Genomic DNA, 144,179 nt, shown 5'->3' with positions numbered 1-144,179 from the left:
GGTGCTTAACCACCTTCTGCCATCTTCTATTTCCACCAGGGTGTAACCGCTCGGGGCTTCGCAGTGCAGTTCCTCGCTGAATGAAACAGGGGCTCAGGGTGTCTCCTGGTTCCTGCAGGGCTCTGCAAAGGAGGGGAAGAGACCTCTCCAAGACTTCCCAGCCTTCCCATGGCAGATGCACAGAGCTGCAGGAGGTTCAGATAAGGCCTCGTTCCAAAAAAAAAAAAACTAAAAAAACCCCAAACCCAAACCACTGAGTACACAGGTAATGAGCAGCACCTGTGCACCTCTAGGCACACAGCACTTCTCACAGGAGCCCAGGGAGCTGCTCCACGTGCTGAAAATTATGCCTGTACTTCAGTGTTTTGTTGGATTGGGGCATAAAATTGAGCAGAAAAGCTCTCCTTTGCCTCACTTTGAAAAGCTGCAGTGTTTGTGAACGTCTTGCTGCAGATAAGCAGTTTAAGTGCATTGTAATAGTGTGGCTGTTTTTGAATTACTAAAATCCCAGCACTGTAAACCTTGTCTGTGATAAGCGTAATCTCCTCTTCTCAGCATTATCGTGCTGGAAATCATGCTGGAGGCCTCTATAATCTGACTTCATTTTGTATTAACCATAATTGTGAGAACTTGCTTTCTGCATGCGTGTTTGGGCAGAGATTGTTTGCCAATGATTTTATACAATTATTTTACTCCCAGAAGTATGCCAGAATTAATTTCTTTTGCATGATTTAAAAAAATAAAAAAGGAATTATCCCAGGGGAAAAAGAAAAGGAGGAGAAAAGAAAGTCCCTATTGTACAGCATGACTCTGAATCGTACAGTAATAGCTTGAGTGGCACAGATTACAAAGTTAGAGATATCAAGCATCCAGGCTTCACCAGTCAGCTTGGCGCATGTTGCTTCAGTGAACATTGCTGTGACAAAGGAAGTCCCAACACACCATCTCTCATTGGGAACAATATTTAATAACATGTATTGCAGATGTATCTTCAGTATTGTTGCTCTGTAATTAATATAGATACAGTGTTGGGTTTGGACCTCCTTTTTTTCCAGTTTTTACTAAAATCCATGAGCTCTGTTCACTCCTTATTTTTTCTTTTTCCTAACAGACTGTCAGAAGTTTTCTGTATCTCTAGGGTCCGATCCTATTCCCATTAAACCAACAAGAGACCTCACTCGAGTGCATGTGTTGTGGGATTTGGGCAGAAGTGGGATGGGAGCTGTAGAAGCAGCTCTGCATTGCAGCGCGTAGAGACTCTGAATGCACACGAGCAGCTCTCCAGAGTCAGTCAGGAGCTACAGAGCTCAAAGAGCAAAGCCAATATTTGCAGCTGCAAAGCAGACCTGATGCTGATCCCAACCCCTTTAGATCCTGGTCTGATATGAGAAAAAATGACTTCATAGTCTTTCCATTAAACACCTTATCAGTGATGTTACAGCATCTGCAGTGACTGAGTGCTAAGGAGGAGAAACTCAGCATAAGAAAGATTTATAAAGCGGAACGCCTAAGAACATGAAACCAAAGATATTATTATGGCTAATGAAACAAAGGCATTTGATTAATTACTGACATTGCAGCTAAAGAAGTACATTTTTAAAAGTGATTACTATAACTAGAGATGTCAAGGGTGATAATAGGCACTAAATAGCATACAGTAGGGCTGGAGAAGATTTATGGGATTCCCCTGCACCTTGGCTGTAACAGGATGAGTTCGCTGAGTCCCAAGAGTTCATAGAAAGAGACCTGAAGAGCTGTGAGTCTTCTCTGAGCCCCTGGAGAGCCACATTAATTCACTGAGACGTCAGCAATACAGATAATATACTGTGAGTCATCTAGGAGGGGGAAAAAAAGGCAAGGTCACCAGGCAGTGGGCCCATTTCCCATGCAGGGGATGCAGCGGCTTGGCCCTGACCACAGTGTCCAGTGAATGGTCCAATGGGGATGCGATGGGGCAAGCATGGTGCTCATGCTCTGATGTGCTGTTCTCCCCTGCAGTCTCCAAGGAGGGGGTCTGGAGGCAGCAGGGTGTTCTGCCACAGAGGGCCACAACAGCAGTTTCTTGAGGGGCCTCACATGGGAGGTTCTCCAGTGCACGTGGTCCCTGCTGGCTGGTGGTGCTTTCCACTCTCCTGGCTGAGGCCCGGTGCAGTCATATGGCCTCCCTGCTCCTTTTCATTGCCTCCCAGCACTTAGCCCAGCACAGTTTGCTTGGGGAACACCATTACCTTCGAGCCACATGGGCTGGAGGCAAGGAAATGCATCACATCTCCATCTGATGCTGCAGCCCCAAGGAGACTGGAAAACTGGCCCAGGGAGGGGAAGACCTCTGAGGAGGGCCTCTTCCAGCCTCCTACTTCCAGATCATGACAGGACGTTTCCAGCAGCTGAGAGCTGTTGCTTGCATTACAGATGTGAATGTTGGAAAATGGGTAATTTTTCATCAAAAATTTTACATTACCAGTTGCCACATTTAGTCAGATTAGTCACTGGTGGCTAAGAGAGCAGTCTAGAGAAATACCACTATCTGCTGCCTTGTTATTATCTTCTTGCACAGACACCACCAGTCACTGGCCGCTCTCAGAGAGCACCAGCACATAGCCAAAACTCAGGTTACACATTGCACGTTAATTTGTAAGCTACTTTTGCACTGTTTGTGCTCTGGCTTGGAGTTCCCGTTCATAGTTAGGACTAGCCATGCATATTTAGACAGTGACGGGAACAAGAGAAGCACTCAGGATAGTGAAGCAGTCGAGTCTTTAACATTTCCACCTGCGTTCAAGTCGAGGACAGTACCTAGGAACATTGTACCTCTCTCTCTGCGTTTTGCAAGGAAATATGGCTTTATTGATTACAGGTCAGGCTGCAAACAGAGCAGGTTTCTGAAATGGTAAACAAATGGTGATCAGAGAAAGAAAAACAGGTTATGCAAAAATCAGATCTGGAAGGCAAGTTACAACAGTGAGCACCGAGGATTTGACTAAGGGCCAAAAACGAATCCAGTTTTGGTAGGTACTCTTGGACAACTGCAGTGTAAAGACTTGGCGCAAGATTCTCTGCTGGGGTAAGCAAGCACTAAAGTAAATTGCACTAATCTGATTTATAGCAACAGAGAATCTCTGCCATTAAAAGCATAGATCCCTCCAGAAGAGCAAGGGGCATCTTTTATGAGTTGCTGCATGACAGCAATTCCTTACACGCTGAAGAAATATCTCAATGATTTCACTGGCAGACATATGCCCCTAAGGATGTTTCAAAAGGTGAAAAAATAACAATATCTTTGAGCTACCCATAACAGTTGCTAATTTCCAGCTAACTCCTTTTTTAATCAGCGAGACTGGCATATGTTGACATTCCTTCATTGTTTCTATTAATCAGATTTGACTATCTCTGTTTAACTATCATCTTCTTATGCCTCATGGCATTTTTTTGTATTTGTATGACAGCCCCATAACCTTAACTGTGTTGTCCTGTGCTAATGGCACAGAGTGTAATGCGATAGGTTCAGATAAAGGTGCTAATAAAATATACTTATAGATGCCTGTAACGTAATGGTATTTTAAGGAATATTATACCTCCTGCCCTCACCAGCAGAGGTCACTGCAGAATGGATGTGTGAACGTTCACTTAAACCATTTTAAGTCAAACAAACAAAGTGCATTTCTTTCTTCTCTCCCTCTAACAAACGTGAATGCAAACTCACATACAGAAACAGTCTTTTCTTTTCTTTTTTTTTTTTATTTTAGACTCATTGAGATGTGGTCCAAAGAATGCCAAAGCCTGTGTAGCACAGTGGTTCTCCCCATGGCTCCAGTGACAAGACACAACATATTTTTAATGCTCTTCTTTCCCAGTAGGCCAGATCATACCAGTTTTAGCAGAGAGTACCCACTATAACCCAAAAGAATTCAGCATTTTCTCAAAATAGCAATATATTCTTATATCATTGCTAGCAGAACATTTATTTTTGACAGCAGACCTATTATGTAAAAAAAGGGGGGGGGGTAATTATTGTTCTTTATCTTAGTTTCTAAGGCCCTGATGTTGAATCTTGTAATGTCACTGCAATGTAATTCTGATTACCTAGTTCAAGAAAAATTGTGTCATTTGTCTTTCCTGGATATATAAACACTAAGTGAATATGGACTGGATAGATTTCTCAGTGCACCCCAGATTACAAGAGAAATATCAGAGTGGGGACTAAAGGGGATTGGCATGGAAGGTCAACCTGGCTTACGCACCTCTGTAAATTCAGCTTTGTCTCAGGAGCTTTCATGATGATCATCTGACCTGTTGAATAATCCTGATATAAAATTCTATCTATCTTGAGTTCTTCTTCATTACCAAGTCTTGCATATGAGCTTTTGGGAAGTCATCCACTCTTGATTTAAAGAGAAACAGAGAATGCAACTTTACTCTAGTAAAAGTGGTGGTTAATTACCTTCATTTTTTTGCTTTACTTCTACTCTGGATGTGTCTAACATCAGCAACCAACCACTGGATTTTTTATGGGTTTATTTTCTCTTTGAAACATTTGTTGCATTTTCCCCATGCTCATACTTGTAGACCACAATCGAGTTACCCCATAGCCTTCTTTCAAACAGACGAATTCCACTGAGTTTTTAGTCTCCTACCATAAGGTGCATTTTCTAGATCTCAGATTTTTCAGGTACCTTTCCCTGAAGTCTTTCCAAGCTGTCAACAACTTTTTTGAAGTGAGGACATGAAAATAGGACAGAGCATTCCTGTGGTAGCCCAATGCTTTTGTTCACAGAGATAAAACCAGGTCACTGCTCCTCCTGTGCGTGTTCAGGACGTTGTGCACCATGGCATCGCACTAGGAGCTGGCATTTGTCAGATTATTTCCCATTATGGGTTGACCTTCCATGCCAATTCCCTTTAGTCCCTACTCTGATATTTCTCTTGTGATCTGGGGTGTACTAAGAAATCTATCCAGTCCATATTCACTTCATGTTTATATATCCAGGAAAGACAAATGACACATTTTTTCTTTTCCTACTTCTTTTCAGCTCTCCTCCAATGCAGGAAATGGACCCCTCTTTTTTTCAGAGGGATGTTTGATCCCCCAGCTCCATGCACAGGAATGCAAGGCAGGGCCCAAACTAGGGGAAGAAAATGGCTCCCCTGATCCTTGGACCATTTGGCTTAGAACCAACCCCAGGTTTAAGTTAGAGCCTCAAGGAAGACTCCCCAGCTGCAGCAGCACAAAAAGGATGGAGCTGGGAGCAAGGGTGGAGCCTGCATTCCTCAATCTAAAAGGAGACGTTTAGTCTCTTCCTCGCCTCCCTTTCTTTGAAACGTCTCTCAAGAGATGGTTAGAGAACAAAGGAGAGGAATGAATAAAACACACATTATCAGTGCTTTGCATGAGTCCTGCAGGGAAAGGTGGCAAGCACTCTTGTTTTCTCCTCCCTTTCTTGTTCCTCCTTTGCCATAGTGACTCTCCCAGCTTCTGGCTAGTTTGGCAGTGTCTCCTTGCATTTCTCTGCAAACTTCCCCTTGGAGTCACAGGAGATGCTGGCTCCCTCCTCTGTGGGCCTGGTTGCTTTGCTCCAGTTATATTAGCATCTGAGGCTGATCCTGCCCAGTTAAAAATGGCTGGGTCAGAATGGCACAAATGGCAATAGCTGGGGAAAGCATACAAGAACGGGAACAAAATGCTGCACAACAATAAATGAGAAGCTGTAACTACTGAGGGTGTTGTTGGGGGAGTGCAGACCACTGAGTCACTGGGAAGCAAAACAGAGCCATGTGGCTCTCCAGTGTCAAGAAAAACTGGAAGGACTAATGTTAGATCCCAGAACAATTTCTCTCTCTCAAAACCTCCCTTTGAAAACTACACTGTCCACTGCTGCTACCAAACCTCTCTATTTATATAAGATTTCAATTGAAATGAATTCCCTTCCAATCCACAGTGCTTTACACACACTTTCTCCAAGTGTAAGTAACTTCACTAGTGTCATGCAATGGAAAACTATGCCCTACATCTTGTCCTATTTGGTCAGAGTGATTTGTACAGGTCAAAAATCTTTTTGTATGCATTCTTTTATCAGTTATTAAGGTTTTTGCACTTTTTTCTGAAAGTTCTGTGGGAAATAAGCATTTGCTAGCCTGGAATACATCAGCATAGCTCCATGAACAATGTAAAGCCAAATCTGTAATAATGCCATTGGTGTTAATTTGCATGACCACTTAATATAATCATACAAAAAGGTGGATAGAGATGGATTGTCCATTGTTTTTTGCTATACATGAACTCAGTTCAAAACAAACACAAGGTGGTAGTTTTGCATGCAATAGATAGTAGATCTATGGAATTGCTTGCCAAAGGATGTCGTGGATGATAAAAGTTTACATGGGTTCAAGTAGAGACTGGACAGGTTCACAGCAGAGAAATGCACTGAGGTTACTATACATAAAGAAACCACACCTAGCTCAGGGAGTCCTTGAAAAGAGAATAGTTGAATGCTGAGAGAGTGTCATGGGAAAGTATCATATAGGTTTGCCCTTGTCTTACTCTTCCCAAGGCATCTGCTTATGACTACAGCCCCAAAGTGGATACTGGGCTAGATGGACCTTAGACTGACCTGGTATGGCCACTGTCATGTTTTTATGCTTGTGGTACAGACAATGGTGATAAGGAAGCTGTAGCTGTGTTTGTATTTCCTGAAGTATTTATTTCTTATGAGAAAAATGACCTAGGTGTGTGTATTTATTTCTATGATTACTGTATGTTTTGGGTTATGCATAGCTTTCAAGAAGCACTGTTGGTTCATGGCAATATTACTTATATTTGCTATAGATGAGCTGTGTCTTCTTTATTTCTCAGATGAAAATCAGGACAGTAAAAAAAAGAAGGAAAATAAAAAACAAAGAAGTGGAGTACACGTTATTTTGACCCAAAACAAGTCCATGACAGCTTAATACACACAGACATTTCAACAGGCATGTTGGCTTTATAATCCATTTTTTGGCATCAGTGTAAGTGATGAAAGGTAGCCATGTGTCCAGATAACTCCATATCAAAGATTTTAAAGCCTGGTCATTTTTTCATGGCACAGTCCCCTACCTACAATTTTAAAGACAGCCTTCATCCAAAATGCTTAATGAATGCCAGCTTGTTGCAATATTACCAGTAATGTCATATACCTGTGAACGTGCAGCCCAGCCCCGCAGGGAGCTTGTGCCAGGGAAGAGGATGAAATGCAGCCCCTAAAAGCTTGAATACTCCAGATGGGCAGAATGTCCCCAGGGAAGAGTTCTCCTCTTGTTTCTATCAGTAAGCAAAGAGAAACAKTTAAAAGAGACAGGCCATGTTTGCATTAATATTTAGAGTGTTTTGGCCAAAGCATAGCTAAATAATGAATCTGAAGGTACTAAACACTGGGGTGTGAAGCTGGAGCTCAGACCAAACAGAGAAAGAGAGGTGGCAGGAAGGCATCTTGGGGAAGCAGGGGCTCTGTTTGGCCCTATGTGCTGTCAGGTCTCTCTGGAAGACTGTAAGGAGAGATCAGACTACAAAATCATGACCAACTTGACATCAGTCATCTCATGAGGAAACATTGGTGTCAACTTAATGGCCAGTGGAGAGCTTTTACTGAAGCAGCTAAGGACTGCAGCTTAGTGGAGAAAATCTCGTGAGGGCCTGTCTACCAGCAAAACAGAATCACCTTGGCTGAATTAATCAGTGCAGCTTTGAAAGCAGGAGAAGCATCACTTCCTTGAAGGGCCAGAGATCACCTGAACTTCTCTAATCCCAGGCAACAAACGGGAATGAAGAAGGAGGAACAGGCGCTGAATGAACACCATAATACAGGATGTTCGAACTACAGGTGGAGAACTGAGCTCAAAAACTACTGCCAAAGATGCTGCTGGGAGTGGGAAACAGTGAATCTCACTTAGTAGTTGTAGATTAGATCTAGATGTAGACATAGATATTGTTGGTTTATTAATGCACCTATTCTCAAACTGGGTGGCATGTCCCCCCGGGGGGCTGGAATGCATAGGGTTTAATAGTTTACTTCAGAAAGGGAGAAAGAGAGCAAGCAAGTCTGAAGCAAATCCCCTGTACAGCTTCCTTCTCTATTACTGCCTGACTCCTCCAGGCTTGTTGTTTTAGACATCCAAGACAAACAGGCCATTTCCGATGTCTACAGGCTAGGCAGGGCTGGGGCACGGAGCCCTTGTGTCTGCATGGCCTGTCCTCCCCACTGCCTGGCACATGCTGACCACTGGTCTCAGCACTGTCCTGGCCACGTTCCCAGCCCTGCGCCCAGCAATGGCCCCCTCAACTTAGGATGTGTTCCCTGAGGACCACTGTCTGAGTGTCAGTTTTTCCAAGTTGAGGCTATGCCAATTTTTCATTTCCTTTCCTCCTATGGTCACTCAAGTTTTATCAGTAAGCAGCTTTGCCTTCTAAGTGCACCTGATGAAGCTACTAGTTTTCCTGGGCTTCCAATTTAAGACTCAGACTGGTGGTAGCCGTTCACAACTGATGAAATTGTTAGGTATTCAGGCCTATCTCTGTTGTCGCCTGTGGCACCTGACAGGAAGTTTGCATATCAGTGTATGAAATGGCAGTCTATCACAAATGAATAAAATTAAAACTGACCGAAGATCAAGGTACCAAACATGATGAGCATAGCTGGTCCCACTGCTGAGAAAGGCAGTCCACACTGAGAATTCCTGACTTCTTCCATTCAGTGACAACGTCGCCATCCATTTTGTCTAATCACCTAAGTATTAGAGTTCATTCCTCTGCTTCTTGCTCTGCTGTGAGGAATGCTGGTCCAGGCTCTTGCTCAGAAGAGTGTTCTGCCACAGAGATCTCATTTTCCCCCAGGGTAGAGCCAGAGAGCTATTCTTCCCCAGGGGCGTAATTCAGTCCTATGCGAAGAGCATGGGCATCCACCTGCCTTCCTCCTTTAATTCCTAGGTCATCTGGGAGCAGCATCAACACAGAAGAGGTGTGAGGGTGAGTCAGGAGAAAATGCTGTGGTTCCAGTAAATTGATGCTGGCTGAGGTCCTGTTGCAGCTCTCAGGGCTCATATCACAGCCTAATGGTTGGCAGAACTTCCCACTGGGATTGTCTAGTGGGAAACTGAGGCAAGAGGTAGTTTTAGTGGTCAGCAACCAGATCAACTCACCAGGGCCACAAGAGGTGGGTGAAGGTGCATCAGACTAAGTCATATAACAATAAAGATCATCCAAAACTGACTGAAAGGATGGAAGATATTTTGCCTTAGCCTCTCATGAAGATCACCATAAATTTAACACCTTTGTCTAAGTCCCAAAAGGCTCTTAATTTTGTGATGGGAAATGCAGAGATTTTATTTAATGCTAGAGAGCTCAACAGCAGCCGTCCCTCATTTCTTCAAATAAACACCTTCTAAAAGTGAAGCCTGACATGGCTTTGCACAGAGCTGAATTTCATTCTAAATGGATATATTTGTTTTGGAATGGTGTCTGTAAAGCTGAATATGGTGCAAGTGTGCTGCTGGCAGTGAATTTGCTGGCAGAGTCCCTCTTGGCATGCAGCAAAGTTACTAGTCCAGTCCTGTCTTTCACACTGGGCCTGAATCACCAATGTGTTACTACAGTTTTTTCTGGTACAATTCCAGTGAAATCAGTGAGCAGCTCCAGGAGAGCCCCTGAGTCACACCGTGCTCCTTGCCTGTGTTGCTAGGACAATGGCGAAGCTGCCTGCCAGCGGCTGACTCCATGCAGGAATTCCTTTCCAGCCACCTGAGGATCCTCTTGGTGTTGTCTCTCAATCATCCATCCACACCTCACGCTTTCTGCTGGCCCTACATCAGGCAGTGTGGGGAGAGTGAAATGGGTACATGGCTGTTGTGCCTCCTGCAAACAGCAGGAACTATTTATGTCCCAGCTGTGCTGGAAAGAGTGAAGATGACAGAGATGCTATAGTGGAAGCTGTGGGGAGAGGCCCAAAGTCATTGCGAGACTTGCATCTGACCTGTGACTCCAAAGTGAGCGGTGCTTTATTGGAGGAAAGAGCGGAGTGGCTTTGAATCAGAGGGTACATACAGGCAGAAGATGATTTTGTAGTTAAGGCCCTCAACACTTGAAAGACTTGAAAGAAAGGATTTAGTTCTCACCACTGTCACGAGTCTCCTGTGTCATTGGCCAAACAACTTTATTTCTCTGTGCTTCAGTTCCTTCTCCGTTGAATAGGGAATTCCGCCTCTCTTCTCCCATCCTTTGCTATTTATCTATTTAAACTGCAAGTTGCTTAGGACAAGGGCTGTTTTTTATAAGGTGTAAATACAGTGGTTATGGCTAGCAGTCAAAATGGGAATTTAAAACTCCTATAAAACTAACAAGTTCCGAAAAGAAACCTGCTCATCCTGCAGGCTGTGTTTACAAAGCGGCAGCATAGGTCGTCAGTGCTTTGAGAAACATTAGTGGGATATTTCCTCATATCCCCAATCACTTTGACCATTGTATGTTTTCAGATGTATATGGCTATAGCAAGTCTCCTGAATCGCTAGCTGCTGGCAAATACACAGTCAGCCACCAGCCACTTTTGCAGTGTGCCAGACGTGTAGTAGAATATGTGTTCCTCTCAACCCGTCTGCAAAACAGACTACAGATGCCAGCTGCTTTGCTTAGACTGACAATGAAGAGAGAGAAAGAAAAGAAAAAGACAAAACAGAGCAACTGAAAAATATGTTCCCCATACTTCTTTTAACTCATCTCCTTCTTGCCTACATACTTTTGCTGTTTCCCTAATTTTTCTCCAATTTTCATTTTTCCATTGATTAATTAGGCTATCATTGAGTTAATAAGGTTAGTGAGTTGTTATTGCATGACAATAAAATATAACATTTTCCTAAAGTGTCTCCACACTTGTCTTTCAAGATATAGGACTTTTATTCAACATGTTCCCTACCTGATGGTTTGGATAATTTGAGTACACTGACAAGAACCATCAGTTCTGAGATCCCTTCAGTGTAATTCACCCTTCATTCGCAAAGAAAATTAACACTGCTGTTTTCCGTGGGAATATTACTGATTTAAAAAAGGGTAAGATACAAAAGAGCACCAGGGGTAACAAGCCTAACCTTGTTCTTCCTTATACTTTCACTATGCTACTCTGACTCCATTGACCATGATAAATACACTTCTGGCTGACGCTGGCCAACAGGAGTTGAAATGGAAATTGAGAAGTCTGACATGAAATCTAGTCAGCCTACAGGTACACCTGAAAAGTGCCAATATGCAAGTTCTGAGGCATGTTGGTATGGCATATTGTTGTGTACAAGTCTACTAGATAAGACGTTGGTCATCAGGATACAACAACATAAGGGGGGAAATCATATCATCACAACTGTTGTGCAGGGTCACAAATATTTGGTACCAGTATTTTAGGAACAAAATTAACTTCTTAATTTTTATTCTTCTGGTGCAAGTCTATATGCAAATTCTCTTTTACAATAAATGTAGCTGAATTTGATTTCATGCACCAACACACATGAGTATGACTGTATCACCTGAATGAATTCCTGATCAGTGTGATTGCACTGATAATACAAAACAAAGAGCATTGGACCAGTTAGATAGGGGAAAAAGAGCAAAGAGATCCTTACCGTGTGCAATTTTTCTTTGTGAAAACAAAATGAATGGAAGCAAGCAAAGGTTAATCATTCCATGCACTCTCAGACGAAGGGTGGTTGGTGAAAACAAGAAGTCAGTCTGGGAGCTTGATTTTTTTAGCATGTAAATTTCTGTGAAATTCTGAATTCAGTCAGTACCTACCATATCAAGCTCCCCAGTTCATCCGGGAATCCTACAGACCCTCCTTGAATATATAATGAATAAATAAAGATTGTTTGTGAACAGCAGAAGCCACCTTTCTTCTGAATTAAGTCTGTCTGCACAGACACAGCATGTGAATGAAACCAATTTTTAATTCACAACTCCTCTTAATTTGATGACAGAGGGGGAGAACACAAGACTGATGGGTACAATGAACTAACTGGATAAAAGGCATGTGAAAACACTATGCCTATAAAGTACCTTGTTTGCATATGCAAATGAGATAATTATGCAGGCTGATAACAGTTAGGCACAGTAATACATAGTCCATGTGAACTGTCCACAAATACTTCTGAGATCAAGAAATGCAAGTAAATTCCTTAAACATCCTAATCAGTTGCCAAATGGAAATTTATTCCAGCTAGAACTTAATTCGGTGTAAAGTAATGTAACTCATTTGATCTCAATGAAGATCAAAAAAAGACAACCATATCCAGACAATCTTGGATTAGGATGCTTTGTTTGTATATACTTACTATATAAAGTTGTTATGCAAAAACAAGCTAAATGAGATGAAGGCTCTCTGAAATCATTCATTAATTTCTCATGTGTGCTATTAGTGAGCTCACCACTGTCCTGCTCATACAAGGAGATACTAGATCTTCCCCAAATCTGGCTTTGCAAACAGAATTCATACAAGTCAGTTAGATAGTCAGACATTTCTTATTCCCTTATTTGTACTTAGTGATTCTGCACTTCAAGTGCTTTTTGCTTGCACAAATTTAGGCCAGCCTCTCACCTCTCAAACTATTAATGCACCTCTGAGACATTTTCTAGGGAATTATTCAGGTAGACAACATTTTTTCTACTTGATTTGCTATGAAATGACAAGCACTGTTAAACCAAAGGTTAATCATTGATTAAGTTTAATGACACTAAAAGAAACAGGTCATGTGAGAAAGCAATTGCACTTTCATTTTTGCTGTCACAGTTCATTTATAGCTTTTGATTCAAATTCCACCCCACGCAAAGAGTTGCTAACAACATCCTACTTCAAATTCTAATGTACTACAACTGCAGAGCAAGCATGTGAGCTGGCAGTAATCAGGCCATTTGTAAAGCATACACAGATTCTTTCATTCATCCTGGCCATTAAACTGTTTGAAAAGATTATTTTATTGTTCCACATTAAGAGGCAACCGTGTTTTTGACAACTTGTTTTACAGAGAAATGGCCCATTTTATTTGTACATGAGACTGTTTTGTCATTTTGGCGCATTAAAGAACCTCAAACTCATTGTTACCTGCAGCTCTTCCTACCTCAGTATTGACTCAAAAAAAAAAAAAAAAGAAAAAAAAAAGAAAAAAAAGGAAAGGAAAGGAAACCAGCTTGAAAATAGAGCATTTATCTTCTCTGTGACCAATAGCTCCTGTCTGCAAAAATACCTGAGGAGCTGAAAAAAGGTCAAATATAAGTCTCCACAATTCTTTCAAGGGTGGCTACATCAGCAGGGAGCTGCTAGTGGTAGTAATAGAGCTTGCTTCTGATCTCATCCTCCTTTCTACCACAGCATCTCCATGTGGTTCCAGGACATTACTCTTCCTTTACACCAGCATAAAAAAAGATCAGAATCAAATCTTCCACCTGCTGAGGGACAGTTAACGTGCATTGTTAATCCAATATGCATCTATGCCTTGGCGTACTAGCCAAAATAATTAGCCCTCTAACAAAGAAAGAAGTCTTTGAAAACTTAGACGTGGGCAGGAAATAAGCAATAGAAGTAGATCATGAGGCTTATAAGGCTATATAAAGCCTCTGTAAGCTTTCTTTTCTTCCTTTTCATCCACGTAATATGAAAAAGAAGGGCCCGCTGCTCTAAGCTTTTGGGCACTCACATCAGGACACATGTATTTATGAAGAAATGTTAAAGAATTTTCAAAACTGACTGTGTTTAAAAGAACAAAGATAAAGACAGCAACATTAGCTTGACCTAATAAAAACACTTCAAGAAAGTCAGGGTTTCTGTTACAAAGATCTACTATAGGTGAAGAGGAACTGTGCTTTCAAAAAACTAATGATGGGACAAAAAAGATGATGTTCTCTTTATATATAGGCTGTACCTGAATTCAGAGATGAGTCACTCTTGGGAACTAGACCACTGCCACAAGCAAAGCTCCCGAGAAGGGTTTATCTCTGATGCACAGATCTTGATGCAATGGACAACCCCTTCCAGGAGTGATTTGATGAAAATGGCTTGTTGGTATAGATCAATCTCAGACTATCATCAAAGCTGATATTAAGAGATCTGCTTTAAAATGGCAGTAGAACTGATTCAACAAAGTGAAAGCCTCAAATCATTAAGATATTTCTGTTTTCAAGTGAATGCAGTAAGCATTAATGTAATATATAACACATGAGGAGAGGTGTAATTCTGAAATATTGTCCAGAATTTTTTTTCCTTTAAAATCTATTTCAGTAATTATCCTAAAAATGTTTGCATTAAAAGTTCTTATTTTCAGTGCTGTAGTGTTGGAACATTGCCAAAGGCTTTTTGAAGAGTCATTCTACATCCACAACTATTTTCACCCTTTCAAACCAATTCTATATTGTCACTGCTGAGTGGCAGATCTGCTTTTGAAAACTTACAAAATAGGTGATTTTTCAATTGTGTAAAGCCATGTTTGGCTTTAGACATTTGAGTTCTTTGGAATAGCCTTTCAAAGTGCCTGGTCCAAAGTATACTGAAGTCAACGGAAAAACTCCAGGTGACTTCACTGGGCTTTGGATCCAATCCAACTCTGGAGCCTAGAAGTCTGGAAGTCTCAACTAGGATGCAGTTAGCCCTAATTGTTCAAAAGCAGAATAAGAATTTTGCAAGGTCAACCTCCATCACATATGCTGCATCTGATTTTGCAATGCACTGAGGGTCTCCTTAGAAGGCTGCAGGCATTCAGCATCTTGAAAAAAAGAAGTCCCATCTTAGGATAAACCTTATGAAAGTCACAGCAGTGGATATAAAGTGGCCTCACTCATTCTCCACCAAGATTCATCCAGCAGTGCAGTTTAGTCATCTTTAGCCACAGGCTGTGGGTCGTGGGTAACCTACTGAACTTAGAAAGCCACATGGAAATTCATTTCTAGGAGACTATTCCCACCCTTCTAGGAGACTATTCCCACCAGGAATGAGCTAAGGAAAAAAATTTTAAAAATACCAAAATTTAAATTAAAAGTGTGATCTGATTTCTGAAACAATTCTTTACCCCTAAAGCTCCCACCCCAGGAACCAGTTATATGCCTGTTTCAAGGAACTATATTGTTTAAAGAAACTGTAAATGCCACACAGTTAAAAGAGAGAGATGCAGCTAGATTTAGTTAAACAATCGACTAATAACTCAGTCAACAATATTCTTATCCTAGGTAGTAGTTATCAGCTTAGACAGCTGTTACAATCTTTCACTGTAATACTTAAAAGGCAAACCACCAAATTCAATACCATATTGTTTGTGTAGTAGTGTTTGTTTAAAGGTAAATCACTCATAAAAGTGTAATTTCCTGCTGATACATAATGGCGGATAGTGACAGGAAGCYGGTCTAAGCAGACTGAAACCCTGAGATATGCAGCTCTAAATTGCCAGCAGTACTTTACCCCAACTTTAAAATGATTGTGTTCTTACATCCAGTCACACCTAAATTAGCACCAGAGTATTAGGCCTTCTTGCAGAGGCCTCTTTTCTTTTTGTGCAACAGCAAAAGATAAGAAAAAGTGCTACAATCGACACAATGAAGTCATGTTTCTCCAAATAAAGATTCCTTTCCTGCTGGGGAGACCCTGCTGGGCAAAATTCCCTTCACAGTCTGTTTTTCTTATTGATTTGTTACAGAATCATACTTATAGTTTGGTTTTCCTTCTGTTTGCATTCAGCTGACACACTACCTCATAGGATTTCATCATTTTAGGAACTGTTAATTGAAGCTCCCAGACTTACAGTGTTTCATTCATTGGTTTCTGAGTGTCAGCAGTGTAAAAAGAGAGCAACTGTTGTTGGCTTTGGAAGAGTTACTCTATATTCACATCAGTGTAACTGAGAACCCAGTTTAACTTGTAAGCATGTCCTYGTGCAAGGTCTTCCCCAGCGGCCTCCTGAACCCATACAAGGGCTGGCAGTATGAAAGCCCTGGGGATGGTTTCAGAGAGTAGGCCTGAGAGACTGGTACTATATCAAAAATGGGACAAAATGTGCCTTGAAAGGAATCACCTATTATTTCCATTTTGGTACTTTGAGTAGAATGCCTTTGACCCAGCTTTACTTCCCTAAATCTCAGGTTGTCCAGTCCAAGCCAGCTGCCTAAGTTGTATACTTTAGACTGTAGTTAGTGAAAAGACATGGGCACATGTGGAAGGCAATCCATTCTGTGCACTTCGGATACCTTTTCTGGGTGGAATGAACCGGCATCCATCTCCCAGATGGTCTTGAGTGCCCATGGGGAGTATATATGTATTTTCATTTCTGCATTTCTCTAAAGAAATATCCCAGCATGCCACCAATATGCCTTGATGCCCTGGTGTGACAGCACTGCCCATATGCATTAAGAACGCATTGGATGAAATCTTGCAACCTGTATCTCAGGGACACACAGGGTGGAGAGGAAAGCACTTGCACTGTGGCTCTCGTCCCCTTCTCTGCCAGGCACAGGGCAAGAGGAGAGCCTACTTGCTCAGCCAGCAGATGGCTAACATTAGGCCAAGATCTTTCTTAGGCTTAAGAAAGGAACAACTACTTGTGTCCTCTCCTTTACATGTGTGCACCTGAAAGGCCAGACCAAGCCTGACCTGGATCTAAGCCACAGTGTTCAGAGGAAGTCTTGACAGGGTCAGGATGTTAAGCTTTGTTCGGTAGGAAGGGCAACTGCCATGGAATTTGCACCAGAACTCTCAGAGAGACTTCCAATATATATATGCATTATATAAAAAAAGTGTATGTATGTATATGTATAATATATTTTTTACAGAATTCCTTTTAGCAGTCCACAAAAAGGAAATAGAGTCCTGAAAAGATCACAGAAAAGTGAACTAGTTTGCCAGATTTAAAATTATAAAACATTAATAGAAGGCTAAATTGGAAATCAGTTCCATCCTTCATGCTGTGCCAAGCTCAGCAGCAAAGCATGTAGCTCAGGGAAATTCTCCCAACTCTCTCCTTTAGGGTTTGATGTTATCAGCTTTTTCCTGTAGCATACAAAAAATTACCTTTAATTAGCTCAGTTTACATCTATATTGCCCAGCTTTGGAAACTTATCTTGGAATATGAGAATCCAGTTGTCTTCGCAAAGGCTTTATGGACAGTAATAAATACATGAAGGTCCTGCAACTCAAGTGGGCTGTCTCTGGCATAACTGAGGCCAAAACTTAGTACTGGAAATAGAGCTCTGTTGAACACGCCATTACTCATGAACAATCCTGCATCCAGTCCAGTTCAGCCATCAGTGTCCCTAGGATATCACAGCACTGAGAGGAACAAGAGCAGTAAGACACCTAGCCTTCCAACGTCAGCAAGTATATCCCAAATTATGACTTAGGTGGAACTAAACGTGCCTTTTTTAACCAGTTGCTTTTTTTAACGCAAATGCATTTAGGAAGACAAGTTTCCAATGCTGTGCGAGCTGCTCACATTCCCTGCAGCTCATGTTATTAGAAACGAAGGGGGATTCATTTCCTGATCAGTTGGATGAAAACGTTTTGCAGGTTGCATAGTTCACAACTAAATATAGCATTTGTCAATGCTTTCCTCAGCCGGAGGAAGAGAAGATTGTCTATTGGTTTCCTCTTCATTAAACAGTTGCTAAAATAAAATGTCTTTGTTTAATTGAATGCCGCTGCTGCCTCAGTCAGGTGCAACTCCTATTTCTTCAAACAAAAGGATAATAAAGGAAACATACGACTGCCATGTAACCTTGTCATTTGCTTTGAGGAGAGGAAGAGTTACAAGCCAGTCATATGTTTCCCTTAGTGTTTCAAGGACAGAAGGGAACAGCTGTCAGTCTGGGGGCAGCAGGATGGAGGAGGATCACACACTATATAAAAGCAGAACAGGATTTGGAGTTAAACAGCAATCAGCTGGGAAATGGTTCAGAAAAGGGTATGAAGGACTTTCCCCTTGGTATCCAATTTTGTAATGGCAATCCTTTCCACTGGACTGTAGTGTTGCTGCTGGGGAAGCTGGTTCTTCATCCAAAAAATTCTCTTTAATCAAGGGAGATTTTACAAAGGATCCTGGTGAGAGTGAAGACTCCATAATTTGGCACTCTCTGTGCAAAATGGACCTCTTTGGTATGAAGATTGAGTCACCAGATTGAGTCAAGGATTGAGTAACTGTCTCTCCCTTTTTCAGTAGATATTGCCTCTGATTATTGTTTGCAATGCAAACATAACTGAGAACAAGACCTCTTTGTACTAGACATGGTTCATACTCACAGAGGCAGGCCCTGCTTCTCCAGACTTGCATTTGAAATTGGTGAGAGAGATGTGGTGTGACAGGATTACAGAAACAGAAAGGAAAGAAGTAGGCTGTCAGAAATCACACAGGAGGTTAGTAGCAGACCCATGAGAGAAGCCAGCAACCAGAATTCCCGAGAAAATGAGACCTACTGTTTCCCCCAGTGTCTGAATGCTGATTATAAGGTGCTAATGAGGAAAAGTAGAAATATGGGGAAATAATTAAGGAAATCTTTCAGATTCATCACTTAGCGGATGATAAAATTCAGGCTGCTCTGTGAATAACATACACAGATCCATGGATCCTAGCCTCTGTACTGTGAAAAAGCATTGGAATCTGAGGCTTTTTTATTCTAAACTCATTAGGTCTGAATTTGTTCTACCTCCAGTCACAGCAGGGGTGACTTCGTTGAAATCCATGAACTTATAATAGAAAGGAATTCAGCAGAGAGCAAAAAAAATGCAAGTTACCTACCTTGCAGTAATAGTGAGCCTCTGCATGGGTTGCTGTTATAAAATGGTTTTGCTTTCCTATACACTACTCCTACATGAATCTGAATCCATCCCCTCTTCCCATTCTCTGTATCTTAAATGGTACCAAACAGGCAAAGCTCTGCTCTGGCTGAGAGCTCACCAAGCTGCACTCTGGCTGTGGCAGCACATGCATCCATAGCTCCTGAAGCCTGAATGCCTTCTCTTGCAGTAGAAGAGTAAATTCRGATAGTGAATGCAATTCACAGATTTGTAATCCTACAAGGTTTAATTATGGCCAGAGAGGTTGTCATGATCTCGTGATCCGATAGTCTGACCTCTATTGTAAGCCGAGTCAGAGAACTGCACGCAGAAGTTCCTGCACAACTCTGTGGTCTCAATTTGTGGTAGATGGCAGTTCAGAAACTATGGCTTTCTCAAAACTCCAGATGATGGAAAACCATCACACCCCTGGTCAGGTATTCCAGCAGTTTGCTATGCTCAGTGAGTCACCTTAATATAAATGCTGTAGAGCCTCAGAGGCTGCCTATCCACTTAAAAACCTGGAAACCAATGTATTTTGCAGACTCTATTTCTACAAAAGAAAGAAAAATCTCGTGTTGGGTCTCGTTGCTCAGCCTAAAGCAACCAACAGAAATCAGAGCAGGTGCTCAGAATATATGTAGGTTCTCTATAAAGTGCCACTGAAGAAGGGAAATGTTACTTTAAACCTAAGTCAAAAAGTTACAAGTCAGTGTATTATCTAACCCAGACATTGTTATTTAAGCCAATCTTGGCCTTAGAGAGAAGGTCTGACTTTGCCAAGAGGCTCCTAAGGACATTGAAACTGAATTTCTCTTCCTATCTGAAAACTTCTCTTGCTGAAACACCCTTCAAAGAAAATCACAAATGCAGGAAACAGCAGTTACAGTAAAGCTTGTTTGTCCATACAGAAGGAATGTGATGATATCATTTTGGAATGCAATTTCTTTCTCAGGTTTTTGTTTTGGTGGTAGGAATGTCATTTTCTTAAAAGGTGAAGCACGTTCTTAGCCATTCTTTCTCTCCTCCCCTTCCAAATTTTGCTTACAAATCAAATTTCCCATCTCCTGCCATGTGTTTTTCCCAAACTGTCAGATATTCTTCTCATGTTACTAGTTCAACCATCTGACGTCAGGCATCCCAGCAGGCAATTATAAATAGTCATTTACTATTAGCTACAGGGCTTATTTCTATACGTGTAAGTTCCAAGATGTTCTTTGCTATTTTAACTTTGAAGTGTTACTTATTTGCATTTGGCATAGAGAATTTGGCCATTTAAAAACACATGTATATCCCTTATGCTGTGATAAAACACCAAGTGACATTTTGGCACTCTGAAATGAACTGCAAATACCTCAGATTGTCCATTTTCAAAGAAACCCAAAGGCATATGATGTTTCATTCTCAGTGAATCTGACTGGGCACCTCTCTTTTACAGCTCCTCCTGAAAGTGTCTCTTTCTGAATGGACATGCTTCTCAGGTCTGGGTTAGGTCCTCAGCCCAGGACAATGTTCATCAGCACTGACGAAACTGGCCAAGACATGGAGGTATCCTTTGTCATGCCTCTTCTGTGGAACTAGCACTTTTTCCCCCGTTTTAACCCAGCTAATCCATGTTACCCACTTCCATTGCATCCTGTATTACATCATGTTTCCACTGCCAATTGATGTTAAGCCTAACTTAACCTTAAGTTACTATCCTAAACTAGTCCATCAAGCCCACAAGTACCAATGGCCCAAATGGACTGTGATGTTGGGGACAGCATTTGCCCTCACAAGAGGTAAACTCTGTACTCAGAGCTCTGGCTCTCCTCAGAGGTGCAGCCATGCCAGATTGCTGTCTCTGAGAGCACCCCTATCTTGTGGAGCAATTAAAATTTAAAACTGTCCAGAAAACAAAACTTCGTACAGAAGGATCTGAATGTTTAATACTACTTGCACATCTGAAGTGATTTCCCACTGTGGATCTCAATGTGCTTTGCAGCTGATCAAGATAGAAATTTAGCCAGTGTCATTTTCTGGAAGCTACATGGAGAAGTTCTCATGGTTGGAAGGTTCCCTTTTCCACATGCAAAGATGAGTGTGGCTTCCCCAAAGGACAACACTGGTTTCTAAGGAGCTGGTAGGGCGGCAGTCTGGGACCTATTCAAATGCAAAACAGTTCCCTGCTGGCTGGAAGGACAAAATGAGCTTCTTGTTGCACCCTAGCAGCCAGAATCACACCTGCTGAAGGGCAATGTGTATCAAAACAGTGAGTTACAAAAATCCTACTGATCCTTAAAAACGTGGTTTTTGAAATTTGTGCTTTCATAATGAACATCCGGTTCTATTCAATCCAATGGAGATAATAGAAGAACAGCAGGACACTGTCAAAATGGGAGTCAATTCAAATGTAAAAATGTTGATTCATGTGTACATAAATGCTGACCCCAGATACCTGAGTCTTAAAGTCATCTCGTTCTAGTATATCTCATGTCTCAGGGATCACATGGTGTGTTTTCCCAGGTTTTCTTCTCAGAGAATGATAACATTTACAGCAGTCAAACTGCAACTGCTGATCAGGATTATCGCATCTATAATAATGAACTCTACTGAAACCCTTGATCTTTAATGTTCTAGCTGATCTCCGAGGTTAATTCCAATGAACACTATTGAGTTCTTTTAATACAAAAGTCTTCCTTTTCCTTGAAGAATGTTGGACAAAGGCTAAAGATCTGTAATTGGACAGAGAATCAAAATTATCTAATATAATCAAGGACATTGCAAGATCAAAAACTGACTTTGCACTAGAAGAGCTGTCACTACAAAAGAATTAAGAAGCTTGCTTGGGCAGCTGTAATACTGCAAGGATCCATTAATTCATTTTCTTATGTCTTTTATACTGGCTACAGAAATGATTACGCAAAAACAGAGGCTTCCTACTGATTTAAATCAGGATTGTATGTGGGTGTAAGGGTGCGCCTTCACTGACGCAGTTTACATGACAGGGGCCAGAAACCCAGCTCAACACATCTGTGTATTCTTTAACAATTAGATAAACCAGCAATAAGTTCATAATTGCAATTCCACAAGGTAATTTCATGTGCCTGGGAGATGACAATATGCATACGATTAAAAGAAGAAAGCTTTTCATCCCTGCATACTATATTATATTACCGAATACCCCAGTCTATTCCATTTGCAGCACACGAGCAGAAGGGAGGGCAAGGGTCACCTGAAGCAGTGTGGAGGTACAACATGGGGAAGAGGAAATCCTTCTCAAAGGTGTAAATTCTTTGAGTTCAATTCAACAGAAAATCTGAAAATGCAGCTCTCTGATATGCTAGTTCTTTTTAGCAATTTTCTGCTTTCTGGTTGCATGCAAGAGGAAATATCTTGGGACAGGGTTCTTAGATCTAGTATAACAAACAGTGTATTAAAAAATCCCTTTTCCTCTAAACATCTTTGAAATTAACAAAGCAGCTCAATTTCTGAATTATTGTATTTCAGCTTTCCTTTTCCCCCCGACAGCTTTAAATCTCTCTGTGGGTGGAGGTCTAATGTTGGCACACACAATTCTATACTTTAATCATTTTTTAACTGCAAGATCAAAGCAAGTAGGTTTTTTTTACTCAAGCGTCCTATACTTCATAACTTAACTATTGAATCTCAGGCAATAGGTCTTCTCAATGCACTGTGTTAAAATAAATCTTTCCAGTTATGTCTTCCACCAAGGGATGTATCTGAGGGAAAAAAAAAGAAAAAAGAAGAGGGACAATACTTTAATAATCATTATATATGAAAATTAGTAGCAGTACAAATAAAATATAATAACCTTATTCCTACATTCACTCTGGGGCTGCAGGAGCAGTGTACTGTCTAAGAAAGCCAGTAGCAGACATCATTAACATCTTAATCTTTTTTTCATTTTTAACACTTTTCTTCACGCTACCCTGCTCCCACACAGTATCTCAGAAGTTAATGCRTGGCCTCCAGCCAGACTGTTTGGGTGAATAGTCCCCAGGATATTATTCCTCTGGCCACGGCAGCGCAGAGTCATAGCACGAGAAGAGTGAAGGCATCTTTCACCCCTGTGTTGTCTATCCATCCCTAAATGTCCCTGAATCCTGTCTATGTTACTGTTCTCTGCTGCTCTGTCTATAGTGAATTCCTCCCATGCACTTGTTAGTGTCTCACTCTCCTGGCTGGCTGTCATAGGAATAAAGTTTTCGAGAGTCACGGCATACTGGTTCTTTTGTTGACATTGCTGGCTTCCAGTCTGGCACAATAACCGTAAGATAGGGCAAAATTTTGATCTCTGCTATCTACATCTGGAGAAAAGATTTCACTTAAAATACTGCAGGACTTGTTAACATTTTCACTAGTCTCACAAGGGGCTGACTTAATCATGCTTAACAGTCCAGAAGACTTTTAATTTAGCAATGCCTCATTGTGAGCACAGTCTAAATTCTGACGTCGACTTTTCTGTGGGTCCCTCCTGACACCTGAACAGTCCTGTTGAATCGTGCCGTTCAGATGCTCCACATGCATGTGCATTTGCAGGACTGCATTGCCTCACTAGCAGAGCACATGCACCATTTGCACTTTGCTGTCAGGTTGAAATCCTCCCAAATACTCCTCTGTCACAAGCTGTTCCAATTAAGAAGGAATGCAATAATATCCCTAATTACACTTTACTTTGATGAGAGATCTAGGCATTTTTTAAAAATGCATGTTGTATAGGGTTACGAGACTCTTCATTTCTAATTCTTTGCATATTTTGGCACGAGCTGTGTCTCCGCCCTACGGCAGGCTCCAGGCCCTGCAGAGGCACGTGCACCTATTCTGTCAAGGCAGCCTGGGTGCTGGATGCCAGACCCCAGTGGAGCGATGTGGGGTTATATTTGCTGACTCACCCTCATGCTAAATCCATGAGGTCTCATGGCTCCAACACAAGAATAAAAAAGCATCTTAGCTCTCTGGGGACTCAGACGGAGGGGTTTTGCTGCAAAAAAGTCCCGCAGAACTATCAAGTTCAAGAGAACACTTAGTACAAGATTTATATTTTGTTGATTACAATGGTAATAAGCCACAAACACAAATTCAGAGAGTAAGATTCAACCAAACCCATGTTCTCTTTGAGTGAGATAAAATCTATACTGTTTACACGCCTCTCTATTGATGTGTTCCTGGATAAGATGTGTAATTTTAATTAACTGAAATTACCTGCCTTTTACATTGAACTCGGTGCTAAAAACAAAGAAATTCATACAGCAAAAATGCCATATTGGCTGAGTACGTCAGAGATCTTTCTTTTGTGCTGAGAAATTGGTATATGCACTGCTTTCMTCTCAATCAATACACATTAATGTGTAATTGGTGGCTATAAAAATATCCACATCACTTTGCTAATTCTCTTGCCAAACAGGCATCAGCGTTTATACTTTAAACTTCTCAGATGCAAGTTCCACAGATAAATGCCTTTCTATCAGTGAAGCAGCTATGGGGAATGCAATTATCCCTAAAATAAGGAAGGAAAAGAAGAAAACCTAAAAACAAATGTGTCAATATATAACTACGGTTAAGCATAAGAAAATTAGATTCTTCACCATAATTATTTAATATAATTCTAGTAAGAAATATTTCTCTCTATTATTTAAACAATCATGTCAAAACCATCTCCATTTAATACATATCTACATAAGTATGTTTATATGTATAAATACATATTATATGTATGTATGTGTATCTCAAGAATGTTGTTTTCGTTGGATCTCTCAGGATTGATTGGTCAATACAGATCCCTTGATTATACTTCAAGGACAATTTTAGGTCAGGAATTTATTTTTACACTGAACCAAAAATCTGTGGGAATGAGTATTTCATTACAGCTAACTTTTAATCTCCATCCAGACCCAGGTCTCTAACACCCCTTCCTGGATATCCTCTGTAGTCTCTGCCCAAACCTTTTGCCATGTCACTCTCTTAACTTTTGACACCACCCTGTTTTTTGACGACTGAGATTTGTTGTTTCTCTGATTTTGCCAAGTCTTGCTGCTTCTACTTCTGTAGCATACTTAGAATTCCTCCAGCCCTCTCTATCTTGAAATTCTTGGCCCTACACAACTGTTTTATTTTGGCTGCTAGAAGCCTACACTAACCTAACCAGATTTTGGCTGAATACACAAACCTTTTTAACCATGTCTGTTTTTCCCTGGGCATATCCTTGTTTACCAAGTCTGATGGTGGTGGAAAAAGTACAGTATTACCCAGTATATGAAGGCACTGAGGAAAATCCATAGCTGAGCATTTAAAATAGATAAAAGTGGCACAAAACAGAGCTGAGGATATGGCTAAGCCTAAGGCTCAGGTTTTCTTTGTTTTTTTGGAGGATACCTATGTCTGTCTAGTAACTATAGCTTATTTTTAATGTTTCCAAAATTGAAGCATATGATGCACCATTTTAATTTTTCATGCCCAGTTTGCACAGAGGTGAATGCCAACAAGCAACTGTCTCTGGGTAATGGCAAACAGGATTCACAGACTCTAGGATTTTCCCATTAAAGCTGATTGAGTAAGGGAATTATGGCTAATAATGTCTGTTAATTACATCAGTGGACCACTGGTTTAATGTACACTGGTAGATAAATGTAGTTGTTGGCATTGGTGATGGCAGTGATGAAAGTATAACAATATAAATCCACTCTCTTTTGCTGCAAATAAGTTCTTCCTCTATAAACTTTCCCAGTGTTTTAAGTAAAATTCAGCCTCAATTTTAGTAGCAAACTTTTAAGAAAAGTTTAGATAACATTTATCCCGTGACCATTTTTATCAGTGTTATCTTCCTCCTTGGATAGATTAGCTAGAGCACTAACTACAACAGTTTTCCTATATATAAAATGCACGAGATTGCTTTCATTAAAGAGTTGCCTCATTGGTTACTGAAAGACAAAGTTCATCTTTCTTTTTTTTTAAGCTTTTTATAAAACCCTTTTTGACTGAACTTGGAAAATGTGACTATACAATGGGAAAGGGCAAGCCCTCCTTTTTCTTTTTTTTTTTGTATGAACACAATGGCAGGATAAGGGAGGCACCGCTCATTACAAGGAATACACTTTAATCAAGTTGCCCAACACCAAATATTCGTCTTATACCACTCTAGATGCCAACGTTTGTTTTCTGTCTGGGAGAAGAAACAGACAACACTTTATTTTAATAAACTTTTATTTTAATAAAAATCTTTCAGAATAAAGCAAACAGATGACCTAATTTGGAGGATCTAATTCTATACTTGGTTTGCAAGTGACTTAGGAGGTAAAGATGACGGAGCTTCTCCCATTACAGCGTTCCTGGAGAAGATTTAACACTTTCCTGCTCAGTTTGCTAGCTGAGAAGTGTGAGATCAGTTGTGATAGGGCTTGATTCTGCTCTCTTTCTTTCAACATTTCCATTACTGTCACATACAACTTGGTCTGAGTGGTAAAAACTTTGGGGCTGGAGTGCTACATTTTAATGTTGTTGGCTGACACCAGATTACTAATAATACTTTAGGCTTTCAAGCATCTCGTCCTGTCTGCACATAACATCTGATAGCAACACAGATATACTTTATTATCTGCAACCAGGTGGAAATTACAGCCTGAAGATTCCTATTCATAGATTCATCTCCTTCAAAGCCAGATGTCTTGTCCCTTTTCTTCCAGCAGCAGTTACTACTCCAAAATCAAGGGAAGAAGGGGTAAGAGGAAGGGTGAAAAGGCAAAAACATAAAGCCTAAGTCCTTTTCTCCCTACATCACCTCACATACTAAAGGAGAAGTCCTGCTCTCACTGAGACATTCAGCAGAATGTAAGGATGTGACATTCAGCAGAAGGTAAGGATTCATTTTCCTCTACTGAAAACAGCAGCACTATGTCAGCAGAGAGTTTGTCCAATAAGTTGGAATAGGAAATCTGGTGCTTTTGTCCTGAACAATTAGTTTTTCCAGAGAGGTTCTGCAGATATCCTGCTGAATTTCACCCACAGGGAGGGACTGGAGACCTCCTGAGGCATGTAGCTGGGGCAAAGGAGTGACTCACTGGAACCTAGAGCTGCAGATGCCCCTAGATACCACTCCACATAAACCAGTCACTAAGCTTGTCGATTCCAACACAAAGAGCTTCACCAAGATCAAAACAGTTGGAATCAAACATTTCATCATTCATTAGTCAACATCTTTTCTCTTTTTCTGTTGTTGTGAGAAAATTGTTTTCTTCTCCTCAGAACTTTTAAAAACATTTTGGTATAGCAATCTGTTCTCCTTGCTTGGGAAGTGTAGAAAACAAATGGAAAAAAACAAATTTATTTCCTATAGGTTGGAAATCTTTTTTCTGGTCAGCTCTATTATTGAGTCAGCTATCTATGTCCACTGACAAAGGAAGTAATGGGAGTTGTCTATGTTAAACAGAGGTAGCATAAATCAGTATGAGAGAAAATTGGGTTTCTCCTCAGTAACAGTCAAAAACAAGCATATCAATGATGTGAAATGAGACAGGGCTCACTGCTGACCTGCAGGTTCCCTGTACTTTAATGATGATGTCTAAGTTGCACAACTGCTTCACAGTTCTTATTTCTTTAATCTGAACAGTATCAGCCTTCAGACTGTCTCTCAGGGTATCAGTCTGCTTGCACACACTGCTGCGCTGATTTCCATCTGGTGCATGTTTAAAAGGTTTTTTCACAACCTTAGGGATTAACTGCCCTTTTTTTAAAGAAGTTTAGATTCTGAAGCACACTGAAGAAAACAATCACTGCAAAGAAGTACCAAATCTCTTGCAAACTCGCCCCTGATCATTGGGCATTCAAAGATCTGCTAGCTGCTGTTAATGTAACGTTATGGATGTTTAGCAGAACTTCCTGTATCTAATGGACATAGCTCTTTCAGTGATGAGACAAAGTGCAATGCTGTCCCAGGAAAATAAAAACGATGCAACATTCAGTCAGGAATGCACTTATTACATGGCCTGGAATCACGAATTGATCTCATGCTTCTATAACAAAGATTTCATCTCATCTGTAGTCCCTACGCACTATAGGCACTGAAACTACTTCAGAATGAACACATTATCCTGTTCCCAAAATGAATTGATTAGCAGAGTTGTTCCAGAAGCTATATTGATACAGGCAGCACAATCCAGAATGTCATTTCTATACTGAGTCAAAAAAACTACAGCAATCTTAAGTATTTTTAAGTATAAGAGTGCTAACAGCATCATCTGATTGACAGTGAAAGTAAAGGCTTTTTAAGCATTCCTATAAACATGATGTTCCTGAATTTGAAGTAGACAGAATGGATGGTCAAATGTGTTTGATGTGAGCATGGAATATGAGAGGAACAGGCTCAAGTTGTTTTCCTGCTGCTTCTTCTTGAAGGAATTAGTATGTGCTTTTGAAATGCTCCTGCTTTTTTCTCTATGCAGTGTTGCACAGAGAGCATATCGAGGGATATGTGAAGCAAAATGAAAGACTGCAAGGTGAGTGAGGTGACCCGGTGGTGCTGGAAACAAAGACTATGTAAGTAACATAAGCAACTTGTAACAAAAGCTTTCAGCATCTTTTGCCAAATATCCGACTTGTGGCAATGGTACAAGCAAGGAAGTGAAAATGAACTAGGAGTTTTGCTTCATCAATACTATAAAATAAACTGCAGTTAAAATGGGTGTTGCCCAATCCAATTGTCAAACATCGCTGCCACAATACAAAGACAAATGTTTATTGGCTTAACTTTGAAACTGCAGCAAATGCTCTTCTATTCAATTAGATAAACAAATACAGCACTGAGTATATAATAGGGTCCTTTCAAGTAAATTATGCTTCTTAACTCATGTGTAAAAGAAAAATGACTTTTAATGTTTATATTCCTGTAAAATAAGAAACCATCAATGCTCTCCTTCTGTTATATTCCAAATATAAAAAAATAAATAAATAAAAAGGATTTAAATGATGTTCATTTGATGACAATGTGAGCAAAACAAAGAAACACAGTCAGGCTGACATCCCAGCTTTTCTTCTCACTTTTATGAGAGAGAGGGAGAAAAAATTCTCAGTTCTCTTCTCATTTACAGTAGCACAAATCCCCAGGAACTGCACTGACTTCAGTTGGTTATTCTGGATCTCTAAAGAGATTAGAATTTGGTCACACATGAATGAAGGACAGAATATCCACATTCTTTCTAAAAGTATTTTCCTTTCTTATGTACACAAAATAGCCCTGCTATCCTTAGAAATGACAGATTATGTGCTATTGGTTTGCCTGATTCTCTAGAGAGATTTATTCAGGTACCAAGCAGAACACCTCAGGGAAGTAAGTACTTAGTTACCTTCTACAGCAAATATATCCACATTTATGTCCAGAAAGAATTGCATTCTCTACAGGATCAGGGCATTAGGCAAACAGTTAAAATGCATACATACAGCATTATGCATCCAGTGATGAGAACCACCTGTTTGTGAGTCTGTTCTATTGTTTCTGCCAAAGATTGGCTCTAAGTCATGACAATCTCTCTTACAGATATATTAGCATACATGGATTATGTGTCTTTAAAATACCAAGTAGAAAACTGTAGCAGTTATTGTAGAGAACTGTGGTTAAAACAATATATAATCCCTGATCCTGATGAAGGAGCAGATTTTCTTCATACAGCCAGTCTAGTCCACTGGAATATCAGATCCAATCTCAGCAAAAAAGCAATACAATGAATAACTCCCTACGAATTTAAAAGCAATGACATCCCTTGCACAATATGAACCAATGAGGATCCCATTGCTCCCAGGACTCGTCAGCCGTGTTCGGCTGAGATGCAACATTGTTCAGCACATACATGTAGCCAAACTAAAGGAGGAACATACAGAGTGCCTTTCCTTTGGTCCTGACATCTACCAACACTGAATACATTCGTCTCTCCTTCTGGAGGCTTTCTAATAAAGAGGCTGCAGGCAAGGAAGAGGCATTACAAGAGGCAGCACTGTAAATGCAAGGTGCAAATAGATCGAAAGAGATTAGGGCTGGATATCCCTGGGCCGAGTTTCACTGTGAGAATGCTAATGCCCACATCTCCAATTGAAGTGCATCGAGTTGAATGCACAAAATAATAAAATGAGCGAGATGGTTCACAAAGAATAGGGAACATGGGACTTTTCAGTTGTTGCTGTTTGCTTTTTTGTTTTGGGGTGTTTTTTTTTTTTTTGCTGAACTATAACTGAAGTATTGAAAATGCCTAAATACACAGAACCTGTATTAAAATAACATTGTCACGGCTGCAAAGTCAAGCACTCAAAAGTTAGGAAATGTCAATGCCAACAGTTTTGAGGGCCCAATTTAGGATGCCTAGGATCTTGTTTTTCAGAGCCCTGGGTTGTTGTAGAGCCCTTTGTATGATCAAAGAACAAGTCTCTGACTTTCTAGCAAGTTCTCAACAACAGATTAGCTCAGCTTGTTGCAAGTTACTTAAATCACCCCAGCCTAATCATGATCTGAACCATGATTTATCTTGCTTCATGACGTGAATTCTCCCACACTTGCATCCTGTTGCCCTACCTCCACACCCTAACTCCTCCAGTGCAGCAGTGCTACCAGACTCCATTTGCTGTTTTGTCCTTCAGTCAGATACATTCTTTGATGGATGTTGCATTCCCTTGGAGTAATTTGTGGAGAGCTTATCCCATCCTTCCCCAGAGCTCTCTCCAACTCACTTCTAACCACAAGAATCTCTCAAAAGCATTTAGGCTGTTTTGTTCTGTGTTTTGATACTGATGAGCCGGATTCCTAAGCACTGCTGCAATACAAATAAATAACAAAATAACTTAGTATGCTTAATGAAGAAGAGGTAGGAAAATTAAGTCCTTACATTTCCATTTCATAAATCACATATATAAGTGTATGTGTTTATATTTAAATATGTCAAAATAAAAGCCAGGTACCTGCTCCCTACATCTGGTGGTAAAAAGTCCAACTATTTTTTTCTTTGGAACATATCAATTTACCAAACAGAAACATTTCATAGAAACAAGTTGATTTCAATTAAATTCCTTTGGAAAACAGGCAAGCTTTCACTGGAACTATGCCAGCCCYGGCTTCTGAGTGGCCCAGCTGGTAGTCTCCTGAGGACCAGGGCTTCCAGCTCCCACAGCTTCAACAAATCTTGCTAGGCAAACTGCCTGAAGATTAAGGACCCTTGGGCTTTGCATGTCTGCAGTCCAAGGCAGGCTACCAGGCATACTGTCATGGTAATCGGAGAGCTCAGAGATACCAGGGTCATGGCTAGAGTCATGGCCAACATTCAACTATCCAAGAACTCAGGCTCCAAACCTTTTTACAGACAATTTCAAACTATTGGAACACTGAGATTCCCTGAGAAACCAAAATACTTTTCTCCTTACAGCTATATTGCACACATAYGGGCCAAACAAAAGCAGATTCTTCTTATTCCTTTACTTTCCTTCAGCTGTTCCTTATTTACTGTATGTTCGTCTTATTTGTTCCTTTGTATAAAGCAGTTTGTAGCTCTTTTGGGAAATATACTCTTTTTCTACCTGTATTTGAACAGTATCTAGCATAATGAGACCCAGATTGTAGCTGTGCATGTACTGTAATATAAACAACAAGGTGTTATCTTTTTTCCCTTGTTAGAGAGGAGCTTATTGAAAAGTCAAAGTCTTCCTTCTAATCATTTTCATTCTGTTAGCTGTAGGCAACATTTGTTGGATAGTAATTAAAATAATTAAAAACTATCTGAATTTTGCATGCATATTGTTTCTTATTTTTTCACAGGCTATGTGTTTGTTCTTTCCCTAGCTGAAAAGCTAGAAATCAGAATTTACTTCCCCTGTTCTCACCTCCCTCCCTCTAATTTATACCATATTGCAACTTGTCATATTATATTATGAATATCTTATGAACTGTCTTATTGATTAGTTACATATTTATATTTAAGAGCTTTTTTCCTTCAGTATTTTTGGAGAGATTGATTTGACATGTCATGATATCCATATCTATATTTATATTGAATAGATTTAAATTATATTTTCTTACCACATTTAGTACAAGGATTTTAATGATGATATGCAGTAAAAATACTTTCCATCAGCCCTTCATTTCACAGGGCAGATGGGTAAGTTTCAGATCCCATGTGAAATGATACTATTCTGCTTCACGCAGGTGAGTTTTCTACTATAGCCACAAGACAGTACATGGCTTTGCAAAGTAAAGAGCAAGATGGTCTTTTCTTGTTAAAGGAGACACGTTTTGGCTTTCTGAAAACAAGCAAAAGCTAATGAAAAGATCTGAGAGAAAAAAACTGAAATATTCCTCTACCTCGGAATGCTAAACACCAGCAACGCTACACATCATTCCTGTCTTGCTCATGCTGCCGGTCTTTATGAACCAAATTCTGCAAACCCATACATGAATAATTACTCTGAGCTCTTCTGACTGGGGCTACTCATGTGATTAAAGTGACTCTGAACTAAATGATGGTGAATAAAATTGTTGGAGCATAATGTTATGTATTGCAGTGCAGACCTCTGATTTTGTATTTAGTAATGGGAATGCAAATTATGTAAAACAGAAAAAAATGAGAAGTGTCTCAAAAAAGTTACTACTAAAACAAAAACAAATTTCTCTAGGGCTCTATTTACAATGCCAAAAGAATTGCGTAAGCATGATTCCTGACTTTCATGAATGTATCCAGGGTGGTTATGCCCCAGAACTGAATAATAATTAAAAACTAGATATTGGCAGCTTCAGGCTTGCTTTTCCTTGGAAGCCTAAGGGGTAAACTTTAGAAGGCAATCTTCAGAACAGCCACTTCATTATGGAAAGAACCTGCATCTGATCCCCAGAAAGGCACTAAATACTAAAGCTTCTCTGGGAATGCAAGAACAGCCCAAATAAAGACAACACACTTTCACACTGCCAAACAGGCAGATTCCCAACATGAGATTACAAAATATACTGAATTTTGAACATTTTTATTAATTTTACCGATGAAGCATTTACAGTAAGGTGTCCAGCCTTCCTGATACCCTTACTTGACCTTAGCAAAAAATGCACATGGCCCAGGGAGTAGGTACTCACCTGAGAAGGAGGAAGTTCTGGGAGTAGTTTCTAGGCAGAGGACAACAGCTCTGCAGGCGTCCCTGCGGTCTATGCTAGACAGGGCTGAACTGGGCATGCAGCTGGATCCCGGGTCAGCCAGCATGTGCTGGCTTCAGCAGCTTCCTCTGGCTATCTTCTGCTCAAACCTGGGGATTCAGATTATCGACCACCCCAACATCAAAGCCTTTCCATTAAATATGTGGCATCGCCTTGGCACAGGACCTGCACTTAGCAGCTCACAAGCCACAGGATTGCCACAGGTCTCTATTTCCCAGCTTTTTTTCTGCAACCATGAGGTTTAGAAATGCGCTTTTTAAAAATGAAAGGTAAGAATTGCAAGTCAGCGCACCTCTTGTTGCTGAGGCTTTCAGAATTACAGTATCTTAGTAGCTACAATATTCACAAATATCAAAAGAAATATAAGAAAACAATGATACTCTGCAATACAGTAAGTAGCTCTCTGGGGATAAGGAAGGCTCAGGACTCAATGACTTTTGTTCATGGACAGTGGCATGTCAAAGAGCGAAGTGAGCCTGATAAGGACAGACTGAATTTAAAAGTGCACACGCACACACACGCAGAAAAATCAGTATGGAAAATGTGCTGCCTAACTGTGCATGAATGAAGCCAGCAGCTCAGGCACTGTGCTAAGCTCCAGCAGGAAGAGGGAAGTATTGCAAGGGACATTCCTCTGTGTCCAAGGCAAACAGTGGGGCTGCAGCCTGCACAGTTGGGCTGGGGCAGGTGGCAAAGGACCGTCCTGAGTCATTGCACACCGATACACATGCACACAGGTGCAGACCAGAGGGTTTGCTTGGCTCCAGAAGCTGCCAGAGGCAGGCAAAGAAGGGCAGTAGCGCCAGGCTTGCACGGGAAACATTCCCTGTTGTGTCCCAAAGCAAACAGCAATAAAACAAACTGCTAATAAGGATGCAACCTGACCCTCCACAAAGCACGTGCCCAAGGACTGTGTGTCTGTGTGTGCAGAAGGGCGAGGGAAGGCCCATGTCTGTGGAAACTGCAAGCTTAAGGGGATTTTTTAAAAGAAAAAAAAATATTTTTTGGATATTTTGCTGGTAATAAAAGTTACTCACAACATAATACAGGGCAAACACTGCTTTGAAGGAAAGAGAAGTCTGCTAAACAAAGAATCTTACCCAGCAGAAATAATTCATTTTTAATGCTAATGTTAACATTTCATTTTTTAGATGAAATTCCAGTGAATTTTCCCCTAAGACTCTGTAGTTCCAGACATGACACTTTTCTTTTTTCTTCTCCTCTCCCCATTGACTTACCCTGCTGATGTTTCCTTCCAGGAAAGAAACAAATTTTTAATCATATTTTTGCCTTTCTTTATTAGGGTATTTATTACACAGTTACAAAAACTGTTCTCAGATCCTTTAGAACCTCTGCAGGTGAAACATCTAGATTTTAGTGAAGTATTTTCCAATAGAAGACCAGTAGATACAGGAAACCGAAAAACTCATGAGGAAACCACCCAAAACAACATTCACAATGTTATCTATGTTACTTTAATAGGCAAGAGCACAACATATAACCCAGAGGTCACTTTCAAAGGAATGCATTTTACGTTGTAAAAGGCAACCTGCCATTCTGACTCCTTCCTGATTTTGGGGGAGTAGAATTAACAATGACACTTAGCAAGGAAGATGTGATGGCACAAGGCAATTGGTTTGTTGAAGCATATCATCTGCAGCTATTTCAGTTAGAAGTGTAGTGGTAGATATGTATAGTGGACTGCAAATAAACTGTGATAGCTGATAGTGATTTAGGATCTAAAAAGTTTGGCAACTCAAGACCTAGGGAGAATATCCTAGAAATATAAATGAGACTTCATGGAGTGGCACTAGTTGAAAATAAAAGTTTTGAAAGCAGTTAAACGTCTGCTTCCCATACATTAGTATGGGAACAATGTCACTGAAACCAATAGCCACAAAGCATTTGAACACCTTGGAGTTATGAATATCTATTTTCACAGGTTTCTGGAGAAAAAGAAGTACAAATGTTTCTATTTTAAAACAGGATACACAGAGATGTCTAATAACACACAATGGAGCAGGAGAGAGATCTGCAAGCTAATAGTGACCTGAGATAACAAATCCATATGGGGCAGCACTCCGTCTGAGCAAAGCCTGGCCTCTCAACATCCTTTGGAATCGAGTTACTTCAGGAGTGGCGAGTGTGTGGTGGGCACGTCTGTCCTGGCAGGACTTTGTGCACCGTGTGAGCAGAGCTACCCTGACTGCAGAGCGGGACTGCTGCAGCAGCATCTCTGCATCAGTTAGCACAGGCAAGCTACAAAAGCAGTGCAAGGAGATGGGAAAGCAGAAGTGCGTATCACCCATTCAGAAGTTATTCTCCCTCACTATTGTCCATAGGAAGATGTGGGAGCAGAGGGAGATTCCCTTTTCAGGATTGTTCCTGGACTGGCAAAGCTGCTTGTTGCACAGGATATCTAGGCCTTATCTAGATATCTAGGCCATAATGAAATTCAGGTCCAGTTGCTCAACACTAGTTTTCCCGTGTCCCACACAGGACATATTCTTCCTACTCATTTTCTCACTCAGATTTCACCTGTAAGGTGATAACACTAAGCAAGTCATTTAAGGGCCTCCCTTAATCTCAGATTGTTAAATCCTTAGTTCAGCAAGCATGTTCACAATGAACATCGTTCAGTAAAGAAGTCTGCAACTTTCGATTACAATTGCAACACAAGAGCTTTTCAAAATGTTATGTTTTTTTCCTGTGACAATATGCTCAACTGTTCCAGGTACGTTAGAAAGATCAGGTCTGTGACATATCACAACCCCAAAAGCTTCCCACATAAGAATACGAATGGAATAAGCAATCCATCACACACTATGACATGTTCCCAAAAACACACACACGCTCAAAACCTTAAAGTGGTGTCAGAATGTTTATTGAAGAGGGCAATCTCACTGGCTGAACCGACCGGGATACCCAGTAACTTTTAACATAAGCAAACAGAGATACTGTAAACTTGCTATGCATGGAAACTGTGTTTATACTTAAATTGGACTTGGAAGACTGAAATAATTTAATAGAAAAAATAGAGCTTAAGTTCCCAGGATGTCTGAATGACTTCAAGATCATGCTGAAGAAACAGAAATGTAGGGACGGATCCAATGATGCACATGGAGTTACACAAACATTTTCAAATAGACAGACAATAAAGAATATTGAGTTGCCTATTTGTTATGAAAGTTTTGCAAATATGCTTTTTAAAACATAACACTTTTCAGTCCCATAAAACATATTTTAGTATTGTCACTTGTTTTATCAGAACTGATGGCAAGTGTGCTGCAATATAAGCGCTGCCTCATTTACTTAGCAAGTTTTGTAATAGCAGAGTCCCTTCTTCTTAGCCATACTGCTATGACTCTTACCACATGAGATGCTGATAAACTTTCTTAATGATGCAGTGAAAGCAGAATAGAAAATAAAGAAACAGATGGGAGGAATTTCAGATTATTCTCAGTGCAGTCAATATATTGACAAAATAATTTGATTTATATAGCAACTGAAATAGCTGTACACAGAAACATCTGCATGGAAACCGAACACAAATCAGAAAGATAATGACCATGACAAATTGCGAGGTCCATTGCTCATGAGCCTATAAAATCATTATCAGGAATATTAAAAATACCAAGAAGAACATAATCTAAAGTTGTGTATTGATGATCAAACTCCTATGAATAGCAGGAAATTGTTAAATCTAATAATGATTTGTTTAAAAAACAGAATAAAGGTGGAGGGTCACTATTTTGTAACTTTGTAGCTGAAAACAGCTAGATGAGCCTGGTAAAACCGGTATTTGTCCTTCCGCCGGCTGCGTGGCCGCGACTGGACGTTGGTCAGAAGGCAGGTTTCAGAACCACCGAATTCGCTCTTACGGTTACAAACGACCGTTGCTTTTCGGTTACAAGACAGAAACACGGCAGTTACAAGCTATGGCTTAGATGGGGTGGTCTTTTCACGGCGAGGCTTTCCACGCCATACGTGGGTCCTCTCTGATACAGAAACCCCACGCAGGCCAACGTACAGGCTTGTGCTCTAGCAGCGAGGTCCGAGGCAAAGCCTTCGGCCCATCCACGCGTGCCTCACACAACGGGGCCCACGGGGCAGCGCCTCAGGAACCGCAGCGCGCTGGGGGGGGGGGGTAACTGACAAACAGAAACCGCTCCGACCCTCCTGCGGAAACCGCTTCACAGACACGTTGTGCGGAGCGAGGCAGCGCACGGGGCCGCTCCGCGCTGCTGCACGTCGCTGTTTTGGGGGAAAACCCCGCCGTTTCAGCTCCCCGCAGGGACACGGAGGGCGCAGCAGCGGCGGCCCCGCGGCGCGGCCTAGGCGGGCGGGAGCAACTGGGCGCTGCGCGCGCCTCTCCCCCTTCCTCTTCCTCCTCCTCCCTTCTCCGCCTGGCGGCCGCTGCCCCCGACAGTGATGGAGGCCGTCGAGGAGCTGGTGATCCAGCCCTGCGCCTCCTCCCTCTACCTGCGCCCCTTCCGCCTCTGCTACCGGCAGGTGAGTGGCGCCGGCGGCGGCCCGAGGCGGCGCGGCCCGCGGCGCCCGCCCAGCCCCTTCCCTCCCGCCCCTTCCTCCGCGGCGCTGGCCGGGAGGGGGGTGGGGGGTGTCCTCCCCCGCCGCCGCCGCTCGCCGCCGCCGCGCAGGGCAGGGCAGGGCAGGCTGGGCCGCGCCGGGCCGCCCCGCAGGCCCCTAGGGCGTCCTGTCGTGTCTCCCCCCCCTCCCACCCGCCATTTTGGGCCGCTGGTGGAGTCGCCCCCGAAGCGGGTGCCTCAGCCTCATGGCGCCTGGCGGGCACAGCCGCTGCCCGGCCCTGGGGCGCCCTCCCTGCACCGGCCGGGCCCGGGCCTCGCTGGCCGCCAAGGTGTAAAGGGAAGGTAGTGTGGAACAGGCCCGCCTGCGAAAGCAGCCCCCTGGGGCCGGTGGCCCACTTCAGCTCTGCTGGGGGCGCATCACCTGCGCCGGTGCCCTAGGCCATCGGTGCGGCGGGCTGCCCTCGCGATAGGCCACCCATGCTGGAGACATAGGTCACCTGTGCCTTGGGCCACCCGTGCTGGAGCCATAGGTCACCCGTGCGTTGGGCCGCCTGCGCCGCGTGTCGTGCCGGCCTCGGAGCTGCGTGGCTGAGCCGCTCAGTTTTTCCTGCTTGCCTGCCTGCGCTAAGACAAATGGTTATTTACCTTGTCAAACGTTATGTAACCGCTTTGCAAAGGCCAGCTTTGCGACACGTGTGCATTGGAAGCGGTAATAGGAAATCCTTTTCCTTATGATGTTTATATCTCCATGAATCACCTTCCAGAGGATCCCTGAGAACTGCAGCCCGCAACAATAGAAAGAATGTAAGGCATAAAATGAAAGTAGTTTCTCATACTGTAGAACAATAAATTTTCTTTGATGAATGTTTTCTGCAAATGAGTTTCTTCATGGAAAATGGTTGTTTCTCTAGTTGGGAATTCAATATTGGTCAGTCCAGTGTGAGCTTTTACCCAGGAAAGGTGATGGAAGTGCAAGCACAGAAGAATTTGGGCAGCCTAGAAATAAGTTACCCTAGAAATAAGTACTTCAGACCATGTTTGTTCACTCTCATTCACTCTTCTATTCCTTACTTTCTTTGCTTCTGAAGACATCAGTTAAAAAAGTGAAAGAGGGAATGCATATGGAGGAGGTGTGCTTAAGTCCAATAGTGAGATAAGATACAAAAAGGAAAAATGAGCTTGAATAGCTTGCATAAAAAGCAGATGCAGATTAATTGATTTTTACCTTTTTTTTTTTTTAATTGTACTTTATTCTCCTAAAGAAAGCTCTGTTCTCACCGGTTGGGATAATTAAAACATTTTGACTTGCAAACAGCTGTAAGTTTTACACTGAATTAATTGTTTCTTTTTAGGTATCAGGAAGAAAACCTGGAGAGCATTTTTTCATACTCTGAATTTTTGCTAGCTTATTTTGTAAATGACTGGTCTTATTTTCATTTTGAGTCATGCTGTATTTACATGGAAAATGGGGTTCAATTAAAATATACAAATGATCATTATAAAATTACTTTTAATGAGATACAAGTCTCTTAAACATGGTGAGTATGTTAAAGAAGAAATAAGGATGTGTTTGTTCAGGCTGTACGTTCATGTGCTGTGAATTGACATAGACTGCCATCACCACCAAAAGAAGTAGACCTGCCCTTTCTGCATGTCTTGCTGTTTGCTCTCACTTCCTCTCCTCTTGTACAAGTGTTTGTGCAGCAACATAGTGAGCTGGATCAGGGATCTGGTCCAGGTCAAACTTAATCCAGTCTAGCCAAAAAAAAAGAAGTTARTTTTAACCTAAATAAGGTTAAAAAACCAATAGGGTCTCTGATACAACTGAAATGCTTGTGCTGGTAATGTTGTTGTTACAAGTGAGTGTTTGGGGGCTGACTGAGGGCAGAGATTGTTTCCTTTGGTCAGATCACTGTCTTAAAACGTACATGAAAATATAGCTTATATGGCATCTGTACAGAAGCTGGCTTGGGTTCAGCCTACTGTGAGCATAAACTGAATGAGTGCACAACTGTCAGCACCTGACCCAGAGACAGGCCCCAAGTTTATTAAAAACACATTCTGCATTTAAAAACTGACTTACTAACCAAAGGAAATGGTGAATATTTTTAGTCGTTTGACTAATTATTTCAACAGTGTTTAGGCCTGCTGAAAACCCCATGAAATACCTAAACAGTTAGGTGTCTAAAATGTAAGGGAGTTAGGTGCCTGATCTGCTTAAGAAGTTTTGAAAATTCCTCCACTCACCTGAAACTGAAAATGATTTAAAACTAGCCTTTGATCTTAATAGTTTTATGGTGAATAGATCTTCCCCTTACACAACTGTTTTGTTTATTCACTAGCTGGAAAAAGAAACTTTTCTGTTTCTCAGTTCCCTATTGGTACTTTATCTTAGAGTAAATTTAGTTTTCTCCTTCCACAAATTCCCTGCATTGACTTGCTAAACTGAATCCGAATCTACTGCAAAATCTTTCTGAATAACAGAATAAGAGAAATGAGGAAAATTTAAATAACGGCATTTGTTGTAAACTAGTTTGGATACTTAACACAGTACATGGCATTGTGCCATAGTTGGAAGGCTTGAGGTGGTCTTACAGGTACTTTTGTGAAGCTATAATTGTGTGACCTATAATTCATTGTAGTCAGAAGAAGACTCATTGATGCATATTTTTATATTTAAAATAATTTTGGTGAAAGTTTAGGCTTAGATTGTCATTTTGAAATTTAAACAGGTATATTCCTGAAATAAGCATAGATTCCTCTGTTCAAGGTTGTATAAAAACAGAATGCAAGTTTTTTACTTCATTTGTTTGGTTTTTTGCAACTACTATTTTTCTCTACAAGCAAAAAATTCAAAGAATTTTTACAAACAGTATATGATTTTAAGATTTATCTCTGAGCATTCATGAACTCTTATTTAACAGGACTGATTCTTAATCATTTCATCTAAAAATTACAGTACTTGTGTGGAGGTAACTTTGGTTCCATTACAGTAGCTAAAAGAGTTAAGTCTTCAACAGTTAAATATAAGTTCAGATATAGATGACTTGTACTACAATTTATCATAGAAGTCTGGCCTTATCCATGCAAACAACACTCCACTGAGTTGTAAATCACTTGCCCTAGTTGGTTTGCAGACCCTCAGAACTCTGCAAGTTACCAGGAAGCAATCCATGAAATGATTGCAAATTAAAAATATACCTCGTATGCATACGTTCTCATACAATTGGCAGTACCGCATTGGTGTTTTCCAGCAGGTCTAGTCAACTACCTTACTGCACATGCTAAATGTATATACACACCTCCCTCTTCTTACTGCTAAATGAGATCCAGGATGATCTGCAGACTTTTTTCCCTACGGGGGGTGGGAAGGAGATAAATCTAAACAAAATGCTAAGGAAACTCTGCTGTAAGCCCATGCTTGGATAYGCCTTCTAAAGATTGTGGTCACACCAGAGCAAGAGTGGAGCCAGAGCCTAGCTGTTTTTCTGTCTGTTTGTCAGAGGCACTTAACACATTCAAAATTGTAGGCCCAGAGATTTGATTAGTATTTAGGCCAGCTGAATATTTTGCTTGGGTGTCTAGATGTTCAGACAAGGAGTTCTAGACACATGAAGGAACAAAGTTGTATGTACTTAGAATCAAGCCAGGAGGTTACTTTCATGTTAGATAAAATTTCAGCAGAGTCTTTTCAGATTTGTGCTGGAGTCTTAAGATTGCCTGTGTTCTGTTTTAAAGCTTGAGTTCTGTTTTGGATTGAAGCTGTTGTATCTTTAGAGATATATTTGGTTAAATATAGAAATACTATAAGAGYGGGAGGACAATGTAGATTTCTGGCTATTTAGTTACTGAGGTTTATCATAATTCTTAGGAGTTCCTGAAGTTATGGCAATTCATGCCAGCCATGGATCTGCTCCTCTAACTGAGGGTCATGAGATCTCTTCATGTGAGGCTTTTTCCCCTCCTCTTTCTCTGACCATTTTTTTTTTTTAATTAAAATAATGAGCTCTGCATATTTCTTACAAAGAATAAAAGTAGGCGTACACCCTTATGAAAGAATTCTGGGCTTTGAACCATGTGTGGATGGAGGCATCCAAGTTATGGGGAGGAGCCTGGCTCCAGACACATCCCTGTAACAACTATTTTTTAAATGATTTGTGCAGTCTTTGTGCAGGACAAAGGTAGAAACAGAAGCCCGGTAAAGGAGTCATAGGAATAAAAAAGCAATAGGGAGATTTGTATGGGCAAATGCAGAGGGGTAAGGTAAAGCTTAAAACTATGTTCTTCAAAATAGGCATCTAACAGCTCTTCAGAATAGACCCCACATTTCACTTGGAATTTTTAGCTGTGAACCCTCTTCTGGCAACACAGCCCTTAGTCAAGAAATACGTTTTATTTTAAGCGGGGGAAGGGCGAGGAGAGCAAGAGATGGCCAAGGCACCTTACGTAGCCTGCTGAGTATGCTGTTCATTTTGTCAGTAGGAACCCTGCTTATATATTCTTTTTCTGCTTGATTCAGAAAGAAGAGAATTCATTTATCTCATATATAGGATAGCCATCTGGCTCATTTTAATGTGTACTTGCCCCCAAAGTGCAAATTGATTTGTTGTCTAAAGTGGGCTTTTTTTTTTTTTTTTTAACATACATCACCTCCTAGAGGATTGTCTTCTCTACCAGGAACTCCATGGCAAATCTCTTTTCACTTTTTCCTATTGAAGTTTTTCTGCTTTTCATAAATAATTTATTCAAGAGACCAGAGGGATGGCTAATGAGAGATTAACTCTATGCCCAAGGGCTAGGGCATTTCCCTGGGATGTGGTAGAGTCAGGCTGCAAGATCTTGCTTCAATTAATATTGCTTCCCACATCACAGCAGAGTGCTCTCACTGCTGGGAAACACATTTGTGTGTAAATCTTCAGCTCTCTTTTGTGTATGTTAGCCAAGCACAGGACTATATATTAGATAGAAAAGAAAATACCAAGTTTAAGAGTCGTGCTGAGACCAAGGCATGAAATAAACTTTGAGCAACTGTTGAGCAGTGTTGTCAGGATTTTGGGCAGGATTAAGCACACAAATGGGAATCTGGATTCAACATAGACTTAATCAGCAGCGGAGCAGGGGTTTCAGTGGTTCTGTATGTTGGATTTGGACCGTAACATGGTGCTTTGACAGACAGAGCTCTGGTGAATCTTGCTGCAGTAACTTAAGATGTTACTGTGTGCAACTCTCTGTCCCGGTGCTAGTGGTTACCACCTACTTAGAATCAGCAGAAGGGAAAGTATTTTTGCTCCAGTTCTTTCTCTGCTGTTCCAGTTCAAACCCACCTTCATTAGCAATTTAAGCTAAACTGCTGAGCTTTGCATAGGACAAAGTGAAGTGCCTTTGCATATTCTCTTTGGTGACCTCTATATTGGGGACAGGATCCTTCAAGGGAAGGCAGAGCATCAACTCAGGGGAAGCATCTAGCTGGGGGAATATCTTCTTAAGCTGTTTCAGGAAGTTTTGCGCAGAGCCCGCATATCAAAGCCTTTGTGGATTTAGCCCAGACTCCTATAGCTTTGTTTTTGAAGGTTGTTCTGGCAAGGGAGTTCTTGCCACTGCTTCCTTGCAGTGTATAAACATATGCATGCATTCTGCCCAGGATCTTTTAGAAGTTTTGCTGCTGGACTATTATCAGTTAATTTTCCCAGTATGTATGTAAGTGAGGTTATATATAAAATCTATGGAATGGTGAATGGACATCTATTTCAATGAAATGGGACAAACCTGGAAAGCTCTTTGCATATTGACCTAAGAATACAATCAGTAATTGTAAATTGGAACTTCTTCCTCTTTTGTGAGCTTCAYTTTGCTTCCACAGTTCAGAGTAGTCCAGGGCCTGAGCAACACTTTTCCTCTATTTTAAAGTTTAGAGCCATCCATTTTGAAGTTAAATATGTGAAAAATGTTCTCTTTGATACCATGTTAATGCATGATGTTTTCATTCAATGTTAAGGGAATTAACTTGTAATAGCTTCAAGTTTTATAGTCATTCTAAAATAGTTTTCAGGACTGTTGTAGACTTTAACACATAATGAGTGTTATAATGGATAGAAAGCGTTCCTCAGGAGTAGTGTGCCATGAGTGTACCAGGAATTTCTTATTTCTAATCCTAGATTTCATACTGCTTTTTTCTGTGACTGTGAGCAATCACTCTGTTTCTGTGTTTTTGCAATTTACCTGTCTCAAAGATGCCATGAAGATTAAGACCCTAATCCTCCGACGAACTGTGTGCATGTGGAGGAGAAGCAAAGTCTATATCACTTATGTCATGAGAACTTTGAAGATGAAAAGAGCAAAGCTGTGTAGTGTTCTAATAACAATCCAATTTTACATTCAGAATTTTTGAACCTTGAATGTGCCCAGCTGCCTGAAATATTCTCTGGAACTTCCTTCTGCTTTTTTATAAACATTAAACGTTCTTTTCTATTTTGACACTTAAGAATGATGCTGTTGAGGGAGTAAACATTGTTAAGTTACCTGTTCAAACTAGTAACGCTCTTCTGTTGACTCTTCAAAAGGCTCCAGTAATAGGAAATATGCTACCCAGTAAGACTTTTATTTTATAATTAATTTTTTCAAAGCAGTAGTGCAGTAACTGGAGATGATATTTTCTATGCAAAATTCATTTTAATTTCTTCAGCTTTTCTGATCTCTTGTGTCAGTATATAATATTAATCTTAAATACAAACAAACCACTTCTAGCTTAGGAAGTCCCTGAGCTGCAAATTGCTGGAGGTTGAGAGCATCTTGTCAATATATTCTTCCTCAAGCGCCTTGGCCACTGTCAGAGGTCAGATGCTGGAAGAGACATATTTTTGATCTGACTGATATGACTGCTGCCACGTTAATGGAAAATTATGGTTGAAGTGCAGTATGATTCTTTTATATGCATGAAAGAAAGGAAACAAAGTTTTAGCAATGATAGCAGTAAGGAGTTAGATCCTGAGGGAACACATACTTCCTTCTAGAGGAAGTGYTCTTTGCAATAAGGGCACAAGTTTAAGAAAAGAAATGAAGGAATSTAAGCATATCCATTTGTGGCTCTACCATATATCTTGAATGCAATTCTGGAAAGTTGTACGAGTTATTTTAGCCTGAGATGTTTAAGAATTACCAAAGACAGAAATAATAAGAAGAGTTAGCAAATAAGAGAAGTAGTTGAAAAGAACACCAGTACTCTTCTTTGTTTTAGTGAATACTGTGCTGTATTAGTCTTAATTTCTATATCCAGTATGCTTCAAGAAGAGAACATAGCATAGTTTGAAGTAAATACATGGAAATTAGTTGGCAGTGAAAAAACTTCACATTTTTAGATCACTCATATTATGAGTCAACAAACTTAACGACAGCAAATATCTCTTATTGGAAAGAATAAGGCAGTGTGGATCATGTTTTGTATCATCCTTGCACAGAGCTGAAATATATCTACAGTTAGATAAGTGAACACTAAAATCTTATTTAATGTCATTAATAGCTTGAACATGAGTGTTTGGGAATTAGATGGTTACTGTGAAATAGCCATGAAATTGAAAGCTAGTATTAGGAGGAAGTGCATAAGTTGTAGTTAGGTTAAACTTTTCAAGTTCTGATACCCTGCTCATTGATGGCCGTTGGTCTACTTATAGGTGGCCCACATAAGTCAACTAAGAAAAGCAGATCAACTATCAGTAGGTTTTAATGTGCTACCCAAGGTCTGCAGCTTCACTGGAAGATGTTTGCAGGTCTGCAAATGAAGAGGTTGGAAAACCGTTGGTTTTGACAATACCACTCCAGTAGCCTCATCTGCAAGGGCTTGTCTACACAGGACTTTCCCGATTAACTCCATGTCTCATTCTACAACAAAGAGTCTGGTTCTGTTTACGTTAAACCATTTTCAAAGTACGACTGCACTTTGAATTCATACCCTACCTTAATCCATGTTAACTTTCCAGTGTATGCCCTAAGGGAGCAGTAAGCTAAACTGAATAACTGTGTCCACATAGGGGTTTAATGGAGTTTAACTAGCAGAATTCAAGTTCATCAGATTAATTTTCTAGATGCCCTGGTATAGACAAGCCCTAAGAATGAAAGTGGTTTAGTTCTCAGTGAATGAAATGAGTTATAATATCCAACACTGAGATCTTACTATATTTTTGTGTATGAAATATGACTATTATAGTGTATAAAGCAGTTTTTTGACTTTTTTGATACTATGACTTTTGTAGTAATTGCAGCTAGAGCTGAGAAATAAAGTAGTGTTCATGTGCTTCAGCTACTAAATGCTGTATTTGTTTTTCAGTTTGGATCAAAATACATATGTTCGCTTAGATAGCAGATAGTTTTTTTCCCTGGTACAAAAAAGTCTGTCCTCTGAATCATTATTTCAGCACTGACACTGTGTATATTTGGTGTGTTTTAAAGCAGATGAATACTGTAACATTTTAAGTGTTTATAGCAAATCTGAATATTATGGAAATTTGACATTTTCCATAAATGGGAATATTCTCTAAAATGTCTGAGTAGATAAATAGTTTTTGATGGTCTATATGGAATGAAAATGTACTTCAATATATTCCAGAAAATTCACGTGCATTTTAAATAATGATTTTACCTCAGCTGCTGCCATACTTGAAATGCATTTTTATTCTCAGCTACAACTCATAAAAAGTCAGCTCCTGTGTTCTGAAAACTTTATATGTGAATTGATGTTACATAAATAAATATTTTTTACACAGCAGGCATATAAAGTTAACTGCCGGTCTGACTTGCATTCAGATTACTTTTTCAACATGATTTTTAACTACAACAAATCTTCTGTGTCAAAGAACTTAGTTTCCAGTAGTATTATCCTTCAGATCAAAAATCTTCTTAATATAGCAATACTAAAGTTTACAGAAGTTTAAACAAACTAAAGCTCAGTTTTTCTTAGCAGTCAACTAATGTCACACTAAAGCCATGATCGCTGATCAAAACAGAATTAATTATTTGTTTCACGTTGTGGTTGCTGTGTCAAAATCCTTTAAATGCCTCATGGAGCTGAGAGGGAATCTTACAGCCTGTGACAGAGCAGCTGGTCTGGACATGGGCTGATGCCCCACTTGACAGGTTGTTGGATTAGAAAGAATATCAAAGGCAGTGAGTAAGATTAGGGATAAGTGAACATCTGACAGCAGTTTGCAGCAGGGGAGAACAGATGATAAACAATGGGAGCGGGGTACGTGGGGGGGTTGAGAGGTGAGAAGGCCATGGGAAAAGTGTGGCGGCAATCACTAAAGCTCCAGGTTGCAGAGCCTCATGAATAGAACAGGAAATGGGATTTGCTAGGACAGATGTGCTGAGTGGTGATGAATACATTATAGGGAAATGAGGCTAAAGTCCTGAAGGTGAGAGATGTTCTTTCTCTGAAAATAGAAAATACGGGAAAGTTTACCCTCCTGGAGAAATAAGCATCGATATTTGAAAAATAGTATAGAAAGAGGAGCAATACAAATGGTGATTTTAATTAAATGGTTATTGTTCAGTAGCATTTGTGACAAACTATAGGTCATTTACTTCTAGTATAATGATATTTCAATATTATTACAAATATATTACAAGTGTTCGTTTTAAAGCTAAAGCTGCATGAATGATAGAATAGTTTGAATGATGGAGCAGCCCCTTTGAAGCTCTGAGTGGATAATGCTCAGTCATATTTTCTGTATTTGGCGTGTGTTATATAGCACTCACATAACGTATATTTGATCCTGCCTCTGTTAAAGAGAGTTGTGCTGGGTGATCTTATGAGGTCTTTCCAGGCTTACATTTCTCCAATTCTGTAATGTGATTGTATGCTTGCTGAAAATTAGGCACAAGTGTAACTGTTCCTTAGAATATTTTTTGTATACTTCATGAAATTCTTTGTTTTCAGTTCTTTCTGGATCCTTTTCCTACAGTTGTGATACAATTATTGCAGAAAGCCAGCAGAAACTTTTTGTGTGTTTTCTGATAGGACTGTATGTCAGTTCACAGACTTCGAATTCCTTCTGACTTTTTTTTTTTTAAGGAAATTTCATGGAAAAACGGACCTCACATTAACACTTCCATAGCATATTACTTTAGCAGAAAGAGGGTATGCAGCAGGAATGGTGGTTGGTGTTACTCTGAGAAAGTATTGGTAAGATTTGTTCTCAGACATCTAGGAGGTTATTCCACAGTATATTCTCCCAGTTTGTAAAAGGAAATATGAGCTTGCTGGAATAGAGTAGAAACACAAACGGTGAGAGTCACCAACTGAAAACAAAAAGCTYCACGGTCTAAGGACAAGAGGTGACTTAGCTGTAATGGAAATGCCCACCATCTGTCTTGCCTGACCTCAGATCTCTCGTCTGTGCTGCCTCTGTCCTAAGGACGCAAAGACGTCTGCCTGGCCTCGTTTCATCACTGTTTGTTCCTAGCCATGTGTACTGTAACCGTAGCTCTAATTTTTAAAAGAACAATGAATTGTAGCTAGAATCTGGGATGAATAAGTATGTCTTAGAACCTGGTTTCCTAAAAGTACCTGCTTGTGTTGCAAAAATGCTATATGTGCTGCATTTTGAACACGATGGTATCACTTGAATACAACAATTGTAGTATCAGTACAGCACTGGAGTCACTCAGTTCCAAAAGTTTCCCCAAATCATTGATCAAAGACTGTATTTGAAGCAACCATAATGATACATTAAAAAATAAAATAGTGGTGAACACAGCAAAAGAGAGATGAAAAACAGCATGCTTTACATGATCCTGATTTGGACAAGTACTATCCTAATATTTCTGTTTTCCGTAAAACCCTAATTTCTACATTTGGATGAAACTATAACTGAAGAACCTGGTTTGTTACAAGGAGTTGCCATTTTTAAAGAGCGGTTAAAGGCTGTTTGGCAGTTGGCTTACGTAGTTCTTTTGTGTATATCTCAATTTTTAAACTGTTACAGGGTTAAACTGTTACAAAGATTTCAACAATACTGTACTAAAACACAGAACTGTTTATAAATGACTAATCAATTCAATTAATCTCTAATTCAATGCAAGTTATATATGACCTTTAAGGAACAGGTGCTTTTCTTTGTACCTGTGCTCTCTTCAAAATAGCTGATGGGTTAGAAGATATTTCCAAGTTACTTCTTGTATATTTTTGTTTACCTTTTTTTTTTCCAAAGGAAAGATGATGAGGAGTTGGCCAATGCTATAGGAATTAGATTTCAATTTAATCTTTCAAAACTGAAAGGTGAAAGTGAAATGAAGAAAATAGCAAAACCTGGAGCTAGTTGCATCTGTCGCTTTGAACTGATAGTTGGGGGAGGGGGCTGGGGAGAAGGGAGAGGATGAAAAGCCCTGAGGATCTTTGTGAGGAAGGTCTGTGAGAAAGTCTTAGGAGAAAAATCTAAAGGTTGTTACTAAGCCTTGGCTTCTGTTAGCCCCCTGCTGCTGTTCTTCATCAAGTTATTTTAATGGCTTTCAAAGCAAGTGAGTGGAAAATGGTTTCTCTGGAACTTTAAGGAGACTGAACTGAAAACTGTCATTGCTTTATAAGTAAAACACATCAAAGATTGATGGAAGAATTGCTTGTTAAACACATCGTAGATTTTAATTAAAAAAAATGGAGATATCATAAAAGAGACATCAAATCATCATAACTGCCTAAAGGTGAAAGTTTAATGGCTTGTCATCTGCTCAGAAACCTGTGTTAAGTATGTCTTTCATAGCTTTTGTGACCCTCTGTGTGTGCATGTGATTTTTTTATTTTTCTTTCCCCCTTCTGTAGGGAGGAAAAGTATGCAAGCATGAAAATGTAAGTGGTGGTTACTGTGCTTTTTAATTTTCTTTTGCCTGTATTCAGGGACGGTTTTTTTCTGATATGTTTAATATCTACTGCTTCAAATTCTTAAGTGTTTTTTAAAAATAGTTATTTTTCTTTCTGGTGCAGCATATTAAATATGTTCGGTGTGTCCGCTCTCTGAAAAGCACATTTGTGTATTACACAGTAATCGCATGAGTTTGTCTTCTGGAACCTGCCCCTCACCTCTCCCCCCTTTCTTTTCCTGCTGCAGTCCTCCCAGTCAACAAACAGTGTGTTTTTTAGAGCTGGGCAGTAGATTTCTTCCTGATTGGAAGAAACTATTTAGCGCACATAGAAAACAGCTCTATAGGTTTGAGCCAAATTCTCGTTCTGATGTGTGAGGCTGCATATGATCAAGGTGCATTTTTAGTAAGCAGACACAAATAATTATTTTAAAAGATTAAAAGGGTTCTTCAGCAATGTAATAAAGCACACAGTACATTATTCATTAGTTCATCTTACAATTTCAGAAATGTTAAATGTAGTTTCAATTTTAATTCATGAGTTCTTTTTGAAGTTAAACAGCTAGGTCTTATGCATGATTCTGACTCTAGATCTGATTCATAATGAAGAAGATTGTTTTTGCCAAGAGCCTGATATATGATGATTGCAACTACAGGATTATTTGCACATCCTGTGCTTAGAAATGGTATGTATCACTGAAAAGCATAACATTATTAGAGTGATTCTGTAAGGCTTTCATGATGTACAAGCTCATTGAAAATTGAGACTAGGAAGACTGACTATGCAAACAACGTTACATAGAATATAATAACTTGGTGTTATTATTTTAACAATTCTTGTCGATGAAATTTGTCATTTTAGCTGATGTTTTAGTTAGCCATAATAGTTGAACATCTTTTTTCTCCTAACTGTATCACATCAAGATGAGTAAATGTTTTTTTTAAAGTTTGTGTGAACCTGTCTGTTAACTGTCTCTTACTGAAACTCGAACCTGAAATACAGTTGGTTCTTGTTTGGTATTTTCATCATTGAGCAACAATTACCAATTGATATTTGTGAACTTGTAATGGAAGTAACATTATGTTTTGCTGCATAAAAAGGTTCTAGACTGTAAAAGGTTCCAGATTATAAAAGGCCAGATCTTGTGCTCCTTAGTATATATTCTTATACACTTTTGAAATGCTGCCTGTGTTGAAAGCAATGATGTTTTTGGTGCTTATATTGGTGAAGCCAGGATTTCACTCGCATTGTTTCTACTTAATCCTAAATTAGGCAAACTCCCAAGCAATTTGACTTGCAGATTTTTTTTACTTAGAAAGTAAACACTGAATTGCTGTGATTGCAGTCACCTATTTGACCAGAAATTACACATTCTGACAAACTCGGCTTAAGTCAACACGTGGAGAAAATAAGGGAAATTTGCATAGAGTATAACCTTGTAAATAATTTTAAAACATATTTAGGATATGAACCTGTACAGCTCTTGTATATGTTCTTACTTTCCTTCATCAGTTCAAAATATAGCTGCTGGCTTCATTCAGCTTTGTTTTGGCTTTAGTACAGATGTTTATTATTGTTTGGTCACTTAAATATGTTGAACTTGAAGCAGCAGTATTAGAAGAAGAGTTGGCTGTCAAGCTTTTTGACAAGTCTGTCCTAGATTTTTATATCTGTGTCTGTGCTTAGTACTCTGCTTTCAGTATTGTAACATTTCTGACGCTTTAAAATATGGGACATAAATAGGCAGTTTCTGTAGGTAGTTTTTAGCAGAACAGCCTCTCAGCAAGGCTTTAAGGAATTGAGTGATGTCTCCAAATTGAATTTTTTATTTTTTTACATGGTTTACATGGTTACTGGCTTATTTTGTCTGCAAAGTTTATGTTGTTCTTTAGAACAACACTTCATAGTGCTGCCGCTTTGTACAGCCTAAAACTTGATCAGTAACTTGTCTGATTTGTCACACTCAGATAAGTTAAAGAATAATATGAAAGTATTGGCCACCGATACAGTGAAACCAGGGTCAATAATCATTAGTACAGAAGTGACTACTACAGTATTTTACTGGATAGTTCTTCCAAATGTGACACCTGATTGTGTTTCTGTAAAGCATCTTTTTTCAAGGATAGATGGTTCACCTGTCAGTTTGGACAGCCCTGTTTCTTTTTATCTGGTTACTTTCTCTTTGATCTGTCTAGGAGTTAAAACCTTGGCAGGACTCTCACAAGAATCTCTGGAACATATGAGCCTCCCTAGAACATTACGGTACACTCCATAGAGAAAGATTAATTTGTAGAAATAATAATACAAATGTCAAGATTTAGTGTAAGAATTGGGGGGGGGGGGGAGTAGAGATCTAATCAGACCCAGCAACTGAAAACAACTAGTCAGTGAAATCATTTCACTAAAAGGAACAACTGTTGGAATATTTGCTTTTGAAGTATTTCTTAAAAAAACAGAAATGAAATGTAATAGGTAGGTTTGAAGTCTAGCAGCCAGGCTAACACCGTGTTTCCCTTCCCCTCTGTCTGTATGTTCTTCTACAGCCCTTTCAGAGTATGCCTTCCAGTGTTGCACTAGGTGATGTGACAAGCCATACCTAACGTGTGTGCCTTGGGGAGAGGATGAAAGAGAAAAGAAGCAACTTTCTGCACTGCTATGTTTTATATATATTTTTTTAGTTAGAAAAGTGTATCCTGCCCTTGCAAAAAAGATGTGTAATTGTCTGTAGTACTCGTGGAAGCTAATTCTTCATTCTCAGACCAGCCCTACTGAATCTGTGGAGCAAATTTATAAACTTCATTCTTTGTCTAAGATTTAAGGTTCGTACGTATATACTGGGTTCCTGACATTGCATGCTCGGAGATAAGAGACCTTAAGGTGACTTGATATTTTGTGAAAGGAGCCAGCAGAAACAGCAATAAATAGTTTAGACATGCTTAGAGTATTCAGTGCTACTGAAGAGACATGCTAAAAATCCCTAGACCTTGTCTATAAAAACACTTGCAGTAAGTGGTAACCTTGAGTTCCTATGAGACTTCAGAGTGTAGGAGGCGTCCTTTCCTACTTTTATTTCACCATGGAGACACCACGGTGCTGCACCTGGCTTTGTTCCCAACTTTGTTGAAACTTAGGATCTCCTAAGTGCTGCTTGCTAACCTTGGTTAATCTTGTTAATGCTGGTTCTTTGTTGGCATGTACCAGATTTGTGTGTGATGCAAGGCGTACAGTTCATTGAGCTATATTGTTCCTGCATTGCTTTGACTTCTGCATCAGAAATATTTTGTCCTTCGTAAGTTACAAGTACATGAACAGATTTGTTAGTTATTTGTAAAAATCATATTTATCTGACTGATGCTATTGTTTTACAGGTGCATTTGCAAAGCCAAGTAACTTAAAGAAGCTAATTATTACAGATTCTTTTTTTTTTAAATCCAACTTTTAATAATACAACAGTCTATAATAGACACAGGCTTTTTCTTATCAGTGTTCTGCTTCAGGTGGCAGTGGTCTGCAGTGAAAATAGAATTTTGTTTTGGAAACTAGCACTAACATTTWTCTATTGCATAGCTTTTGAATGCAGCTGTCCGAGAAGGGTATGGTCCAGTACTGTGGCAGAAGAAGGATAGGTTCTTTTTCTGCTCCCTGTCGACTGGAGAAGATTTTAATCAGCCCATGTATAAGTTGCAGAGGAATTTGTTAGAATGACTAAAGAGGTAATGAGAAATATATGACAATTGATGGTAGTGATTAACGTTTGGCTGAAATACTAGTGGCAACTTAAACTGTGGTTTTATGGTGTTCTCAGTGTTGTTTTTCTGAATGGCATAGTGAAATTAATGATGAAAGGACAGTTTCTTTCCTTCCTCTTTTGGATAAGGGTCATGACCTAGGGTAGCAAAGAAGAAATTATGCTTGTAGGCGTAGTGGTTGCCTTGGGACTGATGATTTTAAGATTCATTTTCTCCTTCTACTGACTATGCTCATGTCTGCTTATTTCCCTGCTGTGCTTGCTCAGATGTGGTGAGAGCCCTAAATTCCAATGAAGTCAGTGAAATGTCTTTTTTTGAGTTAAAGAGATTCTAAATTAGGTTGTCTTCAGCATTCCCAAATTCTTTGGTGTAAACTATCAAGGGAATTACTGGAGTTGCAAGAAAGTGATTTGGACCAAAGCAGAGTTTGTCCAGTGCATATCATTCTGGAGAGTCCTTTTCCTAAGGGGTTAAAGGATTGTTTTCACTAATGAGTGCACAGTACGAGTAGAGGAAGACGTTTAAGAATAGGAAGTGAGATTTACCACCTACTGTGGTCTCAGACTTTAGTGACTTGCTATGGGTAGTTTATAYTGAATCTTGCTCTATCCTGAAGATATCCTACCACAGATGTAATTGATCTAGTTATATTATGTCAAGTGCAAAATTATTTCCTCTGCCGGTCTGTTGCTGGTTATCACTGGTCTGAAACTTCCCAGGTAGGCCCTTTATCTCAGTAACTCTGTGGTCAAAAGGAGTCAGCTGCCAATGGACTAGAAAAGATTAAAAGAGAAATTCCCCAGAGACATTTTTCATTCTTTTGGTCTCTCTAAAATTTTTAAACAAAGCTTCTTTTTTGTATAGTTACTTGTGTTTCAGTAAAATTAGGTAGCTTGGAAAATGTCTTCAGTGACTTAGGCGCGTAAATGCCATTTTTTAGAAGAAATTTGGAAGAATCTATCTCACTGAATTTCACTAAGTATTAGGCTTGATCAGATAGCAGAGCAGAAATAGCTTTGTAATCCTGGGAGATATATTACAATTTTGAAAAATGTCATATTCTGCGGGGGAATTTAATAAAGACATTTAGACTTCCTTTACAGATTCTGCCATTTGCCTGAAATGATAGTGGTTCAGAGTAAAGTCTTTAAATTCAYATCTTCCATCTTTCGGGTGAGTGCCTGAAAAGAGATGTTTATGAAATGTTACAGAGTGCTTCTGAAATCTCTTCTTTTGAAGATGTTCTACTTTGTATGAGTTATTATTTTAAATTACTCCCCAGATTCGGGTCTATTAGTGAACTACAAAGTCTGGTTTTTTTTGTTACTTTTTTTGTGTTTCTGACTCAATGAATATGTGAGAATTTATATAAAGCAGGACAGTTCTAGAAGAAGAAACGAAACAAGAAACACCTAAGAATTCTCAGTAGCCATCTGCTTAGGGTATTTCCTTGGCATTTAATCTCTGATCTGGAGCCAGCAGATGTGCCTTCTGGAGCACCAGAGACTGCCATAAGCACTTGACTGTTGGTGATAATGACATTTGTACGCTCTTGAGTAGAAATGCTGTTCTGAATCTGGAAAGACTTGTGACAAAACTTAACTTTCTCTTTTCATAGGAAAAAATAGAGTTGACTTGATTATTTTCGAGAAGAATTCTATACTCCTTAATACTTAAGTAATTCTGGAAAATTGGATCTATGTTTCTCAGCCTCTTAGACTGTTCAGGAAATTTTATTTTTCATTTATCTTAATGTTCATTGGATGTATAATGTGTGCAAAAAGCTTATCAAGTATTCCATGTTCATGCTCTATAGGGATGTGCTTTTAATTTTAGTGTGTCTGGTTATCACTGTTGCTTGTCCTGGTATGGAACTGAGAAAACAAAACATTGCACTTTCTGATCACGATTTTTCCTAGGACAGTTGTCTCAATTGCTTCTAGCTTCTGATCCTCAGAATTCTAAGATATGTGTATTAATCCCATTGAACTAAAAAAAAGTCAAGCATGTCCTTAATTATTTGCCAGATCAGCATTGTAGAAGATAAGCGATGAAATTACAGTTACAGTTAACACTTATCCTGGGAGAAGAAAAAAGGATAAAACCTAGTGAGGTGGCTGGGTGATGTTAACTGAGGCTGTAGCTTTTTGCCAGTGTTAAACCAGCATATGCCAGCAAGAAAGCAAGCAGTTCTGCCTCCTTCCAGTTCCAGCAACTTGTCTTTATTTCCATGCTGTCCTCTCTCTTGTGTGGTACCTACATTTATGCAGTGGTACCATGGCTAAGATAGAGGACCTTTTGTGCGGAGGTTGTTTTAACCAGATTACATCGTTACTGTGGCTCAATGTGTGGTTGCAGAAATGTTTGTGTTTGCACACAGCAGACCGTGAGGAAAGCTGGAGAAGAAGGGAGGGTGATATTATTTTAATGGCAGTTCTGATTTAGGTCAGATTAAGCATACATTATGGCAAAAGAAAGGAGTTTTTCCTTTGTCTCTTTGATACRTAATTTTGGAGATTATCAGTTTTTGCAAATTGTGTGAATTTCTTCTTTAACAATTAACAGAAAAAATATAAGGAAAAGATTCTGTAAATACCAGTTGATGACCTTTGTAGTTTTTCAGCAAGTACGCATATAGCCAGCTGTGTGAGATGTGTAATACATTTGTTTTAGAAAACAGTACTTATTTACAGAAGAATACTTTGCTGTCACATCAACCGAATGCACAATTTGCAAATGATATTATCACTGTTAAATCATCTTTCTTTATTACAAAGATATTTCTTAACTAAGTCCAGTCAAAGTTCTGGATTTCATATTCTACTATCACTTTACGAAAAAGTAGTGGGAGAAATTTTTTGAAATTTGGAGAGTGTATATTCTTTCATCCTTGCAAAATAAGAAAGGTTGTTACAGACTTTTGAGGGAAAACACAATTTAGTGGAAATTTTGAAAATGTAGGCAGCCAAACTCAATAATATTATAGGAATTTAGGTAAAACTCATAACAGTTTAATGCTTGATATAAATGTTGTTATTTATATTAAATATGCTAATAGCAGCTTGTTTTTGAAATCTCTACCTGTTAGCAATTGTTTACTTTATTAGAGTTAACTTGGTACTAGAAGAGCCCATCTGTATCTCAAGTTATAACCTTAAGTTATATGCTGACCTGTCAGTAAAATGATGTTAGTGAGAAGAGTCATAAATTTGACCTCTGTGCATATCGTATTTCTTAATGCAAGCACCATATCCTTATTCTTTATAGTATAGATTTCAGTATGCTACTATGTTTTGCTGTGGAATAAAGCGCACATGATATGTATATGCAGTTGCTCTTAATGATGATGTACATGAAAAGCAGAAGAACAGATAGAAAGGAGATTTGACTTAATGTATTCATATATGCTTAATTTTCATGTTTTATAAGTTTCATTCAAAGGTAAGTGATCTTACTGATAGTTGAATGCCAAGCTAAACTACTAAACTGCAACAACTCCATTGTTGAAAAGTACACACAAAAAACAAACTGTGACCTGAAAAGTAAACTTCCAGAGGATTATAAGAGAAAGTTTACTTACACATCAAGTGTCTTAGTTGTAATTGTTCTGGCAGTTGATGTACATAAAATGAACAAAGTGGCTTGGCCCAGTATTGCATTAACAGTTGAATAAATTAATGTGTTCTCCATTGTTTATTTTACCTCCTAAAGTGTGAAAAAATTGCGCCTTTGAACAGTAAACTCTATTGCCACAACCATCTGTTTGCAGTTTCGTTGCAAACTCCTACCAGAATAACTCTCACTTTGAAGAGAAAATCGATATGGGTTGTAAAAATTATAGTCTGTGACCTTAGGTTTTATGTCTCTTTAGGTATCCCTGGTGTGGTCTGTACTGATATATATTATGACTTCTTCAAGAAGTAAGTCAGTGTCGTCTAACTAATTTCAGATAGGAAATCAAGTCCATGCCTCAAAGAGTCTGCTGTCACACAGAGCTGAGCACCTTTATCTCTCATTCAAGATCCTTATACATAAAATGTGTAGCACAGAGCACAGCAGATTTGCCTTGCCCAAAACTGCTGTGTCAGCTTGAGCTGGCATGCTAGTGAGTAGGATGAGTTGTCCCCATGAACCTCACTAGACTTAGTTTTACTTTTGAAATTATTAATATTGTCAGTGAAAGCCAATTAGCAACAGTAGTCTGGGTTTTGGACAAAAAATTCATTTTTATAGGTTGTTGAAAAGTTGTCAATCTGTATTTTTGGATGCAGTTCCCCAAGGTACTAAAAACAGTGTTTTCGAACTGAAACATTAGAATACTGGTAAGTTAAAAACTGCAAAGCACCATTATTCATAATCATGATGCTTTTAAAATAAACATTCTGGATAGTTTAGTAAGGAAATCTTACAAGCTTTGTTTAAAAAACAAACACCTCCCCTTTCCTCTTGAGCTTAAACAGTGGCTTGTTTAAAAAACAGCAAAATTCCTAACACTTAAAATCTTTTGAAGTAGTTCTTCAACATCAGCAAGTAATTCTGCAAATTGGTTTTGAAGATGAGGCTTCATTTACTTCAGCATGTGCAGTCTGATGGAGTGGATTAGTGGGTGTGGACTAAAATTGTAATTTAGGCTTTTTTGTGTGCGTGTGTCTTTCTCTTAAGCACTCCTTATCAGATATATCTCTATACTCTTGGAATAATTTTGGCTAGACCAAGGCTATTTTGTTTAATAGTCATTGGTGAAAACTTTATTTATATATATATATATAGAGAGAGAGAGAGAGAGAGTTATATATAGTTATATAGTTATAACATTGATGTTAGCTACTAAAAATGAAAAATTTAATCACTTTTTTTTGTAGGGCACATTTTTTCCCAGTTCTCTGAACCAGCTTGTTGCATTGTTACACAAATGCCGGTGATAGGGTAGGGGTCAGAGCAGAGATGTGCAGTGTGGGGTAGAAAGGAGAGCGGCCTGGATTTAGATTGCCTTGCACAGTTATGGAACTGTACTCTCAGGCCGAGTGAGTTTCACAGAAATCCTTCTAATTAATTTAATAGTTATTTAATGTGCCTAAGACAGTTCACTAATATGGATACATGTCTGCAAAAGGTYTGATATGGTGAAAAGCATAAAGTATTGGGACTTGAGATGGACCTGGAAATATAGCTTCTTCACGCACATCGTTGTGACATTAGAAACATTAATGTATTGTCTGTATATAACAAAAATTATAGCACATTAATAATTAAGTTGGCAAGAAATGGTCTGCATTAGATTATATATCCTCATATGTTTCCACTGAAAATTGCTGTAGATGTGACATCTGATTCCATTAAGCTGAAAAAAAGAAATGTAAGAAGGAAATTTCAGCTGATAGGGACACTTCTGTAGAGGGGGAAGAATTCATTTACAGAGGGATGAGGACTTAGCTTGTAGCATCCAATATCTCCAGCCTCACTAGGTTTATTACAGGGGAAGTTCGCTCTGTTTAAGCCAAGAACTGTGACTGGAAGAGAAGTAGCAGCTAATGCACATCTACTTCAGGGCATATTTTCCCATCATAGGAGCATATATTTTATAAACCAAAAAGCACTGAATTACTAATGTGCTGCTATTGCTAATTTACATATTGGCCKCTTTTATTGATCATAAAAAGTGGGTATGACTGAAAAGCATTAAAGTGAAGCCAGTTTAAGAAAATAAGGGTGACTGGAAGCTGCAGAACTGGCTCAATTGGTGCAGATTTTTGTCTGTCTTTGTGAGCCTGTTACTTGGGTTCCCCAGCTGTACTGCTTATGTGGATTATCCTGAAGAAAACCCATCTACTAAAATGCTGAGTTTGGTGTTTCCTTGCCATGCAGATTTGGGCAATGAGTACTTCAACAAGAGAGTATGTAGTGAATTTCCAGGTAGGAAGAGGCTATGCTGTGCACAGTAATATTAAACAGTATAGATAAGTTAAACAGTATAGATAACTTGTATAGACAAGTTATACACTTGTTTTTAAAGAAAAAAAATACTCTCATGCCTTAAAAAACAATTGAGAACAGAAGAAAGCAGAATCTGATTATCCCTCTAGGGAATTTTACTGCTTTGTTACATGTAAATGATTAAACAGGGACTGCACACTGGCTTGGCACTGCAGACTCTGGCTTAAGACCGTTATTTGCCAATTAATTCTCTTATCTATTTTTCTTTACCTGTAGTGTTACTATTTTATTGCACAATGAATGGTCATAATCCCTTTGCATTAAGGACATTAATTGCCTTTGTGTCTTAGAACTGTGGAAACAGRGTAAGTGGAGCAGTAAGGACAGAGTTATTTTTATGCTATAATTACATCAACTTCAGAATTTTTTCACAAACATGGAACATTTATTTCTTGGATGACTGCTTTAAATCCAGTCCAACTGGTAGAGACTAGAGGATCATTACTGGTGTTTGTCGTTTTAACTCTCATAACTTGTGCATGTAGCTTATCTATACCATAATGTATTTGCCTTTCTTCCTTAACTGCCCCTGTTTGTTTACACCGACTTTTGTCTGGGTTCTAACTGAATTGTAAGCTCACTGAGCAGGAACTGTTCCCACTACATATGTTTAGTGCCTATCACAATGGGTCGCCAGTCCTCTTGTTGTCTCTCCTGTAGTGTAAACAGTAAGAAGTTAATCATTGTCATGGAAAGATTTTTTTCTTTTTTAGTGACATATGTGAAGTTGATTTGCTTGTTTTGGACATACGTACACATTTCAGAGACCTTCAACATCTTAAGTGATCTGTCTGCTTACCCTTTTATCAGTTTCCTCAAAAGTCTGTAATACAGGGTATGAACACCTTTGAGTGTGTATTGGTGTGACTGTAAAGTACTTGGAACCTTTGTTATTGTCTGTCCAAGCAGCACTTTTCTGTGGATAAACATGGGAGATATAATTAGCCAGTGCCTTCAATTCAGTAGTTTTTCTGATTGGTAAATATTTTGAATAAGGGCAAATGAATTAGATAAAGCTTTAAGTAGAGTTTGGGTAAGTATATTTTCTGTTTCAGTCACATGTTGTCTGTCCAGAGCTCTTTAAAACAAGCCTGGATGTCATTTAAATCGGTGCAGTTCTAATATAACTTTGGATTTGTTGAATGGTCTGAACTTCCAATAGAGTAACTACAAGAAATCTGTCACTGTAAAGCTGCTTGTTGAGGATTTATTTTAGACACCCTCATTTTAACAGTTGTTTGATAATTACCACATATATTCTTAGGAGTAAACTGAAAGCATGTTAGTATAACAGGTACAAGAATATTCTCACAAAAATCCCTTAAAATGCTTCCTTACCTCAAGTGTAAACTGGTTCAAGAGCTTCTCAGGAGGTAGACCATGTACTGGTGCTGTCCTCAGGGAAGAGAGGGAGGAAGACATTCAAGCTGGCCCTAGTGAAGAGTAGAGGAAAACTCCCAGGTGACTTGTTTTAGAGCATATCCAGGACCTCTCACATGCAGAGCATGGCCAGTATCCCTGTAGGATCAGCGTGCCAGTGAATGTTTCAAGGTTTCCTACTTAGGTGAAGAGGAGGCCTGGCCTAACAAGGAACACCAAGACAATATGGTGGGATGCAGCTCTGAAGCACTGGCTGGGCAGGCAGGAATGGGATGCAGTGCTAATATAAAGCCTGGAACCAAACTTTGCAGTAGCACCCCTAAAGGGATGTTAACACAGGTACGTAGTGTGCTAACAGGAGAAGGAAATGCTCAGCCAAGGGGACGGTCATGGAGATTAACAGGAGTGTTGAGGCCATGGAGTCATGGCTTGTTTGTTGCTGTTTAACAAAACATTCATTTTATTAGTATAGCTTGCCCTGTTTACCTTCTTTATTCGCTAGGCCGGGCTAAATCCTCTTGACTTTCTCCAGTAAGAGTAGCCATCTGGGACTAATCTAGATGCTGACTGCCATCTCTGAAATGGTCCTACTAAAAATGATTAGCCTTTGCATATTTATTCTGACTGTTGTTTGGCCATGTTGTTTAGATGCTATATTGCCTAAGCGGGTGGAGGAAAGTAGAGTATGGCTATATTCCAAGCGGAGTGAGTCTTCAATCATTTTAGCAAGAGACAGGAAGAATGTAGTTTTGAACAAGAACTGGGAAGTATTCTGATTAGAGGCTGTGGAAAAGTCCAATTTACGTGTAATAGTGGTATGAACAAGGTCCTGCCTGTGACTGTGGCACTGTGCAGGTGCAGGGAGAGTATTAGAAAATGGTTACAAGGATGGAGGGAGGCCAGAGAATGTGGCGATCAGATATGGACAGTGTCATAAAGAGCTCTCTGCTTGTAGAAGTCACATCTGCTGAAGTCGCAGCCGCTGTCAAACACTGGCTTAGAAGAAAGCTTTTTGCAGTGGACAGTTGTCCTGTAATCACTTGAACTGAAAGGGATCAAGTTCTTGTGTAGACTGTGAAGCAAATAGCATACTGTTGTAATTCTGACAAAGCTGTCAATGCCAGTATCAAGTCAATCTTGTAGGCAAGATGAGCAGGATTTGTGACACACTAATGTGGCACATTCAAATAGTGTAGATATRGTCATTTGTGCTTGCTTTTCCAGGGGAAAAAAAGGACTGTTTAATTTGAATGCTACCTTGTCTTTTGATGTCCTTCAATTGCCTTTTCTCACAGCCTGGAAGAGTATTCTGGGGAAGCATTGCTGTATGCTTCCTCTATTCTTAAATTTTCCTTTAGGCATCTACTATTAGAGATATGATACTGGGCAAGATGGACATTTCATCTGACCTGATATGGCTTTATTATGCAATTTGTGCTTATGTAAGTAATCTGTCTTCTGTGTAATATGAAACCAAGTTGTCTCACATGCTGCCTCTGGTGAAATACAGCTTTATTAATTTACACATACTATAGGCAGTAGTTCTGCATTGCAACATGACAGAACCTGATCACTGAGCACAGAACTGGAGTGTGATTACTTTGTGATTAAAGATTTACCAAATCAAATTTATGATACACAATGTTGTTGGAGTGCCAGAAATGCCATTCTAAACAGATAAAAACTAATATAAAATACTGTTGACCTATTTGTCTTTGTAAAACATCACAGGAAACATTTCCTATTTGAAGGATAATTGTTTCAATCTGTTTCAAATGTAATAATACACTCCTGCCATCTTTGGTGTTTAGATCTCACAGTGATCTATTACAGTTACTTCTCTCGCTTCATTGAAAGATACTTTGATCATTCCTTAGACATTGGAAAATGGACTATTTTATAAATATGCAAACACATATTTATTAAAGTGAAGGAGATTAAGGGTTTGAGATGGCTTTTATTTCACAAAGATGCTTCTGTTTTTTGGAAGCAACCTTAATCATTGCTACCTTTAATTCTTTGCAACTATMTGTAGTTGTGATGATAGCAGAGCATTGTCAAAGCATAAGCCAGGATATATGGAATGGAACAGTTTAGCTTAACAAGTAATCATGGCTACTTGGCTTTTAAAAGCATGAATCTTGATCAGTTTCTGCAATTAATTTTTTTGTCTTATAGAAAATATAAGATAGAGATATTACATACAGCTTGACATAGTTGGTTGGAAACTGGCTAGAATTAATGTTCTGTAAAGTATGTAAAGCAGCATAAGAACCATTGGTAACTGTTTACATGCTATTAATAATTAGCAACCTTCATACTAGTCTGTTAGGAAAGAACCACGCATTGGGTATAATAGAAACTCAACTCCATACAGTTGGGTTCAAATTACATTTGACTTGGACAATAGGGCATGAATGGTGCTCATTTGAGTTTCTGCCACTGTAAACAATGAGATGTTGGAATGTTTCATTTGTTTATTGATTTATTTATTTGGACAGGTGCAAGTTGATCATATAAAATGGATTTTTTATTCAAATATGGCCAGAAAATAGCTTAACAACATTTTCCAGTCAGAGCATATGATGATAACCAGCATCATGAATGGATAGATTCAAATTAATTTAGCCTGTGGCTGGTTTTGAATTGGGGTCTTAAACTAATCAAAAACAAAACTATGTTCTAGAGAAAGTGCTTTATGTGCTCTGTGGCCACCCAGAAAATAGCAAATACAGAATTATTTTCTGATTAATTTMTTTTTTATGTAGTAAGTTTCCTTTATTTTCTGTTAAAGATCATGTGCATGTCTGTGAGGTAGATTCTGTTAATGTTAATGGGGTTCATCCATGAGAAGAGGGCATTCAGATCTGATGGATCCCATCTGGATGAGGTTTGTTCTCCAGGGTATAATTTTCCTCGGCTATTTGAAACTCTTTCATAAGTGTTTCATGGCAATCAGGTTGTATAATTTGCAGAATGATGTCAGGAAGAAAGGGCCAGGAGGATTATTGCCAGGATCATACCATAGGAAGTAGTATCAAAGGATTAATTGCTTAAATTAATCCTAGGATAGCATTGATTCAGGCTTTTTTTTTTTTGTCTTCTCCATCAGCTGGACATTTAGCCCAAGTTGACACTGCAAAGGCGGAAAGGATGGGAGCATATCTTACCATTTGGGGCAGGTGAAGGTTGAAGCTGGAGAACCAATATGATGATACATGCAGAAGACATTATCTCTAGTCCACAGTTTCGCAAACTACTCATGTCAAATAACAAATTGCACAGTAATCTGCAAACAAGAGAAAATCCCACAAATAAAAACCTTTTAGGTAGAAATAAACCTACAAAAGGATTGAGAGGACCTTATACAGTTAATACCTTAAATTCATCTTGCTACACAACATTGGTCTATGCTATTAAGTTCAAGWGTTGCAAGTATGTGCAGTGTCCCAGTGCTTTCAAAGCTGTTTCTGTATCTCTCACCAGGTGAAACAGATTGGATGTACACTCAACTTGATGAACAAGGGCTTTAATATTTCAGTTCACACTGAGAATTTGCTGTCTTTATTTCTCTTTCAACATAATGTTGCCTTTAAACAATGACATGGCTTCTCCTTCCAATCCACGCATGTGATTCCTTTCAGTGCTAACAGAAGTTATGTGCAGACACTGATGGAAGAGTAGACTAGAGTTTCTCTTGAGGTGAACAACTGTTTATAATTAGAGCTGTGGGAATGAAGGAAAACCCAGCTAGCAAGCAAACAGTCACTCTTCCAAAAAGCTTGGTAAACTCATAAAGCTCAGGAGCTTAATCTCTGAACCAGAGTGCTTGTTATCTAATCCCCACCAGCTGTTGTGTACTTGGTAGCCATGACATCTGTAATAGAGCTGAAGGGCTTGTCTATATTGGTTGGCACCTTTACCCACCAACTGAACTCAATTCTTCTTTCATTGCTCACATTTACCTGCTTTAAATCATTAACCAGTTGCTCAGGGTTTGATCATCCATTTAAGGACACTTTATAGTAGATAGCTTCTACTGCTCTTCACATTAGGCATATTTTAGATATCTAGGTCTTCAGCAGGTCTGGTTTTTTTGCCTTGCTGATAAGAGAAAAATAGCAACCAAAAGAATTTCCTTTGGTTGAATGCTGATTTCTTATACAGAGTTCAAACTGACCTTGGAGAGAAATCTCTGAGTCATATTTCAGCTGAAAAATATTGACACAGTTCTAAAAAATATGGTACAACATTATATATGTGTCTCTGTTAACTGCTGTATATGTATTCACATATATGATTATAGAACATAGAATATACACGTAAGCAGTTGTGTGCATAGTCTTTTTAACTGTGGAAAAAACATTTGTTTTCATGGGTCGGTTTCAGCTGTGCTACAGTAAGTTTAATTCTTTTTAAGGTAGCAGAGGACAGAAATTGGTCCAAGATGACTTACAAGTAGTAGTGTGAACAGTAGCATGGCAGTTACTGAGAATCACTGTTTATAAGATGTCTGAACAGAGACATAAATCTGTTGCAAATGTGTTCAGCAATTTAGCAGTTTTGTRCCTACCTGGTTTCTGATAGCTCAAAACCAACGTGAGATTACTTGCTGGATTTTTTTTGCCAGTATATGTCATGATGCTGGAGGCAGAAAACTGAATCATGAAATACATCTACTAGGTGGGCTTGAACCCTCTCAGACTTGAGAAGATAATTCATTTTATGTCTCCCAGTTCTTGCTTGAGTGCTGTAACTTAAGCCTACTGTATAAAAAATAGAAACCACCACCACAAGCAGGGTTGAATAAAAGCAGTTGGGTAGGCTGTCTTATGTTGAATGAAATGCTGTCGCTTTGTGTTAGACATACTGTGGACAAAACTACAATTTTGGATCTTTCAGGGGGTTAGAGGGAAGGATGGCTTGTTCCTGGATCCCAAATGGGTTTAGTAGGAGGTAAATGCTGAACTGTTCTGTCCAGCTACGATAACAGCGTTATTGGGCAGGCACCATGGAAGGACTTACATCCATAGATTATTTTACAGGAGAAAACTTACTTAAAGCTTCCTAGCACCTGAGTGATTAGATGGGGATTTTGAAGTCATTGCTATGGCCAGAATTGTGTCCAAAGTCTACCTTAGTCTTGCTTTAGCTGTCACTGTGATGTTGTGGCTCTAAACTTTTGATCTCCTCATGACAGTTTTCAACTTCCGTAATACTTATCATCAAAATCCAGGATAATGTTCTCATAATAAAAACTATGCCAAGTTTTGTAAGAAATTCTTGTTAAAATGTTATTTAATTTCATTTCAGTCAGTTTTCACTTGGAATTCATTTCATTGATGCATTTTTTTTCTTTCCCCAGAATGGCACTAACAAGGTCTGGGACTTTATGAGGACACATGACAGGTAACAGGTGGAATCACATTTCCTTTTGCCTTTATGTTGTATTTCACTCCATATTCTCTTTGATAGGCCAAATCCTACTGTGCTGAGTCTCTTCTTTGTCCTCCAAGTTACTCTTAAAGTCTCATTTCTTGTGTAATTCTTGCAAATGCAACTCAATTATTTTAGATAGAATTAGCAGAAATTTTAATATCTACTCATGGTTTGTTGTGTCTTTCAGTATTTTTGTCATTTTTGTCTGCCTTTTGAGATGTTAAAATTTTAGCATACTGATTACTTTAAATGTATTGCACATTTGCATGGTTATATAGAAGATGAAACTATTGTTTGGATTGTATGAAATTTTCTTCTTTGACTGTGAATTTATTACCTGAGGGAAGGACTCTGTCCCCCACATACTGAGACTTAATCCTGTTATTTGTGCCRTTAAATGGTCTGTGACCATACTTCCCTCAACTGTGAATGTATAGCAGCAGATAATGTACTAATATAAAGACTGCTAAAAAATAATCTAAACTTTTGGCCATCCAGTTTGATTTTGTCACATGCAATTATTTGGAATAAGGTAGAAACTGTGTTTTAGGTTTGAACAAATTCTAGTATTACACTAAGTTTTTTTCCCCCCCGTCATTGCTATATAATGATGCTGTTTCAGGCAAAGCCTAATTCAAGTAACTTTGAAAGTGTTTGAATACTTTTGCGCCATTTGTTCTGTATGCCAAAACCTTCTCCTAAGCACACAGGAAGAAATGGATGGTYGGTGACTTTATTCAGTCTTTCAAGTTGTATTTATCTTATCAGGGAAGAAAAGGAGTAATTCTGGACTTCAAAGATCGGTTGATACAAAATAATAACAGATAGGGAATATATGAAACAGACCCAGTCTCAGATTTATTGAATACTAAAATATTTATTTGTCTGTTTTGAATGTATTAAGACTTAATCTAGTCACTGAAAATTTAGTTTACTGAAAAATAAAGATAAAAGCAGAAGTAACAACTTTTTCCCTAGAAAAAGCTTTTCTAACTCTCTTAAATGTAAAAAAAATGAAGCAAAGTACTAATAGCAAAAGCAATTATGACTCATAATCAGAATCATTTTTAGAGATGTACTCTTCTTGTGTGTGAAATAAGTTGGTAAAATCAATTGCACTTTGGAATTTTTTCTCTGTCAGAACCCTTTAAATCCTTACAGTGAGTGTTCTTATGTGTAGATACCTGAGATTCATATAAAGTGGTGGCAACATTTTTTTTATCAGTATAAAGATTATGAGGGTAAAAGTTCCAAGAAGACTAGGAAAATATTAGATTGCTTAAAAATGCTTGTAATATTTGAGAATAAGGACAGAAAAAAGGCGTGATATTTTAATACGGAAGTTCACGCTTGCTTTTGGAATTTGCCTTGAAGACAGTTTTGTCTTTGCACTTTTTCTGTCCATATGGGCATGTGCCTAGATTTATGGTCAGAGATAAAAAGGCTGAAACGATAATTGATTGTTGGAAATGTAATACATGCCCTGTATTTTCAAGCAAGTGAATCCAGCCTCAAGTCACAGTGAGGAGAAGAACGTGACTTCTGAAAGAATAAATTATTTTATTATTATTTTTGTTTAAACTTTAGGTTATCATTGTTAGTATATGCAGCTGAGTGGGGTAATATTAAAGGATCAGTTTTCCATGAACTTCTTGGGAACAGTATTTCTGAAGGACTTTGGTGGACATTTTTAAAATAGTTGAGAACATAACTGTATAAAAAGGCTACAGCCACATGTCATGCCAGTCATCTTTGGTCACATAACATTTGTTAGCTTCAGATGTACAACAGCTGCCATCCTAACTTACTAGTGACTACTGTTGAATTGTAGAATGTATAACACTCTTTCACAAGTAAATTCATTGCAGCTTCTGAAACTGAAGGAATAACGTGAGCTTTGTGTAGAATACCCATGTTTTTGCATAAATTCTATTTGTGAATGTGAAGCCAGTTATTACCATATAGACTAGTCAGGTTCAAGATCCTTTATAATGCATTAAAGCCCCACATTTGTATTTTAGTAGGACAGTTGTGAGGCTAGTTACATGGCTAAGCTTTCCCTGGTGAGCTGTTGCCTCTGTTTAATTGTCTGATGACCTCTGGTTTTGTGCTACCAAATAATTGTGCTTCTTTCTGGTCTAAATTTTGTATTTGTGCTATAGTTATTGTATTTTATTTTATAAACAACTGATTTCACCATTAATACTGTGAAAACTGTTCACATTTGTTCTGGAACATTAAATAAACACATACACAAAGATTATAATTGAAATAATAGTTTTTTCTTTTCAGTATTCTTAAGTAGTTCTTATAATTTAAACTAAAATCATAATTTTGCACACAGTAGCATGTAGTTTTTCCCTTTTTCAGAGCTGTAGTGTTTAAAAGATAGGAAGATATTAAAGTAACCATGTTTTAATATGTTCATATAGGATCATATACCATATTATTAAAGCCAGTAGTCTAGCTGCTGAAGAGTAAAGAGGACATCATAGTTAGAGGGCCCTTAGAGGTTTGTTACCCTTAATGAAGGCTAAAATAATACTCAAGAAGAGTAGGGGCTTCTGGTATACATGTCCTGTTGGTCAGGTTTTCCTAGTCCATAAAGTTAGTAAATAACTGTCATCTTCAGGAACATTGTAGATGTGCTGCATAATTAAGACCATTTTCTCAGAAGTATTTAAAATTTATTTTACTTCTGAAAATGCTGTAGTGCTGTAAAATGCCCAGAAWTTTTTTAACTCAGGCTATTTACTTAAATTGAACATGCACACTGGGATGCCAAATCTGTAAAGTACATATATATATGTATTATATATTTACATATGGTTTATATGTATAATGAATTTAATGATATTTAACAGAAAAACATCATTGTGCGAGTCATTGTACAACAACAGACACCAAGCCTATTGCCTGTCTTCATCTGGCATTCTCTTTCAGTGGCACAGGTAAGCATGTGCTTAAGGCTGACTTCATTGCTAGGTAGCAGTGAACTAAAATATAAACTTAGAACTTGTACGTTCGGTTCCTTTGGGACATCTGCGTTTCTTCTCATTTCAAATGAAGTCAGCATACGCCAAAATTCAGTAGATTTGTATCAGAATATAGACTTGATACAGGAAAATATTTAGCAGGAGAGATCAAGTTATTTTTGTATAAATTTATCCTTTTCAACTGTTCAGATCAACAGCTGATTAAATCATACAAAGACAAAAACATAAAGACTGCAGTAGTCATCATAGGTGTGAGTCACCTCCTTTTAAAATCTGACAATATATTGCAGTAGGACTCGACACAAAATGATTTAACCAAACAAAAGCTGACATAACGTTGACACAAGGTGAAGTAGCACAAATTATATGAGAGTTTCTTTTCTTAGTTATTGATATAGAGCAGATGTAGGCTTAAGCGAAGCGAGCTTCAGTGTGCAGGTCCTGAGCTTTCTTAAACTCAAGAGCATTCAGAACTAGGATATCAGTCCTGGAATCACCTCTGCTTTGTTTAGTTTGTAATTTATGCTAAACAAATAATTGCTTACTCTCAGTCCCTCCATGCCAGTTAAAAAATGGGGTTTTTGCAAAATCATTACCGGCTCACACAATAAACTGTTACCAGGGCAGACCTGCAAAACCTCTGTTGCCAAAAATCAGCCGAGTATCAGTACAGACAGAAAAGGCAGCATTTTCTACCATATTTGGGTTTACACTGTAATGGAAAGAAGACTGTCTCCCCAGCACAAGAAGACGTACCCGCAGAGAGTGGTTAAGCCCTGGAACAGTTTGCCCAGAGAGGCTGAGGAACATCATCCTGGGAGAAAGTCAAAACCTGACTGGAGAAGTCCCTGAGAAATCAGATAAAACTTTGAAGTTTGCCCTGCCTTGAGCAGGAGAGGGGATCACATGATTTCCGGAAGTCCCTTCCAACTGAGTGTTTCTATTTTATCAGTAGATTAAATACACCTAATCAGTGTTACAGTTCTCATGTGACAATTGTCAAAAACCTATCAACTCTTCGAGAAATCTGTCAACTTGCAGATTGTCTTGCTGTCCCCTTGTCTATCTGAAAATAATACATTTCCTATTCTGGTCCTGCAGGGTTGCATTCAAGTTAATGTTGCTTTGAAGAACATACAAATGAACACTATCAGAGCTCATTTATTAAATCTTTAGAAATAACACTGAAGATTACTAAAAATGAAAGAAGAAAAGTAATAATCCTTTATTATCCCATTTCAATTGTAATTATTTAACAAGTTTATTGAGGTGTTGCTCATAAGTGTTACATACTTCTGCATCTGCTGTTTTCAGTAGTAACACATAGCAAAAGATGCTTTCTGCAGTTACTTTATGTAGTGCTTTTGTTTGTAATTGAGCTTACTTTTCCCCTGAATACTCGACCAGTTTGTTCTCTTATTACGAAACATACGCTCACAAAAATCAACTGGAGTGCAAGAGATTGAAAACTTAAATGCAATATATTTCAAGATGCTTCTTATGTTTGAGCCTGTCAGAACTAAGTGGAGATCTTAGTTGTGTGGATGTTTTTTTGTTTGTTTATTTTTTTAAAGATCACTGCTATTAAAAATAAAAAACTGGCCAGGAGGACATTTTTCTTTTACAAATTTATAGTGATTTTCTATCAGAAGTAGAAACAAACCAAATATTGCAAACTAGTCATCTATGCCTGGAACAAAAAAATTGTCCTCTAAAACAAGACTTATGGTCCAGTTGTATTCTCCCTTATCCTGATTTGGCTATATTTAGTACAATAAGAGCTTGAAATGTAACACTTAAGTTTTACATTCATCTACTTTATAAAGCAATAGACCTAGTTCGTTTCAGGTTTCAGCAGCTCTCCTTAAAGAGATTCAAGGCTTTTAAAAGACATAATTTGGGAACAGATGAAGGTCAGTGTACAGTCATGTGCCTGCTCTTGTGCTTCAAGTAATAATGTTTGAGAACAGGAACATAACCATACAATTTGCTAGTTGACAAGTAAAAGGACAGCTTTCAAATTGTGTTGTGAATGRATATAAAGCAAAATTTTGGCTACTTTTGTATTTAAAAGTATGAAAAATTCAGTTTAAAGCACACATTTAAAAGCAAAAAATGGAGACTGAATTGCATACAAGATTGTTATGTGAGTTTCTTGCAACCCTGAAAATAATCATGTGACAAGGAAAAGGCGTTTGGACCAAAAACCTTATAACTATGCCTGTTCTTCTACCCTTGTTATATTGCGTCTTGAACGAMAAGCAAAATGTCAAAGGCACGTGTCACAGTGGCTTGCTAATAGTTCCTGAGTTAAGAATTTTTGCTGGAAAAAAACTTAAAAAGCCATTTCTTCTCTCTGTAGAAAAAGGAGGAAAATAATATTCTGGTCCTATAAAATGAATTTCTTTTAAATTAAGAGAGTAATTTACTTCACATCTAAAACATTTGTTACTATTGTAATTGACCTGTTTGTTTTAGGCTTTATTGTTTATATATCACAAAGAAAACCGAAAATTACGGTTTTCCATCAGGAGGGAGTTTGCAGGTATTCAAGGAAATCTTTGCCACAATGTATTGTCTCTTGCAGGTACGAGCGTTGTTATCATATACAGGAAGAGTATTATTGAAACATGTTAAAATTAATATAACTTAGCCTGGAAAAATGACTATACTCAATTAGGCGCCACGTGCTGTGAGTTTACCTGAGCCTAAGGGCTGGCCTCTGGGTGCCGCTGCGTTTGGGCAGCGTGGCTGCGGCGGAGCGAGCGAGGAATGCTGCCGGCAGGACAGCTGCGCCGGGAGGCTGCYGCATCCCTTCTTGCCATCAGCGCGGGCCAGAGGATGGGTCGCGGGAGGCACGCACGTGGCACGGAGGAGCTGGYGTTGCTATTCTGGCCTAAGGGCTGGAGCAGGCAGCTATGGAGACAGGGTGGAAGTCATGTGCCCTGACCACATTATAGGAGTGGATTAAATTCCTTCTCCTATTTCATATGCCAGATCGTTTGGGCTTTATGGAAATTTAATCCTGTATGTATTTTTCTGGTTTATGTCCTAGTGTATTATAAGACACCGTGAAATACAACTCAGATGCTCTCTTTGTGTAAGAATTATCACAGTAGATTTCAAATGGATAAAATGCTGCTTTTTAACATAGGTAAACTGTCTTTCTTGGGTGGCATGTGCCTTTTATGTACTGTGATGTGCTGTTGTGCTGTAAACCTTGTCTGTCTTTGTAAYGTCTCCTTCAGGGTGTCGATGGTATGGAATTTTCGTGATTATCTTCAGAGATAGTGCAGAAGATAATGCACTATTTAAAATAAACTGGGTGTAGTTCAACAAACAACAAAAATGATAAAAAGTTTAAGGAGATTATAGCTGAGAGAAGAGGTAATGATGGCTTGGGCATGTTCATGCAAAGGACAACACAACTGAAGAGAAAGAAATTACTACTTATCACAAAAATGTAAAGGAATGCAATAAAGCAGACAGGAATCATTTAATTTCATTAGTCATCAATGACAGATCGAGAAATGGTGGTCTCATACAGAAAGTATACTTGAAATTGAACACTAAGAAACCATTTTTATCAAGAGGCAGTAAGATGGTCTAGGAAGGCATGTTCTGTAATTGCTATCATTGAAAATACTCAAGTCTAGACAAGGTATCTGTTTATTAAGGATGCTATCTGGATAATGATATTTTTCCTGCTATTAGAAGGAACAAACTTAGTAACCTGTTAGTTTCCTTTTAACCCAGTAATTACATGATTTGTTTGCATATGGTATTTGCAAATAAAATGCACTTAATGCCTGATTTCTGTTTTTTTTTTTTATGCTGAGGCTTGAGAGAGTGTCTGCTTATATGCCAGGAATTCTGCAGGCATATTTACTGTCTTTTAGATGTCTTATTATTTGATTATGTTGTTAACTTAAGATCTGATCTATATAAAATCATAGCAATGAGGCAAAAATAAATGTATTTGACACTGTAAAGATATCAGAAGAGAAGAATGCAAAATAAAAAGCCAAATTTTCAGATTCTGATTCCCAGTTTTTAAGTATCTGCTATTAAAACACTATATAGCATAAAAACTCTCTCAGCTGTATCACTGAATTTGGATAAAATGTCATTAAATTTTCTATTCAGGGCTTCACTTCGTTGGAAAAGTTAAATGTTGGCCTAATTTTAAGAACTGAATCCATAAAAATGCTTAAAATTAAGACATATATAAGTGTTTTGGTTGATTAATCATAATTTTCTAAATACAGGTTTATGGTGGTCAGATTATAGGATCTGGTTTTTACAACTTTAAGAGTTTCAGTTTTCAGTATTTTCAATACTATGCAAAATGAGTAGGCATGTTATTCTGTTACAGTCACTGAACACAAGAGTTTTCCCCTTGCTTCCAGGTGGTTTTGGATTAAACATGTTTTGTCTGGAAGGGGTGCCAAAAACTAACATGGTCTAGAGACATTAGCATGGTCCTGGTCAGCTTTGGGGATTGGTAGGAGTAATCTTATGAAAGCTAGGAAATGTTCTATAATCTCAGCATATACATTTTTGAATTTTAGCTGAAAATATATCTTAGAAAGGAAGCGATTTTTGAATCCAGTATTTCAGAAATGGGAAAACTAGGTAAAATATAATTAACAGTATTTCTCAATCTATGCTTCTTAGTCATGGTGAGACTGTATGCTTATACCTTAGAAGAGATTGACTGTTATTTACTTCATATTTGATTTTTGGTGCATATGAAACAAAGTTGCTGGTTTGTGTTTTCCTTTAGCTAGTGCATAAAACTCAAGTTTTTTTTTATTTTGTGAACTGTCCTTGAAAGTTGGTGTTGTTTTAAAACTTTGGCTTTTGCCATTTCAGAATGCAGTCATACTGCTGCTGTTTAGATAGATCATTTATTGTTTTTATTATGTGATAGCATTTATAAAAAGCAATTTCACAAATAATTAAGAATTGGAACAAAAGCCCATCAGACTCTCGACATCTGTTGCTTATAATGGCCCACAAAGCTTTACTTAATCAAATCAAATAAATTAGAATAAAACCTGATTTAGTTAATAAAATATTTTGTTAAAAGAATCCCATTGAGATTCAGTGTGTCATTTCCAAGGGTATCCTGGGATACGGGCCAAGATATGACGCTTAAAGAATGTTATTGAGAGCAACCTTCTTTGATGTCTCATTTATTTTGCAGTTGAATTTACTTTCTATTTTTTTCTTTGTTATATGAAAATAGGGTGCTGGGAGGATTATTTATTCCCCCAAAGTTCTGCTGCATCTTGTTCTTTGATGGATTGATAAAGCACTCGGGTACAAATTAGTGCCTTATAAGTAGATAGAGTTTATATTTTAAAAGTGCATGTATATGAATTTGTTAACACTTCTTAATTCTTTCTTCCACCAGTCTGATGATTAACCAAACATATGCTTCCTGCTTTATGGTGTCATGAACAACTTCCTGCTGCAGTTCAGTTTACTGAAACTAATCTTCCTTTTGATTTTTTCCAAAGTAGTATTTATTTTTCTTAAACATGCTTGTCTCACTGCTTTATTCTGGTTTTACTTAATATTGAATGTATTTAAATTGTATTGGAAGATCATTCAAATTTCATCAGAACACAGTAGTCTTCTAGAGGTCTCTAATTATCTTTTGCCAAATCCACTTTATCTGTGATTAGTATGAAAGGCTGAATGTTTTTGTCAGGAGCTTATGGCTTTGCTTTTGTAATAGGCTGCATTTTAAGCAGCCAATTGGATTGGTGTTGGCCTTTGAAAAATGTAAAATGCTTTGAAGGAAGACTTAAATGAACCAATAAAGATTTTGCAAGCACACACATTTAATCTAAGGACTATCTGCATTATGGTTAAAAGCTCTGAGAAACTGAAGGAATTGCACTGCAGAATAATCAAAGGGTACAGCTTTATTGCATGTCTGTTCCGAAAATGAGGGGACTGTTTTCTCTGGCTTAAGATACTAGGTGCTTCTCTGATAAAAGGCAGAAGATAACACTTATAAATACCATATTATAAGTTTTCCGGGGCATGTCCAACTATGAAGAAGTGAATGGTTAATCTGAATAGAGAAGTAACACAGGGATTCTATTTCTTTATTTCTCACAGATGCAAAAATACTTTTGAAATAACTGAAGATGAACTACACTCTGCTGATGTATGAATCCCCCAAGAGAATTATTTGTGATTATTAGGTCAAACAAGTTTGTGTTTTTGTTTGTTTGCTTTAAAATTGAAAGTGTAGCCATTTTTGATTAGAACAAGAAAAGGATGCTTGTTAGCTATCTTGCTTTTATCCTGATCTGGGGTACTTCTCAGAGGTAATATTTTAAAAAACTAAATGGAATGAGGGTCTTGATGTGGTAAACCAACATGAAAGATCTAGTTTCCAACACTGCGTGAACGAAGAAAGATAAATCCCTATAACTTTAAGAAGAAAAGCAAATGTATACTTTAAAGCTAAAATAATTGTAGCCCAACTAAATGGTTTATTTGTCTCTTACTAACTTTCCTTCTAGATCAATTCATTAGTCTTGCCATTTGCTCCTTTATGAGCCATATAGGCAAAAATATTACATGTTTTATATCTGCATGTTCTCCAGCCRAGATAAATTTTGTTCTGTTAATATTTCTGTGGTTGCACACTACTTTGGGTTATTTTCTTCTGATTGTATCAAGGGGATTTTTAATAGCAAATATCTTTTGCGAGTCAAGGGGACTGCCTATATCAATTACTTGCTTATATTCCTGCATGTCATCTTTGTATTTGTTTTGGAATCTTCCATTCTATTTCCATTCTGTTCTCTGAGAATGGTAACTGAATAACCATGTGTTCTGAGAGTGCTTTTTTTTTTTTTAATTAAATAACATTGCTTTCTAGCGCCTCCACTACAGAGCTGAGATTATCATTTGTAAGCAGCACAAAGAATATTACAGACTTTGTACAGATTATGAAAGAGTTCTTAGCCTTTAAGGGYAGGTTGAAATAGTTGAGGTTAATAACTGGGAAGTCCTGGCTTTTAATGTGACGGCAGCCTTTTTAGGTGCTTTATCTTCTATTATTTCCATTCTGATCAGAATTTGTGTGTGTGATATGTTAGACATCTATACAAGGAGCTACCGAGTTGCTCTTACAATGATTAAAGAAAGGTCAGTTTCTTTGCCCTTGTTACCTCATCAATTCCTTAGCATACTGTAGTATTAGTACAAGCTTATCTTTAAAAAGCCTCGTCTCCAGCCTTGAGAGTCTTACTTCATTCACAGAAACACAAGAGAATCTTGTCCTTTTCTTTGCTATTACTGTGCTACGATGTATTTTTTTTCAAATACACATTTGTAAAATATGCGTTAAGGTACTATCTAAGAATAATGACAGGCCAAGTTAGTCTTTATTTATTAAAGGACTTTAAAAGTTTGTTTCTGTCTCATGAAAAGCAATTAGTAAGTGTTAGCAGTTGCTTGTGGATTAACTGTAGCCAAGGTCAACAACTGACAGATCATCAAGACAGAAGATTACTGAACCAATGACTACAAGGTGAAATTCTGTTTCTACCCAAAAAGACCAAAAAAACCCAGACAAAAACTTACCAACAACCAAAACCTCAGAGAGAAAGAAAAAAAAAACAAACCAAAAAAGCTCCTTGGAGTATTGAAGCTTTCGAAGTACGCATTCTTGTAGCTTTGGCAAAGCTGATTTAACTTTCTTAACTGCTAGAAGATGCTTCAAAAGAATTAACTTTCTGTCCTCTATATGCGTGTGAAATTTTTAACAGGATGTCGGTTTTCATTTTAGTTAGTTATTTTCTAAACTTCTATAAGAGATTTTTGGTCTATAAAGGATGTATTCAGGTGGATATCCTCTCTTTTAATGAGAGTCTTAAAGCTGGAAGGGGAATTACATTCTGGATTCCCATGTTGTAGATGTATGGTCAGCTGTATGTAATTTCTACCCCATGACTTACATATCTTAGGGAAGCCTTACTTCCATTATAGAAGCCTAATACCTGCCAATTTCAGTCCTTTTTTTTTTTTTTTTTTTGAGTTTAAGTGATTAATAGTTTAATAGTTTAATAGATTAATAGTTATGTGAGATCCTTGACTGAATAGTGCTTAAAAAAGCATTAGAAATTAGTCTTTTTGGTGTCTCTAAGAAAATGTCAAATAGCAAGACCAGACACACTTCAACTGCAAACCTGAGTATACAGTAAAAGCTCAAGTACAGGCTGGCTGGTCTTTGTAGATGTCTTACTGACATTGTAGGCACAATTCTTCCTTAAAATAATTCAAAGCTACCCTAATTGTTTGTGTATTTACAGAAGGACAGAATGATATCCTACAGTAATGCCCACTGCTTACATCCTTGCTTTCCTTGGGAAAAAGTCTCCCATAACTGGAGTGGTGATTGATTGTCTGTATAAAACTTCAGGAGGAAGCTGAGGAGATGTTGGGCTGAAGGCAGAGCAGGCCTGCGATCTCCACTGTCCCTGGAAGACTCCGTACAAGCCTGTATCATCTCTTAATATGTTTTCTTTTGGTGTAGTCCCTAAGGCAACCTCCAACAGACTCAGCGGGGAGGAGCCGGCTCCTTTGCTGGTCCAAGGTGATCTGTGWCTCATTCGAAGCAGAAGCAAATTACAACTACTGAATGACACATAGAGCACATTTTGAAGAGTTTTCTCCCCAGCCRCCTCCTGCCTGCAGAGTTAGCAAACACTCAGCAGTAGCAAGTGCTGAAAGTGGTACCTGTGTGCGAGGGTTGTGCCATGCACTCCGTGAGTCCCAGGTGCACATCTGTAGCTTAGTGGCATTGCATTTACATGAGTGACCTGTTCTTTCTATTTTCCTGGATGCCAGATGCTGGAGGAGTAGCAGGCAAACATATTCAATGGTGGATTATGGTAAAAGTAACAATCTACCACCCAGAATGATAAGGTTGGCAGGTCTAAACTGGGATAGCGTTTCATTTGCGCAGACATGTTGTGGCTTGTTTTTAAGGTATGGAGGCTAGTTTTAGATTCGCCATCATCCTGTTACATCTGAATACTTTTTCCTCTGTAAAAAAACCAACCAAACAAAAAACCAAACAAAYTAGCCCTCTATACTTCTGAGACATGTGCATGAATCCTATTGTTAGGTTAGGACTTCTGATGTTAATGTCAGATTAAATTCTTTTCCAGGATTCATACCATTCTAGGAGAGTCTGACTTTTTTTTTTTTCCTTTTAGTGGTTCTGTGTAATTATTCTGATAATATCTAACTTGGGCTAGGTTGATCATCTGTCTTTTACTTCCAGTGATGTTCCCAAAATTCACTGTGAATGTTTTAATTGTTTATCTTATATTTTTACTTTTTATTGATCACTTTAATGTATATATGTGTGTAATTCTTTAAAGTATGATTTAYTGTAATATTTTTAAAGAATTTCCTTGAAACATCAAATACATATGTAATATTCTATGGTATGTTACCACTGAAGGATGCATTTGCACCTCTGTTTTTACAGTAGATAATCATGTTTGACAACCTGTATAGTCTGTGAAAATAGTAATCTTGAAATAATTTTGTAATAAATCTTTTACATGATGATTTCAAACTCTAGAAGACAAAGACTTTCAGTATGCTGTCCTTACAGGCCAGACCAAACAACTGAACCCACATATTTGGGCTGATGCAGCAATGAGGAACCCCATTGAAAGCAGTGGCTCAGGGGATACTCCACTGAGATCTGATTGAACAGTCTTGCCCTAAATTACTCTAATATTCAAATACATATTGTTAATGCAGTTTTGGGAGGGTTGTCATAAGTTATAAATCTCATCATCTATGAAAGTATTTCATGCTCTCTTGTTTTTTGTGGAATAAAAACTACCACATTGCATTTGTAGTGTAACACTCATCTGAAGAAGGTTTAAATTTGAAGTTTCTTCTCTGTGACTCTCCAATTCTGATGAGAAGTATTGGAACTTGTGTGTTGTCATTTGTTAAAAAATGTAAATTTATGTTCAAAATTGTTTGTCAGTCTCTCAGAAAATTAAAAGTAATTAAACAGAAAGTTCTACAGATTTGTGCCATTTCTGTACCCTCTCATCTCAAGATGGTGTGAGAAGCAGACAATTGTAATAACTTGCTGCTACTCCTTTCCAGCTTAATTTGATCTTGTTCCTTAATTCTGACAGATTGTTTTTAATTTTCCCATCTGTTCCATAAAAATCTCAAATGATTGACTCTTAGGAAAAAATAATGTCTAATAGCTGAGCCATTTTTAATGAGAGTTGGTATGAGTTGTTTAATGAGACATGCTGAAGAAGGCAAGCCAAAGGAAAGACTGGGCCTGGAGTGGTGGGTGTAAAGAAAGGTAAAAGGCATATGTATCCTTCAGGAAGTTGCTGCCATTTACTGTAACTTTAGCATTCGACCGCTGCTGTCTCTAATTTCAGGTATTTTATTTATTAACCACAGTTAAATTTAAAATAATAATTAAAAAAAATATCAGGGGAAAGAAATTTCYCCTTGTTTTTAGTGCTTTTTCTGCCCTCAGACATTACCACTTTGGGGAAAGTGGTAAGAAAAAAAAATTGGAAATGGTCAAAGAATAATACTTAACCTAAAAACCACTTTAGGCTCTAATTTAACTTCAGCTCACAGCCCACACCATAACTCCCAGATACTCTGCTCATCAGAAAGAACCTCCGTATGTGTAAACAGAATGAATATTCACTTCCASTATCTCAGAAGGCTAAAACCTTTGCTTTACAATTGCCTTGAAATGACATCTCCTGGGCAGGAAGCTATCAATGTGCAGTACAGGTCTTTGAGAATAGCAACCATGAATATAAATGTTAACATCTGGACTTTTCCTTTCTGTTTTTATATATTAGAATAAACATTAATATTATTTTTAATAATCTTCAAATAGCAGTTTCTCTGGCAGTCTGTGAGACTTTATRATTAAATCAGATAGTGAAAATAAATATACATCTCTTCCACAAGGAAAGTTGAGAGTTTGACTAAACTCTGCAAATATGCCATTGTTAGTCTAATCTATTGTAGAATTCATAGAATAATAAATGAACTTTGCGATTGCATACAGTGAGGCATAACAAATGAGAGAATGCTACCGTGGTAATGAACATAACATACACTTGTTTTTGTGGGTTTTTATAGGATACCAGCCTAGGAAAGAGACTTTTTTCTGCATTTTTTTTACCAAGTAAAATCTAGGAGTAATTTAACTGGAAGAGGGAGTGGGGAAAATCAGTACTCTACAGTTTTTGAGCGTCTTTGAATACTTGGCCTGTCAGGTCCAATGGCATATCTTTCAAACAGCCAGGGGGATGGGATAGAGATTAAAATGTGATTTTTAAGACACAGAATGTGTTAGCAGTTAAAACTGCTTCTAATCTGAGTTTGTACACATTTAGACTTGGATGGTGTCTGTTTTAAGGCCCAAGCGCAGCCAGTGGCCATGAATAGGAGATGCTCTGTGCTTATGCACAGAGAAGTCTCTGGTTGTGATTGGGACTAGATTGTGCCTAAGAGTTTGTCTATCCTAATCTGAGACTGATATGAGGGAAGAAAATATTTTTATTTTAAAGAGTTTTTTCTTTTTGTTACTCTCCATATCCCTAGAATTGGTGTGGATTTTTTTCTATTGGGGTGAAGGAATTGATTGTTAGGTTACTTTGTTTGCTTGGAAGGAGACAAAAGTGACCTAATTTTAGATCAATTCTCTTAGGCTTTAGCAACATGACCGATTACCTATTACTCTTGATGGATTTTGGACAAGTATCTTGTTGCACTGTGGCTTTAGTARTAAATAGTAATAAATATGTATTTATGTAGTTAAAATAAAATTCACAAGATGTAAGTTTAATAGTGCTGCATTAATGCTTCATAAAGCAGTGATCTTTGTTTTTTATCTTCTCCCTTAGTGTGTCGATCCTGATCTTTAACACTTCTCGGCAGTGCTTTGTTGTGGTGAAGCAGTTCCGCCCAGGTAATCCTCTTTTTTTTAGATTTACTTTTGCTCTCTAGTGAAGCAAGCTATTAAGGGCTTAGCAGTTAAAAGTTGGTRCATCTGTGGTGACAAAATCTTTGTTCCATATTCTGTTTCTTTGTATTATAGCCCATGCTTTTCAGTAGGTCAGAATTTCTAACCAAGGAAATTTCCATTACAGATGAAACAAATGACAAGGGTAGCCTGATGTTCTGCTTTTGGGGTTAGTCATTGCCCTCTTTTTGATGAAATTGCAAACAGGTTTATAATGAGCATGCTTGTATTTGAAGTTTCATCTTGACCTGTCTAATATGCAGTAGGCAGCTTATGTGCCAAAGCACAACAGTCCTTTTTTTAAAACAAAAARTAGTAGTTTATGTATTATTGTGCATTATATACTTGGGAATTTAAATAAGAAAACCTCAGGACTATATATACATTTTCTTCGATCCATGGAGATTTTTGTTTTACGATATATTATGAATTTAAGGTAGTATACTTTTTTTTTACTTTTTGTATCAGTTATTTTAATTCACAGTATTATTTACTTTTCAAGGTTAAAAATGAAATATGTATCCTCTGCATGTTAATTAAAAAAAAATCACGAGATATTTCACTGACTGTTGCTAAGAGACCATTTCAAGACTGTTTGTGGTAGACTTTAYTGGAAACTTTCTAGGGTAGTGTCATCCTGTCCTTATCAATAATGATTGACAGGCTGTTCAGTGTTGTGCAGCACTGTTATATGGATAGTTCATGTTTCCCGTGCAGCACTGTTTACTATTATAGGGAGAAAGAGTTTATCTATTTATTGATAACGCACTGTTTTCTATTTGCCAGCCAAATAAAATAGCTTGTATATCTGTTGCCCTCTTTGAGGCAGTCTTAGGCAGCTAGACTGCAGAGGCTTTTCACACACATGTATATATATCAATTAATAATGGACTGTGAAATACTCCCCAGTGCTGTGAGGACACAAAGCAGTATATGATGTAAACCTTTGTTTAGGAAAACCAAAGGCAAGCAAATGAATAAGAACCTGTAAAAATAACCAATATTTTTTTTTTCCATTAAGGGTATATGCTTAGATTGTGCGGAGGGGGTGGGAGGATACAAAACATGGGATATAGGTCTTACAGTAACACAGACATGTCCATTATATCATCTCCATGGAAGTACCAAACCTGCTAGAGAGCTCTGCCTCAAAAGACTGGATTATTTTTGGTATTGTAAACAGAGGCTGGAACTGTTCAGAAAGCTGGCCTTAGGGACTAGTGGTCAGTTAGACATCCCATAGCAGCTCAGTGATTGCAACCATGCCTGTACATTGCTCATATCACTATAATTGTGTTTCCATTACCTGGTTATTGTCTGCCTTTATTGCCTGCCTGGTGTTTCCACAGAGCAAAAATTAAAGCCGAGACTTTTCTCATTACTTGCGCCTATCAGGATCCCACCAGGAAGACAATAACACAGCTCTTTACTTGTGAGCAAACAGCTGCAGCTCAGTCACCAGGCACATCCCTGGCACACATGGTTCTTGACATATGTGCTTGCCTTTCCTTAGGGTGTGGTTTTGTGGTCAATTTYTGCCCATTTAAGTCTGTGCTGTTTCTGAAGGCAGCAGTCCCTCTTCATACATGCATTCCCACCTCGTCCCCTTTGACAGCGCAAGCCTTTATGCAGCCATAGCAGAGGTCTGATATGGCTGAAACAGATAATTTTTTATGCAGATTAGCTAGCTGATCTGACYGGTCATAGAAAGTCCATGCTGGCTTGAAGGGATGACAGAAGCACACATCTGGGGTGAGGCAGAAGATAGGACCATACTTTTTGGTGGCACTGTGGACTTAGGTCATCTTGAATGATAATAAAATTATGCATTTGGAAAGAGCAGAGAGAGATGAAAAATTACATATATATCTCAGTAGTTTCCATATCAGATCTTCACACATGACTTATTGGCYGGGGTCCTGGGCAATGCTCATTTTGGTAGTCAACTGACCACACATTTTCAAATATAATTAAATAACGTGTTCCTGGGGAAGGCTAGGGTTGGTACCTATAAACATATGCTGTATTTTTTTCACTGTAAATATAATGACCATTCAGTGGATTGTGGTGTTTGTTTTTTCAATGACTCAAAATAAACAGCATGAAAGATTTGAGTCATAAGCCATGTTTTGTTTCAGGAGGTACTAAACACCGGTGCAATCAAAGAGAAACCAAAAGTTTAAACAGAAACCAGTGTGTTCCCCAGTCAGCTAGATCCCAGTTACCCCTCCAAATCCATACTATTGTCCCTTTGTCTTTCAAGAGAGCAAACAAGTCTCTCTATATGAGTCACCTGAAAAGGCTGCTTTGAATAACAGTTATCATCTGATTTGACTAATTCTGTCTTACCTTTGTCCCAGCTATGCAGAGGGAAATTCGAGTACATCAGTTCTGGAGTCTCTGCTCTGAGACTCCTTACAGCTGAGTGGCTCCCAGATAATTAATCAAAATTCTTAATAAGCCCTACATGGTTGTCTGAGTCCTCATTGCACTGCTGCTTATCACTGGTATACATCTGATGATGAAAGAGATTGCCCTGTGATGAAATGGCTGTTCCTAACCAAAGTAGCGTAAGCCATGGGAAGACAAGAGAGTGATCAGACACATGACTAGAGGTGGATTACTCTGCTGGGAGATGAGTTCTTGATTCTAATATCTGCTCTCAAAACTGTTTATGCATTTGAAGTAGGTTGACAACAGAAATAGTTCTGGGAGAAGGAAGAGGAGAGTCGCAGGTTTCCATCTGAAGATCATGCTTTAGCCAATAGGCCACAGACTTGTATTCTGTCCGTTGCTGTATCTCATCTGGCTCATCAATCTTGCATTCAATTTTGCAGCTTCAGGAGAGGTGTGGGGGACCCCTCTGTTCCCTGATATCATAGCATACAGCTTGGTGTTCTAGACCTTCCTAATTCATGAACGCTATGAGTTTGAACCTTCCTCAGCCTGGTGAGAGTTGGGGAATTTTTACTCTGATTCCTTGGTGAAAGCTCTAATTGTGGGACTCTTATGCAGAAATGGCTGGTACCTTTTCTTTTCTTGAGAAGTTGAGTATTTGCTTTGAGTGTTGGTGTATGCCAGGGTATGCTCTGAACAGGACTGCTGGATTGTGTCCTTCTGGGAATGTAGGGTTTGATCTACTTGGAGCCCAGTTGTGCTGAGAGACAAGTAGAATGGCAGGTGCCAGCTGGAATGACAGGATGTGTWTCAGAGATTCAACAGGCTTTGAACAGAGAGTTATTTTAATGACAGTTTCATGCTTCAGTACCTACCATCTACCTACACCCTCTTTTGGTGCCTGAGTCCTTTACTGGGATACATGTGTTACTCCATTTTTATTTACTCTTAGGGGGATGTTAATACTGAAGATTCATTAGACTCTTAAGAGTCTTTTATTTGGCTTAGCTAGGAGAGATCCTGAAAGTAGTTGTCATTTATGGTGATTATCACAGCTTTTATAAGTTTTTGGAATTAGGACAATATACATCCTCCAAGGATCTGTCCCTCAGGCTTTGCATGGAATAATTTTGTTCCTCCTTGCCACATTTAAAAAAAAACAAAACTGTGAGCTCTACTCATGCCTTTCAAATAAGAAATAGAGGCTCCTTTCCTTAAATGTTTGCATCTTAAGGGTCCAGATGTACCTCCTGACAACAGCTTTAAAAGTCTTAAGTTCTGGACAACTTTTTGGACACATTTCTGCACATTGTGGTTTGGKTTTTTTTAGCCAGATCTAGGCAGCTCCCTTCTCAGTGTGCTGATCTTCTTACCCTGTACTTTCAAGGTGTCTCAACAAGCRTTGTAGCAGGAGCCTAGGCAACAAATTCTGGGGTACAGATTCTTCCCTAGAGACCAAGTGCTTAAGAGCAGGTCACTCACTGTACCTTTATGCTACAACACTTTTTTAGGGCCCTGGTTGTATATCGCAATTTTAAGAAATAATGAACCAAATCCAGTAACTTGAAGAAGAAAATTGTTCTTTAAACTCAAGCTCTTTTATGTACCAGTTCTATAAGATTTGGAATGGGAAATAGAAAATAAGCTCATTTGAAAATGATGTTATGCATATATAAAACATTCATGTAAAATATTTTAATTTGATAAAAATAATCTCAAATTTTAAAACAGTTTTTATTCTTGGTGTTTTATAACACTCTGGTAACTACAGTAACTTTTCATTAAAAGCAAGGATAGACATGAGGAAATTTCAAAGAAGAAACAGATGGAATTATACCTGTAAATTAAAGTTGTAGTGATCTGGAATTGTCAATAGTAATTCATTGTGTATTTAAATGCAGTCCTGCAGGTCTTGCTYGGGCAAAACTTCCTTTGACATCAGCAAAAAGTTTTGCTTAAATACAGGCTAAAATATGTCAATTGCACTTTATTTAGGAGTGCATTACAGTGGCAGCTGTTTGTAGATTAATTCAAAACGTCTTTTTCAAATTCCACACAGGAATCTATGCAAGGAACTATATGTTCAAAAGAGGATTTTTTTTTTCTCAAACAAACATACATGCTTTTCATATCCTTTCTAAATAACAGCTGAGTTGACAGGCTGAAAGGCTGATCATTGTGCACATGGTACATAATGTACAACCCAACTTTCTTGCAAAATAACTGCATGGTTTAAATTAAATCCTGATATCCGGACTGCCCAGCAAATGGAATCTGTTGGGAGCTTCTGGGATGTAGACTTATGGGATGAACTAACTTTTTTTTTTTTTTTTGGCAGTGTGCATGAACTAATCCCAAATGATGTAAGCAGAAAAATGTTTAACGATAATTCTGCAGATATGGCAATAAAACCTTTGTTTTCTAAAATTCTAATTTCAGTGTGTCATAATTTTAACAGACAACTTAGCCGACTTCCTTGCCGCTCTCAGGTGCCCTGTGGGTTATAAATTCCCAGGCAAAATTTGTGCTCTGTGTCTTTTTTTCTATTTATTATGAGTACAGTCAGAAAAAAACTATTGTTTCTTTTTTTTTTGTATTTCTTTAAGCTGTTTACATGTGTGAAGTAGAAAGGCAATGTCCTCAAGTCTTCCAGAATCAAGACAAGGAGAACTTCTGTCATCTAGAGGATCCTTTACCTGCTGCAGTAGGAGTGACCTATGAACTCTGTGCTGGCATTGTAGACAAACCAGACCTTTCTTTAGAAGAAATAGCACGTGAGGAAGTCTTAGAAGAGTGTGGCTATTGTGTTCCTGTTACAGACCTAAGGAAGATCACCTCTTACAGGTAAATAGCAGTAAGTTAACACTCCTAACTATATTGTTTCAAAGACAGATTTCTGAAGTGGCTTAAATGTAAATTAATGTTTCCCATTTAAGTCATGTCTTGGAGAAACAAAGGACATATGGAAGTATATGAAAAGTGTAATCTTCAGAAAGTGAGAGGAGTATTTCCAAAGATGTAACAAATTACATCTCAACTCATAATTATGCGATGGAATTCCAAATAAGAATTAGACTATTGTGATTTGTTCCAAAGACTACTAGAGTCTCAGCTGCATTGGAAAAAGTTCATAGAGCTCTTAAGAGCAGAGTTTGTTATGGTGTTAGAAAATATTTTGTCAGAAACTGTCCTGCTTTACTGTATCAGGCTTTTTCCATCTCTGATTATTATTATTCTGATTAACAAGAAAAGCTGCCCAAGATGGACTCTGATTTTCCATTAATAGAGCTCTGCAGCAGCATGACAATTTGCACCATTTGATCTCTTTGTAGTTTCAGGGCCATAAAATATAAACAATTCAGTTTTGTGAATTGGACAGTAATTAATGTATGGGGTTTGTGGCTTGACTGTGAAGGTTTTTACATGCCATTTATTGCAGGGCCTTAAAAATCTWTTGAAATAGATATTAACATGTATTAAAATATACATTAGGAGTAAAGGGAAAACCTACTATGAAAGAGGAAAAATACAAAATGTCAATCATTAAAAAAAATCAAGAGAAATTTTGCACACATCTTTAATCCCATTATAGCTCCTTCCCRCCCTGTAGTATTGTTATTCCAAACATATGTATTAATTTTACAGAGAAAGCTGCAGGTTTTTTACTTTCTTCGTTTTGCTTGACATCTCTGTTGAACTAGGCCCTGTCATTGGTTTTTAATTTGTGAATTGAATACAAATCCACAGCTGTCAATCCTGGCAAATGTTATTTCCTGCTGGATTAACAAGCAATGCTTTGGGGGGCGTGGGGGGGTGAATCACAGGCGCTGTCTCTTACAACTCCTTGAAACTAGATTAAGGGTTTGTTCTGCTGAAAGAAAAAGTGCTTTCTAGGTTTATGAACAGAAGCTGTCCATAGCATTTTGTATGTTGTGACATTGATGGACCATAGCATGCAAATACACATGTGCACACACACACACACACACACGTATACATGTATAAATATTCAGTTTTGACATGGAATAGATACAGGCCCTTTTTTACCCAAATACTATATTTAGGTGGCTTTGTGTTGGACTTGCTATGTTCTATATTACCAAGTGAATTTGATTCTAAAGTTTTTGGTCTTGCTATTGACTGTGTTGYGTTCTTTTTCTGTTAGCCAAAGAAAGGAAGATCTGTCAGGTCCATGAGTATTTGATGCAAAGAAAGGAAATAATTTGTCCCCCTATGGTCTGCTAAGAACATTTTTTGTAAGAGTAACAGGTTTTTCCAAATTGTTTATACGTTCATTCATGCTGTGACTGTCATACAAAGCTTTGACATAAAACATGACATTAATGCCTATGCAATCTGTTAATGATTACAGTACMTTATGTAATTTTATTATGATCTGTCATCTCAATGACCCATATAATAATTGCTTTATATTATTTATTGATCCATCAGGTCTGGGAGAAGCCTTAGAAAACAGAAATGGAAGGCATTTTGAGAGGATCTTGTCTAGACAATTCCTCTTACAAAACTGAGACTTAGCAGGATCTGAAATGTTTCTGATAAATGCACATCCTGTGCTTTCTCTAAAATCTGTTCATTTCATAACCTCTCCGAGCATTCTGTTTCAAGTGTGTACCTATCTTTGCCTTAAGCCTGTTTTTTCTCATGTCTTGTCTAAATTTCCTGTTCTTCACTTTTAAGTCCATGACCTATTACCCTGTTCACAGTGGACGTGAAATACTTCTSTTTACCTGCTGCATATTTGTTTGAACATGTGCCCTCTTGGCTTTATTTTTGCCTATGCAAAACTATTTTAGTTGATTCAGGCTTTCTCTTCAGACAATGTTTTCTAGGTATCTTATCATTTCTTCCGCTGAACTCTACCTTCTCTTCATCTGGTGTGCATCTTTCTTAGAAACATAGTGYCCAAAGTGGAATGCAGTATTTTAGCAGAAGCTGTACCAGTATCAGAGAGAGTGGAAGCATTATTTCCCTAGTCTTACAGATGATTTACATGCTGTAGTATGATGTTCACCTTTTTTGCAGTGGATTATATTGTTGACTTATGGTCTACAATGCCTCCCCAATCTCAAAATTATTTTCAGCAGAACTGCTGCATTGTCATTCACTTCCTGTCTGTGCTGTTTGTTATTCCTGCCTAAATACAGAACCTTGAAATTGTCTTTACTGAATTGCATCCTATTTTTCAGACCATTTCTTCAAGTTATTGGGATGATTTTGACTTCTAGTATTCATCTCTAACTTCTTWTAAATAATCTATCCCAGCTTTGCCATCTGCAGTCTCTGTCTCAACATGCAAGTCCTAAAACAAAATACTGAATTATATCRAATCCAGGATGGTCCCCAGTGGAATCCTATTTGATGTGTATTTCCAATTTGATCTTGTTACCACTCCATGAGTACTGTTGTCATACTAGTTTTGCACCCGTATCATAGTTTCRTTTCTAACTATATCATGTTTTCCTAACTTCTTAATGAAATGAAATATTGCATAGAGTCCAAATCCTTAATAAATTCAAGTCATATTATTTGTTTTGCATCCCCTGTCCACAAGACCTTTTATCCTATTATAGCTGAAATTAGTTTGACTGCACATTTTGTATTCTTGACAAATCTCTGTTAGCTATTGTTCCTTGATGCAAATAAGGCCACATGAAAAATGTTTGTATAATTCATAATTATTAAGATTATTACATCTTTGTAGATAAAAACTCAGAATTGCATGCACATCAAGACAACTTCCATACAAGCAAGGCTTTCTGTGTCAATGCACCTTTCAGTCTGAAAGCAGGGAGTTGTCTTGAATTCCTAATAACATCTTTTCTGGAACTGTGGTAATGAGAAGGAAATTGCCTGCATTGMATAAAAGCAGGACTTGAGCTAGACCTGATGGAAGGATATGAAAAGGAGAAGACACATGAAATATAAAGGGAGAATTGGTTTCAGCTGTGAAGGTAAATACGGTTCTGTAGTTTAATGGATTGAGGAGGAGAGGGCACTAACAATGTGTAGGGACMATTTAGACTAGGGGAAAAAATGGAATGGAAGATCCTGAAATAGAAATAGGAAGAAGAAATGGAGCAACTCTGCAGAGAAAAAATATGCAATGAAAACTAAYGGACTCAGAGAATATAGGTTCATCAATGTGGAGAAGTGTACCCTTTAAAGAATCTTGCATTCAGCAGTTGAAGCAAGGTACTGGTTTTTTTAGAAGTTCATGGTTCATCACGTTGGTCAGATGGAATTCAGATATCAGGTGAATCTAATCATCTGATTCAGGTCCATGTATAGTACAAAGTAGTAACTCTGAAAAAATATCCCAAGAGCAACACTGGAKCACTCATATGTCCCAGCAGAGTTGAAACTCTGGAAATGAGGAAAGTACTTAGACTATGTTTAAGCTTAATTTCACTCTGCTGACAAGTAGTAGGTGCCAGTAAAGACTGGAGGTAATGTGAAGATAGCATTTTTTCCTGATAATAATGGGGCCTGTACCGGTGGGTTTGGGGGTTTGGGGTTTTTTGGGGGGGGTGATGGGGTATGTTGCAGTTCTCAGTTGATCAGAAAAGGATAATTGCAATACTGCTACAGTATGCTTAAGCTCTATCAAAGCTCTTGCGACATGATGCTGATCAGGTAGAAGCTGGACACTGAATTAAGCAGATCTCAGACTTACCCTGAATGATCCACAGAGTAACTGGAGTTGAGGAGGAATCAGAAGCCAGGCGTTGGGGAATTGACACTAGCTGGGCAAAAGTCTTAGGAACAAGTTGTTCCAGCAACAAGAGGACAGTGTGGAGTGGCTGAGTGAAGGAGACTGGGACTGGGGGCAGAGCAGGAGAAAGACAAACATTTTAAGAGGGGCTTGACTGGAGGAGGTCAGAGGAATCAGGCATTGAAGAATCATAAATATCTGTGCCTATTACAGAATACTGCTATCCAGAAGCTAGATATAAATGAGAATGGTTTGTTTTGCTGTGTAGATGGAGACAGTAATCATTTTGAAAAAAATCTGTATTGTTGTTTTCACCCTGTGTGGTGAGTTTCTCCTTCTTAGCATACCTAYACAAACTGCTACTTTGGTGTTTAGCACATGGGTAAGTAACCTGCTAYTTCTTTTCTGTTTTGTCAGCAGCTGAACTGCTTTTGGAGGTTTCATCTTCTGTTATGAAAGTTTTGTCCCCCACTGTTGCATTGAGTTCTAGTCAACTGTATGTATGGCTTCATTCAAAAATGGCATAGATGGTTGGGATGGTAGATGAGATTTATCTAAAGGAGCCATGTAGATCAATAATAAAAGGAAGCTGATACTATAGTAGTATAATCATAAACTGAGCCTTAATGAAAATGATTGTTGATGAAACTTGATTTTTAACAGCCCTAAAATAAATCTGTGAGGTTCCTCCAGTTTTATGTTCCTAAATGTGAAATTTTGTAAGTGAACAAATCTTTAGACTTACTCATAAATCAGATATAAATAATTTTTTTTTTTCTATCATGGTATCCTAGCAGTTTCRGTTTGAATCCTATATGGTATTCAGCTGTGAGTTAGTTTCTTAGGCAGAAGTACTTCCAGCTATCTTCCTTGAGACTTGTTTCTTTGCAACAGAGGGGCAGGGAAATATATTGTTGTTACTATTAAATATGTTACTATTATTGTTATTGCAACTTACAACATTTTCTATTAGTTCTTTAAATGCTTGGTCTTCTTGAATATTTATAAAATGATTTGGACTTCAGTGATGCATCACGGTATCAGGATAAAGATTACATAGTTTGTGGTTCARCTTCCTTTCCCCTTCCTTCCATCTTTCTTTTCTGTCAGAGGTTGTAATAAACAGATGGGTATGAATTGGATATAATCGGAGCTGCAGGTTCTAAGCCCTGCTCTGAAAAAATCAGATGGATTAGTTTAAGAGCCTAACTATTAACACAGGTACTTTAATCTTCATACATTTGAAATTTTTCCAAAGGTATACAACAAAGAAGAGTATTCACAGAGTTAATATTGGATGTTCCAATTACTGTGCTATGGTTATTAGCCACTGTGCAATGAGGTAAAAATGGTTTGTATTCATAGGTTATTATGTAGAAAGAATAATGGTCTTGAAAATGTTGGAGTGCATTATAATTAGAAAGATCACCTGCTAGTACACCTGTTGGATGATGGCATAATGTAATATAATTTTATGTTAATTACTTCTATGCTTTTTTTCCCTGCACCTGCTGCTTATAGTGTCAGAACTGTACAAAGGTCCTAAGAAGTGACAATAGGAGCTGCATGTCATTGTTCATCAGTTTACATGCTGCATGCCTAAATAGGTCTTGATTTCAGCACAAATAGCAGAGATTTCTGTTGCATTTRTTTATAAACATGTATTATATATTCACTACGTTCCCAAAGTCTGCATCCAGTGATTTATATTTTATAAATGGATATATTTCATTTAGGAAATTCACATTAACTATGCCAGATTACACTCAAAAAACCATATTTCTGTGTTGATAAGAACAGCTAAATGTTGATTGTTTATATATTTTATATTTATTAAATATTAAGAAAAGATGAGAAATTTAGCTTTTAATTGCTGTGTATCAGAAATCTGAGTTAAGCCATTGATTAAGTCTTCTCAGTGATAAGTCAATTTGTATTTGTTTATGATAAAGCATTCCCCATGTTTCAGCAGAGCAGTAGATTATAAAATACTCTTTATTTTTTTWAAAGCATTTTGTCTGTTCCTTCAAATTAAAATATTGAATATAATAATKTGTTTGAACAGATGAGAACCTAGGCATGAGGGGAGAGGAAAGCTAATCTTGATTACATGCTTTGCATTTTGACCCTGCTTACAAATGTGTGCATGCGTGTACACACACACACATACACACACACACACATTGTTCAAAGCAGAAACTCGCTGTTACTGAGCGTAGGCAGTCACACAAGGTGGACTGAATCTCAGCTGTGACTTTTAGGTACTACTAAACAATTTTTTAAGGCAATAAGATTCTGTTACCCACTTGTAATCAAAAATATTTATGTAATGTAGCTTTATAGTTATGGACTTAGATATCAAATAGCAAAAAGTCCCATTTTGTCATCCCTGTTGCTTGTGCTACATAATTCCGCATAGATTTAGTAAAAGGAAAGAGATAAACAAAGGCTTTGTGATAACTACTATTGCAGGGCTTCAAAAGCAGATTGGAGTAACAGTCTCTCCCTTGTGTTTTCCCTAGTCTAAGAGGGAAGTAGATAGAAAATACTGGGTGGGAGGTGAAGAGAAGCACTTTGCAGTTCCGCAGAGCCTGCATCTCCGCTGTGCTGTTACCTGCAAATGTGTTGCCGACAGCTTTGAAAGCCATACCATGATTTGATCACAGTATTTGAGTGTTTTATTTGAAATGCAATATGGGAATGCATCATACAATCTTGTTAGGATGTGTTAAACTTATGTTGAAGTTACTATTGTGATAAAAAACATAACACTTTCATATCCTTAATTTGGCATGTTTACATTCGTAGAATTGTTGTCAAAGGTAACAGAGGTTTCTGACTGTCTCTGAAAAAAAGCTAAAAGTTTAGTACTAATAGATTTCAGGTCTTAAAAGTCTCTTTCTGTTGAAGCTGCAGGGTTTGTGAGCTTATGCCCTAAAGATTTGACAAAGAGTATTTGCCAGCCATGTAGCTGTAACTTGAAGCAACTATAAACTTCTCAGAAGGAAACTGATCCTCGTGATAGAGACGCAGGAAATCAGAGCTGTGTTTTCTATAGATCATTTGCATTTGTCCCACAGTGGTGAATGAGAGTCAAACACTGTGCAGACACATCAAAATATATCTAGATCAGCCAGCTAGGTCAAGCCAGGCTTAGCAGGTCTGGATCGGTATAAGCCATGACATGCCTAGTTCGGGCAACATGGTGCTAAACCTTTGGAGTGAGACCTGAAACCCTAGCTGTCAACGTGGGCCGGTGCTGCGAGTTCAGATCTTGCTGGCCCTCACCCAAACCAAGCCTCTCGTGTACTARCAAGGGGAGACACTGTTGTCGGGAAGGTGGTTTTCCCAGGGTGAAACTCATCACTTCCATTACGGGTGTGCTGACCCCTGTGATTTCCCCAGATGCAAAGCTAATGAATATCGTTGTAATCTGTTAATAGGTGACTCATTTGAGACGATGGCAAAAGCACTTTATTTGTACTGTAAAATGCTAGGGACAGGAAAAATATTTCACAGACTGCGTATGGAGGAAGAAGGTAGCAAAAAGAAGAATATAACCATGAATAAAGGCACGTCAAAATTCTTTAAACATCATACACAGAAAGTGCAAATAATTGTGCAAGAGGATAGCAGGTTGTTAGGGACACATAAGCCTGAAAACATACTGAAAACATAAAGGCAGCCTGTTGCTTCTTTACCAAACCAACCTTCTTCTCCCTCTTTACTCTCTTTTTCCTCCTGCCCCAATACCCAAAATCACATCACTAAAATGTATACATATTTTTAAAGGGTATGTGTTAAAACACTTTATTATTTCAACCAGATGGAGACTCAGAACTGCTTCAAAGCAACAAACCTGCTAACTTGGATTTCTGTAAAAATCGAAGGTACAAAGAGAAATGGAATGTCAATAGTGCTCACGTTTTGACAGTTTTCTRAGAACATGCAGAGTACAAGAATATCTAAGGCTAAAAATGTTGCGAAAGACAGCAGTAGGCAATATTGGAGAATGTTTAATTTAGTAAAGGGCATTCATCATGGATCCATGTGAAAATGATAAACTGACAAAATAAGCCAGAGCAGACAAAGAATTATCACATAAAAAAAGATACAAGAAATAGATCTGTTTTATGAAGTAAAGTACATTCCTCTCTCTGTCAACCTCTTACTGAAACCATTGAAATAGRCATGAAGTAACACAGTAAAAACAGTCAATATATGCATAAATAACATAATGTAATAGTCTCCAAAGTCAGCCATCTAAATAGCAAGGGGTTATAAGTAATCTTAGAAATATTAAATGCACTGTTTTGGAGGGGGAAGAGTAAACTAGAATAACATGAAAATTAGTAGCCATACCCGTTGATCTTACTTTATGCTAGTTTGGAAGTTTTTACTAGTTTTTAATGAATAACTCACCACAAAGTTACGCCAGAAAAAGATAAATAATGAAATAAGAAAGAATGAACAAAATGAACATGTGGCCATGTCCAGCCTCAAATACGTATTGTCACAAATTTTCCATTGATTTCCGTCACAAATTATATGCCAGTATATGTGGAGGAATTGCCACTTATAGTTGGGGGCAACTTTGGGCAACATAACAAAGGAAAGATATTGATGTCCAGCACTTTCATCTTTTCAAGTGTATTGAGCAGTCACTCTTGATGTATTTAATTCAGAAGCAAAGAAACACTGATTTAGTGGAAATATCATATGAGTAAATAATATAATGAAATAATAGCATATTGAAATCGCTCTGTTCTGTTTGAACWACAGAGGCAAGAAACTGAATCTTTTATGGTGCTGCACCTCAGGAAGCAGTTTTCTTTTACTCAAAAGAAAAGATGCACGGAGAGTGAGCTCATGTAATTTCCACAGCTGCAGCTATTTCATAAGTAAAAGGTCATGAGTGGTATAAGAGGAGATTATGCTGTAAATTATCAAGCCAGAAAGGTTTTTATAGAAGGGCTTTCTAAATAAAGATTGTATGTTTTTTGTACATAACCTTTAGATAATATCAAGCTGACRTGTATAGTCCATTTCAGAGCATTTTCGTTCTTCAACTATAGCTCTGTACCAGTTATATTAATATGAGAAACAGATCAGAAGGGAAAGGAATGTATTTTGCACCTCAGCTGACCTGTGTTTTCCTTTCTGTTATTTCTTGGGTGACATTCAATATGAAACAAACTTCCAGGATTGTTACTAAAAAACTAAAAATCCTTTATACCAATTGCAGGAGGTGGAGCACACAAGATGAAACTGAGATTTGACACTAATCAGAAATGATGTAACATTAAATGTACTATGAATAGTGCTGTGTTTTTTCATAGTGYCTGTGGAGATTAACAAGCTTCATTTTCCATCTTGAAGATTTTACAGTCTAGATTAATATTTGTTTTTATTTCTTATTATCAATTACAAAAAAAATCCCTGAACCCCAAGTGTCCTRTTCTTTTGTAATTACTAAAAATATAATTCTTCTAGAAACAATCAAAGAACATGTATCACTATAGATAAAGAAAAACATATCTGGATCTCTGGTTGATAAGGCAAAATAAAACTGTTTCTGCCTCCTCAAAAAAGAAAAGACAAAGGAAAAGAGGGAACAGAAAATGAACAAACAGTGTACTACTCCATCATGAATGCTTTCTCTCAGTAAGGCTCTTTCTAATGGACAGAACTAGGATAGCGAGGAGTTAGAAGCATATGGGTCAGTGGTCAGTGACAGAGAACAAGGTGAATAAGCTGGGGGCAGATTGTTCACTGAATGACTACAGCTTAAATGGCCAGCAATGATGGACTGTGAAATAGGTCTGTTTGCTCTTAATCAGTATTTCATTTCCACTGTTGTTTTTTTTCTTAATGTTATACATTATTGATTGATAATACCAAGAAAATATATTGTATTTAAACACAAAGGGAGTGTAGTAACGTGTGCCATCATCCTCACAGCAGAAAGAGCACTGATAGCACATTAGCATAAAAAATGGCATTCCAACTTTTGAGAGCTGGTTGCTGATAGCAACTTGATGAAAAATGACTCTACCTTACTTTTATAATGAGATTAGAATGATTAAGCCAGCATGGTGAGCCCAGTGCGCAACTCCTACTGCTTTCAAAGACTGCGTTTGTGTTGTGTTGTCTCCTGGTTGGAGCTTCAGCTGTGGTGAGATGAGTGGCAGCATGCCTGACAAACAGCGTTATTCTTCCAGGCAGCTTCCCATTAGAGAAGGAGAAAGGGAGTGTGGCACAGGGGAGTCCTGAGAAGGCATTTGATCTAGTGCCAGTGGCACGTATAGTCTGTGGATGATTGTCAGCTCTGAATGGCTCTTTTATTGACAAACCTTCTCTGACGGTCRCCATAATAAGATACAAATACTAAGGACAGTGGCTGCAAAAAACAGGTCCTCAGGGAGAGTAAATACTAAATCAGATTGACTGAGAAAGGAGGTCACATGTGGAAGAGAAAGGGAAAGCTGTTAGTCTAGTCTCTTGCTGCATGCTAGTAGGTCACGTTTTGCTGGTAAAAGCATGTATCAAAAAGTAGTACAGACACTGAAATTTAGCRATGAACACAGAGTGAAGGAAATTGCATACCGTCATTCTAAGCTCTTGGAAGTGCCAAACAAAAGTACATAAGTTTCTCTAGCACTTTTCTGACAGATATGGGAATGATCGCAAGGGAGTGAAGTGACCTGCCCAAAGTCAGAGTAGTATTTTTCGGAAAAGAATTCACTTGTTCACTCCCTGTTCTGTGTCTAAAAAAGAGTGTGTGTTGATGTAGAAAAACAGCTTCAGTAACCAGTATTAGTTGTCCAACCAAAATAATTCCAGGTGTTATTAAAAAATGGAGGGGCAAATGATGAATGGCGTGTGAATGGGGTGTGATTCATGTTGCATTAACTGAGATAGTTATCTAGTGATAGGGTAAGCATGAATATACACCTTAAGATCATAATGATGCTACAAATCTTAGAATCCTATACATGTATAATAATATAGAGACTAATTTTTCAGCTTTCCTGATTCATAGCTTCAGTGAACTTTGGATCAGGCTTCATTCAATATGAAAAGTCACTTCTAATCATGTGAAATGAAGAAGTTGCTATTGCAATGTAAATATTTTCTTAGAAGGACCGAGTGGATTATGTACTTATCCCTTATTTAAAAATACCTAAATGAAATAGTTCTAAGGAAATAGAGGATTAACAAATAAGTACAATACACAGCAAGCTGTCTAGCCGAAGAAAGACTACATAATTTAAAATATCCTCAGCTAAATCCACTGTAACAAATCTAGCTGGGAGACTGAATTACTTCAGAAACATGTGTGCTTTTAGAGTGGTCCATTTGGGTCAAGGCTAAAGTTCAGGAAGGACAGAGAAAGACTCTGAGGCTKCCTTTCTGTTCTTGTACCTATCCAGTCCATGAGTAGAGGACTCCAGCTGTGAATGGACATAATCTTCTTAAGAATCAAAAATCAAAATATTTGTGTAAAAACAAGCAAGCAAATGTAGGATTCAAATACCCAGTGGAGTTTCATTTTGTTGTTTGTAGATCTCTGTGGATCATGGTGTGATCTGGCTCTCACTGAGATTAGCTGAAAAAGTCTCTCAACTTCAGCATACACAGAACTGTTCACCAATTCAAAGACTTTTTTTTTTACCTCCTCCTAAACTAACATTTTTCCAGAGCTGCAGAATATATTCAAAGATGAATCCATTTCAAATGGAAATGKATTCAAAAGATGTTGATTCTTCTGCATGAAAGTTGTAATCAGTTTCTGTGTTAACAAAATTGCATTTATAGGTTCTAAACATAGAAATTAACAGAGGGTAATGACATGTATTTTGGCATTGTGTAGGGGACACAAGTTAAGGATCCAGGTTTCCATTCTTAGTTCCTTGCTAACTTCTTTTTATGTAAACAAAAATTTCCTCTCTACTTTTTTCCAGGTCTGGAGTTGGTGTGACAGGTTCTAGGCACACCTTATTTTATGCAGAAGTAACAGACCAGATGAAAACGGGTGAAGGAGGTGGCCAGCCTGAAGAAGGAGAGCTGATAGAAGTTGTAGAAATACCTTTAGAAGWCTACATGAAGTTTGCTTTTGATGAGAGTCTCCCAAAGACACCAGGTGTCATTTTGGGCTTTGTGTGGTTCCAAAACAACATAGCACCCAAGCTACCAAAAACATAAAATCAAAGCACCAACAATTTTGAGAAAAGCTTTCCCATTATTTCTGTGCGTACAGAAAACTGCAAGTCTGCCTGCCTTGATCAACTCAAATTACCACAAAGGGAATCTTTCCAAAAATAAACTTTGAAGCAAAATTAGAAGTAAAATCCTGACCCTATTTCCACCAGTGGCAAAACTYTTACTGGCTTCACTGGGGCTAGGATTTGTCTTGGAGAGGCAAATGTTGATTCCCACACAAAACCTAAGTAAATGTGTCCAGTGTTAGAAGCTCTCCCTTTTTGTGGCACTGCTCTACCACTGTTCTGCAGAGATGCTCAGAGCCTCAGTGCGGCTGCTACACAGGCCTGTCACCGTGGTCTGTAGATACTGGCAGCTGCTTGTTCACTGTAGTTCTCATAGCTGGGGTTTGGGGAGGGGGTGTTTGTTTGYTTGTTTGTTTTTGGCTTGGGGTTCTTCTTCAACCATCAGACCTTAATAGTCAAATATCCTAACTACATACCTGAATTCTGCACAGCTTTCAGGGAGGARCTTTCTCTGTGATGCCTAGCTCCTGTAAAGAAAATGTTTGCATTTCTGAACGTGCAGACCTTTATTTCATAAGCAGACAGAAACATATTTGTAAGCTGTTCTGCTAATGTGTCATTCTGACAATAGACCAGCTCTAAGACTATGTATTAGAGTGTATTCCAACTGCAGCGCTGAGCACCAGTGATGGGGATACAGGGATGAATCATGGGGGCTACCACTGGAACACATCTCTCTGTTTTATGGATAATCCTTGATTAATTAGATCAAACTTTGTCCTCTAGAGCAGGACTTGAGAGGCCAAAAATCTTTTCATTTGATTGTGAGATGACTAGTACAAGTCCTTTCTTTGAGATGTCATGCCTCAGTTTCTTTATTGCTAAAATGAAAAGAATAGGACTTACTCCTCAGGTAAAGCTTTTTGAAATTTAGTGATCAGAAGCGCTTTATTGAGAGGTTTTATTATCATTTGTGCAGTTTACATTGAAGCCTGTACAACCTGCATAGATGTACTGAGCAACACAGTTTGATTCAATAAGTGGTCTAATTAGAATGTATATTATATATTCCATCAGCATAGTTTACATGTAGACTGTCATATGAAACTGTTAATAGCATGAATGAGAGAGAATCAAGTCTGGCAATTTAATTATGCAYTTGTTCATGTTATTCACTCAATTAATATTAATTAATATGACATTATATATATAGTTTGTAGAACTGAGGTACTATGTATTTTCAGGAGACAAGTACTGGGAATGTGCAACCTTTCACATAGCAACTGGAATAAATTCAGTACARATCAGCTGGAACTGATTGTATCCAGTGGCTGATTTGAAATTGCTGCAGTTTGAAATAGATGTATACATTTTAAAAAAAGGCCTTTAAAACTGATACTTAGTGCTATCCTACTGACAGTTACGGAGGAAAGCTCATTGGAAAGTCACTGGAGAAAGAACAGTCTCAGTCCATGGGAGTCAGACACCTTTTATGAAAGTTTAGACACATTTACATTGAACTATGCCTGATCTGTGGATGAGTCAAGGGCTGAGTTATCACGAAAAGTAAATTAATTTTGTCTGTCTTGTGTATTTACATTGGAAGGTATTTTAAGGCTGGGTCTCAGCTCCTGTGTGTCTTTACAGTGTCTAGTACAATGTGTCCTGATTGCTGTTGAGGCCTTTAAGGACTACTAGAATATGAATAATAAATAATATAAGTATGATACAGGCATTAATGTCTTTTATTCCAGGCTGTAGTTGCCAGAGTATCTATTTGATTCCATCAAAGTTGTCACACAATAAATTTTGAGCTGTTCGGTGTCAGGCTAATGAGTGTGTATGTATATAGTCAAARGCTTTTCTACTGCATAATGCAGTAATTCAGGGGGAAGAAAAAAAAAATCTTTCCAAAATGACATTTCTTTATTTATACTCTTTGCTCCAAAATTACAAATGGACAAAATGTCTCCATTTCTAATTAGGTTCTTTGTGTGTTGCTGAGAGTTTTCCCCCAGTCAGACCTTCCCTCCCCTACTGGAGCCATAACCTGAAATCAGTACTTCACAAGATACATTCACATTGCATTTATGACCTTGGTGAGAGCACGAAGCTTTGACCCAGCTATGTGGGTGACAGGTATTCAGGGTGTGATTCATCTGACTAAATATGCCTTTCAAAGATTAGTCTGTCTAGAAGTGCCTTCAAATCTTGGCACCTGCATTTAGTTAGGATTCATCAGACCACCACCAGAGGAGACAGGTCAGCCAGTGCTGGATTGGCTGTGCCACCACACACCAGCAGCCTTTGTCTTGGACGGCAGGCTGCCCGGCCGTCACAGGGAGAGCACATCATCGCACCCAGCCCATGGTTGCAAAATCACTGTGCAAATCACACACTCGGTGCCAGCAAGTCCTGCCCTGGCTGCATGTCTTTTTCTGAGCTGGACAGTTTGAAAATGCACATAAATGTCACCCACACCAAGGCACTGCGCCTGTCCCTCTGTAACATACCATCCCTTCCCAAGATGGGGTGTGTTTGGGGGAGAAGGGCCAGGGGCAATTCCACGCTCACCAAAATCTGGCCCAAACTGCTTCAGTCTCTCAAGCGGTCCAACAGAGCTGTAGGTTTCTCCTAGGCAGCTCTGCCATCACACTGTTGTTTGCAGCTTCTAACAAACCATGGATGACCCTCAAACGTTTCCTCCACCACCCCATAACACATTTCTGTGGGTCTTATGCACTAGCATCAGCTAATTCTTCCTTCTCCGGCTTTGCCTTTACCCCTGCACTGTGGCCTGAGTAACTATTCTTGATGCATTTTATGCTTCTCTTCTGAACCATTGGGTCAATATGTGAGCTGGGCAGATCTTTGGCATTTCTACACAATCTAGAAGACCTCGTGTGACAATTTGAGAAGCATTGTCCCCCACCTCCCTAATCCATCCCTCCCAGGAAGCTGGTCTATTTGACAGACACCTGGAAAACCCCAGGGGACTGCGGTGGCTCTCAAACCTTTATACTCCAGGGGAAACTACACGCAGGTCTGCCTTCCAGACTTCTTGCCAGGCATGTCTCCAGCAACTACAAGTGGACAAGCCCTGCAGAAAAGCTTCTGAGAATAAGAATTTGTGGCATTAGGTCTGTTTGTGACACATAAGAGCGACTAAAGTCAGGTCTTCTGTTCTCAGGGTGCAGGAGGGACTGGGGGAGTTCAGGCCAGTCTCCCTCATGTTCACTCCCTGATCACAGCCTTTCTACTTCCCAACATATTGAGATCTCTGAGTAAGGATACAGGATTTGAAAATAGGGCATCAGGGACCACTACWCTAACATCAAGCCTGATAATATTCATATCCATAGGAGCAAGAAGCCCTCAGTGCCAGTGTGGCTCATCTCCCTGCCTCAGTCTGCCTGAATAAACAATGGTTTATTCCAAATGATTTTTAGATATTTCCATGTTCTGACACTTCTACTTAGAACAGAAAACCAGTGACACCGGGTCAGACCAAATGTCCATCTAGCGCTGTACCCTGTCTCCATCCATAGACATTAGCAGGTGCCCAGAGAAGATTAAGAACTGAGCAAATGAGCAGTGATACGTTTCCTAATACTCCCCCAGGCGCCAACTRTTTTCAGCTCAGGAGATTTGTAATTCTCAAACAGAATCAAAACGGTTTTGGGTTTCATTTCAGAATCTGGAAATTTTCCACAGAAGTGACAATGATGCAATATAATAAAAGTGGTACAAAAAACAATGTGGTATCTGGCATTTTGCTTTTCAATATTAAAAATAAAAGTGTCTTCATCCTTTTTCTTTTCCTTCTTACCTGTTAATTCCTATGGTGATTTTTATTAGTAGTTAGGAAGGTTTGAAAATGTGGGAGAAAGGATTTGGACTGTTTCAAAACAGTAGGTGATTCATATATAAATACACAACCTAATAAATAATAAAACCTATTCATATATAAAAAGATACCTATCCATATATATAAAGATACCTATTCATATATATAAAGATACAACCTGAGCAATTCAGATACCACTTCTCTCATCAGAGCTCTTTTCAAAGATTGTAATTAGAACAAACCTGATATACATCTGCCAAATCCAGGCAGGAAAAAGTGCTGCTACTGGAATCTTTCAATCACATCTGCATTTTAGATGCATCCTTTTCCCATGCTACCACACATACATCTGTGGAGAGCAAACGTTTCAGAATGAAACAGAGTCCCCCTTTGCTTGTAAAGARTACTGACTCCAGCATACAAAATTCTTGTCTGATCTCATCCAACCACCCCCATGAGATCTGTGTCTTTTTTTTTTTTTTTTTTGAGTTCCATTGATTAGTCCGTATTTTAAAAAACACCCTTTACATTGCTCTAGTCTTTATGATGCAGCCTTGGGATATAGTGATTGTCTAATGAAAATTTAAAGAAAGCATGAAATTAGATAACCTTCAATGTCATGTAATTGTCAGGCTCGCTATTAGATAGCAGAAGAGGGGTCACCAACACCTTGCAAGTACATAGACCTCCCTTATTATTGTTGTTTATTGTCCTATTTGTAAAATATCCAGAGGCCCTAAGCTACTCTCAAGTCTGAGGGCATTAGTCACTGAACAGTGATATCATTAAAACACCTTCTCTAAAAGGCTGATGTTTTAATGGGCTCGGACCYGTCGCCGCCAGCGCGGGGATGGACGAGGTGCTGCGCCGGCACTGAGCAGCACATATGTGCCATGGAGACCTCCGGGGGCTGAGCCCGCCTGAGCTCAGCGTGGTGAGAGCCTGACCGCGCTGAGCAATGCCATTCTGCATGCACCAGATAATAGCCCCAAAAGTCCCTGTTTTTCTCGCTGGTGTCCATCAGTGTGTACCCCTGGGTGTCGCAATGTAAGTGCAGCCCAGGTTTAACCCTGTTCTCCTGGAGCTGTCAAGAGCAGCTTGGAAAACCTGAGCAGATTTTCCTGTTACTTAATGCCTCCGAAAATGCAACGAAGGCGGCACCATCCCGCCGGCCCCCATCCTGCCCTGCCGCCTGCCGCGCAAAGGAGGCGGCGCTGGGCCCTTCGCTAGCGCGGCCGTTTGTTTGTGCGGATGTGGTGTTTGATTAGCACTTCTGCTCGTGCGGTAATCGGCGAAATAACCGGACAAGTCACAATCAAGCACTCGAAAGTGCTAGAAACAATTTAAGAAATGTCCTTGGGACAAATGGCAGGCGCTGTGCAAACAGCTCCCCGGGACTTCTGCGAGGGGCCCTGGCTGCCCCGGCCCACCTGACCCCGCAGGAATGCGCCCGCCGCGAGCCGGGAGCCGGGAGCCGGGAACCGGGAGCGGGGCTCCTTGCAATGGCTTCGGCCGCTGTAACGGGCTGCTTCCCCCTCCCGGGTGCTCCTTTCGCAATCAAATAAGGAAGCCAAAATGGGAGGTATTGCAAGCCAAAGCGAAGATACCTCCCTTGCCTTCRTACATGCCGGGAAGGTGAGGGACTTATTAAGCACCTGCACACGCCCCGCTGGCCTCCCCGGAGCTGAAACTTGGGCTTTGTCCCTCCGCAGCTTCCCCGCGGGCGTTTGGCCTCTCCAGCCTGTCTGCGGGATACTTCAGTTCAGGATGGCTGGTCTGGCCGGGCACAGGCTGCGGCTCGAATGCTGGTGACCCTCGCGCTCGCAATGCAGCGGGGGTGCAAGGGCTTGAGTTACGGCAGGTCATCCACTGCTAATCCTCGCCGCCAGCCCAGCCACGGCACCGCTATCAATCACGCTTGGTGCGCCAGTGCAGGCTTGCGGCGCACTCGCTCTCGCCATCCCTCCAGCTGGGGCAGCAGGGCTTGTCCTGTCCCTCCCCAAGATGGTCAGGGAGCTCAGAGGCTTCAGTCTAACCCAGGAATGGATAAAGCCACTGAGGTGGTATTCAGGAAGATTTGGGCTTCTCAGATATGTAAGTCCTTCGGAAAATCCCATCTGCTGTTCTAAGCAGCCTCCAACACCAATACTTTTTTTGCTTTCTTAACTAACTTTGAGGAGCAGATTTCCAAGAAGGGATTGCCCCATGCAAAGTGCCTGTGCTGTGCTTCTGGGACACGTCTGGTGCAAATGGTGAAGGTGGGCTTGCAATGGGCTCCTGGTGGGCCACCAAAGCAAGAAGGGGGTAGAGCTAGGCCGATGCAGGGCACTTATGAAAGCTGCACTTGCAACGGCCTCTCATCGGCCCTCCCAGGCAGGCACGACATGGGTATCCCTCTGAGCACCTGCAGGGCGACAGCGACAGCAACAGCCGGCACGTTTGCATGGGGAAGCAAAGCTGAGCTCCATCTTCTTGGCTGTGCTGCTGCCCTCATCTCTTTAAATGGTTTTCTTCACTTCTACTGTGTTTTCTTTGTTCTGCTTTTTTCTTCTGCCACTATCACTTTTCTGTGCAATCTGATCCTAGTCTCTCAGATGAGCACAGTCAAAATACTACCAATACATCAAAATTTTAAGATCTCATGCCAGGGGCTCTTACATATTCAAGGCACTGAGCAAACGTTAACAGTTTTATTGATCACAGCAGAGCGACAGCTTTCTCTAGCACAGAGTTTAGCTCCTTGATGGACGCTAATATGTAGATTAGTCTTTCTCACTGGCAAAAGTGATGTGTAAATATTCTGTGGTTACTGCTGCAGGTCTGTTCCTAGCTAAATAAAAAATAATGGAGGTAGGGGGTGTCTGCAAATGCGAAAAGAAGCAAAAAAGTTCAGGTAAAGGCCTTGTCTTCTAGCACTGCATGACTGATCCTAATGCTCTGTCCTTTTTCTATGAATCAAGACTGATTGGCAAAGCTTTTTAATTCAGGTCTCTAAGCTGGATGATCAGAGTTTACTTAGCTAGTGCTGATTTCCACTTGACCAGACGACTCTGGAGTAAGGTATCGTCTTATAGCACAAACCTTCTTATGAGGGATAAAGAAACCGAGCCCTCGTCGATCCTCTCTGTTAACTCTTCAGCCCTCCAGGCATCCCCAAACAGCGCTCCCGGCCCGGGACTGACCGGCCAGGGGATCCCACTGGGTGTGAGCGGGGCCAGCAGATGTCAAGGGGTCGGTGGGCAAAAAGCAGCGGAAAGCAGCTGCATGGTCCCATCCCGGTCCCYGGGTGTTCGGCGCATGGCTGGAGTCCCAGCTCGCTGCGATATAACACAAAGCTGGCACCAGGAGCACGCGGCCTGTGGCACATCTCCCCTGGCTATTTTTAGCCTGCTTTTCCAGAGAAACGAGGCTGATGCAACCACCCTTTGTGTGCGGGGGCTCCTCGGTACCTGCTGCCCCACTGCAGCTCGGAGCCGCGCTGTCCCGCTGCCGGGTTTGGCTGCACAGGGACGGCTCCTGCCAGAAAYGGGCTGATGCAGGAACTCCAGGACACACTTGATGGTATTGTTAAATAGTGGTGAACCCAAGGGGGAGAGATGTGAGCGGTGAGCATCACCCAAAGTAAGCTCTGCTGCTCCCACCGTCCGTGCAGAGGCACCTCGTGAGCATCACTCGGCAGAGACAGAGAGGAGGGAAATACGTAATGAAACTGTTTTAACATTAAACAAAGTAACTAGGTTTTACTTAGTAACATTGTTTCCTTGTAAAACGTTGTGCTCTAAGATCCTGTTTCTGCAGAAGATCAGAGGTGATCTCAGTGGGCCTGGTCACAGGCTTGAAGTTTAGCGTGGCGATTACTCTTTGCAGGACTTGCATTTACAGTGCTATTGCTTCCTGACTAGCTTCATAYAGCAGTGCAGAATTAACCTGGAACACTTATTCTTGATATGAGAACTTGGTGGTGGTGGTGGTGGGGGGGGGGTTAGGTAGTATGGTTAGATACTTTATGCAGAATAAGAATTTTTTTTGTTGCTTCTTTGAAGAAAAGTAGAAAACTTATGCTGAGTCCCAGGAAGGTGTTAGGTCTGGAAGYGGGGTTTCGAGCCAGGCAGGACTGCTCCGCACACTTGGAGGCACTGGGGACCCAGGCATCTGGTTGAGCTGCAAGGGGCAGGATGAAGCCCCGGGCGCTCGGAAAGGCCTGCCAGGCCACAGGGACAGTGATCTGGTGGCTCTTGGAACATGTCCTGCCATTATGCACATTTTCCAGCTCCAAATATCCTTCATACATGTTGTTCAAAGCGAGAGCGAACTGCTCATTTGCAGGAAAGCAGCAAAAGGCAACAACCACGTTGTCCATTTCGGAGCTCCTCTCATTTCCCCGGCAAAGGAACAGGGTCTCTGCTGTGAAACACGACGCCAGGTTATAGGATCAATACTGTGGAGTTGATGGGAGCCATCTCTGCAGGTTAGGAATAAAGTATTTCCTTCCCTCTAACCCATTTTGGGGCAGCTGTGTTGTTGCAGGGCACAGAAGTGTAACTGCCCCTTCATGCAACCCAGGGATGTGAGGAGCTGTCGCGGCAGCATCCGATATGGACTGGCGCGATGCTACTCCGCAGCAGCACACGGACRCAGCGCTCAGCACACCAGCCGGCCATTTGCATGCGGGTTACAAATGCTCTAGATTAAATTCATTCTTCTAAAATTCCTGTAATTTTCAATTGTACTTATGTACCTACGTATATAAGTCCAACTATTAAAAAACTGTCAGTGAAGCACCAGGACTTCAGAAACTGTGTTGCATTAAAAAGGCAGGAATTCCTTTTATATCTACCCATTTCTTTGATCCAACCATTCATACTCTGCAATGGGATGTGTGTTTGACTTACTGAATGTGTTCACAACCTGTTTACGACATGAAAACATTTAGCTGTTGCTGTTTAGTGTATCAGTATATTCACGTACTCACAACAAAGATCAAGCATCTTGGCTCGTAATACATGATCTTGGCTCATAATGGTTCAACAGTCACATTTAAAGAAATTTAAATGTCTTCAAGAAAAATACTAGATGATTCCTCTAAGGCTGTGTGTACACTAGTATTCCTGTTAGGCTACAAAAGTATTAAACACGTTATTAAATGCTGAAAGACGATTGCACTAATGCCCTTTATAAAACCAGTCTGAGTTTTAGTACGCAGAAAGCTGCTTATCTGTTCATTTGGACTAAAAAGACTCAAATGCCTTTTAATTATTAAAAGGTCTGAACTATGTCTCAGTCTAAACTTGGAAGGCAGAGAAGCCACAGACCTTTCTGAGACCTCTAAATGCAGTAGAGTCATTTAAACCCAAGCTCAGCTTTTCAGAGAGAGCAGGTAACTTCAGGAGAGCTCCCTTATTTATTTATTTTTCTTAACTGAGCTTCTTTCCAAGTGGTTCGCATTAACACGCTTTATGGGCTTGGGCTTTCCAGTCCCTCAAGGAAAGTCCCAGCTTCRAGGACTTTGCCGTCCAAGGGCGATAACAGACGGAAGTGCAGGAAGGGACGCGGCGATCGGCCCCGTGCATGTGCAGGTTGGTTTGATTCCCCGCCGACACCGTGACATGAACAAGTCTTTTCTCGGGAATGCTGCTTCGAGCGGGACGGGGGCTCGTGCCCGTGGCATTTCGGTGCATGCCCGCCTTGATGCTACAGGCACGCCGACCGCTAACGCTAGGGAGCTTTCCCAAATAACACGTCGAACACGTCGCGTTTGGGGATGAGATGCGCTCGCCGTGGCGGGAGCCTGCCCGCTGCTGGGGCTGGAGCGGGGCCAGGGCTGCCGAGCGTCCGCACTGCTGACAGCTACGGCGCCCGGCGGGAGCCCCCCGCGCCCCGGCCCTGCCCTAACAGGGATTGCAACAGCGTCCAGCGGGAAAGGGGGATTTGCACCGCTGCAGAACCGCAGTCTTGGTTAGCAACGACCCTCCCTGCCGGTGCCGGTGCCGGTGCCGGTGCCGGTGCCGGTGCCGGACCGCAGCTGTGCAGCGCCGCACGGCTGGCTGCGGCGGCCTCACTGTGGTTTATGCCGCTCGGCAATCTGGTCCGGACATTTATCTTAACGCGGCAAGCAGCGCCTTTAACGTATCGATAGCCAAGATCTATTTTTTCGGCCTGCCGGTAAGCACGTGTGGTTGGGAGGGAGCGGCTGGGTCCCAAACAGCCCCGTAGTGGGTTGGCAGAAATCGCACTGAACCTGAAACAGGAAAAGGTAGTTTTTAAATGCAAAAGGAAAGGCACTTCCTCCCCCTTTCACCTCCTGCTCCCCCCTAAAACGTGGAGACTGGGATTTTAAACTAACAAAGCCAAATCTGCTTATTTGGCACAACCCAATACAGCACAGTAATCCTGGGAGATCTCCGCCTCAGAGGCAATCATTTCACTTACAGGCTGTTAAAGCTTTGAAAATGGAGCTTTTTTTTGTCGAACAGCAGCCCCTGGGTAAAAGCCAAGGTTCGAAAGGTTAAGGGATCGTAGACAAATACAACAGACCTACAAGACAACTGGGCATGTTTTCTATTTGCAGATTTGTGTGTCTGTCCCGGCATGTGCTTTTTGTCATGTATGCAGCAGAAGTGCTGCATTTGACACTTTAAATCAAGAACAAAGGACTAAAACAGTAGAGAGGACTAAAGTGAATTGAATTAATTTGTTTATCCTTCAAATCAACATCTGCTAAGGCCTATTTCTTTCGACTCTGAAGTTGTCATAATGGAATATTTTGCCTTCTGCTCAGTCTAATTATACGCTTTCAAGCCAAAGGCTCCRCTTCTGCTCACAGTCATCAGTGGCAGCTTTGCTGCTGCGCTCATGGTGATCGGGGCTAAACCAAGTTGTATTTAACCTCCTTTTTTTCAGGATTGTGTCTTCCCCAGTAAGTTGCATGTTGGTACTCAGCTAAGATGATGTTTCTGCACTGAATTCATTGTACAGSTTCTTTTCAGCATGGATGTAAATTGTCACTAAAGGCGACACTAAGCCCCAGAGGCTCAGGTAGGCTTGGGTAGAGGTGGGAGGAAAGCGTGTGGTGGCACCCAGAGCTCTGTCCCCTCCAGTCCGCAGAGCCTGTGAGTGTTGGACTTGTGACCTGGCACAAGTGAAGACAGCCCCTCGCCACAGAGAGCCCTGGAAAGGCAAGTAACTCCAGAAATATCCASCGGGAAAGTCCTTCCTCAGTCCTTGTATGGTGGTCCCCAGGCCGGGACAACCACGGGGTAGGCATGTTCCTTTTCTGATAGCTGAATTAGTTYACATGTCTGATCACCTTGAATGATATCCGTTTCCTTCCGCCCCCAAGAGAAGTCCTGGTCTCCACCCTGTTTTGACAAAAGGACTGTGGTTTAACATGTTAAGGTTTCATTCATTTTCTTGTCAATCTGAGGTATCCACCACCCAAGAGATCTCCTCTGAAAGTAGGAAAGCTTATGGGAAATTTTCAGCTGGTCATTCTCATAGTAAAAATGACATGGCTTTATTTGCACCCRTTGGGCCAAAACCTGCTTGGATGCAAATAAATACGGCTCTTTTGTTGTCAGACAAGGGTCTGTGTTGACCTGCACTACAGAGGAAGATAGCATAACTTTTCTTTGCTTTAATTATTTTGGCGCAGATCCTGTAGCTATGTGTCTGCCTTACAGGGAGCTGTCAGCATTGAACTCCAGGCCTGCTGTTGAGGAAATGGGGCACGTGCAGTGTTTCCAGAATATCCTATCACAGAACTGACTAGAAAAAGGACACGGGGAGGAAAACATACAGAGAAATTGCTCTTTCCTTCCTGGCTCTCTATTCTGGAGGCAGAAACAGTATTTGCAATAGTCTTGACCTCAACACCATTTCGGGCTCTTCTCAGGAGTCTTTCTTTTGCCACCTTCTGTTCAGGAAAGTGTCTCCAGCGTTCGTCAGGGACTGCCCATGGCTCACCCCATGCTTTGCAGGACCTGCCCTGTGGTTCCTCACCATGTTGTCTTCCTTCCTTATAACCCTGCTGCTGCTGCAGCTTATCAGCAGCCCTGGCTTGAGGCTACCCCCATAGCTCTTTTTGAGGTTTCAATGCTTGGCCATTATTTCCTCTTTTGAGTTGCAGAGATGGGTGCAATAACAAGCTTTTCCAAACGTTTGATATTCGCAGCTGTGGGTTGCAAACTAATTAACTCCCCTATCTAAAGCCATCTTCGGCACACGAGCTGGGTCTTTTTTAAGTAAGGCTCATTTAAGAAAGAACATCTCTTTAACAATATTGAGCCTCATACATCTAGGGTTTTCTGAGAGAGGCTTGGAGAGATAAAGAGTTTTTGCCCCTAAGTCGTAATCTTCAGATCTGAGCTCCTTTCTCTCCATTAGAAATACGTCCTGGAAAGCACAGATGCTGAAAGCAATCGCTGTGTGTTGGTCTGTGTTGGCATACACATGACAGGGCTTGGGAAATTCGTTTAACTTCTCTCCATGCACTGATAAAAGGACTGTGGTTTGCCTACAGCATCTTCCTTAGCTCTTGTCTTTGGATCCTCTAAAAGAGCAGTTACCTTGAACATCCCATGAAGTTTGCTCCTGGATGGGAATTAATAGGAGCAGAACTTATGGCAAAAGTTTAATACTGCCATTTAAATATAGACACAACATTAAACAAAAAAAATTGCAAACAATAATCAGTCTGCACATTCACAGAAGGTGGCTCAGTTCCAGGCTYATTCTCCAGACTCACTGATGTTGCAGAAGTGCCCTAATGAAGGGAAATGCAGCAACAGTCCAGATGTTCCCTGTAAAAATGTAGAATAAACAACTGAAGTAAAGTTAGTGCTGCATTCAGCTATTGAGATGCTACTTGGCAAATGGGCGCAAGAGACCTAGGAAGAAGGTACTTTATAGCCTGTCCTTCCCCTCCAAATGCTGGAAAACTTCTGCATCTCTGAGCTGTACATGGCTGGGATGTTCAGCTGGATTTTAAGATCCAACAAACAATGAAAGAAAAAAAGAAATATAGTAGGAATTTCTCTGGTGAAACCCTGGCCTGATCAAGCTGATCTATTAGTTTTTGTAAGTCCAGGATTTTACTCTCTGCTGCTTGGTCTGTGGGTATAAACCTGTGTAAGGAGTGTGGCAGTGACTACATATAACTGACACGTCCCAGACATCTCCAGAGTCTGTGTCTTCAGGTCTTCTCTGCAAATGGCACGGTTTTTCTCTGAGCTGAAAGGCTTGCAAAGGAAAAATAAAGGTAGCACCTAAGCAATATCCACTCCCAGGGTCTGGGCAGGAATTTGGAGCACTTGAATAGTCCATCCCGAAGGAATCTTTTACAGGTCTGCCTCTGTTCCTGGCGCATGCTGAGGCAGGACTAGGGGAATCTGTAATCAGTGCTGTAGATATGATTTAAGACCCTATAATATGTATCTCCCTACCACATCACAGTGCTTTGAATTGAGGAGCTCAAAGTATTGTATTTTCATGCATATAGCCTGCATCTCAGATAACTCACACCACTCTAAAAGTACTGTCCTTTGCAAACAAGTACTTAGCTAATCTGCATCCTCAGATAACCTGAGGGTCATCTCAGAGTATCAGTGATGTAAGTGAAACAACGGGTGTAAGGTGGCAAGCAGCAGTTCCCTCCTCCCTTTTCAGTCTTTGCCATCCTTTTCTGCCCCCACCCTTCTTCCCACAAAAAAAGTTTTCTCTGCAGTCCCCATCTCCRTCCCACCGTGCAGCAGATGGGAGCAGATGGGAGCAGTGGGACAATAAGGCAAACATCATCTCGTGGAGTTCACATCTACCCTTGCCTCCAGGTTTGTGTTCAGTTTTGTTTTTACATAGAGCCCTTGTGAAACTACAGGTGTTGAACACAGTCTATGCATCATACTGCAAACCTTTTCCACCCAGACCTGCATGCAGCCGCTGCACACCTTCTTTATCCGAAATGGCTCCTGGTGCAGCCAGCAAGCAGGGTCTGCTCTGCATGCTCCTGCAGACAGTCGTCGCAGTGCCAGCTAGCAGCCACCGCCGCCGGGAGCTGCGGGCAGGAGGGCAGGAAGGCAGCGAGGAAGTCACAAGTTTGTCCCCAGTCCCCTGCTGAAACACAAAAGAACTAATTCTGCCTCTTTTGCATGTGCTGCCTCTTCAAAAGTAGTTCTATCCAGATTATCCTTCTGCATTTTATTTTCTTATTCCCAACTCTGAGCGCAGACTGTAAAGCCTCACTGATACAAATTTCCACTCCAGCCTATGGAGGCTTGGCAGGGGAACCGGGAATTTGCAGGGATGATTTCTGAAGCTAAGAGCCTAAAATTAGACTTTTAATGCTACACTCAGCACCCAAGGGGGTGACCTGATTTGCAGAAGTGGGTGGAAATTTCAAAACCTGTCCATGGCTTGAAAGCCAAGGAAACAGCTGAGTCTGCAGCAGCTCTGAAGCCAGACCAAGGAGGGCCTGGTTTTTAAACCCTGTTTTAGGCTGCTCAGGCAAGTCTGCAACATGGAAGGACACCATGAATGTGAAACCAAACTGCCCTCTCATTAGGAATGTTATTTTCAAAAATATTGACAGTTTTCCTTAATTCTCACTAGACAGTTATTTGTGGAAAATTTCTTAGCCCACCTTGCCTCCTCCAAAATCCTCTCACCTGCAAAATGTCTGTCTGTCACTTTGAAGCTCTGCAGCTGAGCAGCTTCACTCGTGCATGTATTCAATTGATGAGATAATGACATAATGCACTTACAAACATTAATTCACGGACACAGAAATTTGCCAGGGGCTTATTTAAGAGCATAAATACATTTCACGGTTTTAAAATGAGCCAAAGAAATAGCTAGTTTGACTGTGCTTCTGGGTGTCTGTGAGGACAGCCAGTTTCTGCAAGCCAGTGACACACAAAAACTTTTTTTTTTTTTTTTTTTACAAAACCTATGGGTGTCTCAACTCCTTTTTGCACATGCTGCACCTTGGGGCATATGTTTGGTTTTGACCAAGGTCATCAAATGAATTATATCCTGATTGCATGGTTTGTTAGAAAAGTCTTTGAAAGTAAATGAGATGATTGTGAAACATTCTTTTACTACACCTAATGCACTGCAAATAACAGTGAAAAACTAACTGCAGGCTGGAATGTTGAGAAAATCACTCTGATAAATTAAGTGTTTAAAATAAACYTTAATGTTATTGATTTTAACCCATGTCGGGAAACTGAAGCAATGAGCATTCTTGCCAGAGCAAATTAGTTCAGTTTAAAGTCTCCATAAAATTAAAAAAAAATAGCARAGAGAGCAAGAATTATTCTGCGAAAAATTAGAGAGGTGGGCATCATCTCCAAAGAAAGGCTAGARCATCCTTCAAACCTTGGTCTAGTTGTATCTTCTTCTTTCACAGAGGAAGATGAGCATCCTAGCTAGGGCAATGTGCTTATACTTTGAGAAGGCATTGGATCAAGGATGCAGACAGTCAAAATACACGCTGCCCTCCTCCTGGCTGGGGTGAGCCACTCACCCTGCTCATCCTGCTCCTTTATAGCTGTATTGGGGCAACACCACAAGGTCATCATCCAGTGGCCTCTCATGGCGCTGGGTCTTGAGACAGGACCCTTTTGGGCAATGTCACTTAGAAGACAATCATAGGCATTTTCTGTTACAAGAACACCTAGATGTCTTCGGTAGCACATAGAAAGAGTGTCCCACTGTTCAGTCTCTCTGCCGACAAATGAACCGACACAATTTGCAAGCAGGCAATGGAGGCGGAGAAGGGAGGACTGTGTGATCACCTCAAATTGTCTATGAAAGGGTGGAACAAGACATCAGCAGCCCCTGGGCCAAAGCCTACAGGGCGCTGCTAAGGCTCTGGCCCCGGCCTCACTCCAGCGCTGGGGACCTGGCATTGTCTTAGCCCCAGGTCAGACTGGGAGGAACAACTGTGATGATCTCCTGTGGACAAATTTCAGCAGAGCCTTCAAAATACAGGCCTGAATTTGCATTGCTCAAATTCACAGAGACTGGGGAGCATTTGCAGCCTAAGAGACGAGGTCGTGTCTGCCCAGACCTCCTCCAGCAGAGACGTCTTCAAGGGAAGTGCCTGTGGTGCATGGGCAAGAAACCTGTGCCGTGCACGGCAGGTGCTCTGCAGGCACACGGCTGACAGATGTGCCGCACTGGCACAGACTGACATGCCTGGAGCATCAGGTCCATCGCACATCAGCCCTGCCAAGCCGGCTGTACAGGCAGTTGGCCCCATCCCTGGGTACCAGGATATCCCCTGTGCAAATTGTCTGTATCCTCTGAGTCATCTCTCCCGTCCCTGGGGATCAGGGAAGCTGTCAGGGCTTTTCCAGTCGTTTTTTCTTCTCAAGGTGGCTGGTTGCTTACCCTCGGAGATCTAAGCTGAATGTATTACAGTTTTGACTCTCCTAGGACTTTTCAGTTTCTCTCCCCTTCTCTCATCTAGTCTCTCATTTCTGGGTGTGCAGGTCCTGTTTCTGCTCAGGGACTGTGTCAGGTCCATCCATCTCTGTTTGATGGTAGTCCAAGCAGAAGACACAACCTTTAAATGGCCAGAGAAACTCTAGCAACTGTCCAGGACAGCCAAGAAATGCTATGTTTAGCCCAGACCATGTCACAAAACAGGCACAGGGCTGGGACCTTAGTCTTCGAACTGAAAGATTTCGATCTTTAATGCCCCATCCTGCTCTATAACCCCGTCTCTGCCCACAGGCCCTGAACTGAGCAGGGCATAAGGTTTGTAAATGCTGTATGCTATTGCCATTGGCTTTCTCCTGGAAATTTCCAAGCCAGCTGCTGCTGTGGCCAGGTCCTGCTTGGCTCAGAGGTCTGATAAGATCAGAGCTGGAGATAGTACAACCAGAGGCCAAAATGACTGGATGTAATCTGATCCTCATTGGATGTAGGAATGAGCTTCCAAAGATCTACTTGAGGGTCACTGTCACAGGTCGGTAGCGTCCCTCTTTGGGGTCCTCCTGTCAACAGTGCCCTTCTCTGCACAGGGGATGTTCCTGATACACGTTTTAGGCCTCTCCTTTTGCAGAAGTACAAAATAGCACTATATTTGTCTCTAGATTTCGATGGGTATCATCACATAAAGCACTGCTTACCCCCTGAAGGGTCTGTGCTCTCTTTTTGGCTCAGAGTCTAAGGCTGTGGAAGCAAGGAGGAACCACGATCTCGTTGACGAAACAGCTCTGCTGGACTCAGGGACTGGGCACCAGTGATGGGACTGCTGGGTCATCAGGGCCAACCCCAGGTTACCACAAGCAACATGGTGATGTGATCCTGTTCATGACCTGATCTTTCTCTGCCATAACTGATTCCATTTTCCTACAGCTGCTGCAACTTTGATGGTTATTAGCTTTTTGCACATACCAACACAGCCTCTCTGGGTAGTAATTCTACCTCAAGTCCAAGTCTTAAAAAAATCAATATGCACTATTTTTGAAAGCCTGTTAGAATTGGCAGAGCCCCTGGTGTTGGATTACAAAGAAATTTGAGGTGCAAGTAATAATAATAATAATAATAATAATAATAAACCTCAGACAAACTGATTTGGGATAACACGATCCTTTAAATGTTCACTGCAGGCTGGGCTCCACATGGAAACAGCCCCTACCACGCTGTGTGCTGGTGGCCACGGCACTACCTGCATTTGAGACTGAGGAGCCAATTGTGGTCCAAAAATGGCAGAGCAGAGCATAAAAAGAGGGTGTGATTTGGCCCTGCAGATGTATTTTTAGACTTTCTATTTTAGACTGCTCATCTCTAGCATAACATCTGTTGGATCATTTTAGAGCTGTGATTGTTTACTGGTGACTGACACCGACATTGCAGGGATACGATAATAGTATTTTTCTGTGTGTCTGTAAATACATATTACTGGAAGGCAAGAAGGACTAGTAAAAGAGCTGTACTTAAACACCATGGCAAAGGGAATACATTTTTAAAGCAATCATTTTCTTGCTACTTGTAGGTTGTTCTAGTCTGTAAAAGACAAAAGAAGCAAGCTCTAGGCTAATGTTTGCTATTCAAAGTTTACCTTGAATTTGACCCTTCTGCTCAATTTACTTTGTAGAAGCTGCTGAAATGGTCGTGTCCAAATGTCACATAGAGTCAATTAATCCAGGCTTTGCCATTGCAACTCTGTCCAGGGACCCAGTGTTTCTGCATTATCAGTTCCTATGAGAGACTTATCTGCAGGACATATCAGACAAAAGAGAGTGAGTGTTTTTAAATGATCAAATTGTGGTTTATTCCAACAAAAAAAAGAAGGGAGAGAGAGGGAGAGAGGCAGAGAGAACAACTGGTTTCCATGAGAAGAGAAGCAATCCGGGCAGAATTTCCAGCAAGGTGCATTTAGATGTGGCGAGTAATGGAGTTTACATTGATTTTCCTCCATTTACTGTAAGGTAACTGCAAGTGAAACTGTAACAGGAAACTTGGAAATGTTCTTCACAGAAGCTATATTTAGGCAGACACACTGACATGATACCACTGAATAAAATAAACATGCAGGAGACAACCAGTCCTGAGAGACTTTCAGCTCCATCCGCATGACATGCAGTAAGGGGAGTGTTATTCTCAAGCCATCTATGCGACCTTTACTGTGGAAACCTATAGAAATGCAGGCTGCCGTATGACAACTTGGTTAAACTGGGGGCATCACACTTAAACACAAGGGGGCTGCCAAAGCAAAACCTCTGCTGACTGGCCTGAGCACAGCTCCTTAGGGTTGCTGGCATTCCTTTTTGTATAACAGGATAATTTACGGCTTGTTGTCATCAGAAAAAGCAACCATTTGTTTGCCATGCAGGCTGATAAGAGATGAGCTTTCTCAGAAGTCCAGGTCATTTCTGGAGTTAGTGGGCAGCTGCTTCTTTAAACCCTCTGGCATTGTATCCTGCATGAAATTAAGCTGTGCACCAGGTCCAGCTGCCCAGTCTCGGTGATGCCATCGCACTGCGTACACAGAGGCCTGATTTTTCACAGGGTGCCCAAAGCTTTATCCAAACTTCTGCGCTGAATTTCTTATTGCTGCTTTCCCATTGGCAAGGGATACCTTCCCCCAAAACAATGGCTCCCAAGGTCCCTGGGAAAGGGAGCTGCACTGTGCCCTGGGGCTTTGCTCTCTTCTAGGTTCTGCTAGGGTCTTTCCAGAGCAGCCATGGACAAGTCATTTAACTCTGTGTAAGTGGGAGTGATGATGCTTTCCCTCCTCACAGTTTGCACGTGACCCAGGCTATGTAAATATTTAGTATTTGAGCCAACTAATGCTTGCCGGAGCGGCACAAGTGAATATCAGATCTGCAAACATTACGTCCAGGAATGCAGCAGAGAACACTGTTTATTTTTATGAGCTAAGTGCACACCTTCTCCCTTAGCTGTAAAGGCTGCTCTGTGATGGGAAGGAAAAGCGTGAACAGCCAAACACTGTCCCAAGTCTGAGTTCATTCCTCGTTGCACAGCATCCATGCTGAAGTTAACCTTGCAGGCACTAACGACTGGGTGGTCAGAGATGTGAAATGATCTTTTCACTAGGCTGGAAGGCCCTGATAGACCTCAGGGTGCCACTGCCATACCCTGATAGTTTGGGAGGACAGAGAGTTTCTGCAGGTGGCAGTGAAGCTCTCTGCCCAGGCTCTGAAGAAATGGGTGCTCAGGCCAAACACACAGAGATGGGAGAGCAAAGCCAGAGCATGGTGTGGGGCTGGTGGTGTCTGCAAAGGAGGCATGGAGAGCTACACCAGCTGGGCTTTCCCTTGGGCCTATTTGAGAAATGTATCCCTGCGCAGCTGGGGAATAAAGATATTACACGTAGATAGAGTATATTTCAACCCAAGAAGGTGACCCATGTAATTCATTCTTTGTTATCAAGCAAGCCCATTGTTTCCAATCTTTTGGTTTATACCAAGTGCCAAAATGATAGATTCATATGGAGGAATCAGACATTTGAAATCAAACCTTTGTTTTTGCATAGCTGGCATTAAGTCACTTCTCTGTGCATTAAAATACATTTTATCTATATGCCCACCGGAGGACAAATTCATGACTCTTGACAAAAATTGATCACCAAGTTGGTGGGGTTGCACGAGCAATGCCTTCTTCGCTTTCATACTTGCTCATAAAGTTTTATTACATTAATCACACAAAAGCGATCACTAGGCCATTTTTTTCTACCAGGCAGAGGCAAAACCCCCTTGCTCTGTGGTTACAGAGTGCAGAACACGCTAAGTGCTGAAGCCACAAGCTAAGATAAATACGGTGTGTAGATATTTCAAACATTCACAATGGCTTGAAATCCAACTGTTTCCAGGACACATTTCTGTACGAGTTTCACTTGTTACAGACAAGTGTCTGTAAGGCATCTCCTAGGCTTTTATCCTATGCATGCTTTATCTTTCAAATGACTACTGTGGTAAATCAGCACGAGACATCTACTGTAAAAATCTGCTGCATGACAATTAGATGTGCTTGCTGGTGCCACTCATCCCTGTTATATTTAGCAACATGAGCACCAGGTGGGCCAGTGAGGGCTAACCCGCCGTAAGAGGATGAATGATCTCACTCCATGGCAGCCTGACTGCACGGGAGGGGAGGAGTCTTCAGCATAGGCCAAGGCGAACAAAGAATATTTGCAATTTTTCAGTTATTCTGCTTTCTTTTTTAACAATTTGGCCCAGGTCAGAGGGAGATGAAGGAAACACTCCCATCACTAGTCAAGTGGAAGAGACATCTCTGCAGCCCATCCAGGAAATGCTTCTCTACAGCATCAGTAGCTCTGGTCCAAATGGTACCCACACATTAGGAGTCCACGTAGACAGGCGACAGCCAGATATCTTTAAACATGAGAAAGAACATGCTCTAGTGTTTGCACCCTCAAGAGATTACATGATGGGGCGCAATATTATGGGAGGGAACTGAAGCCTGGAGAAGGGTGAAATATGCGCTAGGGGTGGCGGACAGAACACAAGCCGTCGAGTGCCATCTGCTGCTATCTTGAGATCATGTTAGTGCTGTGAAGGGCATGACACTTAGGGGTTTGCCTAATATGGAAGGAAAAGCAGGAATGAGCTCAGTGGTGCTGCATCTGCTCTCAGAGGCTACGGATGAGCAAAGGACGGATCTGGAAATTGTATAGATCCACCGGCTGCCTATGTACAGCCCCGATGCAGATTGCAGCCATGCCTCCGTGCTGGGAAGGAAAGCCTTTCCCAGAGTGATGTTTTTCTTACCATAAAATGTTAGTAATGCAATGTGGGGTCTTTATAATCAGGCAATTGCTGCTTTTTCTTCCCTAGCTGCAGAACTCACCGTGGTGATGTTTTTCACTGGCGCAGGGGTAACTGGTGCCTGAAGAGAGACCCTGATGCTTGCACATCGCTCACTTCTTCCATGCAGGGCCTCCTGGCATCTGGAGGAGGGGAGCTGGCCTCTGCAGGGAGCAGAGCAAGGCTGGGGAATCACTTGCAGGAGCTTGGGAGCAGCTGGAGCACTGGACATGAAAAAGTTGCTTTGTTACCTTTCAATCCCAGTGGTCTAAGCCCAGCACCCATGTGAAGCAGTTTGCTAGGATCCTTTGGGGCACCACAGGATGTGGAGAGGAGCAACTGCATGTCACGCATGCTCTTTTTGGTGGTGTTCCTTTGGTGACCCACACATTGCATCTCTGTGTGGTGGCTCCATCCATTTCTGGAGAAGACAAGGAAGAGTTGTTCAAAAGAGTCTAGCACCTAGTCCAACACCTGCTTGATGGCCTGGTGTCGTGGGCGAGTGGAGATTAACGCACTTCACTCATAAGAGAGAAGCAGCACTATGTTTTACTGTGGTAAGACAGTGATTTAACAAAGTTCAATCATAAATAAGACAATGATTTAACGAGGTTCGATGGTAAGGTTCACTCAGTTATTTACTGCATAGAGGACAGGGTCAGATAATAGTGTCAAGGAGACCCTCCTGTTGAGTCACGAGGTTCAGAATGGACCCCCTTGCTTTCCAAACTCCTCCTGAGAGGAGTCTGGGTGCGGCTGGATCCAGTCTTAGTCCCAGACTTGGTCAACAGTTTATGTCTACAAGGAGTGTGTGCGAAGGAAACCCTTCCGTTGAGTCATGAAGTTCGGAAAGGATGCCCTTCCTTTCCAAACTCCTCTTCAGAGGAGTCTGGGTGCAGCTGGATCCGATCCTAGTCCCAGACTTGGTCAACAGTTTATGTCTAAGAGATTATGTGCACAATCAATCAGAGATATAACTTAGCAAAGTTTCGCAAAGTTTTGCAAAGTTTCAGCATGCTATTAATCACTTACCGAGGATCTGTCGTGGGTAAGGAATCTCTCAACCTCAAGGAGTAAACCTGAGAGGTGTCCCTGCTCAAGAGGAGRTTCTGCAGTGCAGCCCGCTGCCATGCAGGAGAGCTCAATGGGTTCTGGGCTGCCCCCTATTTTTTTTGAGGGGGGGAGATGATTGACTCGTAGTGATATTTGCATGCTAGAGGGGTCTTAATTGGCGCATGCTCAATTAGCCCCTGCCTACATGCTGTTTACGGGGAGGTCAGGTTGATGGGGAGAGAGCATATCAGGGCAGGGAAGGAGCACACCATCACACCTGGACAGCACCAAGCCTCCACCTCCTTGCATTGACACCCAGGCTCTGTGATGGGGGTAGGCTTGAAAAGAGAATCCTAAAACCCAGATTCCTGCTCCACAGGGATGCTGGGTTTAGACCACCAGGATTGAAAGGTAACAAAGCAGGACACATCAGGATCACGGCAGGGCTTTGCCAGAAGACGCAGGATAGACCCTGCAACAGTGCCACAGCCAAAGACCCCTTGCCTGCTCCTGACACCTTCCCCTAATTTTCTCCTTGTCTTCTCCCTAGATACAAAGCCAGGTTCAACACTGGAGTTCATGCCTCGTCTGTACCATATATAGTGAGCTGTATATGTAGGGTTGAGGCTGCTGAATTACTTTACTCTCAGATAATGTAAGACCTGCAATTTTAAAACAGATGCTCTAGCGATTGTTCCATTATAGCATTGTGTGAGTTTGGCCCCTTCTGTCATTTCTTTAAGAGTGACTTGGTTAAGAGGGTAGATTCATTTGTCAGTAGTGTAACAGCTGCAGTTAAATTCAGTTCTCTTCCCCTTCATGCAGCTGACATAAACTTGTTCACAGGCCTACAATGACCACCCAGCCTTGATACCATATCCCACAGTATGCAGTACTCAACACTGAAAATGGTCATTTCTTTAGAAATACTCTTAACACAGAAATGATGAAACAGTATCTGGGTGGAAAATGCATTCCCTTTGATGACAGACTTCCCTTGTGTACTGCAGAATCCTTTCTTCCTCATTGACAGGAATAGCAAAGAATTATTATTATTWTTTTTTTTTTAACCTAGATTGGCCTGGATGTGTTGTGAGTTACTTCATACAGTCATTTCTTTGGTTGCACTGGCAGCAGGACAAATCTACACAGAATTTGTCCTTTATCTTCACTGTAGACTTGATGCTATGAAGTCCCTCTGGCTCAGCACTTCCTTGGGATCAGAGGTTAGATCTGATATGAATGCATCTCATTTTACCCATCATGCTCTAGAGCTCTGCAAAGAACCTGTACTGACCGCTGAAGAGATGGTGGGATGGTGGACATCCAAAGGAACATACTAGGGAGATGGAACTTAACGTGTTGCTTGGATTTGAAATAGGAAAGGGGTCATTCTTCCCTCCAGGACCTAATGGTGATCTTTGTGAAGACCCAATGCAAATGCCCACAGTGTGCTCCAGTATTAGAGCCAAAAGTGTTGCATAGGGGCTTAATACCTAGGAAGGAGTGGAAAAAAATGAACAAGTGTTGTCTCTGTGAGCAACACCTGTTCGCACATGAGTCAACTCCAGAGCAGGAGGCTCTTGAAAGAACATAACAAGGAAAGCAGATATTTAAGAAATTAGTCACAAACATAATGGCTTAATCAAGAGCCTATTGGATACAGTTGGTCTCTGTTGTACCATGAATTTCTCAGGTCACCTGGGGCGAGATACAAAGGGTAAAGTTTCATATTAACAGCAACTCTGGCTGAGCGTCTCTGCACCTCTCCCCCCCTTTTCCCAGCCAGTGCGGGGAATATCCCCTCCCCACCACACACACCTGTGCTCTGACACACTTGCTTGTGCGGCATCTCCGTGAACCAGACCAGGAAGCTGATCCAGCTGGAAAATAACACAGAGAAGAATAAAAAGGAAAAATTGCTGTTGTTTTTCTTCCCCACAGCCAAGTCTGATCTCTGAGGGTGTCCTCACAGGAGCCTCAGATACAGTCCTACAGGCATGGCCATGGGGACGGAGCAGGGGCAGGAACAAGTAGCCAGAAGGAAGGGTGCGAAGGGTTGGTTTGAGCTGAAACCACAGCCAACGAGGCAGCGCTTGGCTTGAGCTAATGAGCCCAAAGAAGAGCTGGTGGCTCAACACACTGTTGAGTCACAGCAGGTCTTATATGTATTTATAATGAGAAGTTAGATACTGCTACAATACAAACCAGGGGAACAGAGAGTTAAGATGCTGAAGCATATTTGCATATTTATACTGTTTGCATTTGAAGACTGATTAGGTCTTCAGTGGAAAATGGACATTGAAGGTAAACCAAGTATATCTCCCAAACAGAAAAATAAGGATTATTCCATAGAAAATTCAAGCTAAATGATCTGAACATAAAAATTCAGAAGCTGAAACTACTTTGTATTAATAGTTGTCTATTTAATTTCAAGTACTGACTGGAATATAGCCTATTAATAGACAAGAACAGAGAGCACACTGCTGTTARTAAATTTACTTGAAACATTTCTGCTGAGACATTTTTGCTAGTGGAAACTAATTTTCACACAAAAAAGCCTTTCTCTGTTTTGTAAAACCAATTCAGGTTTTCCTGAGGAAAGCCAAAAGGCTTCAGTGCAAGTAAAACTTCATTTTGTCAAAAAATACCTCAGTAGGAAAAGGGGGGGGGGGGAGGAGGGAAGAGATAAGAAGAGGCTTTTTCTAGTCCACTCCAGCTATTAGCCACTTTATTGGTTGATATGCCTTGATTTCATGACCTCTAATAAAAAGTTAAGCTACAGGACAGGGAATAAAGCCTGCACTATGAAGTTATTCTTTTTCTTTCTCTACAAAATGCCTCAATAAATGTTTGGCACAATGCAAAAAGTTCTGATAAGCGATATTGCCAATAAATTCCCAGATGCATTAGGTTGTAAACATAAAAGACAAACATTCCAAAAAAAAAAAAAAAGAAGCAACGGTTTATGTTAAGAGCATTCAGGATGGAAAATGCAGTTGCTATAAACAAAGAAAGAGGTTTGAATTAGATCCTGCTTTTGGTCAGCCCACCTACTTCACTTTGCCTCAGTAACTGAGAGCAGAATCCGGCTTTTTCTGTGTAGAGCTACCATTTGCATATTAGCTGTATGAAAATGTAGTATCAAACTTAAATTGTTACTTCTTGTCAGTTCCCTAAAGGCGAACTCTTTGCACGAAGAAAGAAGACTATGTGGCCACATTTTCCTTACAGTAAAATAAATGAGAACAAGGAGGGAATAAAAGCCACCAGCAAAACCCACTCCTTCTTGTTTAAAATTATAGATGTAAGCAAAGAGCTCAGGGAGCAGCCCATATTAGGCAAAGTGCACGCTTTTCTTGTAAAAAGTTTGAAGAATTGAAGGTCTGCTGTCCCCACTTACAACCGTCAGCACACTTGTGTATTGCAAATGAAAACAAGAGACGATGCGAGGATACCGGCGCAAAAGCAGGGACTTTAAACTCTTTGCTGTCAGGACTGAGAGGCGCATGCGGTGAAACACCCGGTGACAAGATGTACGCGGTAAAACGTGTGGTCACCCGCTCCAGGAGCCACGCTGGGCGAGCATCACCACGCCACCGCAGCCCCGGCGCCTTCGGCCGCGTGGGGCAGGGCTCCTTGGTTGTAACTGCAAACGAGAGGGAATTTGGGGCCGGCTCTGCCCGGACGAGGGCAGCTCCAACGAGAGCCGCGTCCAGGGGCGTTTTGTGGCGGCTCCCACCTGCGCGCCCCAGGTTGTGGTTTAACGGGCTACGCGCAGCCCCAAGGCTGACATCATTTTTCTTGGCAGCCCAACAACTATTGTCAAGCGCTTTGTACCGAGCCCTGGAAGCACTGTCAGACAGACCGTGTGCGTCCAAGACACGGCRCGCTGCCTGTGATTACAAAATGAAAGCTCGTTTTAGCTCTGAGAGCTTCTCCGTACATGACGGTGCCAGATAACCTAGCGAGGACATCATGAGTAATCAAACCTGTTTGAAGCCCCATGTAACGCTATACCTGGGTCAGGATCCCAGGTATGATTTCTGCCAACTCTGCAGTCGAAAATGTGCTTTCTGGTATCTGGTCTCTCTCAAGCTTCAGGGATCAGATTGGTTTATGAACCTGCTTATATTAAGAGCAAACAATTTATCACTGCAGATTTTCCGTGGACTCGCCTCCCTGTGTTCCTCTGGTTTCACAGCTACCTGCTTCTGAGATCGCAAACCTCAAGCCACTGCTTTGGGGAGCTATGTAGCCTGTGGTGGTTTAGTGAGTACCTCTCCTTTCTTCTGCCTCCAAGACACCCCTCAAATCTGGCATTTTTAACCTTTGTTTTTAATTGTCATTTTATTCTTCTCCAAGGTGACTTTCATCACAAACGTTGCATAAAAGGTGCTGGTGCGTAACGTGAGCAGGGAATGCTATATTGTCTATCCTTTAATAGGCAGTTTTCTTCCTTACTTGCTATGGGTTTTGGGTTGGTTACACCACAATCAATAAGGTGTGTGTTTTTTTCCAGATAGACTCCACGTACCATAAAGTACGTTGAAAATTGCTGCATCAACAAATCAAAGTAAACAACCTTCTCTTCTCTGTGAGATGATGAAAAACATAAATTATGTAGTCTTTAAACAAATGGTAAAGAGTTTCCTTATTAGGCTTCAGGGTCCTGTGTGTGTATATGCCCCTTGTAAAATCCCTGTCATTCCTGGGTCTGTAGGTCTGTATAATGTTCTTCACAGATTCAATTGAGTGGTCAGCATACCACAGCCATGCCTGGGCTGGGAGATCTGACATAGACACACACGCACACATATCCATGCAGATATATATATATATTTATAAGCTGCATCAAAAAGGTTAAACTCTCTGCTGATTCTTTTGCAGAAATCATCTTGAGGAAGAAAATTCACCTTGCTTTTGGTAGGAGATTCCCTCTTCCATTTCTCTTCCGTAGCATTTTGTTCAACTCCTAGCTTGTATAGAAACTTTGTCTACATTCAATCTCTTGCTTTACCAGGCAACAATGACCAAGTGGAGCACCAGCTTCCTGGCTGGACACAGGTCCCTTGTCCTCCCAGCCACGCATGCTCCTTTCCCTTCTGTGTCCCTCACACCAAAGAGCTCGTCCCATCCTCCCCTGCTGTCGTCCCCCGCCCACCACCTTCTCCTAGCGCATAGCAATCTAGCTGCCCAGGCTCTGGGGAAGGAGGAACTGAAGAATGGCAAATATTTGAAGGCTATGAAGCTAGGAAGGCTGCCTTTCCTTCTTGGGCTCACTGCCCCCCCCCCCCAACCACACAGCCCATCACCCCAACAGGGGGAATCATGCTAGCAACATTGCAGGAACAGTGATTTCCCCAGCAGATGCTCTGCACAAGCCCTGGCCTTGAACCACAGCCCTCCTCAAGCATCTCACATTGCTGCATCTTCTCATGAGTTTTCTCCCATTTTCTCCTTCTTTTCATCTCTCCCAGCTCTCCCCATTCCCCCCCACACTCCGTACTCCTGCCATGCCGCAGTCTCTTTCATCCAGTGCTCTTTCACCTGACCTTCTAATGAACATCAGCCCTCCTCCTCTCGTGTCAACTGCTGCTGCTCCCACTGCTTTGCCTGCTGGGAGCAGGAAGGTCGCAGACACCCTAGAAGTGTCCATCTCTCCCATCAACGATGGTGGGATCTGAAGACCCTGGCCTGGCCTGTTGCCCTCTTTGCGCCTCCTGAGAGCTTGCCAATAGGGGCTGAGAGCAACAAAACAGCTTTTGCCAGCAGAGAAGTTGAAAAGACTCAGTGCCTGTATAACTGGGGAAGATCTTGGTTGAAAACTAAAAAAAACCCTAAAAAAACCTAAAAAAAACCTAAAAAAAAAACCTAAAAAAAAAAAAGATGCTGAAAACACTGAAGAAAACCATATCCGCAGCTTTGCTCAGTCTCTCCATGGCAACGTAGGATATCACGGACACTGGTGCGAGCTTCAGCGGGGCCTTGTGCTTGAAGAGCCACTGATCGCTTGCCAGACACTGGTGCTTGCTGGCCATCCAAGGCCGGTGGCGCTGCCCTGCGAGAGGGACACCAGGCCACCTCACTGTGGCCTTACAGGAAACGTCCTACATTAAACATGACAGCGCTGTGATTACCCGTTATCTGAATAGTGCCTGCTAGTATTTGAGTCAGGGTGTTGGCCATTCCCTACATAAATAATTTTGCTTAAACAAACAGCATCTAGCTCATTGTACTCATTATAGGAAATATCTTGAATAAGGCAAATACTGAGCTTATCTGAGCAGATATGTCTTATCTAAGGCAAATGGCCATTTTTAGGGGGGTCATCATTGTTGACTGATTAAAAACAATCCTGATGGGATGTCTGGTGCATACTTATCCACAGAAATGCCTCGCTTTTTCTGGGGAGCCTTTGAGAGCAAAACCCCACTCCTGGTCTCTTGCCCAACTTCTATCTCCCATGCAATTACCTGTTATCTCAAAGCAAATGTAAAACAAAGGTGGAGAACCAACAAGAACTTTGCAAAATGGGGTGCTGAATCACAACCAGGCCTCCAGTCATTACAGCAATACAAATAAGTGTGCATAGCCAAACTCACCTGATATCTTACCATCCTGGCAATTTTCCATCTCTATTTTACATTCTGCCATGTTGCTGTGTCCTTTTTAAGATGTAACTCATATTAAAGCTAACAAATCTTTCAAGTCAACAAATCTTTACTTTAACTGACTTACTGAACAAAAACTTAGGATCAGGCCATGAAACTGCAATATCTTTGGATGACCTCTTTATTTTCTCTTTTTTTCTTATGGACTGGTAAAAAATCATTCATATCTTTGCAACTTTAAATAGGACCTTTGAATATGTCCAGCTATGTTAAAAGAATACTGAAACTGGAAAACCAAGTATTCTACAGTTAAGAAATCAGGATTAAGATTGCCTGTGCCATATTGCCTCAGCCTTCTTGTGAATCTGGTGTGATCCAGTCTGCTACTACACCATCACCTCAATGTTTTTGCCCCATTTCTAACACTTGCACTTTGTCGGAGCTGAGCTGCTTACCAGCACTGAGGAGTCCACCGTCACAGCCTCCTGAGACGCACAATGCATTACCTCTGAAGAGGTAATGAAGAAAGCTGAAAAAAGGAGACACTAGGAGATTAAGGTCAAAATTGCAAACTGCCCRGTAACTAGGAGTGCTCAGTTCGAGATGTTTCTGAATGCTTTGTGTTTTATAGCATTAAGCAGAAGTTGTGGTTTGAACATGAAGACTTTGTGCCAGCTGTGATTGCTCATCCCCTCCCTGTGCCCTGACGTTCCTACTGAACCAAAGCCAAATTAATCGGCACCTCTCAATCCCTTTTCCCCTCCTGGCCCTGGTGCACACGTACACGCACACTCAGCAACACCAAGAAGTGACATGGCTGTCCCAAGGAGAGAGTAACTAATGCAATGATCCCATCAAGCCTCGACGTCAGGGGACTTCACCTCTGCTCTCCACTTCATGTGGAAGGCACTCAAGTGCTTTAAAGGTTGGTGACAACCTTTGCACATGTCTTAGCACATAGTGCAGTTAGTTTGTTTAAATGACTATATTTTTAAAACTGCTGAAGTAAGACTATCCACACTATTTCTTCTCTGCTTTCAGCACTATCACTCTTTCACGGCACTATGTTACTTTTATCTGATTACTGCTTGTTTTACCTGCCCCAGCCTGATCAGAATCCCCTGGAGTAACAGCACACACATGCTCACCCTCAGCTTTGCAGCAGAAAGGTTCAAGATCCGGTACGGTGGGTAAAAAACTTACTTTCTGGGAGAAAAAAAAGAGTTCATGCAAGAAAAAGTAAYGATAAGGACTTAAAAATCTTAAATATCTGCCATTTTACCTTCCTGAGGTGAGATTTTCTGCCACAGGTGATTCAACACAATTTAACATTAGGGACCTGACTCCAGTTTCATTCACCTCATTGAAAAAAAAACAAAATAAATTCATTCTATTCAGAGGAATTAAACCATTTTAAAAGGGATCAGAGGTCACCAGTAGGCGTATGAAATCTAGGCAAATTTACATGATGTAGGAGTCCTCAGCTTTTCAGCCACAGTGTAGCTATTAAGTGAATGATCAGCAGTTCATTATATTAGTGTTGGCACGCAGCATGATATACCAGATGACTGAGTAACACATTTCAAATGATGACTGTGAATTAGATTTAGCTCGCACTCTCATTGAGGGCTGCTCACCATTATCATCTACAGAGATCTTCTCATGCGTTGGCTTCAGGAGAGAGTGTACTGAAATGATCTCTCCCTGTAGACGGATGGATGTAGAGAGAGAAGGAGAAGGAGACAGATAACCCATGTCCAGCAAGGTCAAGCTGGGCACTGGAGAAAACAGCTCCTACATGGACCGGCAGAGCTTCAACATCCCTGTGCAGCATCTCCTGCCAAGGGTGGAAACCACTGCCTATCTCTGTGCTCCCAGGAGAGTTCATCCTGGGACACTATGAATGAATAAATGCTGCTTACATTTCCACCTCCTCTAAACATCAGGGGAGTTTTGAGGTCTATTTTGCTTTTGTGTGCTGTGTTTGTGAGGTGCATTCCCTCACTTACTGCCCTCATGGTTTTACCCTTTTATGTACCAATTATGTGGATATTGCCTTATCTTTATCCCAACCAAGCTTTTTTATCTGGACTCTAGTGCATATTGCTTAATAGCATCCCCACACAGTCATTTGGCAGCTGAACACATGGCTCGTGAAATGAAGACAGTAAAGAAATGGAAAGATGTTCTGGGCTGTGGTCACATCTCCCACCCTGAGAGACTTGGACACTTATAACCAGCAGCTCATGCTAGACCCTATACAGCCAAGGCATCGAAAAAGATTTCAAAATGTACCAAAACCCAGAGAGCCTAGGCTGATTTTTCTGATGTTTCTCTGTCCCTCATTACTGGCTCAAAATAGCACTCCTCTCACAGACAATACTAGTACTAGTTCTCTACACGAGTAAAAGACCCAGAGCACAAGCCAGCAGAATCTCTAGCCGAGATAAGAATTTGCAGCTCTGTACATCAAAACAGCTAGCTCTCGGATACCAGGCTCATCTAGATCCGGACAACACACTCTCCTAAATACTCACGGAGGAAGAGCAGCGTCTGTGACACAGCAGTCTGCTGCAGAGGCGAATTGCTAATGGGCTTCCTTATCTCTTGGCAAAAGCTGCTGGTGATCACGATTTCCATTTCCACCAATTCCCACCTCCCATTAGACCAGTCTGCCTCCTGCAGCAAAGTAGACAAATAAGATATTTGCAGTGCTGGTACACTCAGTCACCTCGGTGGCCCAGCTGGGTCAGCTRCACAGTGCAATTTATCAGAGGCAGCTCTGCAGAGAAAGGCAAAAAAAGGTGATTAGAAACCCAGTGTTATGATTTACAGATATTTTTGTGTTTTCTTGGCTTTTTCCTCACTCCTCCTTTATCCCTCATTCGTGCCCCCTGTCCCTCCTCCCAGCTGTGCCTGGCTTGTTGCTAAGCCCTGAGTCAATGCCTGTGCAGCTCCTGGGACAATGTGCACCGTTTGTGATTGATTTGATGGTCACAGAGCACCCTTCAGATCTACAGAAAGACCTGGAAACACCTTAAATTTTACTGCGTCCAATAATCAGACCCCTTCTTCCAGAATCATAATTTACCACGCCAAATTGGGCACCTACCCCTCCCAACTGTTTTCTGACCTGTTCCAGTTTGCAGACCATCCCTTCCCAGGAGGCAAATTCAGGCCTGCTGGCAACAAGATTGCATTTCTTAGGCTGCAGATCCACATCCATTTTGTTTGGCCGCAAAGTCAGTCGTGTCAGCTCAGCTGATGGATGGGATGTTCAGGGCGCAGGAGCCTCAGGGGAAAGGTGGACTCTTTAAGGCGATAGTGTTGTCACTCCACTGCGCTGGATAAGCTCCAGCTGCAGACCCAGCCATGCACCGCATCTCTTTTACCCCCACAAAAGCTGGGTGCGAAAAAACACTCTCCTGAGGAAATTGCACTGCTCCTTGGTTTTCACTTCCCGTGCTTGGCTGTGACTAGTTAGAAGGGGGCAATAGAGGATGGGGCCCTGATGAAGTCAGCTGCTCTGCAGAACTGGGCTTTGAAGCACCTCAAAGGTCAGTGGTGTTTGGATCTTGGGACCTACTTCAGTCTCTTATGAAGACACAGCCTGTTTGCAAATCTGGACTGAAAAATCCCAAGGTTAAGACATTCTGTGTTTTATGTTTTCATTCTGGAAAGAGTTTAGCTCTTAATCGTTCCTCCATGAGCAAGAAGGGCCAGGATCAGTCCCCTCTCCTTTCCTCCTATTGTATAGCACGCTCTGAAAGATCACTAGGCACCTCTTGATGTTTAGATATAATGGTGATGGGCACATCACAAAGTCCTTAGAAAAATAAATTCATTTTGACTGTGGTAAATTAATCGGGGAGCTGATTTATTTTCTTTAAAGCCTGAAGCCCCACCTATTTGGTGTCTGGGTTGGTTTGAATAGGATTTGGGGGCCTGATGTTCAACCTGTGCTTTGAAAAGGTTCCCACAGAGCATTTGCTTCGTTCAGACCCTGAATGTGATGGCGAGTTACCAATAAGTGAGTCAGTGAGGTTCTGTGAATCTGTTTACCAGACAGCAACAATCATTTGTGGAAATGTCTTTTGTAGCAACAGAAGAGTCTATTTGATGGTAGCACTGACTAATGTAAATGAGGATTAATTAATGTTTTCCTGCAGTGATGTTGGCACTGATAGTGCCTTATTCATGTAATTTAATTTCTATTGACAGGCTGCTAATGGAAATGGATAGCAATGGGTGTCTCTTCCATCAGGCACGCTCTGCCACAAAAATAATTCTCCAAACTGGCAGTTGGACTTGTTCATTGCGGGAAACGTGAGGCAGTAAAAGGGGACTATTTGGAAACTGGAAACAAAGGAACTTATTGTCTGATTCATAGTAATTTTCTCCCAGGTATTTGCGCCAGGGTGAATTTGGGGGTTCAGGTCTTGTTTGGGCTCAGCTGTGACTAAAGCTTAGTTTTGATTCTGCCCCAAATTGTTCCTTTACAACTTCACACTGGGAAAGAGCGTATTTAAAAATGGGAAGGGCGATGCATAGGCAGGCTCAGGGCTCCAGAAGGGGAGAGGTTTGACTCCTGCCTTCTGTCTCTCTCTTTCCACAGCCTGGCCCCACAGTGTGCATCTGGCCCGGGGCAGAGAGGGGCTGGATGCCCAGGTCACACAAGAGGAAGGAAGGGTGTAGCTGAGAGAGACCAGGGTTAATATGCACTAAGTTAGGTCCTTCCTGCACCATAAGTAAATCCTGCACTTGCAAATGCACAGAAGTCCATGCAACAAGATACACCCGCGGGATTGCTAGGAGGAAACTCTGGATGGTGGAGCTAGGCAGGTACTTAGAGGGGACTGACGACAGAAAGAACATCTAGTTTTCCAGCATGGGAGAGCAGGAATCAGAGACGTGGCTTTTCCTCCTGTGAGGAGCTCTTCCAGCAGAGAGCCCTCCAGGCAGGGTGTCAAGTCTCCGCTTTGAACAGGTCTCCAGTTTTCAGTCCAAGTGTTATGCTAAACTAGTAACCAGAAATAATTACTGATGTTCAGAGATGGTTTGAGTTCAGCAAAAGACTTCAAGTTGACATCACCGTATGGACTGAGAAAAACGGGTCAGTTTTCTTGTGTTCAGGATTCAAGTCAACACTACACTTTCTGCAATTGCTTTTCTTAATGTTTTGAAGTGCAGTTAAAAAAGGAGTCATATATCAGTGATTTGAGGGAACTGCAGTTCAACAGAAATCATGGAAGTAGAAAGACAGATGGAAATAAACTTTTTACCATGAAAAATGTATTCCCTCCTACCTAATTCATGCACAAAATTCACATACAAAATAATGATTTCTGTTATACATAACTGATCACATTACTCAGAAATCGTATCTTTGCTCAAGAAGTAAGTGTCTTTTTGGCTGTGGGAACTCACAGTGAATTTCTAAAGGACTGTGATTTTATCCTGTATTCAGAAAGTCCCATACGAAGCTGACTGAAAGGTCCTTACAGTCAGTGGGGAATTGCCACCACATCAGAAGGCTGAGGAGTCCTACATGTGCCATCATTGGTCTCCTTGTGCAATTAAATGGCAGGAAAACATTTTTAAATGTCTCCATATCTTTAAACATAACCACACACCTAACACTGAAGAAGGCTTAGCTGTGATGGTCTTTCATATGGTCACCCTGAAATACTTAAGGCCACTTTTTGGATCACATTCCTGCTCGCATAGCAGCCAATGGAAGAATACCTCAAAATGTGAAATATGCCTGGTCATAGCAACAACTGGGAAGGGTGGGACAAGAGCAACATACTAAGCTGCCATAACCAACCTTGAAACAAGACACAGCAGCACCTTCTGTGAGAAGCACAAGCGGCACAAGGCAGGAACGCCACAGCCTGTAACTGCCCTGGGTAATTCTGCTTGTCCTCACATATAACAGGGCCTGCAGCTCTCCTTCTAATCTGATCGCCCATTTATATGTTCACCATTAGCATTTGCTTAATCCTCATATCTTCACTCAGCTTCATCACTGCCCTTTCAAAGGCAGAGCAAGAATCTCTTCCCTCCAGGTATGCTGCTGCTATCCCCATTTTCCAACCAAACTGAACTGAAGTCTCTAATTTGATGCTTCTGTTGTGCTTTGCCTGCATTTCAGCAAGAAATAGCAGAGTTCAGCACCTCTGAAATCTCTTTGCCATCTAAGCTCAAGCACCCAGAACTGCAGGATAGCAAAAGCATAAGGGACCATGCTGTTCAAATGCACCAAAACATGTTACCCCATATATCAAAACGTGGACCTGAGTGGGGTCAGCTGTGTTCAGAGCTGTGATGACACCATCTGCAAGCATATCGCAGCCTGTTTAACCCCTTACCTTGGTGATGGTAGCAAAGCTGGGGCAGCCCAGCCAAGCTCTTGGTAGCTGAATCTGTTGCTGATGTAGCTTCACTCTTATAGGAATTTATTCCCAGTAGCTTTCTTGAATATCTCCTTGCTGCTGTGAGCAGAGAGGAGCCCAGTTGGGGGTGTCAGACTCTGATTTCCCCTGTGGTTGCACCAAGACAAGGAGCCAGAGGGATGGAAATCAGCCCCCTTCCACCGCACAGTCCCAGGGCAGAGCGGTGAGCACACCAACTTGAGGAACGCACACTCTGACGCACCTGCCATCACATCCGCTGTCAAGTTGAGGGCTCCCATTTCGTAGGGTAAGGCCCAGCCATTAAATGACAGAGCAGCCTGGGACTGAGGGAAAGATGTTCTTCATCCCTTCTCCAACTGATGTTGAACCAAAAATAACTGAGGCTCCTGTGGCGGGTAGGAGATAAGAGCAGAAACGGCTGCCTGGTGGTTAGGGCAGCCATAAGAAAAGCACACTGCATATGGAATTAAACAGCTGCTAAGAGGGTTCAGGGAACAGGGAGAAGAGCGCAGGGCTTTCCTCTCCTAGGTGAGTGCTTCAGCCATTAAGCAAGGCCAGGTTTGTATGAAGAAATAATGACTCTCATTAGACAAGCTCACATGGCTAATGAAAACAGGCAGGTTTTCAGGCCTAAAAGCCCTTCTTTGGGTCTGAAAGAGAAGCAGCAGTTTCAGGCTAAGTATATTTGAGAACAATTGCTTGAGTTTAATTAGGTTAATTACTTAAACAAGGTAAGTGAAAAGGGTTAGCACCTGCAGTGGAGAGGACTATTAGCAGACTGATAAGATTAGAAGAGAAGGAGCAAGAATTACTGCCTAAGGAATGGAAAGTAGTTAGTTCAAGGTAAAGGCCTGAGGTAAAATGTTAATAAAAGCCTATTGAGTCCATGGCTTTTTGCATTCAGCAGAGTTATGAATTTTAGTTTCCAGGCTCATCTTTGTCACAAAGGTATTTCTCTCCTTTGTCCTCCTGTCTTGCAAACACCTGCCTTCCTGCACACAGTCCTAAGCATCTGGTCTATGAGCAAATAGCTATAGTACCCCCTCCCAAAAGGCAAGGGGAAGAGGCCCTGAACTGCCTCCTCATAGAAATGCTCTAATTAGGTGACGATATAAAAACTGGCTCCACCTCACCTCATTTCTTTTCTCTACCTAGTGTAAGAAGCTGAGCAGCAGCAGCCTTGGTACCTTTTAATGAGGCAGTTAGAGGTGGTTGGGTAGCACAGCTTTTCATTCCTTTTAGCCTTTTCAGCATGCGTGCTGGATGTGTGCTGGAGCTGCTGCTTGCATCGGGCCCCTTGCTGCTGACAACATCCTAAACACCAGCGGGGCTTAGGCAGTAGGTAGGCAAGAGCGGCCTGGAGTGCTTAAAAACAAGCAGAAACCCCCAACAGGGCTGTGGGCTTGCAGGGGACATGTAGGAGCAGGCAACCCATCTGGGCGCCTGGCAGAAAACACAGCTGTATTTTACGAGAGCCTCGATGCTCTCAGTGTGCTCTGGCTGTGCCTGTTTTGCAGTGCACCTGGAGGGCTGCCCTGGGGCTCTCCTGCAGCACTGCCAGGACACCTGGACAGGAGCTTGCACGCAGCGGCTCTGTCCTTCCCTGTGGGATGGCCGCAGCTACGAGTGCTTGCGCCGAGGCCAGGCACCCAACTGCTCCTGCCTGGGCAGTGGTGGCGTGCCCAGCACCGCAACCGCATGGCCTTGAAACCCATCATACTGATGGAGGGGGAAGGAGGTCTGGTAGCTCTGGGGTTGTGTGGAGGAGGGGTTTTTTTTGGGATTGCAAATTTGACCTTGGGTGCTTCCTCCTATATCCGATTTTTAGTACCTATATCCTTTGCTGAATGTAGCAGCAGGAGGCGCTTGCAGCAGTCCTGCACTAGGTTACGACCTGTAGAAAGTGTGGCTGCGTAGAGGCTGCCAGATGCCTCTTACTGACACAGTTGTTCCAACGATGGGAGCTGCTTTGTGCAAATGGCTTTCACGCTATTGCAAGAGTCTGCATTTTGGGCTTTGACAAACATCTTAAAACCATTTCCATATGATTGACTCCTGGGAGGTGGAGAGCTGAGCTTCTACATGCATGCCTGCTTGTGGTGTGCTGGGGTACCAACAATTTCTTTTTTTTCACCCAAGCATTTAGCGCTTCCTAGGCCCATGAACTGACCTTTGCGAACTGGTTCACTGAGAGGTCTGTTGAGGAGATGTGACCTGTAGAGCTCCTCACTTCTGGCAGGAGCTCTCAGTAGCATCTGAAGAGCATGCTTACTGATCTTATTGCAATAACAGAGTGTCACCGAACATCTTCAACACTCCTACCCCATGTAGACTTTCCGTATCTTTCATTTGCAGAGCACAATAATTATATGTTTTGCATGTGAAGATACCAGAGGGAGCCTGGCACTGTTCAGTTCACGGTGTTTCACTGCAGGTTTTTATTCAACTCTTTTATCCCAGGAGGTAAACAAACAGCCTATTTAATAAGTAGCAAAATTCTGTCAATACTGGTAGTTGCTATGGTGAGAATTCCCGGCGCTGCGCTGTGCGCCGTGGTCACTATAGACAGACAAATGTGAGCGTCTCGGATCACAACACTCTATTTACCAAGGTAGGTTCGAAATGCATCGGAGGGCAGGAGCGGAGATTGCTGGGACGCAGAGCCTGCTAAGGAAACTGTCAGAAACAAACACGCGCAGACCGGACGTGGTCACTGCAAGATTTAGGAATAATCAGAAAAATAGCTCAGKTTGGCAGTGCCAGGTTCATCACTGATAGCTTTTTGGTGGCCTTTCCCTTGTATGGGTGTTTTCAGGGCAATCGGCAACCAACTGGGATCCAGAGCACAAAACCTCTCAGCACAGGAGCCAGCAAAGGGACCAAAGGCCAGCTGCAGACGGAGCAATATCTGCTCTTCCAGCCCGGGGGGAAGGAGGTACGGCAGAGATGCGAAGGCTGATACCGAGGCAAGGCGCTCGCTCTGCCTGCTGCATCCTCTCCACACAAGGAAGATTTCAGGCTCCAGGGCTGTCAAACCATCAACTTGCACTCGGTTTGACAACAAACTTGCTTAACATATATGGTTACATTTAAAGAAAATAAGARATTAAAAAAAAAAAAGCTGTTGGAGCAAGTAATGTCCACAGATGCTTCCTAGAAGTAGAAGGTTATTTTGTGATCTGGCACCAACACTTTAGCAGCCTATAAAAGGTAAAGTTGGTACTACAGCCAGCCATTTGTACTGTACAAATAAGAGCTGTGAATATATTCTGGAAGTAATGTCAAAGAGGACCAGATGGGAAATGAGCAGCATTCATTCTAATTTAACAAAGACAGCTAACCCAGAATGTGCATTAACATTTAGCATTTTTAGTCTGCCTCCRTTCAGAACAGATTCTCAATATTTCCAAGCAAAGGGAACTGAAGRAATACTTCCTTCTTTGTGAATTCCCGTTCTTCCATAATTGGGAAAGTTTGGCATCCAAAGCTAGGTGTAAGATGTTTTGCCTGGAAATATATGCAAGGACACAGTACGCCCACAAAATGCTGCATTTGGGCATGGCTGTATGTGTTTTGGTCCATGTAGGATGGATCCCAGGGTTTCGGAGGCCCTGGGCACGCCGCTTGTCTGCGGGGAGGTGGGAGACCCCTCATGTGGGTTAGCTGTGAGAGGGGACTCTGCTAGATGTACAGCGACTCTGACACAGGAGCTACTGCGCCCTGGTTGGGGGTGTCCTTCTAGACTGAGGCTCAATTTGCACATTAAAGTAACAGCAGGTCCAATTTCCTCTTTCTACACATAGATGCAAAATGTTTTTTGTCACACATTACTTAGAGGACTAGAATTGAAGGATGTTCTGAGGCCACCAAATCCTAGCTGTGAATTTTTAAAATAAAAACTCCTTTTTTTGCTTTTCCAGGACTGAATTGAGTAGGACAAGTCTGTGTGAGGGAAGGGGCTGATGTGTACAGAAAACTGGGATTTTTTTTCATGTGTTTAGTAAAACTTCTGATCCTATTGTTAAAGCACTATTTCCATTTTTTTTCTTTTTTTCCTCTTAAAATATATAGAGAGGATTAAGTGCAAAACACAAGCTACATCCTGAACTTTTTTCAACTTGAATKCACTCATTTTATTTGGAATTTTTCATTAATGGTAACTCCCTCAACTTCCAAGCTCATCATGTAACTTTTTTTTTTTTTTTTGAAGTCCAAAACTGCAAGAGCTCTCAGAATCCCCAAATTCAGYCACATCAAAGAGCCAAAGTTTTGCAACATTTTGCTCAGCGGAGCTTTTCATTCAAAACCCACCATTCACTTATAAAGGCAGCAGCGCGACTTCAACATGCCATTAACAACCAGGTAGTCACTCRACTCCAGAAAGCTCGCTTTTTGTCAGGGAGAAATGTATGGACACAACTTGTACTGATTCGCACTGCTTTTTTTCCGCAGCTCTTTTTTTTTTTTCTGAAGCCCTGCTTCATAACCTCTCTTTTAAAAACACCAGAATGAGAGAAAGCCTGAAAACCATTTGAGGTCAGATGGGATTGCCGTCAGTGTTCCCTCTGACCTTGAAAATCTGTGAATCTCTTCAAAATGCACAGCTCTAACTGCGAGCTGGCACTATGCACGAATGTTTCTTGTATGATAAGCATCTGATTTAATGGATCCCTTTGGTCCCTTTGCTTTTTCTATGCAGAATCTCATTTGGAGCTGCTACATGTCACTCTTGGCCAGTGATCTGTGTCTGCAGGGCACAAATCCTCTTTATGTCTCTCTCAGTATATGCACAATACATCCAGCTGGTATGTGAGGAAGCCACTTTCAGAAGCAGAATGGGATCTCCAACTTTCCAGGCGAACGCTCTGCCCTTGATCTCAGGGAGCAGCTGTGCTAGCCCGGCTCCGCGGGGGACCCCATCGCACTGGGGGCACGTGAAACCCGGCAGCATTCCCGGGCTAATGCCTGCAGCCAGCGCCAGATCCCTCCCGGCAGATTTACCCAAATCCTCTCTCCTCCCAGCTCTGCGATCCTGCCCCATAGGTCCCTGCGCTACTTCCTACAGGGTTGCTGCACTAACATATATTTGCTTTATAATTCACCCGACCTTCTTAGCTCCCCTGCACGCAGTGAACATGATGCAGTGGAGCCTGCTGGAAATGGTGTTACCGTGTTTCACTACCTGCTTCATCACTATTTCAAGCGCTGAGCAATTGGGTGCTGAGATAACTATTGGTGAGTGAAGTGAGGTGCATGCTTTGAGGCTTGCAAGTTCATGGCTTTGCAAGCCTACAAAGTGTTTTTTAACAACATGAGCCTGCTGCTGCATGAACATGCTAGGGATTATTGTGGCCAGAAACAAAAATGCAGGGTGGAAAAATCTTAACCTGCAGTTATGTGCAGTGCAGTGCACTGAATCCTCCACCGCCTGCAATCTTTGTTCCATGCTATCAGCCTCCACAAAACGAAGGTGCTAATATTCATTACAGCTGGAGTAATGACTTATGATGGCTCCTGAAATCACTACCCTTGCTAGCTAGGGCAAAGAAAGCTGCGTGAATGTCTATAGGCATGAAAGACCAATAATCTCTTTCCCTTCTCCCTTCCTCTAAAATCCTCCCTCACCCCTCCTCTCCTGGAACATACACACTTTTTAAAAGGCTTTTAAATAATCTCTTGTCCCTTAACAAAATTACAGAAGCAGTTTCCTCCTTTAATAGCACTCTTCTTCTTGGTAATCTTGTTTTAGCTACAGGTTTTGATGGGAGAGCACTGGCAGATGAATCATCTGTCACTCCTCCTGGTTATTTTGCCTGGCTCCAGGAAGAAAAAATTCTGTTTGGGCACAAGGTCTCCTGTTCAGAAGATGTTTGCTTTTAACTAGGAGTGATAAAAATTTTATTTGAATGGTTAATCAGGGCATAAACAGATGAATTGTGAATGTATTTCTTATCCAGGACAATGGATTGCACGATTCTGGCTCTGAGTCACTTATTTCAAATGAATTGAGCTGTCTTCTGCAAGCTAGAGATCTGCTCCTGCCTATCACCTTCACACAAAAAGCACTGGATGTCACCGGCCAAAAGAAAGGTCAAAGACCGATCCAGGTACAAGTGTTAATGGAGACAGAGGGCATAAGTATTTTAATTCTAGAGCTCTGTTGCGGACAGTCACTTCTCTGATAACCTTGGCTATACAAAAGCCCCAAAACTGAGACTTTCACTTATGGCCATTTCTGTACCCGGTCACTTTTAGAAGTGTGGTTTTGMCCCATAACGTAACTATGTAGAAGTGGTACCTCACTCTCACCAGCACTCCAGGCCTCCCAATCCATATGTTCTGAAAAGGGAGTGGGGCCGTAGCTGCAGGTCTTTGCTGACAGAAGTAAGCGTTCACTTCAACTGGCTCTTCACACCCACATGAACTACTTTCTCCCCTTTCTTGTGCATCAGCTACAGAATTTTATTCCATTCTCATCAGTCTGAAGCCTCTCATGACACTGGTCTGCCTAACCCAAGAGCTTAGGCCCACAAGGAATAGTGTGGTCCATGGGAAACTTGTGTCAGTACCAATGCACAAGATAAAAAGAGCACCAGTGGCAGACCTGGCAGTTTGTAAGTCTTTTTTCTTGTAAACTGAGCACATTTCATGCAGAAATCACCTACACACAATGAACAGGCAGGATGGAAATTTTATTTATTAAAATAAGAGGCTGGAGGTGTCAGTGAGGGAGGAGATAGATCACATAAATGTGCACATCAGATCAAATTATGCACCAAAGAGCAATTCAGATAAATGCATTAGTAACCGGAAAAAATCTATAGGAATGTTGTAGCTGTTGGTCATCAGTTTTACCACTGTCACTGTGTATGCACATTATGGGGCCTTTGCTCTGGAAGAGCTTCTCCTGTGCAGCTCCTCCACTGGCAGCTGGACCTGCCTGATGCACATCCTTGGACCCCACCAGTGAGGTCCCCCCAGGCTCCCAGTGCTGGCTGAATGCATCCCAGCTGTGACCGCACCACTGCTGTCCACAGCTCTACCTGCCCCAAAACAGCATGGGAGCATCTCCCCATAGCGCCTTCAGTGCCATGACAAACACTTCTCTCAACACTGCTTGTTCTCTCACTTTCTCCGATACCTGCCCATGCAGAAGGGCATTAGGTTTTGACAGAGCATCTTAAGATGCATTTGGGTTTTTTCACGTCCATGTTGCCTTGYGTACGCTAAAGGCGGTAGTTTGGAGAACTGTCCTGTGGCCTTGTATGAGCCCCAGGTGACATCACCCTCGCAGCAGGAGGCTCTGTTGGGCCTGAAGCGTAGAGCTGCAAGCCACAGTCCTTTCCACTATCCTCTGGACAACCTGGATCTCTAGACTGGACATTCAGACTCAGTGTCTTCCTAGAAGTCAATACAGAGAGCAGAGGCTAAGGTTAAGATCCTTGCTAGGCCTCAGTCTGTTGCAAGTACCTTCAGCAGTGCCACGTGCAAATCTGCATCTCCTTAGGTCCAATTGCTTTATTTTCAAGAATATTGTGTCACAGTGTTCCCTAAGTGACACAGTAGCATAACAAAGAACAAGCCCTCCTGCCCCAACATGGGGTAGATCTTCCAGTGGATAGCATCAGCTGAGGACACTGCTGTGCGAGAGCCTCATATCAGTGAGGAACGCGTGACTGCTACTCCACTGAACAGAGTGACAGTGGGCATGATGCTTTCAACCAAACAAGACTGAGCTGTAACTTTAAATGTCTCCTATTTTTCTTCTGCCAGCTATTGTACTTTCCAACTTACTCACATTTAAGTTTAACAAGCTGTGAGCTGATCGTGGCCAACCCCACATGGCTAACGTGGTGAAAGGAGTATCTTTGTATGTAGAGAAATATATCATTCTATTTATGCACATACATCCCATAAGTGAATCTGTTGCATCTATTCAATGAATATGTACATGTCTATCTTCATCCCTACTCATTGAATATATCCATTCTCAAGACTTGCATATTTTATTGCATTTTCCTGAATTCTGCCATCTCCCTTTGGCAGTACAACAGTATTTCATGGTCAACACAGTCTGTTCTGCCAAGAGGTCCAGATGCATGAGAGAGATGTCAGGCCTCCATCCTCTGACAGCAGACTCTCCAAGATGACATTAAAGAAGTATCAGTGGCTTAGTGTGAATCCAGACTGAATTTCAATTAGATAAACTTCTAACTGCATCTTGGATAATTTCCCTATGAATTTTCCATGGGGATTGGAGATTCAATATGAGTTGGCTAGAATCAATATATCCAGAGTGGGTTTTCTTAGCATTGGACAGATGATTTCATATCTGAAAGGAGGAAGAGAAAATTCCTCCCATGCATAAAGTATTGGCTATTTTGGTCATGAGTGGCATCAGTTACTTATACCACTTTTTCTGCAAATGATTACATGTCTGTGTAGGTGGTATCACCAGGAAGGTTTTGACTTGCTTGACCTTGGGTGGATGTTCCAAGATAAAGGGCTGGTGATCAGAGCTAACATCCAACTCATAAAACAGGAAGAGCATCTCCGTGCCCTGACCTGCTGAATTAACGCAGCTAGGATCCACAAGGACTGGTTTCAAAAGCAAGCAGGTAAATACAAGCATCAAATACTTGGACAGAGGCCTATAAACTAGGGGAAATACCRTTATTAATAAGAAAATCATAGTAGGGATGTGAAGAGGATAATGGATCTCCTGATGAAATCATGCAAAACAGCATAAGGAATATATAAGAAGAGATTAACATCTTAATACATAATCAAAATGAGAACTGACTTTGATTCTAACCAAAGAGAAGGAACTGCTTATAACATACAAGTGGAATGCAGCTTGGGTGAGAATGACCATGAAACAACAGAGTTCATGAGTCGTAGGAAAGGAAGGAAGGAGAACAGCAAAATAAATACAATGGACTTCCAGAAAGCATATTTAAAAAAACTCATAGAACTGATAATCATGAGAAACAAGCCTCAGAGAAAAGGGAATTCAGGAAAGTTGGCAGCACCTTAAAGAAACAATGGTAAGGACACCATTCAAACAATTCCAGCAGAGGAGGGAAAGCAACTGTCATAAGAAACAATTTCCTTAAATCATGATCACTTCACTGACCTCTAACACAAGAAAGTATCTTCAGAAAATGGAAATCACATTCACTTGTATGTGAATGTGAAAGAATAGCCTGAAGATATAGGGACAAAAATCAGAAAAGTTGAGATATAACAAGAGATACAACTAACAAGATCATCAGGGCAAAAACTTAAATAAATTAGTAGTGACATGAAAACCATGGGAAGAACTACCCAAAAGGAAAGGAAAGCTATGAACAAATGAAGTGAAGATAATGAAAGTATTTACAGTCTTTTTTGCTTCAGCATTCAGTAAAAAGATCACTTGCACCCAAATGGTTAATACAATTAGTACCACAGATGACAGAGAAAGAACTGAGTCTAGAGAAGAGAAAGAACAAGTAAGGAGTATTTAGTTGGATTAAATATTATGTGCTTAGACTGCTTGTTGAAGCAATCTCATGACTGTTAGCAGCTCTCTGAGAGCTCACAGCGTACCAGCAAGGTGTCAGAAGACAGGAAAAGGGAGATACAATGTATTTTTTGAAAAGGGAGGAGCTGAAGAATAATACACAAGCCAACTTAATTTGAATTCCCAGAGAGAACTGGAACAAATAAAGAAATGTTCTGTAAGCATCTGGAAAATAACAAGGAAGCAAGAAACAGCTAACACAGATTTGTTAAATGACCCAGATATTTTTTTATCACTAGGGTAGCAGGGTAGGCAAGAAGCAGGAGATGCAATATGCCTATCTTTTATTAGGGGTTCTGACATTCACATGACATTTTCATAGCTAAACTAAAAAACATGGCCTAAAAGGTCAAAAAAATGCCTGAAAAACTGTCAGACTGCAAGGAGGTATGAAGTAGGATCTGTGAGGTCTGTCTCCAGTCCAGAACTACTCAATGTTTTCTTTACCATTTTGGCTGATGGAGTATGGTCCATGCCTATTGATTCAACTGGTTGTCCAGTTCTGGAAGAGGCTGCAGGCATGCTGGGCGACTGAACCAGAATTCAGAGTGACTGAACCAGAATTCAGACTGATCTTCACAACCTCAGAAAAGATTGGGGGGGGGGGGGGAGGATGCTAACCATTAGGCATAAATGCAAAATTAATTTAGAAAAAAGTTCAACATGCAGGACAGGAAATTGCATGCTTGGGTGCACCTCAATGGATGGCAAATGAAACCGAAGTCAACAGTATCATGCTTGTGACAAGAAAAAAAGAAAAAGAAAGCAAGCGTTATGCTTGGCTGTATAGCCAAGAGTGACTTCTGTCTGGTCTGTGATGTATTCCTCTCACCTCACCCAGCACTGCTAAGATCTCACTGGAACTCTGTGTCCAATTTTGGGCACTACATCTTAAAAAAGTTGTAGAACAATTGCAGAGACTGCAGTAGGACCACAAGAATGATCAAGGATCTAGAAAACACAATCTACCAAGAAAGACCAAAGAAGCAGCTTTTTTTCCAGTGTAAAGAAGAGACAACAGAGGGAG

General features: G+C 40.6%; 2 protein-coding genes across 5 annotated transcripts in view; both read left to right on the top strand.

The window, feature by feature from the left end:
* Positions 1-37,274: 37,274 nt before the first annotated feature.
* NUDT14 (nudix hydrolase 14) lies at positions 37,275-99,218 on the top strand. 4 transcript variants are annotated; one of them, XM_026088664.1, is made up of 6 exons: positions 37,400-37,488; positions 38,288-38,327; positions 65,857-65,900; positions 80,884-80,948; positions 86,006-86,243; positions 98,100-99,218. In XM_026088664.1, the coding sequence occupies exons 3-6, from the start codon at positions 65,884-65,886 to the stop codon at positions 98,338-98,340; spliced, it is 561 nt and encodes a 186-aa protein (XP_025944449.1). In that variant the 5' UTR covers positions 37,400-37,488; positions 38,288-38,327; positions 65,857-65,883; the 3' UTR covers positions 98,341-99,218. The 4 variants fall into 4 exon arrangements, with proteins under 4 accessions (XP_025944447.1, XP_025944449.1, XP_025944451.1 ...); XM_026088662.1 differs by lacking the exon at positions 38,288-38,327 and having other exon boundaries at positions 37,275-37,488; XM_026088666.1 differs by lacking the exon at positions 38,288-38,327 and having other exon boundaries at positions 37,459-37,488; positions 65,857-65,907.
* Positions 99,219-136,209: 36,991 nt separating this feature from the next.
* The window catches only part of JAG2 (jagged 2), an 84,604-nt gene continuing 76,634 nt past the window's right edge, over positions 136,210-144,179 (top strand). The window contains exons 1-3 of the mRNA XM_026088637.1: positions 136,210-136,296; positions 136,403-136,522; positions 139,545-139,694. Of these exons, the coding sequence (XP_025944422.1) occupies positions 136,210-136,296; positions 136,403-136,522; positions 139,545-139,694 (357 nt within the window). The remainder of the gene's footprint in view (positions 136,297-136,402; positions 136,523-139,544; positions 139,695-144,179) is intronic.

This window comes from Apteryx rowi, unplaced genomic scaffold (assembly GCF_003343035.1).
Source record: "Apteryx rowi isolate R43461 unplaced genomic scaffold, aptRow1 scaffold_78, whole genome shotgun sequence".
NCBI lineage: Eukaryota > Metazoa > Chordata > Aves > Apterygiformes > Apterygidae > Apteryx > Apteryx rowi.
This window is presented reverse-complemented; position numbering and strand designations above follow the sequence as displayed.